At 40.6% G+C, this 144,179-nt stretch overlaps 2 protein-coding genes across 3 annotated transcripts; both read left to right on the forward strand.

Annotated features, from left to right (window-relative positions):
* The first annotated feature begins 2,687 nt into the window (after window positions 1-2,687).
* faf1 (Fas (TNFRSF6) associated factor 1) lies at window positions 2,688-63,603 on the forward strand. The gene is made up of 19 exons (XM_084920524.1): window positions 2,688-3,003; window positions 5,330-5,398; window positions 7,133-7,179; window positions 10,026-10,291; window positions 10,402-10,493; window positions 10,781-10,872; window positions 17,881-17,986; window positions 22,685-22,771; window positions 31,908-32,003; window positions 32,109-32,232; window positions 32,332-32,395; window positions 32,499-32,580; window positions 41,667-41,821; window positions 46,046-46,182; window positions 46,284-46,372; window positions 49,762-49,842; window positions 51,569-51,646; window positions 54,817-55,032; window positions 63,022-63,603. Exons 1-19 carry the CDS (start codon window positions 2,944-2,946, stop codon window positions 63,103-63,105), a joined length of 2,025 nt encoding a protein of 674 aa, XP_084776650.1. The 5' UTR covers window positions 2,688-2,943; the 3' UTR covers window positions 63,106-63,603.
* Window positions 63,604-74,030: 10,427 nt separating this feature from the next.
* Window positions 74,031-78,810, forward strand: dmrta2 (DMRT-like family A2). 2 transcript variants are annotated; one of them, XM_084920525.1, is made up of 2 exons: window positions 74,031-75,890; window positions 76,262-78,810. In XM_084920525.1, exons 1-2 carry the CDS (start codon window positions 75,428-75,430, stop codon window positions 77,149-77,151), a joined length of 1,353 nt encoding a protein of 450 aa, XP_084776651.1. In that variant the 5' UTR covers window positions 74,031-75,427; the 3' UTR covers window positions 77,152-78,810. The 2 variants fall into 2 exon arrangements, with proteins under 2 accessions (XP_084776651.1, XP_084776652.1); XM_084920526.1 differs by having other exon boundaries at window positions 74,036-75,890; window positions 76,265-78,810.
* Window positions 78,811-144,179: the final 65,369 nt, after the last annotated feature.

Consider the following 144,179-nt stretch of genomic DNA (forward strand, 5'->3'; position numbering starts at 1 on the left):
CCTCTCTGTCCAAAATGTGAACATTGGCATCCTCGAAAGAGTGTCCTTTATCCTTAAGATGCAGATGGACAGTTGAGTCTTGTCCTGTGGAGGTGGATCTTCTGTGTTGTGCCATGCGCTTGTGAAGTGGCTGTTTGGTCTCTCCAATGTAGAGGTCTGGGCATTTCCTCGCTGCACTGTACAGCATACACCACATTGTTAAGTCTGTGTTTTGGCGTTTTGTCTTTCGGGTGAACCAGTTTTTGTCTGAGCGTGTTGCTGGGTCTGTTGCTTGGAGAAAACCCTCCTTTAATATCTATTGTAAACTAGGGCAATGAGAACATTTTTCCTTATCTGCTGCAGTGGCTGATTAAGAAGCGTGGGACAATACTATCAACTACTGCCTGAGATTGAGATAATTACTTTACAGCATGGCTGGGATGACAGATTGCGCTGGATACTGTGAGGATTTCAGTCCCATTTGTTGAACTACTTCTTGAAAACAATAATTAACTAATGTGGTTTCAACTGTAAGAAAGGCCTCTCCAGATGTTGTCCATGGTGGAAAGAGGCCAAGGAACTCTTCTGGGAATCGATCAAAGAGTGCAGGGAGATTTCTAAATACCAAGTATGCATATTGAGAAACAACCAAGCGTAGCCAACGCCTGTTGCTTTGGCGTTGCCTATGGCCCACGCTTTGGGAGTGAGAACGTGTTGGGCCCACAGCCTGTGTTACTGTTCTTAATAAACAGCCGGTAAACGGAATACTGATCGTCTCTGTCTTCTGTCGGAGGGACGCTACAAAACTTTAAAGTGCAACTTTCTTTTAAAATGCACCTTTCAAACAGCTCGAGATATCACCCAACACACAAACTGTTTCTATGCATTTGCTCACAAAGTGTCTCTGATATGCAGTTACTGTATTTCATAGGGAGAGAGATAAACGTGTTTATGTGCAACACTGATAGAAAAAACGTGAGAAAGAGAGGACAGCAGAAAAAGACGAGAAATTGACTGGGTTTCATTTCAGATCCGCCCTGCACAACCCTCAAACCAATCCTAAATGGTTAGAGGGTTGTGAAGAGCGTTTTTAAACCGCTCCCTCACTTTCTGCTCAGGGTCGTCCACAGGCCTCTTTTTAGCCGGTGAAATTTCAGTCGTGCTTGAGTAAGAAAGGCTTCTTCTTACTTCTTTTACTGATGTCATGGATACTTCCTTGGTTATTCTTATATGTATTTTTAAAGTCTTCCGTTTAAGGTGACCTAGAGTGGTTTAAACAACGCCTACAATAAAATGTTATAATAATAATAATAATAATAATAATAATAATAATAATAATAACTTTTTATTTTATTATCATTTAAAATATTTAGGAGCTTTAGTAAGAGTATAATCGAGCACATTTCATTCAGTTTTCCTAGGGAGGACAACTAATTTGATTTGTAAGTTTCAGACTTAATAACTGGGACCACTTTAGTTTTACTTTGTAAAGCACGTGGACACAACTTTAAAAAAAAAGTACGAATCGTTTTCGTATTTATGTAAAAACAATTAACTAAGGTACTGAATTACAGTTTGAACATTTCGGTAGCCTATCCTTTTTAAATTAAAAGGCCTTGATGCTTCACAATGCTTCTGTTAGACATCTGGAGAAACGTCTTGTGTGTTAGCCACAGAGTTTTCCACTGGTTACGTACTACAGCGGGGACTACATTAACAAGGACTGAGGACTGTGTTATTGGCCATATTATTTCAGTAGGATAAATTATGTATGGGTCCCCTCTAGTGTCCAAGAAACATATTACTCGTATAGATGACCAAACTTTTCTTTGAAACTGTGCATGCGGAAAGAGGAAAAATAATAATAATACCACTGATGTGAAAATATATTTAAAATATTTATTTGAATAAAAGTTAGGATCTCTACTTGTTTGTGAAACCACCCAACGCACCGGACAGTGCACTAAAGATGTGAAGAAGAGCGTGCAGATAGGGTGGAGTGGGTTTAGACGAGGATAGCAGCAAGAGAGAAAAGGAAGTCTTACAAGACTGTAGTGAGACCTGCGATGATGTTTGGTTTGGAGACTGTGGCACTAACAGAAAGACTGGAGGCGGAGCTGGAGGTGACAGTATGAAGGTACCAGGCAGGAGGTAAAGAGGGAAACCTGGGATTGCAGTAGGAGATTCATGGATACAGTGAAGGAGGATTGCTGTGACAGAGGATGCTAGGGATAGGGTGAGATAATCCGCTGTGGCGAAACCCTAAAGGGAGAAGGTTTGCTCATGAAAGAGCCTCACATCGGTGGTTTGGTTTAATCTGTTTCAAAAAGCATATCATGAACCAGACAGCAGGCGGAGTTGCTGACCTGGAGGAGGAGCCTGTTACTGCATGGGCTGGCTGTGTGAACTCTTCACCTATGTCACATTTACAAGACTGGTCTATAAAATCTAAATGACCTTACAACTCTGTAATAACACTTGGACAAAGTCATATAATTTCTGATGTCGTGTTACTCCTAAAGCTTAGGCATGTGGAAGCCCTGGCTAATAGAATATTAAATATGTATGATTCCAGTCTGTAGATATGTGCATAGTAAACATATTTATAGTGGTACAGTTATTAAGGAGAGAAGCGCTGATTTTATGCAGCTACATGAAAGTTAACCTCCCTTTATCGCGTTTGGGGTTTTTTACGACAATCTGCGACAAAATCTCCGGTTTACGTCAGCCGTAAAGCTGACAATAGTGATATGAGATAACTGAACACTGTAACGTTACTTTACAGCATTTTGTCTATTTGAAGCAGTTAAAAATCAAAGAAAGTTCAGCATTTCCCAATTTGACAGCTCGTTCACTCGCCGCCACGCCTAAGCAAACAGTTTTACCAGCACTCAGCGTCCCTGTGTGAGTACAGAAAGCAGCGAGAGCCAGTGGAACAAGAACTGCTTTTAGCCAGTCATTGCCATGGCCTCCGAAAGCGGCGATAGCAACATGGATAGAGAAATGATTCTGGCCGATTTTCAGGTGAGTGTCATTTTTTCTTAGCCCCTCATATTGTACGAGGTGGGCAATAATGTGCCCGTTGTTGTTGAAACGCCTCGGACTGGCGTGGTAAACAGCAGACCTGAGCTGGTGTTTCTGTGGTTAGCACGCTGTGCTAACACACTGACAACTTGCTACCTGATTATGAAGAAGCCTGTTATCTGTGTGACCAATAACTACATAACAGAAAAGATGACCCAGACAGATGACAACAGTCATCTAATCTTTTGAATCGTTTACATAATTGAAGAATAACGATCCAACTACTACTGAGAGGGAATTTTCGGGGCTAACCGCTGCTGTCAGCTTGTTTACACATTGTTTTGCCAGCGTTTCAAATCCTTATCAGAAACTGTGTCATCCATAAAGACTCTAAATGTTAAGCCCAGTTTGCCGTGAACATTGCGATAATGGCGATAAACCTTTGCAAACTGGCAGTAATTTATGATCATGTTTATCTGACGGTCTTTACTAGAACAGCATATAATCGTCATCTTCTGTGTGTTTAGCTAACTGTACGTATGCTCCCCGGTGAAGAGCTTGTTACTGTAGTTTTGTTTGCAAGTTTACTTTAGTATAATGTTAGGGAAGTAAGTGAATTTTATTTTTATAGCGCTTTTCGAGACAAAGGACTGTCAAAAAGTGCTTTAAAAAGGTGAATGGATAAAAACTAGCCCACACTATTCACAAAGTTGACACACATTAACCAAGAAAAACAACACAAAATCACAACCACTACTTAAATACTTATCTGAACAGTTTAGTTGTTTTTTCTAAACAGTGGTAACCTCTTCCATATTTTGGAGCTAAGGTTTGGAGGCAGAATTCCCTTTTGTTTTCAAATGGGTACGCAGAATCAAAAGAAGGCTCCAATCTGAGGACCTGAGGGGTGCGGTGGGCCATAAAAGTCAGAACCAAGATTTGAAACCGAAATCTAAACCTGATAGGAAGGCAATGCAAAACCCTTAAAAGTGGGGTGAAATGTAAGAACTTAAAAGAATGAGAATAAAAGCAATCCAAGCAAGAGGAGGCAAAGTCTTAAACAAGCATCACCAATTGACTTTTAGAGTTTAGTAATATTTCTCAAATGGAAAACAAAACAAAACACCAGCATATCAGAGACTTAATGTGAGCATTAAATGTCAAAGACTGAAAAACAGACAAAATGATGATTTAGCATGTCAGGTTTTAGATTGGATAAAAGGGACCCCAGTTCCTGTCTGATTTGGCAGTAATGCTCAGAGGAGCGATAACTAGATGTGCTGTCTTTGTCTGCATTTAACTGTAAAAAATTATTCAACCAGATCCAGTTCACAAGGTTTAAAAGAGAGGGAGACTATACAATGAAAGCACCAGAGGACTTAAACCAGATCGTTGTACGAAGCTGGATGATGAGAGCAGATCTGAGCAAACATCTTGCCCACTGAAACCAAAAGCATTCTATCAGCAACATATGAAGTAAACTAATCCAAGACAGGGCTTTGACTTGTGAATCAAGATCAGTGGTATCAAAGGCTGGGCTAAAGTCCAGGTTACGTCTAGCCAGCATGTTAATATACTTTATATACACACACAACTAGTTTGCTTTGGATTTTATTCTTGATATGTAGTACTGGGCTGTTGGTTTCAACACCGCATCGCACTTTGTTCTGAATTAATTTCTTGCTGTTAACACCAAATTTTCCTGGTATCAGCAGACAGCAGGGACATGCCAGTGTTACTTTGCTTTTTTGTAGATACTTGAAGAGCGCTTCATCATCAAGTAAAAACTTTATGAATTCTATAGAGGGTCGTTTTAAATAGGCATAAAATGTTCCTTAATGTTGGCATAAATATTGTTTTAAGTATTAACTGCTCCTATTATAAAGAAAATAGACATTTCTTACACACATCTAATAGGTTGAAATGTCATGCTGGTTTAAAGACCAGTTGAACACAACAGAACCAAAATGCTCAGTACATGTTTTACTGTTTTACTATCTGGGTCTGTTTCTATTTATTTATTAAGGTTTTACATTTAAACTAGACCTACTAATTTATTTCAATGGTACTGACATTAAAGCCCATGTTTGTTGTCATGCTGAATATGTATTACTGAGATTCTGAGAAACTGGCAACCTTGTTTTGATCAAGACATCACTGAATGTTCATAATCGTTCTTAAGACTGTTACCATTTCACGTTGCTTTTATGGGTAATAGAGTAGTAGTTAAACTGTAACTGTTATTGTTCTTTTCACAATTAGAATTTGATCTCATACGATGCATTAATCTGCTGAATTCATTTTTTGTTTTGCTTTCCCCTCACAGGCTTGCACTGGAATTGACAACATTGCAGAGGCAATCACTCTGTTAGAGCTTAATAACTGGGATTTAGTGGTAAGTTCATTATCTGCAGGCTCTATTGGGCTTTACTCTTGGACACATGGACTTAGTCTGTCTACAGGGCAGGTTCAAGAGGGCAGTTAACATCCAGTAGCACACACCGTGTAATGGGCAAATGATTTCCTCATGTAATCCCGTCAGGTTTGTATTAATTCATGATGCACCTCTCAGCATGAAGTGCATATTGGAAGAGGTCAGTCTATATTTAGATAGATGCTGGCAGGAGCTCAAAGCAGGCAGCGAGATAGACAGTGGGGGCTGGACTCACTGCGGCTGTAAATCTGATGGCTCGCAGTTCTTCTGCAGTAGGTGTTAGTTTTTGTAAAAACAAATGTGTTTGCTAAGTGTGAGTGTGGAGTTTCACCCCAATACCTCAGTACTGCATCTGCCAGCAAGTTGGAGTTTGTGGTGTGAAATATTGCCATTGCTCTTATGTGCTTACTGTTTATTTTATTTTATTTTTAAATTTACAGTAATAAAAGCCAACGTGATTTTTATTTTTTAGGAAGGGTGACCCATTTGCAGCTGTTTTTAGTGTTAGGAAAGATAAAATAAATGGATCATTACAATGCTGCTAAACTTTTTATAGCCTGAGCATGTTTGTATTGAGTAAGAATGCACTGTTGGTTTTAAAAGTCTTGTTTGTTTGTTTTTAACTTATCAACGCACCTAAAGCTACCTGCAATGCCAGGATCTGACACTTAACTATCAGTGATTCATTTTATTATTTATTTGAGCTTCTTCCCACTGTGACATTTTAAAATGTGACAGAAACTGTTTAAACACAAATTAATAGCTCAGAAAAGAGAAACAATGTTGTGACTTTAAGTTGAAACCGAAGCCGGTAGAAGCTTCAGTCAAGAGACAAAGAGTCGTGTTCATAAGTGCTGAGGTTATGTTTGTTCGTGATAACTGTCCACCGAGTTTCTGGCAGTTCACCAGCCAGTAATGTGTGGCATTTGATAAACGACAAAGACAGTTATAAGACCTAAAGATAATGACTGTATACTACAATGAAGGCCAACTATAGCATGTTTGATGATGGGGCTGGGTGGTTTTTTTGCCATTATTTCACACTTATACCTTTTCTTTGCAAGAAAATTCTAGTATTGCTTTTCATACAAACAATGAATAGTGGATATGATTATAACAGCGCTTACCAGCTTTACTTTGCCTGTTTGGCAGTGTAGAATAGTGAGTGTTCGAGAGGAATCCAAACAATTGTCGATTGAAACAAAAGCAAACTGCAAAGCAGACAGTGGCTATATTTGGCCTTTCATTTCCCTTTGTTCTGATCTTTCACCCTCCTTCAGTGTTTTTTCTTCTTTTAAGTAACAGAATTTGTAAACTTTCAGAACGCACAGGTCGGACTCTACCTGTCAGCCTGACAGAGTTTGCAAGTCAGTCAGTATAAAATGTGTAAATGTTATTGAAAGATATTTAATTTTTCATATATATATATATATATATATATATATATATATATATATATATATATATATATATGAAAATACACCTAAGACCATAGAGGCCTAAATGAAGTTTGTTTGCCAAAAATAGTTTATTACAGTAATTACAGTCAAAACCTGTTTGGTGATCCATGCTGCATCTGCCAGCCTCTTTGAAATTAGTTCAGTTTACGTTGGTTGCATATTTTGTCATGGTGTTATTTGGTGTTTGAAGGCAAAAGGACAACAACTGAAATTTTGACTTCTGCATTTATTACAGGCAGCCATCAATGGGGTCATACCACAGGAAAACGGGATCTTACAAAGGTAATAACCACATTCTCAAAAATCTGCTCTAAATAAGAGAAAACGTACCAGCTCACCTTTTAATTCCAAGGGAATGCTGCATAAGTTCAGAACACTTTTGTATTTTTGTCAAACCGTAATGACCAAGTTAAAGGTTAGACGTAATCACAGGCAGATGTGGAAACACATAAATGAGTTTGATTCCCAAAAAACTCTCAGTGAAATATGTGCCTCTGATGTACATCACCTGCTTACGCGAGTCAGAAAATGAATAAGGAAATCTTAACCAAAGTCTGAATGTATTTGCAGATACATGAAGTCCTCATCTCAGTGTTGACAAGGCGTTGTGAACTTTATCACGGTTATAGTGGATACAGAAGTGTAGCTCAATAAAAACAGTCACACGCAGCAACATCCAGGAAATAATAACCTAGAGTCTACTGAGCTGCAGGGTATTGCTTCTGCTATGATTTTTCTATTCTGCTTTTTAATGGAGGATTGATATTAAAAAAACTTCCTGCAAGGAAGCTTTCTGCTAAGAATCAAGTTGAACACAGTTTCTGATTAGAACGTGTTTCTTTTAAGAGGGTTTGTGCCATTCACTTTCCTTCAACAGTTAGTTGTTACTCATGAGCTAATGCATACACATGCACACAATGCATGTGTGTATGTGAACATGCACACATGCATGCATGTGCACGAGTGACCTATTGTCAGCTCTTGGGCCATGAATGCAATTAGTTAATCTAGACCCTCCCACTGGAGGCCTCCCCTTAACCGTTTTATTTTGCAAGTCACTTGTGCGCACGTGTGCACATGCATGTGCTGTAGTTTGTTTTCAGCTCTTGCGCCATGAGGATATTGCCAGTCTTTCTTGAAGGCACACACTGTCACGAACGGAGGCTGGCTGGCAGTGTGATCAGCAGCCAACACATTCACTCAGTGGCTGGCATTGGTATGAGTAGGCCAGAGTTGTCCTGTAAACAGACTCTGATGACGTGACCTGATCTGGGGCCAGTTGGAGGGTACTCCAGCACTGCTGTCTAAACAGTGTTTCTCTCTTTAATAGTGTCTTTATAACTAAGCAATTTAAGAATCATAAGCAGCTTGTTAAGAGCATTAAATATGATTTTCTCATGAGACTCTGCTACGTCATCTGTTGAAGTCATGAGTCCTGTCATAGGTGAAGGCCTCAGTAGTTTGGTTTAGATGGAGAAGAATGCCATCTACTTGTAGTAAAGGATAAAAGTACGCCCAGAACACTACAAGAGATATTTTAACTGCCTTTTCAATAGGGATCTTTTTTTCTATTCATTTTGACAGCTCTTGAAATCAGCCTTATTTCCCCTGGACACTTTCAGCATTAAAAAAAGATGATCTTGGCAGGATCTCTCATATTTGTTCTTTAATATTTGTTGTAAAATCTCTTTTTTTGCATCATCTGTCTCAAATGTAAACCATCTCTGATTTTAGAGCAAATGTACAGTTAGCACCTTCAATTATTAACATGATATGCTTTTTATTGTAGTTTTCACACATGCATTGCAGCCCTAAACTTTTCTAGTCACTGCCTTATGAATGTGCCTGTCACAGTTGGATTGGCAATTATGTGATATTTAATCTGCCAACATTTCAGTACAAAGTCTAGGTGTGATATCTGATCTTTGACAGTCGCACTGTTAATGAGTTCAGTAAATTCAAAGCTAACGAGTGGTTGTCCTGTGTCCTTGCTGCGTGCTCTACTCAGGTATTGCCTAAGTCAAACCGAGTATTTCCAGTATTGGAAATGGTGAGAAAGGAGAACTTCCAACTATGTCCTGACTTGGATTTCCCACCACTTTTCTGCAGTTCATGGCACATGTGTTATCTCTGTTCCTTTGTTGGTATATTTCACAACAGATTGATGTTGATTGCATATACACTATAAAACATCAAGAGCCATTATGTGAACCCGTTGTTTTAGTTGATTTCCTGCATCGATTACACGTAAAATGTTATCTTATTTTCATCTAAGTTACAAGTTTATATCTATAAAATACAATTTCATTAATAACACAAACAATGTAAGTCATTAATTTATCAGCGCACGTGTGAGGAGCTGTCTTTGAGTGCGCAGTATTTGTAACTCAGTACATGACATTCTGATTTTAGGAAAAAAAATGCTAATTTTTAATTTATTGGTGGATTAATTATGAGCAGCGGTGCTTGCTGCCTGCATTTCAAGAAACAAGGGACATATTTGGTTCTTGGTCAAATGAGAAAAGACATTATCAACTGTGTCGTATGAAATGGCAACAAAGATAAAACACACAATAGGTTAAACAGATATTTAGAGGATAGGGGAGAAAACCACTTGCCAAATTTATCGTCTTTGTGCTGGTAGCAGTCTGTGTCACATAGATGCATTGAAGCAAACATTCACTTGGACTTGTAGCATAAGCTGATCAATATTTGGTGGCCAAAAGTCAAGGTCTTTATGACATAACAAAACAAGTTTTTGGCTATAACGCAAGCCTCTTATGCCTGAAAGTTTCACACAAATTTCTGATAGGATAAACTGATGACATTAAGTATCCAAACAGTCAAAGGTCAGCTTTATTGCAGCATCATAATGTTTGCCAAAAGCAATTTTTCAGTCATTATTCAGCACCATAACTGAGGGGCACGAGGGGAGATTGTGACCATATATGTCTTTTATTGAATTGGTTATACCTGCTTTTGCTGCCTAACATTTAAAGTAAATATGCTGTATGAGTTTACACAGACATGGAGCTGCACTATAACTTGAATAATTTGAAGCAGCATACAACCACAAGGAAGTCATTTTAGTTCTATTTTGAATTTCTTTTCTGACCGTCTTCCTGTAGTAACTTTTCCAGTGAGGCGAGTCAGGCCACAGTGTACGGACCTCCTAGCCTCTCAGAAGCAGCTGACGCAGCAGCGGGAAGCGCAGTTCCTCCCCCCTCTTCTTCATCTTCGTCTTCTTCACCTCCATCATCCTCAGCTTCAGCTTTTTGCCCAATCAACCCTTCTTCCCGACACATCGTAGAGCGTCAGTCCCGGATGCTCAACTTCAGGGTCGAGTACCGGCAACGCTCTGTAGAGCTGGTGGTTGAGGAGGGCAGCACAGTTGGTGAGCACCACAAACTCGCACAGATGTACCGTGTCCATATTTAACGCTTTCGCACTGACTTTTGCAAACAAAAGGTCAATTTTCCTTTCTTTGTCTAATCCAATCCATAGGAGAAATCAAACAGATCCTTGAAACAGAGCTTGGTGTTCCAGTGTCCAAAATGCAGTTGAAAGGGTGGAAGAGCGGAGATGTGTCTGATAGTGTGAGTTAAAAGCTTTAATTTTTATAAAGCACCTTGAGGTGACTACTGTTGTGAATTGGTGCTGTATAAATAAAGCTGAATTGTATTGAATTGAATTAACACATTAAGACACTAAGAAAAATGAGAAGCACAGGTGATATAACACAAGTCTGCTCCTTCTGTTAATTGTTTTACATTACCAGACAGGTGTTGCATTTAGGAGCCGATCTAATTTATATTGTCTCTACAGCTATAACTCATTCACAGAACCTTTTTACAGTTGTGTATGTTTATGTGTGTGTACTCAGATGGTGCTGAGAAGTTTACACCTGCCCAAGAACAACAGCCTGTATGTCCTGACCCCCGACATTGCCCCTACTGCCAGCACCAGCAAAAACAGGTACTCTCTAACTCCCATCCTTATTATGGGGATAAATCCTTTCTTGTCATTCTGCTGCGTACACACTATAAATTATTATAGGTAGTGGCATGAGTGCAGTTCAAACACCAGGTGGTGCTATATCTCCACTTATAAAGAGGAGAGGGAGCCAACGCTGCTTTCATAGCTTTATTAGGAGACATTTGACCTGGCAGTGCGCATTCGCTTTTCACATCCTTTGTGACATTTTGAGAAGATGAGAGGAACGTCTGGTGCCACACTCTTTGTGTGTTATGCAAATAATAATTTTGTCGTCCTTCTTTGTCATCTTCGCTATGATATTGTTGCTTGCCAAAGGTTTTCCTTTGCATCTTTCTCTTCAGAAGTTGTGTATATGACAGCCACACTTCATATCTATTATTTATACCTTGCTTGAAAGATCACACATTAACACGCAGTAACAATAGAGATTTTCTGGGAAAGCCTGTGAAGTCGGTGTTCTTCATCCAGAGGTTTCTCGGCTTGTCTTAGTGAATGCGTAACAGCATTAGCAACCTTTTTCTCTGAACTGTCAGGCAGCTCAGGATAAAGTCATAGCAGTAATACAATCATAGTTGGCAGCTGAGCATGTGATTGGTCTTTCATCAGTATCAGGTAAACATCATCCAAAGAAATAATATATCTGCTTTATTCTACTTGGTTATCACAGGATGACAAAGATCATTTTATTCTTTATTTTGAGGGGATTGGACGGATAATGATAGATATGAAGGGTACACATTTTTTTGTTTGTGGGAATATGTCTTTACAATATTACCTTGCACTATTTGTATGGTTGCAGTATTTGAGTTCTTTGTTTGTATGAGTGTTTGCTGTCTGTCATTGTCCCCGCCGTGTAATTTTGTGTGCGCTGTAATTTGAAGACACATCCAGGCAGAATGATTGAGGATGTACAGTGCCACTTCTGTGATTAATAACCGAATGGTTTTCTTTTTTGAAGCTAATGTCCCTGAGGACATGGTCTGTGAGCTAAAAACAAAACGGGAAAGAAATGATTTAATGGAAATTTACCAGCAGTGGTTAGTGTTTTATGTGTTCTTCAGAATATTTTTGAAATTAATGGTTGAGCAGTGTAGTTTCAGATCCAGCACCAGTACCGTTATCAGCATTTATCAATTTAACATTGCATTAAAAAAGCAGCTGTAAAGTCTTCTTGAGTGCATAATTATGTAATTGTGGAACCTAATAAGTTGTGACGTAGTCTGGGACATTTTGAAGTATAACATTTTGTGAGCCGAGTTTCCCGTGTCTCTATGAATCATCTTAAGTTTGTTGAAATGTTTTATTTTATCAAAAAAGAAAAGCTCTGTGGTTAGTACGGGGCATGTATCTGCAATGAGCATTAATTAGTTTGTTAGAAGATCAAGAGGGTTTTTGTTTAGGTTTTTTTGTTTTGTTTAGTTTTTTATTGGCGTGTCATACCTTGACCCCCAATTTTTTTTTAATCTTTTCTTTTTTCAGCTGTGAATTAAAAAAAAAACAAAAATTGTACTGTAGCTGTCCCCTGAGAAAGCATCCACATGTCAGCAGAATATGTGTGGAAGAAGTAATTTGGCAGTTTGCTGCTTTCCATGCTTGTTAGGCTAAGTGGTAGTTATACGGTGTTGGCAGTTAATGACCCTCCGTTGCTCTCTCTCTTCCCTGCCTCTCCTCATCTTCTCACTCGTACACCGACTGCTGTGTCTTTTTAGCAGCACCGTTGCCTTTCCTCCAAGTGTTATCGATATCATTTTGGGTGTCAGGAGCTCGTTATTCTGTGTCAGCTATTTTAGCGGCGGACAGTTGGGGCTGAAAGGAGTGGGTGGGCTCTTGTGTATATGCACATGCAATTGTCTATTAACGTGTGCCTGCGTGCGTATGGTGACCGTGTTGGCATACTGGGAGCGGATAGGTGACAAATCACAGAATGTGAAGGGAGCAGTCCCCTGTAGCGAGACCAAACAGGCTGTTGGCTTGTAGTAAAAATAAACTGTGGTCACACCATATACACACAGTACACACAGTTCATGTGAAGTGTCTGCAGATTTGTTGTAGCATAGAGATCTCAGTGCAAGAATTAGTGTCATACCATCTCAAAGTATTCATGTCTTATGAATGCACTGATTTGGTATCAAATGACCATAAATGACCAGTTCTTGTGTTATTTGTGTTTTAAATATCTTATAATATTTGACTTACTGATGAAAGTGGCAGTCTTCTCATTTTACTCATGCAACATAATTAGAGGAATTAAGGATGAATCAAATGAGTATTACAATGTATGAGGGGAAAATGAGAAAGAGGTTAATTTTCATGAGAAAATCATGAAAAACGACGTGTGTGACTTTATAAAATCTGAAACTTCACTATGGAAGGAAATGTGTAATTCTTATAGTGTGTATATATATCTTAATGATTATTTTTTACTGTTGATTATATTGTATCCCTGCCTTTGAGAAGCTTTAACCATGGCCCTGATTTCAGTTTCACTTCTAATAAGCAAAACTGAGTGCAGCACTTTACGGGTTAACATTAAGACAAAGGTCTACTTTTATTTGTTTTCTACCTACTGTCCCACAAGTTTCTAATAAAATGTAGCCTTCCAGCATGTAATTACTATCTAATTAACCATAATTAATCCAAATATAGCAGAATATCTAATTAGTAACATTAAAAAAAACTATGTATCTCATTTCCCTCTAAGTAATCTATTTGTTTGTCTCAACTTGGATGGATGTTGCACACACTAAAGCCATTTTCAAACAGGCATCCGGCAACAGTGTTTGCTTCAAAAATCCACACACGGAGTTGCCTCTTTATTAGTTGCACTTGTAGTCTGCCACAATTCGGTACAAGAGCTCTGCTATAAAACCTATTTTTATTGTGTTTAACCTTTTGTGGAGTGTATAATGTTGTTGTGTATGTATATTTAGAGTGAAAGTGGTGTTGTGCTCTAATAATGCACTGACAAGTGGTTCTTGTCATTTATGAGAATATTTGAAAAACCTTTGAATATAATACAAGCCAGAAGATAACTGCAGCTAAACCTCAGTGCTAAAACATCTTATTTAAAACCATCGCAGTGGTGTCAACAGAAACATTTTAGGTATCCCAAAGTCGGCTTTATGGCAGAGCAGATTTATGGGATTTCTTTAGGTTACATGGTGCATGTAATAGGATGACCACAAAGTGTAAAAATGGGTGGTTCGTGGCACTCGGGCAATATCTTTTTGACATCTAGGAAGAAAATAGCGGTCATACAGACTGTCTTATCGAAGTTTGAGCTTCTTTTAATTTCGTTGGTAGCTATGTTCCATATTACAGACTGCAATATGGCGTGCACTGAAAATGTTTATATATTCAACATTGTGATTTTGCATGATTGATATTCAGTATCAAAGCCAAAAAGGGGGGAAAAAACGGTGTAAGTACATTTTTCAGACACATTTTCTACCAGGATTGTTTTGCTTGTTGAGACATATTCATTTTTAGCTTTTGTTGGTTTCAGAGAAGCCTGTATAACACACAGCAGGTATGACAGGAGTATAACGTGCAGACGTGAAGTTGCTTGATAATATTTTAAGACTAGTATATATGAATAACCTTAACTTAACTTAATAGTATAGTTATGAAAGCAGGAAAAAACATCTCTTAGTGAAAGTTTTTTTCTAGCTGCTAATGATTTTTTCCAAACAAAAAGCAAAAAGGAATCACTACCATCTAAATAAAATGGCTTGAAACACACATTTTGAATGAGAGTAATGAACCTCTCACTGTCTCCCGAACTATATTTGCTAGTTTGTATTTTTTTTTTTAAATCTGAAAAGACAGTTATCCACCCAAATGTAATTTCTCAGTGCTCATAGTAAAAATTCAAATCTCCCGTAAATGGTAATATCCAAAGCAATTACTTTGTCGAGCTTGGCTCATGCTGTACACAGACCTCCACCAAAACCGACTGATTAAATAGTGCTGCACTGTCATTATGATCCCGCTGAGCAAACTCCTTTTGGTTGTCTTGTTTGATTAGAAATAAATCTCGAGGCTTCGGGAGGTATTCCTTTGAGCACCAATTCATTTAGATAGTTATTTAGTTAGTGAAGTGATGTGCAGTTAGTAATGGTCTGAAGTTTTTCTGTGGCCATGTTGATGACCGCATGTGAATACAAGATGGTGTTAAGGAGGAGCTAATCTCTTGCATAAATGATGAAGGGCTGATGAATATTTCAATGGAGCCTGTTTCCTTTATTGTTTATTCTCTGCTCCAGCTCTGAGCAGGCACTGTTTGCCGAGGAAAGGTTATTTTAATTTGAACTCTGGAAAGAAGTTTGAAATTAAAAAAGCGATTCATGAGGTTTTTTTATGTATTCTTGTTTTATTGAGCTTTGCCTGTCGGCTTACGCTTCACCTCCGCGTGTCAGCCGTCCAGTCTCAGATACACAGATACTTCAGGGAGATAGCTAACTGGTCAGCTAAAGCAGTGATGCGAAGGATTGTGCAAGTAGCACACTAATAACCTTTTGGAAACAATGGCAGATCAAAATAGAGCAGAACCTGAATGGTTTCACATTTTTCTGCTTTGTTGTGGATGCAAAATATGGAGGAGGTAAGCAGACTCTCGTGTGCGCCTCAGAACCTCCTTTGTACCTGTTAGGGGCATAAGATGAGCTGGCATGTATTCTGCTGGTTGGTGTGTTTTTTCAAGCATTTAAAGCAGCAGCTGAAACACGCGTTATGGTAGTTTGTAAATACCAGTGAGCAGTTTTGGTGAATGTTTATGGGACAGCGTATGCGTGTATGGGTATTGGTGTTTTGTAGGCACATGTCACATTGTGTGCATGTGTGCGTGCGTGTGCGTCTCTGTGTCTGGCAGTGCTAGTTTAATAAGGTCTATAGTCTGCTCTGTGCCACGGGGACTCACAGCTTAGGCGACGGGCTTACCTCAGAATGAAACCAATCTGTTTAGCCTGCTCTTCTCCCCCTGCAGAACGCTCCATTTTTGCTGTCCATAAAGTTAAATGACATTTTCCTCACGGCACCCTTATGCCATGTCAAGTGCCTCCGGAGATGTTCCGGGCCGACCTAGATGTCAACGAGTGTGTGTGTGTGTGTTGAGTGAGAAAGGGACCTCTGAAGGCAGAAGCAAACACTGCGACATCCACATTTCAACCCTGCACTGCTTGAAGGGCCTGCTTCCCCGAGAAGACAGCCGCTTTGAAAACACAGGTGGTGAAAGCGGTCCAGACAAAGGGATGTTAGATTTGAAACATGGTTGTTCTGTTTATATGTGAACCAGCAGGCCTTCTTTAGACAGATGGGAAATGACAAGGAGATGACTCATCATGAATGGCAGTTTGTTTCCGGTCTCAATGCATTTGATATTTTAAGTAGCTATATTTGTACTATAGAGCACGATGAGTGATATATTTTTCAAAGTAAATCTCAAACAGAACCTCCACCCACGCACACACCAAATGGCTCATCGGCCTGCCATAAATGACTGATAAGATGTTCCTTCTTTGCTTGGAAGGACAGAGTAACACTTCCACTCAGTTTACCCTCTATCTCTGCCTATTTAGGAGTCTAGCCGCTTGCCAGCAGCAGCTCGGGACTGTGTCCAAACATAATCGTGATATTAGCTAGATCCTTATTTATATGTCCCTACCCCTTCCATCTCTCCTCTCTCTCACACACACGCACACACATCGCTCTCATCCGTCTGCTCGGGCCTATTACATATGCATCCATCCTTCCCACTTCACACATTTCCAATCTTCTCCAGTTAGCTACAACAAACATTACATTTACATATTGATTTCGTAGTTTTAGTCAATGTAAATATGCTGTCATTACAGTAAATTTGAGCTTCTGTTAACATAAGCTCGTCCAGATCTGCGCAGATTAAGGGTGTGATTGCATAATTAATGTGTGCGCTACATATTAATTCCCCCATCCCTCTCTTTCTCTCAACTCTTCCTCCTCTTCTTGGGTTCTGAGCCCTGATTAAGTGCCTGTTTCGGCCTTTAAGCCTCCCATTGCTATTCAGCCTCACAGACCCAGCGTTTGCTCAAAACGCTACTTAACCTCACAGCTTATTGTAAATTAAGCTTCCAAAAGTTGATTCCCCCACCTCTTCTTCTCTGACACTGCTGTAAGTTAGTAAGTGAGCTACGGGTGTCGGTCCAGAGGCAACATCTTAGAGCAGCGGTTGTCTGTAAATACCGCTTTCACAGATTAATATGAAAGTTTCTTGGTAAATGTCTGCTGGACTTATTTGCAGAATTACTCTGAAACTTTTTCACATTCAGTTTCAGCTTTGTATTATTGTTATTTTTCACTTTTAAGGTCGGTGAAAAACATTTCACGCTGAAGGGACTGCAAATGGAGATAACTGTAGCATAGTCAGTCAATACATACTTTATGACCTGCCTACAACAACATTAACAGCTTTCTAGATACATTTATTGTAACTGCAACTTCACTAGGTTTAGGCTATTTCAGATTTTTGACTGTGTTCAGCTAGTTCAGGATATGCCACAGCAAAATGTTGCTTTTTATTTATATTTATTTTTTAGTTCGGAAAGTGCTGTAGGCCTTTTCTCCTGTTTTGTTAGCGTTAAGGCAGACTGATCGACTCCCCGCTGTTAATGTGCAGGTGGTCATAGCTGTTGGAGCCTGCTGTGCTGAACATAGCTCTGGACAGGCTTGTTAAGACATAACCAGAAAAGCGAACGACTTACCCCCTGAGGAAGCACCCACCTCCCCACAGGCCAGCAGGCTACCACTAGTTGACAAGTTTCAGCTTGCCCTTTACTCAACCCGAGTCACTGTTAGCAATTATGTATGTTTGTCTTTGCCCTCGTCTTTCTCTTGTGTCATTATTCTATTCTCGTTTAGGTGTTTACTCTCTGCATCAATCTGTGTTTTCATTTCCTTTATAGCATTTATCCCTATTTCTTACGCTTTCCAATGTTCCCTCTTCTCGTTTAGTGCTCTTCAGGATTCATTAAACCAAAACTTCCTGCTGGTCATTAGCCACCGTGAGGCTCAGAGGGACTACAACCTCAACTTTCCCGGCTCCAGAACCATACAGGAGGTATGGACACACACACCACATTAGATATCACAGTGTCACTTTCTATGCACACATACGCACAAAGTCTCTGTAATGCACTCACATCATGCACTCACATAATATTATTGTGCCTTATTCTGGCTTCTCATAATACAACTTTCATTCCATTTGCCAAACATTGCTAGTCTATCTCAGCCATCGATTCATTATTCATCACAAATGATCACATTTCAGAGCACATAATTACTCTCACAGCTGCGCTCTGGTACAGCCCCCTCGTTTTTTCTGGACTCCCCCAGCTCTGCGTCTTTCTCTTTCTCTCTCGCTGCAGTGTCAGCAGTCTAGAAAGCCATTTAAATGACTAAACATTGTTTGATCTAGGCATGTGGGTGCAGTGGAAAAAGACAGTGCATTCGCTTACTCCATCTGAAACTAAACAGTAGCCTTTGCAGCCTATGAAATATTTATAGTTACGCAGCTAGGACCCAGTGTGAGTCCAGTGCATGTCTTTATCCGTTGGTTATTGCTATCACAGCTGCAAATTGATTAGATGTTAAGGAACATGGGAATGTAAGTGTATGCTTGCTTGAATGCGAAGACGAGTGAGTGTGTCTTGCTGTATCGGTTTTTAGGTCCTACTTGTGTTGAAATCTGACTAGTTGTTTGTCAGTTTAGATGTGCTGAATGCTTCTGTGTTTTACATCCAGACCAACTGTTTTCTCAAAAGCAAAAGTGAAAGGTGTTTATTGTTCCTTGTTCTCTGCAACCACTGCTGTTCTGGCCTAGGTCCTCGTTGCAGTTCAAGATTACACTAATAATAATCAGGCTGCACGCAGGGCCTGTAATGGTGCTAATTGAACAGATTAGTATAACCAGCATCTGAACTGGAGGCAGCTCGCCTCCCTGGACTTCTCTCTCTTCTCCATTTGCGCTCTCATTTTTTTCTCCTCCTTCATCATCTCCCCTTTTTTTTCTCACTCTCTTCTCAGGCAGATGGTTTTGATGAGCACCCACTGTGAACCTTAAGTGTTTCTGCTGGGATTACAAACACTGGGGAGGGGTCCCTGTGGTGTGGGAGGGGGGAACTGTGGACACAGAAAGGAGCTAAAGGACTGTTGGCTTGGTGGGGGTGCTGTAAGAGGCCACGGGAGATAGAGAAGGGACCATGTGGGCTTAAACAGGCCTCCACGTTGCGGTCCTTTCCTTACAAATGCTTGTCTTTAGGCATCTCAAGGCCCCCTGCGGGGAAAATGAGACCCAGAACTTTAACCTGAATATATCATGTGTATACATCATGTAAGGGCTGGCTCAGAAACGTTTTCGGAGTCAGAGTGAATGTGGAGTGGAGTTGCTTTAGTATGGCTTGCCTGTGGGAGAGATGAGGAAATAGACTGAAAAAAATTTACAATAAGAAGAATAATTAAAGACACCAGCAAGAAGGGAAATGCTATTCTGTCAACAGAAATATCTTGGGACGCAACAAAGTGGTAACAACACATATTCAGCCTGACTGACACTCTTTTCTGGTATACTGTGTCCAATCTCACATATGGACACCACTACAGAGCACCTTTCTTTCCCCATTCTCCCTTTTGTCTTTACTGAAGACTAACCGATGGTCCCTGCTTGTGCATATCAATAAGGATGGAGTCTTGTCTTCTTGTTTGTCTTTGCCAAAGACTGTGGCTTTGCCTTGTGGCTCTCAGGGAACTGCCCTTACCCCTCCCTTTCTATTCCTTCATTCTCCATCTCTCTCCCAGTGTCCCCTTTCCACTTTCTTTCTTCTCCATCTCTAGAGCTCAAGGCGGTGTAGACTCTGATTGGCATTACCAGACTATACTGTGGGGGTAAGTTGCTGGCTAGCTTCTGAGCTAAGCTGGAGAGCAAATGTTTGCCAGGGAAGTAGAGGGTAGAATAGGCATGGCTGCCGGGTCCTGAGTTGTCCGTGACCAGACCAGTTGTCCTGGGGATTTCCCTTGTCTGCTGCCCCCCCACGCCCCCACCCCGCCCACCCCAGGGCTTGTGGATGGGCCCCATCCTTGCTCCGCAGCTGGGCGACATATAGGAACCGAATGCAGACAGGGGCTAGAGAGCTGAGAAAAGGAGGGTTGGATCGAAAAAGGAATGAAAGAAAGGCATCTGGTGCTTAGGGGAGATGAAGAAAGAGAGAGGGAGCTTGTGACTGTTTAACGGAAACCTTTCCTTTTCTTTGATTTGCTTCCAGGCAAGGATTACAGGCAATTGGCATTTACAATGATTGGATCATTAATTTTGCCGTGAGGCATATTGCCCAGCAGCTCAGCACCACTGCCAGTTTAGCTAATGTTGTGTATAACTGGCTCATACACCCTTGCCTCATCTCAACATGAACAGCCGCACACAATTTGCAGCACTGTGTTAGACTTTGATATAAATCCCTTTATGCTCCCTTAAAGGCATTTTCTTTACATTTTATCTTCTCTGTGTAGCAGTCAGGTTGATCAATACCTTTCACAAGCCGCCGAATCGTTCGACCACCAATGCCATGTTTTACTTAATACCCCATGCAATGACGTTCCAAATGCAGGCTCCTTGTTTAGAGACAAACAAGTCTGAATTATTTGTAAGTAGGAATTTGCTATGGAAGTGTTACTGAGAGGCAACTATTAAACGTAATTGTTTTAGTTTGTTTCAGTCTCACTTATCAGTCAGATGGCTGTTGCGGTAGACAGGGGGCAGCATTAGACAGTATTGCTCCATGTGTGGTTGGATTGCAGCCCTCAGTTACAATGCTCTGTAACCGAGGGCTGCAACAAGAAATTCAGCTAGCTGGGTTAAGGCCAGGCATTCTGTCAAGCTAGTCTTGGGTTCTTATCTGTCCTTAATTTTATTAATAATTAGTTTTCTTTCAGTCATTTCTCACAATATTTCATATGTCAGGAAAAGATTGAGTGACTCCCTTCAGATTTTGACAGTGTAGTTTCAGGTGGACACGCTTGCTGTGTAGATGTGGGTGTTTTTTTTTTTTTTGTTGTTGTTGTTTTTTTTGTGGTGAGATCAGACTGTCCTTTGCCAGGTGTCTTTCACTGTCTGTCTCCACTCTCCTCCTCCACCTCTCACCTTCACTCTCTCTGTGGTGGGCGTAAGTTTGTTGTTTCTCTGATGCTGCTTTAACCTCTGACTGCAGTCTCTTCATTACTAGTGTTTATGCCTCTCCTTTCCTCCCTTTTCCCCTCTATTCATCGGCCGGCCAGCCGGTCAGTCAAATCCCTGTAGTCTGGCTGGTCAAACATAGATATTACACTCTGTAATAACACTGGCCACCCGCTTTGACCCCAGCCTGCTGTCCTGATCATAGCCTCTTCATAAGGATAGGCACCGAGCCGTGTGGTGTGGGATTTACGACGGAAAGGCAAAGGATGGACTGTGCCACTCATTTATTATTGTTCTTTTATTCTTCTCCCTCCATGTTTGTACTCTGAATTGCTTTGCCGTGCTTTGCCCATCCACAGTGAAATAAAATTATGTTTGTGACTGATAATGTATAGGAAAAAAATATTCTGCTCAAAAACAATTTTAGCTTTGATTTTTGCTTTTGTTTTAAGAGGGTTGATGATTTGTGTTTCCACAGGTTTTTTTGTTTTGTTTTGTTTTTTTATCTCATTTATGCCAGTAAAGATTTTCAACTTTAATATTTGGGACAAAAGTGTTCCTTACTTTGTTTTATTAAATTTTTTTGAGCATTTCTTTTATAAAAGATAACAAGAGTCATTCTGATTGTGCTCCCAGACAGTTTTTAAACTACATATAAATGCAAAGTGCGGTAATAAGTAGTATTACGGGACAAGCAGCCGAGCATTGTCTATCTTCATAATCTTTACAGTTCAGTGTGCTGCACAGGCTTTCCTGCTTTCCCCGAGATTGGCTTTGACTTTGTGTTTGTAGCGTTCTTTAAGTTTCCACCTCCATGACCAGCAGCCCTGAATATGCTCAAGGATCCATCTCTTCTCAGTGCTTGTTACAAAGACAGGATTTTCCCTGTGTGTGTGGAGGGATCTTAGCTCCACAATAGATAGTTTTCTCAGCATCAGTGTTCAGCCCTGCGGGCCTGAACGGCAGAATCCTGCAGAACAAACGCACTAGAATCCACGGCCGCCAGCGTTCAGACACCGACAGGGCTTTGATCAGGGTTGACTGGCGCACATCAGGCTGGCGTTAGGGCTTTAAACCAACAACCCAGCAGCCGGTGTAACGCAACGCTTGACGGGACAGGCGCTTGCTGGCTGCTAACTGTTTAAAAGCAAGGAGTGTTATTAAGTGATGCAGATACAGCGTCCGCACATGAATGGGAGAAGAGAAATACTGTTCATTTCAGAGCGTGGGGCTGTTGTCGCTGGGAATTAGCAGTGGCATCTGAAGAATGCTGATAACACTGGCTGTCTCTTTTCTGTCCTTCTCTCTCCTTTGACTTGTGAAGCCCTTTATTCTCTGCCTCTCCTGTTCTTCCGAGCGGAGGATGGCTCCTAAAATTTACAGCGTTGTATGCATGTAATGAGGCAATCATGTTGACGCTAAAACTGACCCACCCGCTGGCTAGAATATAAAGAGAAATATCAAAGCTCTTTGTGTAGAGTCAGAGAGGCAGTGCATGCTGTTGTCATTACGGATGTTACATGAGTTTTGTGTATTGCAAGTATACAGTAATATGCAGTAAAATACTATCATTTCCTCTGTTTGCAGGTGAAGAGAAACATTTCAGACTTGACCAACATCCCAGTCCGGCATCAGCAGTGGGAGGGATGGCCTGCATCAGCGTCTGATGATTCTGTAAGACACACACACACACACACACACACACACACACACACACACACACACACACACACACACACACACGAATGCAAAAAGTCAGTCAAACTATTCATCAGGGAACATTTTCTGTGGGTGTTTGAATCAGTAAAGGTATGCAATGACGATACGAGCATCTAAGCAGTGATAGTGAAAAATACATTTTTGCTTATTGCAGTGCTCCCCAGTGGACGTTTTCTTTCCCTGTTTATTTGTTTTGTTTTGTTTTTTTAGTTAAATAATCCAGAGAGTTCTCATTTTTGACTGACTGGAACCTAAGTTGGGTTTCAGCAGATGAGTCTATTACTTGAGACATGGTCTCACAAATTGGTCTTAAAACATATTTTAAATCTTGGGAGGAAGTCCTAAAATTGTCTGTGGTTTCTCAAAATGGTGTCATTGTTCCATGAAATAAGTTTGATTTTGATACAGCAAGACATTGCTTAGATGTGATTCATGATTTAGCGGCGTTTCTGTTGATTCCAACTGGATGTGATGGTCAAATAAACAAAATTCCTTAGAATTTTTCTGAGGATTGGTCTAAGGTCAATCTAGGCAAGCAAAAAAATGTTAAAAAATTATTTTTTTCCACAAGAAATCCACTCGTACTGCGCTTTTACAAATCTGTCACATAGTTCAAAATCTATGTGCTTTTGAGAAAAAAAAGAATAAACACCCTTCCGGTTTCTGTCCGTTGGTTTTGCTAGAGTACCCGAGGCACAGAAAATTGTTCCAATCTCTAATCTGCGCCAAAACAGCTGTCAGAAGTATGAGAGTAAGATGTTAACGGTAATTAAGACGTCAAAGATGGTTCCCATTCTGTGTCCTCTGTCTGTGGACATTAAAGCTCACATCATTCGGTCCCGCTGACCTCTCTTGTCTCAGGGTTGCCCTTCCCAACCATTCACCCTACACACAGTCAAGCTGATCAGAGGCGGCCCTCATACAGAACCTCGAAGAACCTCTGACCCCTTTTGCCTCACCCCTTCTTTGGCAGCATATGTGTTCCCATGCTAATTGTTTGGGATGTTTTCATGCCTACATTGAGAATCTGTTGTGCACACATTCTTCCAGCTAACAATTTTAATTTTGGTCTTTGTAATTGTTTGGTTTGGTGTATTGTTTTTTTTTTCTCCATGCATTATCATATGTGTCTTGTGCAAGAATTAACTGTAAAAGCGATACATACTTGTGATTCATATGGATAAACTTGTTACTTTGTACAGTGTTATGTGGGAAGAGTCTGTTACATTTGTTACCTATTAGTCATATTACTCAAAGTGGATAAACAATGACTGAACTGTTTGTTTGTTTTTTTGACTCAAAGTAAAGCTTTTAGTACTGACAGTGAAAGCAAATACAACACACCCATTAACCTACATAAAAAGGATAAAAGGTTACAGTTTTACACTACCCAAGACTGTTTGCTGTATTTTGTTCCATGACGGCTCAGAGCAGCCAATTGTAAATCCAGTAACCACCAAACAAACCATAGGGCTACGATGCAGATTTTCCATTGTTAGCATTATCTTTGGAGACTTGAAATTATGCGATCAGTAAACAGCCCGGGATTGCAAAGGAAATACAAATCTTACTGCAAATCTGAAAGCACATTTTGGACATGTGGTGCAATGACTGACCTCAGTCTTGAGTGGAAATGTTTGGTATTATTCCACCAAATTATTTACTTTTCAGAGTCGGAGCCACGTTATGCACTAATAGGAAGAGTGCTGACATTTTCCAAAATCAAAGGTTTTTTTTAAAAAAAAGGAAGGAGGGCATTTTGTAAAATGTAAATAAAAACACAGTGCAGTAATTTATAAATAATTAAAACTGTAAAACTCATTGAAAATAATACAGAAGCAACATATCAGTGTTTTGAGGGAAATTATGCGTTTTTGTTTTCAAATTTATACCAGCAAACTTTCAAATAATTCACAGCTTACTGGAAATGTACATTTGTCTATGTACTGTATATTCAGCCCACCACAAAAAAGGAATCACTGTTTTTCATCTATTAAAATTAGATTATTATTTTCTTGGGTAAATTGGTAAAAAGTTGGGAAATATAGGGAAAGAGCAGAGGGAAATGACATGCAGGAATCATCACAGTAAGGACTCCTCTCATGGTATGTTCTATAGCAATTAATCATTTGAAAATACTCAGACGGGCTCTGAACATTTTAAAGTGTAATCAGTGCATTTCATGCACTATTGACCTAACTACTACCATCTAGCCATGCACACTCATTTTCCAATTCCAAACCAGTAAGCTCTACCTACTAATTTCAGTTTAAATGTAAGATATGTAAGAAAAACACTTGATAATTGTGTTTTCTATATTTGCACTTTTGTTCTCCGTATTCTGGTTTTCAGCGGGCCTCAGCTTGTCACACTCAGCTGTATATATAACGGCCAGCGATTGCGAATAGATTATCATAGGCCCGGTCAGCCTTTGACTAGCACACATCCGCAGTGTCTGTGTTTCCTTGGATGAAGTGATATTAAAAAGTATAGAGAAGAGACAGAAGTGCAATAATGGCCTCTGCACTAGCTATAGCCCTCTTATTGAAACGTCTGAAGGTATTAACAGAGAAAGCCAAGGGCTTGGCTGGCCTAGCAGTCGGGTAGGGAGCCAGTGTTAGTGTCTAGCTCATTAGCCCAGTCTCATCTCCCGGGGCTTGGGCCAATAAAGATGGCAGTCAGAGGCCCAAGATTGCATTTAGCTCCACGCACTATCCTGCTTGCGGTGGAATCGATTGCTACTCAACTCTTCTGTCTTGTGTGATACCAATGCGTTCACCTGTGCAGTTATATTTGTGTGTGCATATTTGCATTTGTGTTTTTGCAAATGTGCCTTTCTTGTTGTACACACTGTGTCTTGGGCTATCGAACCCCACTACTGATCCAACCGAACTGTGTCTTTAGAAAAAACATTTCCTTTGGCTTTGAAAATTTATATTTTTCACTTGAATTCTTGGTCAAATTATTAGTACTTTTTACTTGTTTTTTTGTCTTTTGTTTGTTTGGTTTTTTTCCCAATATTGCAAATTTTGTTTTATTTAAATAAACTGTTGATTGAAGTACTAAAATAATTATACATTGTTTAAGAAAAGGTATAACATATTTCGTACTGATACAGAAAATTTGTAATTGGATTAGCAGGAATTCACATGCTGACTATGACAGTGTTGGGGAAATTGCCTTTGCTTTAGCTGTATAGTTGCTTTCATAGTCATCTAGAGCACATTTTTGTTTATATATATATCATAGTTCATCTAGCTGATCAACTGCTCAGAATATCAGTTTCTTCTCTCAGTTATTCTTGTGCTGTGAGAAAGTTATTTGAGTTGGTGTAATGTTAGTGTAATTATGTCATGTATTGTTGGAGTATAGGAGATGGCTTGTTAGAAAGAAATTCTCACCTTTCCAGAAAACTAGTGGTTACGTGATGTGTCAGCCCCTGATATTGTTCACTCAGCACGTTTCATTGAAATTCAAGGTCTGATGGTCATCGGAAATTGGATCAGGATGCATAATGGTTTCATGGCAATGAATCGCAGATTAGTTTATTCAGTCTATTGTTATTGTTTTTAGTTAGGGCTGTGCGATATGACCAAAATTTCATATCCCGATATAAAAATTCTATCGTCCGATAACGATATAAATCACAAAAATGTAACATTTTCTGTAAATTCTGTGAATCTCGGGCAGCTGCGCGTCATGTAGCTGGAGTCGAATGTTTTAACCGATGCATGAAACTATACATTTTTAGACATAAGTTGTAAAGGCCGCTGTTTTCTTTGTGAGTATTTATTACACGGCGTGCTGCGGGGAAAAGCCTGTTCTAACGTTTGAGTCTAAGGTTTATTTTTTAGCACCTGGCGGCTCTTTTTTACTTCTCATCCGTAAATAATCTGCTCTTTCACGTGATTCAGTTTATTTTGAAAAGTCTCAACAGGATCTTGAGCTTTATTGTGAAAGGTTTATGTGGAACATAAACAAGCGGACACGCGATGCTGTTACCGTCGTTGTTGCTAACCACAATGCATAAAAACAGGCGCTTGTCCGTCTGTAGTGTGGTTATATAAAATATAAGAGAAAGAGAGAACTTTAAGAAATTAATATAGCCACTACAGTGACCATCAAAACGATGAAAAAATATTGCCGTTTATAGCAGTTTATTTTGTGACACCACGAAACAAACGATAGCGTAAAATGAAACGATAGACGTTTTTATATGGTCATCCGATATATATCGTTATATCGAACAGCCCTAAATTCAGTATTAAATGTAGTAGTAAATGGGACATAGTAGCAGTAACATATCTATAAATAAATATCTATCTATCTATCTATCTATATATATATATATATATATATATATATATATATATATATATATATATATATATATATATATATATATATATATATATATATAAATAAATAAATAAATATCTCTATCTGTCTGTCTGTCTAGATATGTATAGATCTATATAGATAGATAGATAGATAGATAGATAGATAGATAGATAAGGTAGTAAAAGTCACATTGCTTTAACTGCTGTACATTTTATTCCTAAGTAATTGAAATTCACCATCAAACACGACTGCCAATGTGAACACATTGCTATTCAAAGCATATAAAACATTTTCCCAGTCTTCTGTATCGCTTCTTAATATTCCATAAATAATTTAATGTCCCCAGTGCGACATTTACCCAGAGCACATTTGGTTGACAAATGTGCAGCTGTTCATGATGAGCAATTTAAATGTTTGTTTCTTGAACATTGTTTTGGGTGCCATGATTACAATGTTCTTATAGATTCATTAGAATCCAGTTTGTAATATTTACTAGTAGTAGAGATCCATGTGGGCAAAACAAATGGTTTTTGTGACTGTTTATTTTAGCATTTGCTTGAATTTTCTTTGGGTTTACTGCATCGCAGACGTCTTGACAGAACTGGAAGAAGTTCTCAGTCAGAGAAAAAGTATGTTGGACTTTGCTATAGTTTAAATTTGATAAAAAAAAAAAAAAATTTCTCCAAGTAGAGCAAAACGCTTACTCTGGCATCATTTGGGAATATTGTGGTCGTACTGCCTTTCAATTTTTTCTCACTTGTGTGGCATTGACAAAGCTGTTCTGAATATAATACTGATGATGGAAATTAACTTGCTTTGCTATTGCAAATATAACGGTTGAACCTCTGTCCTCGCCTTCTCTGAGACTTTGCCCTTAGCATTTCAGCACAGAGAGTCTCTGGACAGGCTTCATCTCATTGGAGCAGCTCTGATTGGCCGTCCTTCCTCCCGTACCTGTTGGAGTGATTGACAGCCAGTGGGAAATCCTTATTACGTCCCCCCCCCATCTCTGCACCCCTCCACCACCGCCCGCCCTTTCTTCTAGCCAGTAATTGCTGACATTTATGCAGTGTTTCATGGTGTTTGCTAATGTATTAATGCCACAGAGCCTCTGAGGTGCCGTGGCTTGCAGGGCAGCACCTCCCTCCATTTCCCAGCTGGCATTACTGGAATCTTCCTCTACCTGATTGGGGCCTATGAAACCAGTTATTGACAGGCGGGGGGACAGCTTGTGGTTTCCATAGCATCAGGGCTCAGCAGTAAAGTCAGGCAGAGCCACCCCCCCTTCGTCATGAAATTGGCCTCCTTCAGGTGAAATTCAGTGCTGACTTAGTCTGTCTGTATCTGTTTTCTTTTTGTTTCTTGGTGTTATGCTCCCATCTCACTGAACCTTTTATTTGAAGAATAGGATCCTTTTGTCCTGAGCTTGGTCACACTGTATATCTTCCTATTGCATCTCAGCCTAGAAACAATGTCATTTATTAAATATCTTAATAAATCTTAAAGGTGGAGTCTTCTATCTCCTTTCCTTTTAAACTTCCTCTCTTCTTTCTCTCTCTGTTCTTCTCTTGCTCTAAAAATGACATAGTAGAGTAAGGTGGTATGATGAGGTTTTGGTTGCCTTCAGTGCAGCTGTCAGTGGTAATTATCTCATACTCACAGCCAGACACCTAATCCAAACACTGCCTACACTGGAAAAGAAAAAAAATGAAACACAGAAAGAATGAAGGGAGAGAAAGGGAGGAAAAAGGAGGATAGAGTAGAGGGACAAAAAAAAAGGTTGACTGGGAAAGCAAAATGAGGGAGGGGGGGTGTGAGGGAAAGAGAAAATTCTTCCCCTGTATCGGCCCCTGAATGCTTAGAGCCTCAATGAAAGTGTTAATTAAAAGAATCCAAAAAAGAGGAGCCAGTTCCTTTTGTGTGGAGATGTGGGAGAGGGTCATTTTGGGGGTTAACCTCATCCCCTCAGACCCTGTGCCCTGCGGCGCTTCAACCTTGTTTCCACGTTTCACCACTGAGCCGTCAAGCTGCACTTGTGTACCTCAACATCGGGAGAAGCCATCGGGTCAATGTGAGGAAGAGGACTGAGAGGCACTCATCTCTCTCTTTTTTTTTTTCTCCTTTTCCCCCCTTTTCACCTCCCCTGGTTGCATCCATGTCAGCCCAAACCCTCCAGGCTGTCTTTGACAGGGGAAGTGATCAACTTTATTTATACACTTATTAGGTGCTCAGACAAAACCCTCTCATTGTGAGTGGCGGGGGTAAAGGGTTTATGGGGCTCTGCTTGCCAGTCTGTGTTAAAATTCTCACGTTTGATTGCCACTCATAGGCAGCGAAGAGACGGGGCCATTCCTTCACGTCCTTAAAGTTCAGAACCTGTGCATCTTTAGCTCAATAACGTCAGTGTTAATTCAGCTCACAGACCTGGCACCCATAACGTCTTCAGTGGTCGTAGCTTTTCATTAAGTGTGTTGCTGGTTTTGAAAAAGCAAATTGCGTTTCTACATCGCTTAATTTTTTTCCCACTTTTTCAGTAAATTCTTTTGTGATGTTCTGGTTTCTGATTAGAATGACTGATCGATCTAATAAAATAAAAGAAGTAAATAAGTTAGAGTTGAGTTACTTGAGCACAGACGAGGCAATTCAGTTAAGTGTTCTTCGTAGGTGTTCCTTATGTTAGGGTTGGCTGGATCAGCTGTCCTTGCTGTGACACTTGTGTGCTTTTTATTGACAATAGTACACTTGCTACTAATTGGTAATGTGCAAGAAGTACAGTCGGTCTCTTCTCTCGTCTGTATGCGCTTGGCTGTTTGGTTTTCCTTTTGTCTGGGAACATTCATCTGTTCTTGGCCCCAAAGGGAAAAAAACATAAATTCACAAAGAAAAGGACAGTCAAATATTTTTGCCCCAAAACATTTAGCCTTTTTAGTTAGTGTTATATGATGTGCTCTTGCAAACAAAGCTCCACGGTGGATTTGTCCCTTTAGAGGTGATGTCATTCTTGGTTTGTTTTGTTTCAATATTGCTTGAGAGTCTAGCCACTGCTTTTTGGAGCAGATTTCTGCGCTTAAGACAACACAGAGGAGGAATACTCATCAAGATGTTATTCTTTCTCATACTGTCAGGGGAGATACTCGGTGAAATATCCCTTCAGTCAATCGTTGCTCGACTGGTGGGAATTTGAAACGCCAATATTATAGCCGGTTTTAGTATATCCTCTGTCAACTATTTGAAATGGTGCAATAAATGTTTTTTCAGCTCCCAAGAGTGAGACTGAGTTCACTTGCTCTTTTAGGAGGGAAAAAAAAACAATATGTAAATAAATGCTATCGTTTTATTTTTGTATATGTTGTAAATGGGATTGCAAAGGGACAAAGAGTATAGTTGTGGTCGATTTGGGGAATATGGACACAGCTTCTCATGATTTCTTGATCAGTATCTATGCAAATTTTTCTTAAATAATAATTTCTACCTTGTTCTTTTTTGTAGAAAATAATTTGGTTATTTTGTGTAATTGCTAACAAAAAAGCCCTTTTGTTGATTTGTTATATGGCGAAGCACTGTGGAGTCTACGTAAAATACAAAACCGCAGCATAAAAAGCAATTAAAATGTTCAAACTAATCTCAGGATGAGTATCGCAATACTGCCCAACCCCAGCAGCGCCTACACTGACTCAACTACTCCACAACTGTGCAAATAGTTTTGTATAAATATTTGGTTCTTTTGTGTGCAGCGCACTTACTTTCTAACAGTCAAAAGATAATTAAGTGCGACGTGACGGCACAGTTCTTATCAGTGCCAGGCAAACAGAGATACACTTATAAGTCCGTGTTTGTGATAAGGTCTACTGGTTACACTGCTCTCTCCTGCTCTAGAGAGCAGAAGTACTTTTAATTTAGGAGAGACACAGAGAGGAAAACTCCATTCAGCCCGTGTAGCTCTTTTCAGACTCAATTGGTGTTGCGTGTAATCGTCTCTTGATTCAGCCATGTCCAGCTGCTCTTTGTGTGTCTCAGCACTCGACAATGGAGCAGATAAGAGGACCTCTGCAGGGGATGAGCAGCTCCTCTGGCTCTTATCACACCAAGCTTACCTACCCTGCCTCAGTGCTGTTGTTCTCTCTACCAGAACAGTATTTGCATGTTGGCTTTCAGTTCAGGTGCTACTGAATATAATGTTGTTTTATTATTAAGTCTCAGTATATTCAGATTGGAAGATCTAAGATCTAAAAGCAAGACGACTTTAGTTTCATTCTGCAACAGCCTTGTCTCTATTGCTGATATCCCTTGGGGTCTGAGCCAGGAGACTCCTGTAATGAGTCCCTGCTGAATGCTGACATTTTCAGTCCTGGTTTTGGATTTGGGAGCTCATTAGTCAGGTTACCTTCTACTATAGACCACCACTGCACTTATGGATCCTGCAGGTGTACAGAAACCTCATTGTGGTCACGCCTCATTAGAGAGATGATCAAGCCTTTGTTTGAAAATACAAAGTATGTCATGATACAGGTTATGCTTCTGCTGCCTGGGGAAAAAGGCAAACAAATGTAAGGCACAACTACAGAATCAGTGGTGAAGTTTGCCTTGTTTTGGTTCAGGCATCAGTTTTAGGCAAGTCATAAGCAGTAGATACCAACACATACTTAAACTTGATGGCATTATTATATTGTGTTGAGTAAACGCACACGGTCGGCAGTCATTCTTAATTGTTGGCTTCATTCTTTTGTTCTGTTTCCTTTGTTTTTTTTAGATGACACTAGCTCTCTCTGGAATCAGCTATCCCTGCCATCACCTGAGTGTTTGTCGAAGGTCCTCGCCAGCTAATGCCCAGGAACCCACAGAAGAGGTAAATTGACCTACGTATGCCACCGCATGCTTCTGAGTTATGCATTTCATCCCCTAGGCAACTTTCAAGCATCAGACATGCTCATGAAATGCTTCTTATTTACAGTGTGCGGATGTCCATATGATCAGCGACAGTGAGGGTGATGATTATGAAGACGCATCAGAATTTGGTGTGGATGATTCAGAGATGTTTGGAGTGGGCTCCTCGAGCTGTAGGAAATCACCTATGAGTACGTAATGTGAACCACTTGTAGAACTCAGTTATAGCAGCCACCTCCAGATACAGCATGTAAAGCCTGACCATATAATTATTTTTGTCCCTTTTGCAGTGCCAGAGAATAGTGAAAATGAAACTGATGCCTTAATTCACTTTACTTCTGAATTTTCTTCGAGGTGAGCTGTTGTTATGCTCAATTTAAAATGGCTTTGAAACCTGACAAAACTGGATAGTAACAATGTTTTAAATAAGAGTCGTGTGTGTGTGTGCGTCCTGTAGATATGGAGAGACCCATCCAATGTTCTTTATTGGGTCTTTGGAGGCAGCATCTCAAGAGGCCTTCCATGGCAAAGCCAGAGATGTAAGTAACCTTTTGGACTATTTTGGGTCTCACAGGAACATTTTTAATATACTCTGAAAAACTTGTGTTTTTCTTTGAAGCTTCATATTCTTATCCCTTTTAATTTGGGCTGTGCAAGTGATACGAGGTACTGATGTTACAAATGATGGCCTGTCCTTTATCACTGATGTCATTTCTGCTTCATGGAAGAGTCGCTTTTTTCAGGTTTGAGTTTTCTTTGCTTAAGATAACATGACAAAGGAACACAAACAGAGAAGGATATTATTAATTCTGTCAAGGGAGATACTTTATTTCTCATAACTTCTCTTTTGTTACTGGGCTGAGGGAAATTTAAAACGCTAATATAATCAGGAACTTTATTCACCTGGCCTACATTTTTTTACATTTGGGTTAGAGTTCATTGTTAAGTTGGGGAAAGCTAGATGAATCTGGTTACCACAAACTTATACATTGTATAGATGGATGCTTAGGGTAATCAGAGATCACTGACGCCGTGCTGCTGGTCTGTTGCACACATAATTCAGTCCGCTTATGTAGAATGATATCTATGGAGATCTCATGAGACACAACTTTAAATATAAGTCATTTAGTTTTAGGCTTAAAGCCAGCAAAACCAATCCAATCCAACCCAACTTTATTTATATAGCACTTTAAAACAACACAGTTGACCAGAGTGCTTTCCAATAATAAAACAGATAAAAGTTAAAAACCATACACTAAACAGACAAAGAAATAAATATAAATAACAGTAAAATAAATACATAAATGAAAATGATAAAAATAAATCAGTATATATATATATTAAATATTAAAACATGAGTAAAATAGACAATAAAATATACAATGAATAAAATTAACAAAATAAAAAACTGGCTACAAACTGACTCTGGTACTACTCCTAAAAAGCCTTTGGAAAAAAAGTGCGTTTTTAAAAGTGATTTAAACATTTCAAGTGTTGGGGCCAACCTAATATGGAGGGGCAGTTTATTCCATATTTTGGGGGCCACAACAGCAAAAGCTCGGTCCCCCCGGTGTTTCAGTCATCTATAATAGAGGTAATAGTGACCTAGTAATATTGTGTCTACACATAACGGACAACTGGGCAAATAACCAATATGAAATTATGCTTTTAAGCACTTTGTTACTAGCAGCTTGTTGCAAAAAGCATGTAATGTGTTCCCATTTGTTTAGCTGAATTTATGAAACATGTCGAAAGTACCACAATTTGATGAGCATAAACAGTATCTTTACACTAACAAGGTGTTTCCCAACTGGCTTTTGGGCCTGGACAAGTGGAGGTCAGTAGACAAAGCGGTAAGCCTGAAAATAACTATCTCTACGAGAGATGTATCTGGAACTTCAGTTGATCCATATGCTGAAGCCTTATCAGAAATGGTCTCGGTGGATGTGTGGCTGTTAAAAAGCCATTCTTAAGGAATGGAAACAGAGAAAAAACCCCAAGGTGTGCCAAGAACTGGATTCAGTTCAGTGGCACTGGATTCAATTCAGTGGCAAGAGGTCTTATAGGGATGAATCCAAATTTTACATTTGGTTTAAATAATCGTTAATCTGTCTGGAGGAGGTCAGAGAGAGATAAAACAATGAGTCTCTATAGCCATCTGTAAAACTCGCTGGGGGCTCTGTCGTGGTTTGCGGCTGCATTTCAGTCAGTCGTGTTAGGGATCGTTCCTTGTCCACCATGCAGTACCATCTGGAAAGCGTCTGATTGGCAACGGCATGACAATGATCCCAAACACACTGCCAATGCAGTAACAGCAAACCTTGATGAAAAAGAAAAATGCATAGTGGAACACTATCAAACATGGATTGGCCTCCCCAGAGCCCAGACCACAGCTTTGCTTATCAAAGCAGCGTGGGATCATCTTGACAGAGAACAGAACAAACGGCAAAGCCTGTAGAACTACAGGGAGTGCAGAATTATTAGGCAAGTTGTATTTTTGAGGAATAATTTTATTATTGAACAACAACCATGTTCTCAATGAACCCAAAAAACTCATTAATATCAAAGCTGAATGTTTGTGGAAGTAGTTTTTAGTTTGTTTTTAGTTTTAGCTATTTTAGGGGGATATCTGTGTGTGCAGGTGACTATTACTGTGCATAATTATTAGGCAACTTAACAAAAAACAAATATATACCCATTTCAATTATTTATTTTTACCAGTGAAACCAATATAACATCTCCACATTCACAAATATACATTTCTGACATTCAAAAACAAAACAAAAACAAATCAGCGACCAATATAGCCACCTTTCTTTGCAAGGACACTCAAAAGCCTGCCATCCATGGATTCTGTCAGTGTATTGATCTGTTCACCATCAACATTGCGTGCAGCAGCAACCACAGCCTCCCAGACACTGTTCAGAGAGGTGTACTGTTTTCCCTCCTTGTAAATCTCACATTTGATGATGGACCACAGGTTCTCAATGGGGTTCAGATCAGGTGAACAAGGAGGCCATGTCATTAGTTTTTCTTCTTTTATACCCTTTCTTGCCAGCCACGCTGTGGAGTACTTGGACGCGTGTGATGGAGCATTGTCCTGCATGAAAATCATGTTTTTCTTGAAGGATGCAGACTTCTTCCTGTACCACTGCTTGAAGAAGGTGTCTTCCAGAAACTGGCAGTAGGACTGGGAGTTGAGCTTGACTCCATCCTCAACCCGAAAAGGCCCCACAAGCTCATCTTTGATGATACCAGCCCAAACCAGTATTCCACCTCCACCTTGCTGGCGTCTGAGTCGGACTGGAGCTCTCTGCCCTTTACCAATCCAGCCACGGGCCCATCCATCTGGCCCATCAAGACTCACTCTCATGTCATCAGTCCATAAAACCTTAGAAAAACCAGTCTTGAGATATTTCTTGGCCCAGTCTTGACGTTTCAGCTTGTGTGTCTTGTTCAGTGGTGGTCGTCTTTCAGCCTTTCTTACCTTGGCCATGTCTCTGAGTATTGCACACCTTGTGCTTTTGGGCACTCCAGTGATGTTGCAGCTCTGAAATATGGCCAAACTGGTGGCAAGTGGCATCTTGGCAGCTGCACGCTTGACTTTTCTCAGTTCATGGGCAGTTATTTTGCGCCTTGGTTTTTCCACACGCTTCTTGCGACCCTGTTGACTATTTTGAATGAAACGCTTGATTGTTCGATGATCACGCTTCAGAAGCTTTGCAATTTTGAGACTGCTGCATCCCTCTGCAAGATATCTCACTATTTTTGACTTTTCTGAGCCTGTCAAGTCCTTCTTTTGACCCATTTTGCCAAAGGAAAGGACGTTGCCTAATAATTATGCACACCTGATATAGGGTGTTGATGTCATTAGACCACACCCCTTCTCATTACAGAGATGCACATCACCTAATATGCTTAATTGGTAGTAGGCTTTCGAGCCTATACAGCTTGGAGTAAGACAACATGCATGAAGAGGATGATGTGGACAAAATACTCATTTGCCTAATAATTCTGCACTCCCTGTATTACTGAGCATTACATTCCAAACAAGATTTATTAGGAGAGTGCATTTTGTTATACACTGTATTTTTGCACATTTTGACATATTGCCGGACAGATTTCACATTTTCCTACCAAAGTATAAAGAAATAAAAAGTGGCTCAAGACTTTTATTGAGTATTTCTTGAAACTTGAACAATTGGAATATCAGCATGAACAAAACATGTTAGACACAGTGTGCTAAGAGTAACTGAGTAAATGATTAGTGTGTGCAGAAGGCATGACGATAATCTATGCCTTACTTTCCATAAACCGTAAAATTACATTTATTTCTAAAAAAAATAGTCATTGATGATGATGATGATGGTGATGTTTAATGTATGTACCGTGGATGTGGCTTGATAGCGACACTGATATTAGTTATCAAAACCATCATCAAATTTTCACCCCGACAGCTGAGGCTTTATTTTTAGCTGTCCACTTTCCCCCTTGTTTTTCAGCTTTTGTCCTTTTAAGGATGCTTGTATCAACGGACAGCTTGTGTGGATTACAGCCTTATTAGACTGTGAGGACACAGCAAGATGTTCTGGGGGTTCAGATCACCAGGCACACAAAAAGGGAGGGTGAAAAAGATGATAGCAGGGCCACAAAATGAAGGACATGGTCTTAAAAAGCAGCGTGGAGCACGAGAGAAAGTTGGACGAAAAAAGGCTGTGCGGGAAGAAAGAGAAAAATAAGCAAATGTGATTTTGGGGGATAAAAGAAAGGGAAGGAGAGAGTGTGAAATAAACAGAGATGTAGAAAAAAAATCTAAAGAGAAGCTTGGCATTTTGCCTGTTTCCCAGCTGATCTCCTCTCCTAAGCCAGCACAATATGGCTGATGTCTCTCTGGTGTTCACACACAGTACTGTACCACTGTGCTCTAAACAGCATGAGGGCAGAATAGTATTCATTTCCACTTTATTTTGTTTTATTCTGGGTGAGCTTGATTTAGCCTGCCAACTGTGCTGTGGTTAAAATGGCTTTGGAGAAGCTGGATATGTGCAAAGATGTTGCACGAAAGCAGAAGCTATTTGATCTGTTCTGTGTTTGTCCTGTTTTGTCACAAACATCCGAGATGACAGGCCAAAACAAGCTGCTTTTCACGGTTTCATTACACAGTAGCATATGTGCACAATTACACCGTCCCCTCTTCCATCTATCCAACAATCCCATCCCTTGCTCTTTCGCTTCCATTTGAAAAGCAATCTAGTATTTGTGTCCTCGTAGTAGAAAAAGCCTACTTCATTAAGGGTATATTAGAGTAGGGCAGGTTTGACTGAAGGGGTTTTTAAACAGAGGAATCAGTCTCACTCTCTCATAGCCTGGGAGAGGCTAATCACTAAGCAAAACACTACATTTGATGAAGTGTTTCTGAAGGTGTGTGTTGGGGGAATGTTGAGATAGACTCAATCCATCCTTAATGAAAATGCTTTGGGCTGCTGAGCTGAGCTGAACCCTCTTGGGGATCAGTGGTTAGTCAGAGCGTACAGAGAGATAGGCCACCCATCACTAACCACGATCCTCACTAAATCCCCATCAACGCACTGGTTAATCACTCTAACCCCACGCTTTTTCGCTCTCCACTCTGCTCTCATGTCTGCCACACACAAAGACACATCAAAATTCATAGCCTTGCTGAAGAGCGGAGTTGAGGGATTTATCGCTGCCAAGTATCTGCTTTAAAACCCAGCAATAGCCTCGCAGAGTCAAGAGGAAAAAGCAGCGGTCAATCAGAATGGCATATGGCGTGTAGATGTACATGTATCTCTGTCAGCTTGTGAGATGTTGATCACAAGTGGCTTTGATTAGTTATTGACTGCACCTGAAATGATTACTGTCACGTGTAAATGGATAGATTAGGGGCTACATCAGTGTAAAGTTTTAAATATTGATATATTTATTCTACATTCTCTTAATCCATCAGAATCATCGATGATCAGGAGCTTGGATAACCATAAGACGGCTCCATCCCTCATGTGTCAGAACAGTTAGATATACACAAAAAAGGCTTATATGTGGCTAATGACTGAGCATGTGTGGCCATTACGGTTAAACGTTAAATGTGGTGTGCAAACTCAAACTTGTCCATATTCTTATAGTGTGGACTTTAACTACTTAACTTCAGTTGCGGACTTCATATTATTTCACTGCTTTCATAATTGTTTAGAAAGACTCTAAAATGTGACGTTTGGTAGTTTTAGTGTAGCGTGCCTCTTATAAGGCTGCTCATCGATCACAATGAGTTTTCCCACCGTGTAGGTCATTTGAGCTCTTCAATTTGAAGTATTTGCTTTTCCAGACTGAGCCGGTCATCTAAAGAACAATCACCATCTGGATTTCTCTGTCCTTCCTTTCATCTGTACATGTCTGTATCTCATTAACTAGTCTCTCCTGGCTTTGTTCAACACGCTGTATTTGTGATTAAGCCTCTTCTTGATGTTGCAAAAATGTCATCCACAGAAAAAGGGCCCTAATTAAACTAAAAGCTGTTGATCGACTTCAGTTCCACTACACGGTTTCCCTAAAGAGGCTTAAAATAAAATAAAATAAAAACAAACAAAAGAAATTGGCAGTGTCACATTTATTTCTATTATTGCTCTAAAATTCTGATGGTGGCAAAATAATGTAACATGGATGAATCGTGGCACAAGTTATCTTCTCCTTGACTGCAAAGGCCCTTAACACAAGAGACTGTGGTTTCATGTGGACTAAGACTTTGTGTTTATGGGTGTGGGGTGAGATTTTTAGCAGCAAGTTGTATCTCTTCATTCATGTTTAAAAAGGGCAAAATGATGAAGCTAATTCTGGAGTGATATCAGACACAGCCTGTAATATTGCAAGCTTGCTTGGTTTAGTTCATTCGCCAACAGAAACTCTGCTATTTGGGTCTTCCCTTCGTAGCCATAGAGACGCGCTGATCATGACAGAAACTGATGACATTGTTTTTGATTGTTTCTCTTTATGAATAACTAACTGTAAACTGGCTATATTAAATGTTTTTGAAAGGATAAATGTTTGGGCATAAAGGCACATTTTCTTTTTTTTTATTTTAACCCCTGTGCAGACACTTTTTGCAGAAAAGGTGAATTGAAGCTGGACTAAAAATGAAAGTAATAACTGTACAGTGTGCGTAAATCACAGAGCGCTCTGCACACACCTTGGTGTCTGTTGCTCGCAGTTTCAGTCGCCTGAGCTGACAACTTCATTATCTCCACGTGTAAATTATATAAATTAGTCTGCAAATAAAGCCTTTTTAATATGTGACAGATCACATATTAAATTCACTCTTTATCCTCATAATGAAGGACGAGTCCACCTTTAATAGAACTTGAGTAAATTAATAAATTGTGTTCATCTGTCAGCCCAGACCACATATTATATTATTTACATCCCAGGGTAGGAGATGCTGCTCATTATTAAAAAATCATTTTGGAAGTCCCGTTTATGTAAACGTATAAATACTCCTGTGACTGGCTTAGTTAGAGTACTACATGAATAGAAGAAGCAGCATTCTTGAGGTGCTTTTAATTGGTCATTGGTCATTTATAATACGGGCAGATTTGGAGTGATCCACTTACACCCCTTTTCAGGTGATTTCTAACAGTAAATGGGTTTTATTATTAACATCATTGTGTTTTATCAGAAATTATTTTTTTTTCTTTTTGCATACATGCACTTTTATCTCAAGAATCTGAAATAAATAATCCCTTTATTTCAAACAACTAAAAAATAAAACAGAAAAACCTGCTCTTCATATTCACATATGGTAATCCGCATCCCTAAAAGAAAGGGCAAGTGCAGCAATTAATTAAAAAGGAAAAGTGAAACAAAAGACCTGCATGTTTTATGATAAAAAAAAAATGTTGTTTTTGTTTTAAAACGATGGTTAAAAAGTGCCTCATTCAAAGGACCGCCTCATCACGAGAACACATGCTTTTTTTATATTTATAGACGCACATATTTCATATTTTCAAACTTTCTGCTGGGCCGTCTTCCAAGAAAGAGGTGCACTGATTAAACAGCAAATGAAGCGCAACGCTATTCTACAGTGTGTGAACTCTTTTGTTTCTCTCACAGCCTCAAAGCAAGCTTAGCTTTAGGTGAACAGGTGTGAGGAAGGGCTATGGGGTCACTATCTAGCTCAGGTTGGACCTAGTAATTTAGCTGAACTGAGGGATTTGCTCCTCCCCGCTAAGACAGGCAATACAAAAGATCTGAGTTGAAAGCGGAGAGGGAACAGAGGGGTACGGACAGTTTAACTAAGATGAAGGAGTTCAGTTTGCCAAAATGCCCACTTTGATTAGTCTTTACACTTGCTCTAATTGAGCATGCATGTGTGCGAGCATGAGTCCCGTTACTCGCGGGCAGCGGAGTTAAGTTTGCGCATCTGTGCGTGTGTGTCGGGGACGTCGGCGTTCGAGTGTGTATCGGGGTTTTGTTTTTTTGTTGGTTTTTTTTCACGCTGTAAAACTCTCCCTCTCCTCACACTCATTCCTCTCTCAAGACTGAATTTGCTTGTCTTCTCAGCATGAGTGTTTAATCTTTTCAGGCTGTTGAATCGGCCTAGTGAATGAGTCCCCAGCTCCTTCTCTCTAGGAGCCCTGGAGATTATTCTAAAGCACTAATCGTTGAGCAAACACAGCAGTGCTCTCCCATTCCTATTCTACACAGGCCACAGTATAGCACAACTTCTTCTTTCCCTTCTCCTCACGTTTTACGCCCTGTGTAGATTTTTCGCTTTTTGGCGCACGTAGCCTAGATTACTGTTCCCGAGGAACAGACCCCTTAACTCCCCTTTCACAGCCGTGGGTAAAAATGAACTAAGCAGAGAGTGCGAGTTTTTCTTATTTGTTCTTTTATAGCAAGAGAAGTGACATGTAATTTAAAGAGCATTATTTCCAACATTGTCCCCTGGAACCTTTTATGTTTGTGGGTGTGTTTGTTTTTTAATTAGATTGTCAGTAGGGAGAATCTACCAGGCTTATATGATGGTGTCAATATCCTTGGATTTGGAGCTTCGTCAATATTGTCTGGCCCTCCCGCTACTAACCTGAACAGGCTGCTGGCATTTGGTGTAAAATAAATAGAGTGATTTGTCTGTTTTGTTTTCTCCCTATCTTTGTCGCCTCCAAGCAAAGTTTTATTTACACCGCTCTCCATTTTATTTTGCGTGGTATTTGCTTTTTTGCCAGTTGTGGTCCTACTGTGGTCTTTAGAAGTCCTGCTAGCTCTGCGCTCAGTCCTCTCTGCCGGTGGTCATGTTATGTTCATGTAATATGGATATGTCTCTCCAATAATGAGACGCCTAGTGCATAGCTGACAGAGCAGCACCGATCACAGATATGACATTTATTATATTGGGGAGTGATGAGTTTTAGCTAGTCAAACTTCTTCCACAAAGTCAACTGTATACTTTGGTGTTTGGTTCCACCTATTAGCCACTGAACAACTGATTGAAGACAAAAATAAAGGATCAGCTGCAGTGACCCTTTGCCTTACCAAATGTCCTAGCACAGCAAGAGGTGCAGTTTGCTCCTGCCTTCTTCTCCCACTTTGATTTTCAAACTGTTTCTTTCCACAGAGAAAGCTGCTGGCTATCTACCTCCACAATGATGACAGTGTTCTCAGCAACGTCTTCTGCTCCCAAATGATGTGCGCTGACTCTATCGTCTCTTACCTGAGCCAGAACTTCATCACATGGGCATGGGATGTCACTAAAGAAGCTAACAAATCCAGGTACAATGTCAGTCGACCAGCACGCTTGGAGTGCGATTGAAGACGTATCTTATTCCAAGAATCCTATTGTTTAATGAGTCCATTTTTGCGTAATTCATTTGTGTAAATAAAGTTTTAAGCTCATCTTACGACCTTTGAGTTGTCGGATCAAATATTTAAATTGTAGAAACTGCAGCTACACGTGAATTCTGTTGCAAAGCTAAATCTGGCTGTGTTTTCTGGTTGCCAAATCTGACTGTGATGCTATAGCTGGGGGAGAAAACAGTCTGGTCAGTGAGAATGATGGCTAAACGGTAATAAAAAAAAACTAAGGTTTTAAACACTGAATTAATTCTCTGGAGATCCGGTAGTCTATCAGAATCATGCTGTATTTAGAATTGCTTTAGCCAGCTGTAAAGTTTAGTAATGCAATAAGAGAACCTTTAAGCCCTGACTGCATCCTTAATCCTTATGTTTTATTTATATGTGACTTACTGTCCGCAGGAGCCGACTGTTTGCATAAATACCGAGGTGTATCTAATAAAGAGGATATTGAATGTATTTCAGCGGGAGAGAAGCTTGATCATGAGCTGAGGGCTTTGTGAGCTGTCAGAGTCCTCTGGTTGGGAAGCAGTCTGTTGCATGCTACTGTCTTGTCCCCGCTTTATTGTTCTGAATAGTTTTCTTAGAGAAAGTAAATTTAGTTTTCAGTCGTGCCTTCATCCTGCTGTTGTATTTTTTTGTGTGTGTGTGAAGCAAGAAAATCTTGGACTTTAGAGAGTGAATCCTGCATATTTTGGGTAGCGTTTAGATAATAATCCAGAAATGCTAGTGTAGGTGGAATCCTATCTGGCAAATGAACAGTGTTTAAAAATCGGTTTGACACATCCGTAATTGCTGGCATTCATCTTTCACTCCATTACTCGTACTCTGTATCTCTTTCTTCTCATTCTCTCTTCAGCCTCATTCTCTTTTTGAAGCTTGGAGGTTGCATGCTAACAAAAGGCGTTGTGTTTGCACGGTGAGGCCCCTGATTGGGCAATCTTGACCAAACTGTCTGAATAGAGGGTCAGTGGGAGATGAAGGACTCCGTTGGAGTCCAAACATCTCTATCTCTCCAATTTATCCTGAAAGTCCTAGCTTAGCTCCAGCACCCTGTGTTGGTATTTTACAACAACACCTGTTTATTACATTGGTTCAGTGAGTGAGATGTATATTTTTAACAGACTATTAGATCTCTTGCAGGTTCAAGTGTTGAACAGAGGAGAGGTTTAGGTAAATTTGAACCTTTGTTTCACATTGTAAATAAGGAATGCTTTATGTATTTCATCCTTCCCTTCATCTTTAATACTAAATATTTTACTTGTTTCCTTTCTGATATTTCTTTATTTCTCTTCTATTTAATCAGCTACCTCAGCTCTCTCACTCTACCCTGAACCTCCAGAGTTAAGCCTACCCTCTGGTAGCAGTCATTGAGAAAGACTCGCACTCTGACCTCAGCTCTCCATTATTTCTTTTAAGGAAACTCCCTCCTTTCCTCATTCCGCACTCCTTTCTCTCCCATTGGCCTCCTTTGCTTTTTGCCCCAGCTGGGCCTTTTTATTGCACGTTAAAAAGGAGGCAACATCTGGAGCTTTTCATCACACACAGCTAGTCGCAGCTTTGCTGCTAACGCATGCATGCACATGTGCGCACTAACTCGCTCACACATCCAACTGCTGCTTGGCATTCTCACGCTCTTTAGCTGAGCTAAAGTGACTGGTGATTGGCATCAGTCACACAAGCTGTTAGAAAGGTATCCTGATTATGTGTGCGTGCATTTGTGTGTGTCTGTGAGCGAGTGATAAACCTGCTGATATTGGAATGTGCCTGTTGCTTAGCTTAATCTATTCTCACAGGCCTACCAGTTAAATGATTAATTATGCATAAATGCAGTGCTGGTGATTGGATGCCAGTGTAATTGTCACTCGTGGGAAATGAATCTGATATATCGCCCAGGCAGTATACTGTCATTGCACATGTAAGTAAATAAACACATTGAAAGTCGATTATTTGTGTTGTGTGCGCATTCTCATAATACATTACAGTGTAAGAATATGCACTAAGGTGACCTTATGTTGACACTAGATTTAGTGTTTTAAACATTAAACAGACCTGGCAGTCTAATGCGATTACCCGTTTGGTCTATAGCAATACAGGCGATCTTATTAGAGAATAGAATAGAATAGAATAATCCTTTAATTGTCCCACAAGGGGGAAATTTGGTTGTAACAGCAGCCAAAAAGACACATATACAAACAAACAGTACACAGGACACAGAACAGAAACATACAGAAACAATTTTTCTTACATATTTACATATTTACTAGCCTTTAAGTGTAAACTTGTGTCTTAACTGCTCAAGGCGGGAACAGACCGTTGTGCGAACCTGTTCTGTACACTCGACTTCTTCTCTTGACATAGTCTTCCCTGAAAACATAACTCGTTTGGTGGGAGAACAAAATGTCACTTTCAAATCAAAACATGTCCATGTTCACTCTGAAACAAAGTGTGTATGACACAGTGAGCTATCGGAGCATCCGGTTCCCATACTGCACACGTACAGGTGGCTGGCAAAAATATTCCCTGCAGTGCTACTGTACTACCCTGACTCATCAGCTGCTCAGTGGAGCAGACGCCAGGTCTAACCAGTCTACTCGCATCTTAGTGCATCAGTTTGATTTGAAGAAGTGCAAGCTGACAGTCCAGGAAAACATTTACTGTTATAGCTGTCAGGATCCGCAGTGAGAAAATAAGCTGGGATGGGCAACAAATTAGAAGCTGTCAGTCACATTAGCCACCGAAGCATTTAATGGTAGTTGCAAATTCCATGCAGGTGTTTCTTCTGCATTTAGTTACCCCTAAAGGTTTTTGAAGGCCGCAGGTTACCATGTTATATTAGGGCTAGATGAGACAGGCCGAACTGTGCAGCTCATTTCCTGGAGTGGCTTCCTCCTGACATTAAGTGTTGTGGCCATACTTATTCTTCTTTACGTAATTCCGTAAGGGCTTCATAGTTCTTCCTGTTTCCTAGTTTCGGTGTCCGTCTTACCCTGAACGATAGTGGTTACAAAGTACATGTAAGTTGTGTTTTGAGATTGTGCTGTTTTTATGTTGTTGTGATTATGATCATCATTGTGCTGAACTGACTTCCTTAGTTTAGAGTTAGAAACCAAAGCAGGTTAGCCTGCGCTTGATTAGAGGTTTAAGATTGGGTTACCCTTCAAGGTAGTGTCTATTGTTCCCTGGCCTTTCATTACAGGTTAGAGTTTCCCTGTGAGCTTTTGTTATATTGTGGCTGGGTTGAGGTCTGAACAGGGACAAATGTCAGAACAAAATGATCTAAGATTTAGGGTACCCATGTTTTTCATTGCAAGGTGTGGGTCACACAAAGTTCAACATTTGGAAAAAGTTTTTGTCTGCATTGTATTCCAAAGCTCATTTCATTCATCTTTCAGTCCAACGTCCACTCTTTAGCTGGTTTTGGCATGATTATTACTACTACTGCTATTGTCCTATTGACTGGAAGTACTCGATTTCACCGTTTGGAAAGTCTGCAAGTAGCTCCCGCAGCTTTGGCTTCATCTTTTAATGAGTTACACCCCCTCTCAGACAGCATCCGCTCTATCTATCTTCTTCCTCTGACCCGCTGTCCCGCCATCCATTCCATTACCTCTCTATTTTACCAGGCAGTTATTAAAGTAGATCTTATTAAAAGGCAGGAGAAAAAGCTAATCTATATTTGCATTCAGTCTATAGCAATTCATTAATATTATGACATTTACAGGGAGCTTGGCGGGGCTCCCACTGCCTGCTACCCTTTTCCCTCTCTGAAATGTTAATTTAAAAAGTTCTGTCTTTGTAATGGAATAAGAAATCCTCTCTTGCCCTATCAATTCTGGGTGTCTGGTGAGGAATACTAATTCATCTGTGGTTCCAATTGAGATAGCATGTCGCCCTGATGGAATAAGAAAATGCAGAATTAGTTTTAAAGTCTTTAATGCCACAAGTTGTGTGTATTTCTCTTTTGTGCTGCAATCTGAAAAGCACGCACCTCCCAGTGAAAATATGTGCATGAATACTTTATCGCTCTTTAAAATTGTTTTTATTGCAGGCTTAAATATATGCTTATTACCAAAGGAACAAGCAGGTAAAGTAAATAAATTGGGGGGAAAAGTGAATTAGATAAATTTCTTTGTCTTCCAGACTACTCACTATGTGTACGAGGCACTTTGGCAGTGTGGTGACACAGACCATACGGACATACAAGACAGACCAGTTCCCCCTGCTCCTCATAGTCATGGGGAAACGCACATCCAACGAAGTTCTAAATGTTATTCAAGGTAATTCTCATTTTATTCATCCTACAATTAACTCTGTTTTCTGTAATTATCATGAAAACAGAAACTCTTTTATTGCCCTCTGATTTTCTTTTCTAATTCAGGCAATACAACAGTGGATGAGCTGATGATGAGGTTAATGGGAGCAATGGAGATCTTCACAGCACAACAGCAAGAGGACATTAAAGACGAGGTAAAGCTTGAGCGGAATCAGACAGTCTGTTCGCAGGAAACAAAAACATCAGCCTCTGATCCTTAAAGATGGAGAAAATACTTTATTTCTTTGTTCTTTCAATAACTACTTGGTTCATTATGGACCATTTGCTCTTTCAAATGGAAACATATGCTCGTGTTTCCTTGTAATGCTGTTTAACAGTAGCTAGGAAAGTTGTGCAAAACTGCTGTTGACTAAACTAACCACTTTGCTACTATCTATAGTTTCCACTGTATATAGATGACTTCATATTTTTATTTATAGGAGGTACTTGGTTGGGATAAGTTGAAGACTGCCAGAGGTTTCTTCCTGTTAAAAGGGAGTTTTTTCTTCCCATTTTCACCAAAGTGCTTGCTCATAGAGGGTCTACCTTACGATATAAACCGCCTTGAGGCGACTGTTGTTGTGATTTGGCGCTGTATAAATAAAATTGATTTGAACTTCTACCATAAATCTTATTTTAGTTGGCTAATCTCAGTGGCTCCAGTAACTGGACCAACTTTTAACATTGTGCGATAAATTGCAACATGTCAGAGCACATCAGAAGGCATTGTTAAAATATGGCTTTTGTTATAATGACTTGAGAACCATTCAGCCATTTCATTCCCTTTAGTTATCAACTAGAGTCTGGCTACTGCTAACATATCTGTTGACCTCCTTTTACCCAAAGAGAAAATGTAATTAAAACATGATTAAAACATTCCTTCCGTAGAAAAGATAAGGTGGAGCTAGCATTTTGTGTCCTTCCCACGAATCTTAACAATATGAGACAATGCATCAGTCACTTACAACGAACTTAACTAATTTATTAACTATCATCTCATATGTTCACTCAAATCCTTTTGACATGAAAAACACTGTAGTTACCTTTAACTTAATGGTCCTCATAGCTTAGTTTAGACATTCCCAAACAATGTGAGTGCCATGGTAACTGTTGTAAATGATATGTGAATATTACTATGGTTAAGTCTATAATTGAAAACTGACCTGTGTGACTTGAAGCTGACTCGTTCAGATTAATAAAAAACAACAACACATTACTAGGCTTTAGAGTAATTTAATCAGCACTGGTGTTTAGTCTCTTAGTATGTCGCAGAAGTTTTGGTTTTGGTTGTGTGAAATCTTTCGTAGCTGCCCTTCCCACTTTTATGCGCGTTTTATTTCCACGGATTTTTGTCAGCCCTGACTACACTGTGCCTCTTTTTTGACTACTGTATCTATAGATGACAGATGTCAAGCTGTGTTAGGTTCAGCCATTATGTTAAGTCAACCAAACAGCCTCTTTAGCAATTCGCAGCGCTATTGTGGGAGTCATAGCATCTCAGTTATGGGAATCGTGGCTGAGGAATGAGTTGAGTTTCACACACACCCTGAGGGTCAGACTTGCTCAGGTGAGCTGCGCCCTGCTGAGTGACAGCTACTCTCTCTGTGTTGTTATAATGTCTGTGATGCTCTGGCAAATAATCATTAATGATAGGATTTAAAACAAGAAATATTCAGAGTTTGTACATAAAGTGTTGGATCCTAGGGTTCTTTTGTTTTACAGGATTAGTGTCGGTGCTGGTTGTGTGTGTGGTTCTGTGTGTGTGTGTGTGTGTGTGTGTGCCAAAAGAATAGTACTATTACCAAAATTAAACACTATAAAAATGACGTGTAATATATGACTATTTATTCATTATTAGTACCATCAACCTCAAGATTTTCACTGACAAACCTCATTTTCACGGTACCTGCTTTTGGGTGCTGGTGTATATGATTCTTTCCCTGTGTCTCGTCCTTCTTCTTCCATTTTTCTCCTTTCCAAAGACAAACTCAGACATGAACACAGACACCCAGACATTCCTCTTTGACAGCGACTTTTGTGTCAGTCTGGAATCGGAGCAGCTGGAAGGCCACATTGTGATTTCTACCAGCCGTACTGACTCGCCAGTCATTTGTATGGTTTTCTGTGTTTTAGCTTAGTAGTTAGTAATCAAATGACTACTCGATGCAATTTTGTGGTCTACATCTGTCAGCATTTGAGGGTTGTTGTTTTTTAAAGGTCGTTTTCAGGTCATTGAGCATGCATTTCATATGAAAACTAGCCAAAAACTAACCATTGTGCAGTTTGTGCTGATTTGGTTGAAGAGCTGTATATAAAAAGAGTATAAATTTGAGTCGAGTTTCATGGTTAGGTGTACTAGTGTCCACAGAAAGGATCTGATTTAAGCCAGGGCCCTCTGTTTGTTAAGTGACAGTGCTCATAAAGGCTGATATTGCGGTCCAAAAGGAAAAAATTGGATATAAAATTTGCCCTCTGGCAAGTAGAGCTCAGCCACTTGGTTCCAAAATTAAATTGTAAAAAAACCAACCCAAAAACCGCCATATAAAGCGTCTTTCACTAGTTGTTATTTGTGAGCAAACATTAAATATGTGACAGCTTGCTTTTCTGAACACCAAGTGTATCATCACGACTAAAAGACGGCACACGTCTTGCCAACTTGAACAGTAGCCAAGATATAGTTGTGGAAAATCTGTTTCTTTTTTCCTCCAAAGTTAAGGCCCTGAAAATCACATGGTGTTTGAGCATGTCAGATAAACATTTCCCTTCATGCCTCCTCACTTTAGGTTATTCAAAGTGTTTGAAAACATTCAACAGCAGGTCAAATGAATGTAAAATGAATATCAAACGTGAACTACTGTGCGACTTGTTTGCGTGACTCGGGGGCAATCTATTGAAAGTAGCCACTTTTGATGCTTTTGTCCCTCTGTGCCATTCTTTTACAGTTTCCTTTCAAAGTTCATCTATTATGTAGCCCAAAAGCACAAATGTATATTTGCATTTTCCAATTCAGTGCAACAATACACACTGTCATTTTGCTTAGCCGCTGCCTGGTTTCACAGTAGCCCTCTGATCATCACAATAAGCTTACTTTGCCATATCCGGGCTGACACACAGCGTGGGCCTTCAGAAAATAGAAAACTAATGGCTGTGCGCTGTTAACACAATGGACACTTGTATTTAGTCCCAGTCTTTATAAAACACTTTGTAGCCACAGCAGGTAGAAAGAGAAAGGCCGCCTGTCCCTTTCCCTCTGTACAAACAGGAAGAGAGGCAGCGTGAATAAAAGAAAAAGGGAGGGTGAAACTGAGATGAGGAAACATAAAAGGGGCTCGGGGTCTGGTAAATGACAGCCCAGTCAGAATGAATTCCCTTCTGTTGCTACTCTTTCATACCTGGTGTTTGTATGTAGCCGCACTTGACATGCTGTTTTCTGCTGCTAGCTTCCACAGCCGGCACTTCTGCTTAGATGTTTTGTCCTCGTGTATCCTTTATTATGCTGTTAGTTAATGGGACCGACTTTCTTTCTTCCCCTCTCTCCACTCAGGACGAGCGCGAGGCAAGGGAGATGGTGAAGAGAGAACAGGACGAGGCCTATCGTTTGTCTTTAGAGGCTGATCGTAAGAAGGTACTTTCAGAATAATGCAGTTGTGATCAGAAGTTGACGCACGCTTATCATGGGCATGAATGTCATGTAGGTTTGTGCTTTTAATGATTCCTACGAGTTGGTCCTCTTCCAGGGTGGAATGATGGCACAGCATACATCTGTAGTGACTTTCACAAACAAGAATTGGGTGCACAACTTTGAATTTAATTTGTATTTTCTCTAATCCACATGGGGTAAAATGTCTGTGTATATATATATAGGCTCAAATATATACACCATGTCCACTAGCAACTTACACCTTGACCAGACACTATAAACAAACTTTTGGCACAATTATGGATGGATATTTGACCACCCTTCTTAGCAGAATTGATGAAGTTCATTTAAGTTGGTTGGTTTTCTTGGTACAGCCAAGCCCCAGCTTTTAGTCCACAAATTTTAAATAGGGTTGAGATCGGGGCTTTGCAAAAGCCCTCCTAGCAGCTTAATGTTAGCCTGTTTCATCCATTTCAAAACCAGGGATCATTGTCCTACTGGAACACCCAATTGCTTCCCAGTTTGAACCGTCCAGCTGTTGATTTGAGGTGAAGTTGAAGAATTTGGAGGTAGTACTCTTCCTTCATTGTTCCATCCACTTTTTACAGTGTAGCAGTACCACTGGTAGCAAAACAGCCCCAGAGCAGAATGCTACCATCACCATGCTTGATAGTTGATACAGTTCTTAGGTTTAAGCCTCAGCTTTATTCTTCCAAACATACCTCTTGCTATTTTGGTGGAATAGCTCAGTCTTTTTCTTGTCTGACCATAAAGGTTTGGGTCATAATACAGCTGGGTTGTCCATATGTGCAGCTGCAAACTGTGGACAGTGATCCTAGTGATGCTTCCAGACCATGAGAAAGTAAAAACTTATATTTATATACAGGTGTTTAAACTCCTCTCGTGATCTTGGCAGTTGTTTAGAAATGGCCGATTAAGCTTCTGGTAGGATCTACTCAAAGCCCTGACCTCAGCCCTATTCAAAATTTGTGAACTATGCTTAAAAGCCAGGTGTGTGCCAACAAACCAGCTAATTTAAATGAACTCTGTAGTTCTGCCAAGAAGACAGAATTATGCCAGGAGCTTGTTGATGGCTACTAAAAGCATCTGGTCGAGTTTCAACTTGCTAAGAGACATTTAACTAAATATCATCGGGGATGTATGTATATATTTGACCATGTGTGGATTAGAGATAATCCAAAGTATGTTCAAACGTGTGCCCAGTTCTTGCTTTCGAAAGGCATTAAAGATGTACGGCATACAGTCATTCCAGCCTGGAAAAAGGATAGTTCAAATCCGTTCATGCCCCTGATGAGTGTACGTAAACTTCTGACCACAAGTGCACCAGTTATCTTTGTGTATCACTGTCAGTTCTTAAGTGTTGTTTTTGAAGCATAGTATTAAAATCAAAGTGAACCTCAAACATCAGGTTTAGAGTACAATCTACTCCTACTGTGTTACTCGGTTTAGTTGAGGTGTCGTAAATATTAAGAAATGCCTTATTGTTGTTCAGTGAGATCATAATGAGCCAGTGTGTGTACAGAGCAGCTCATTTTAACTTTAAATTATGCTGTGCTTGTGCAGACTACAACTTGCGTGTCTAGAACAAAGTTTTTGTTGATCAGTCAGTTAGTTTGTCAAAGCAAAGTAACACAGTGTGAGAAATGAATCCAATTAATGATTTGTTTATGTTTTTGGGGGTTTTTTTCAGAGAGAAGCCCAGGAGAGAGAAGAGGCCGAACAGTTTCGCTTGGAACAGATGAGAAAGGAGCAGGAGGAGGAGAAGGAGGTGAGTACAACAGCCATAATTATACTAATTATACAGCAAACATAGGTAGCCAAAAGTGTCAGTTAGTTACTAGTTAATTCGTACCGAACAAGTTTGCTATTATTCCACAACAGCAGCTCATAATTCGGTTGAATTAAAAGAGAATTTTGGACTCGAGCACATTTCAAAATGATCAAGTGAAAATCTACTATTAGCTAACGCACTAGTAGTATGATTTAGCAGGGTTGTACCATTGTGCTGTTGTTTATGTCCCTTTTCTGCTTACTCAATACTAACTCAATTAAATTGTGGTTTTGGTGGAATCTGCCAGTCAGTGAAGCCTGTGTTGTGTCACTATACAAGCTTACAGCCATTTCACAGAAATTAAATATCCTAATTACAGCAAGGCCGATCCCCATTAATGTCACCTTCAGTGTACACAGTTATTGTCCTGGTTAGCTTTTTTTATGCTCATATAGCACACAGCCTCATATTCAAACCCGAGTGAATAAAAGAGGCAATTCATGTACACAGACCTATGCACAAACATACACCTAAGTAAACACACATATTGTCTGGAAAACAATTATTGTCTGCAAAGACGGGGCAAGCGCACACACACGCACGGCGGACACAATGTCACGCACACAGGAAAACAATAATTGTCGGTGAGGATGGCACCAGCGTCGTGATTGTCTATTGTAGTACAGTGTAGTCCTCGCTGATTGCTGTTTGCTCTGCAGGTCAGAGCCCGAGGGCAGCGAGAGGTATTGGGTGACCCGTCTTGCTCAAATGATTTGTCACTTAAGTTAAACAGACGACAACAAAAGAGCCCTGAACCTGGCCTTCTTAATTATATCACTGTAGTCCACGAATCAAACAGTGCATACATGCTTGTGTATTTTCAACAACAATAGCCGGGATGGCGTTGTGTTTCCTACTTATATTAATTTTCTCTGCTCGAGCTCAAAGGTTTCCATGGCGTCTCCTGTGCTGACGCGCTATGTTGTGCTACTGTCTAGATATCCATAAATATGAGAAGCAGCAGCAGCTGGTATACCGAGACAATGGCAACTTAAGTTTCCCAAACTGTTAAAGGATAACTTTATCATAACATGATCCTGTTTTGTGTACCAGTAGTTCTGATGGACGTCAGTTCAAATACACTACAAAAACCTAATTAACAAACAAACAAAACTGGGAATTCGCTTTCCTTTTATTTAATCACTATTACTAGTTGTGAATTCTTCTCCTAACTGGAGACAAACATGTGAAAACTAATTATACAGCAAACCTAGGTAGCCAAAAAAGTGTCAGTTAGTTACTAGTTAATTCGTACCGAACAAATTTGCTATTATTCCACAACAGCAGCTCATAATTCGGTTGAATTAAAAGAGAATTTTGGACTTGAGCGCGTTTGAAACGAGTAACTTGGATTTTAGCATTTACATCACACATGCTGCTCTTTATTTAAACAGTCTATGGCGGAAACTGGTTCTTTTATCACTCCTCACTGTGCTGGTGCCAACTTAGTTATCCGTCTCCTTGAGGAAGGCGCGGCGTTGCCTACCACGTGAGCCATTTTAATTGGAATAATTTTTTGTTTGTTTGTTTGTTTGTTAGTGCTTGTTTACAGTTTTCGGTTGAGTTTACAGTAGAAACTGCAGACACACCAAAAACACCAGTCACCACCGGAGAGGGAACAATGCTAGTGGGAATGCTTTCTCTGTGATTTTATGCCTTTGTGCGAAGAAACGGGAGATGAATATGGGAGCCGGTGAACTGGGGGTTGGGGCGGGAGGGGGTGGAGGGCATGTGTGTTTCACGCGCCTGTGTGGACTGGCATTATTATTTACCTCCGTCAGGGGGTCATAGCATACAGTTGTGCGGCTGTCAGGTGCACCTATTTCTCCTGCTCATCGTCTGTTTGCTTTCTGTGGTTAGCCGAGCGGAGCTGGAGAGGCAGGTAAATGGACGGAGAGATGCTCCCGATTATTTGTGCGGCGCTTCCTGGGCCCGAAGCTCGACCAGACGTGTGCCTCGTGGTTGCTTTGGGGACGCTACCTCTAACTCGCGTGGGCGTTTGTGCTTGTGTCTGTGGTTGACTAGCTGTCTGCATTTGTATGTCCATCACCTCATGCGCTCCTGTCTGTTATTTGTGTGTGCGTATGTGTTAGCTTTGTCCCCAGGGACAGCTTTAACTCAGTCAGCTTCAGCTCTTGTACCTGAGGGAGCTGATGGCGGAGCAGCACACGCTCCACCCTGCCCACCCAACACCAGAAGCTGCTAATGAGCTACTGTTGTACACTCTTATGAAATATAATTGCATTATGGTGTGTAAATAAAGCCGGGGCGTGTTGTCACAGCATATGCTCCCCGGCTGGCCAAACAGGAACAACAAGCCAGGGGAGGAGGAGGTGAGGGGTAGGAGTAGAAAGGAGACGAAGGCTCCAGGGAGCAGTTGAAGCATGGTTTTTGGAGCTCAGGAGGCTTGATTTGCTTTTCTGTGGAAGATGACGGTCAGTCGTCACTCATGAGCCCTGCCCTTTAGCGCAGACACTGTTAGCGTCTGTAAAATAAGTGATTGCTTCTCATGAAGAAGATCTTCAAAGATCTTCCTCTTACTACTGAGGGTTTTCCACTATCTGCAGGGGTATTTGACAGTTTTTTTCAGAGAGTGACAGAGCAAACAGCAAGGCAGCATGAAAGAATGAAGCACTTGGCTGCTCTTAGCATACTGATATGTTACTTGGCAACCTTCTGAGCTACAACAGGCTTTAGGGAACAGGGTGAGACACAGGGCAGCTAATTTAATAACATTCTTAGGGCAAGAAGATTGTTTAATTAATGTGAAATAATAGTGCTGCAGTAAGACTCTGAGAGCAACTTCTTGGCTTGCCTTTCATATATGCTTGGAAAGCGTGTCGTCATCTTTATCGCTGCCAACGTTACTGTTGATACTCTGGTTTAAGTTCAGTGTAAACACAGAGAGAACAAGATGCGTATTTTTACTGAAGTCACTGGAATAATCACGCTGACTTTGCTGTTTAAATGAAGGGAAGGCAAATAAACGCTTGCAGCAGCAGTGCTGACTGCTGCATCTCACCAACACCTGTATGCAAATCTGTGTTTTCAAATTCATTAATGCATTTAACGGACAAAAACAAAAACGCTGGCTTTTCTTGTTTCAGGCAATCCGCTTGTCATTGGAGCAGGCCCTGCCTCCAGAGCCCGATGAAGAGTCAGGCGAGCAAATCAGCAAGCTGAGAATCCGCACACCAAGTGGCGAGTTTCTGGAAAGGCGTTTCCTGGGCAGCTGTAAGCTCCAGGTTCTCTTTGACTTTGTGGCCTCCAAGGGATACCCCTTTGAAGAATTCAAGCTCCTCACGACCTTCCCTCGAAGAAATGTGAGTGGTTTGCCTCCTCTCTTACAAACACGTCAGAGCCGAAATCGCCTCTCTGCTCCTGTTTTACTGCAAAGTGAGGATGCAGAATAGAAAAACGGCTTTTTCTTTCAAGAGTTTGCTTGATCTTAAAGAACAGGCCACAGTTCCTCTGTGGATTTAGCCATTTCACAGTATTCCTCAGGTAATTAGCTCCAAAAGTTTTGAATGCATTCTTATGTTTTTTTGTTTTCTAATTGCCAGTATTTATGTCGACAACATACAGGCAAATAGGGAATGATATATCGGGATTCTAAATATAGAGCTCCGACCTCTTCTTCAAGGTCAAATAAGGTCAAACATCCATTAAAAGTCTTTTAGCTTTAAAACCGTGCCTAAAATTCTAATTTCTTGGCCATATTTTGCATGTCAAATTTAACCCCTGATGTCACTTTAACATTTCATATTTGCAGTTTGTTTAAGTGGACCCAACAAAGTGTTATGTCTGATGTCTTAAAGTACCAAGAGAGAGAAATATAGAGAAATATACTGTAGTACATTATACAAGAAGCTGAAATCATCCAATTGTCTTTCATTCAACTGTTTTTTGTGGATCTTTATCTTTTTTAAGAATGAATTTGTATCCTTCAGATGAACCAAATCAGCATCTCCACTTGTGACACCCACAGCCCTAATTGGCTTTTCCATTTGGGCCTCAGCCCAACCTCAGGCAGCAGCTGTGTATGAAGTGCAGCAGGGACAATAGTTCAGATAATCTCTTGTCACTGTTTGGCGATTTTGTTTTCTTGTTCTTTCTTTTTTCCCTCCGTTATTGCTTCGTATTTGTTTTACTGTTTGTGTGCTGCAGCAGTAGCCCCGCGTCGGCGCCTTTGTTTACTCGCACCTGTGACGGGGAAAGTTAAGCCGACTGTTTATCCATCCACCTGCGCACACGTATTATTCAGTGAATATTAATTAGTATCAGTCCACTGTGAATACAGTACACTCTGACTGTGTTAGGATACAGTTGTCAGCACTAAGAGTAGTATTCTCTGTGGCTCTTCTGCTGACACCCTGCATCACTCAGCTATCTACAACCAGCCATTTGAGGGCTCGGTCGCTACGCTGTGTGGTAGCGAGCTAATGAGCACTGTTTTAACTACCAGTTTAATTAGCCCTGCTGCTGGAAACAAAAATGGGATTTCCATTAATCAAGAGTGGAGTGCATGTGGAGGGGTGGTGATTGTATAGAGGGGTGTGTGTGTGTGTGTGTGTGTGTGTGTGTGTGTGTGTGTGTGTAGGCTTGCCCAGGCAGTGTGCCATCATAGTCTGTAGAGACCGCCAGGGCACAAACACCTCAAAGCAACACACACATTATCGCGCAGCTCACACTCTCCATTTCATCACGATAGCACACTTCAACACATGCACAAATATTTTCAAGCAAACACATGCCCCGCTCACAACTTTGTCACTTAAAGGATTCACAGTTGTCTCTTTATAATCAAGAGTAAACATGTGTTTGAGACAGAGATAAAGATGTGTCTGCATCGCAGATGAAATTCCGGCAAAAACAGGATGGCAGGATTAGAGGGGGAGAGAAGTGAGAAGAGGATGGTGACTGCAGAACTAGTCGGAAAAGAGAACAGAGAAGACAAAAGCTTGAACAAAGAAAAGATTTAATCAGAGAAACAGTCTGAAAGAGAAAAGGATAGAGAAGACAAGTGGAGAAGATATTAAAAAGAAAAAGATGGGAGATTATTCCAGAAAACAGAAAGGCGAGAGATTTGGAGAAAGAGAGGAGGGAAGTGGCTCAGTGGTAGTGCCAGTATAAGGCTGTGAACACAGGCCCCTGTCTAATCCTGCAGCTCTGTGTTGTAATTAAATGAGAGAGAGCATAGAAAGCCTCCATCCCGTCCAGACGCTCTCACTGTTGCTTTGCCAGGATCAGAGGATAGAGGATAGACCACTATTGCATTTGTAATACTGCACAACTGTTGAAACCTTTTTTTCTCCTCCCTTTTTTTTAGTTTTCAGCAGCTTTGTGCAGTGTCACTCTTTCTTTTGCTATTACCCTCCTCGTCAGTCTTCTTCACGTCACGTCCACTCATTAAGCTGCAGCACAAATTAGTAGATCTGCTCAGCCCATCTTTAGAAAATTAAGCAAAGCTGGATGTCGTGTTTAGTTTTGGGGCGGTGAGCGGGAAATGCGTACAGCTTTGTTAACCAGGAGCAAGAACGGTGTTGTGAGTTAGGAAATGCGCTAACACGGTTTTGCAAACTTCATCCTAAATCACACGGATGTTCGGATATGTCTGAATCATGCTTTTGCCACCTTCCTTTGGCTTAGCCAATAAATGTCTATTAGTCTCCACTTTTTGGACTCAGTCTCATACTCAACATTTGGTATCAGTGGCTTATCTCTTCAGCACTACAGCAGGCCTTACACTGGCATCATTTGTACTAGGCTTAGCCGTGCTCAGGGAACTAACCCTTTCTCTGTTTCTATGACTGTCAGCGAGTTTGAGGAAGAGGAGGGGGGCTTTTAGTGTTTCAGTTTTCAGCTTTTCATTCAAGAATTTCCTCCGTTTTCTTTGATACTTGTTGAGCACAAACCTCTGCTGAAAGGCCCGAGGTCTTCCTTCAGCGTGCGGCGAATATGTTTAGACTGCCGTTATAATAATTTGCAATAGGCTCTTCCTGGCCGGCTGCTCATGGATACCAAAACGCTGTCAAAGCAGTGTATTACTTTTCCCATTGTGATACTGTACTCTCTTTCACCTTTGCTAATCCTTCTTCCAGCTCCATCGGCGAATTTGCCCGAATGATTCTTAGACAAAACCTGAGATGCAGTAAAAATAAACAATGGCACAGAAGAAGCTTTGCTCTGCGCTGTAATAGGTTTTACATCTGTTGTACTGGTATGTTTTGTTTTTCTTGTCTTCCTATCTGAACAAGTCGTAGGAAGACTCGCAGGAAGTTGAGCAGCAGTTTATTTTTAAAGTGTTTTTTTTTTATAAAACACATTTTTATAACATGCAACATGGGTTCATGGTGCTGTGTGGGGCTTCATCCTTGAGTACAAATCTAAAGTGTGGAGACGAGTATCCGTCCAATCTCTATAAGTTCCTCTTGACTGAAAGAGGCGTCTGATTGGTTTCAGATACATTTTGCTGTGCTGCAACAGATGTAACGGCCCCCACAGAGTCCTGATCTCAAATTCATCAACTCAGTCTGGGATTAAATGAAGAGACAGAAGAAAGTGAGGCAGCCAAAAGCTGCAGGAGGAATGTGGCAAGTTCCCTAAGACACGCTGGGAAAGTGTACTTAAAAAAAAAGAAGCGATCATACCAAATTATGTGTTTTGGCATTATTTTTAAAAGCATCGACAGTTTAGTTTAAGGTCCTAAAATGTTTGGAAAGTTCTGGAAATATAAGATGCACATCGTGCACTTTCAATGAGACTTTTCAGAGATGATGGTTTAGCTTTCGGAGATTGATTTTTAAATATAAAAATTATACAACAAGCTAGAAACCTTGAAATATTTTATTGTGGAAAAGAAAAACACATTTCTGCTTGGAGTAGTATTAAAGCTGGGCTTTACCCTAGGGATCTCAGCCCCCTCTTTACCTTAACCTTCTCCTCCTACTCTTCCTTCCGGCTTTCCCTCCCTCTGCCTCTCTGTTCCCTCCTCTTTCCTTCGCCTGCTGTCTGTACACCTCCCTCTCTTCTGCTCCATCTTTTGTATTTTTACTTTTTGGTCTCCTGCCACCCTGCGTTTTTACCCAAATCCCCCTTTCTTCAAAAATCCTTTAGATAACTTAAAATATACCTTTAAAAAACAGACGAGTGGAAAATGAAAGGAAAAAAACTAAAGTCCTTAATCCTACACCGAGGGTCTCGGCTATGCTCGGATAGTTTGTCCCGTCACAGGAAAGCGACACCTCAAATTCATACAAAGTCGCTCTGAATGAAACATTGTTGACTGCAGTCATCTCTTCAGTCAGCGGATCTCACACCTGCACATAATTTTGCACTGACATGTTAGACGTCGTTATTCTGTTTTGACTTCCAGAGACGTTGGAAATCAACGAAAAGCCAAATTGAAGGTTTTGTGGTGGAACGTGGTGGCGAACCAACACCTTACACAAAATCTTTCTGTTTGTTCTTGCTTTGGTTTGTCGCTCGTCTCTATATCTATAAGTGCTGTAGTCTGTCTTTAATTTTCCTCACTTTCTTCTTCCCCATAGCTCTTTTTTCAGCTTTTTCCTTCCCCTTCAGTCCCCCCCTCCCTCGCAGTCTGTGCGGTGCATTTGTCCTTTGAAGTGCCGTATTCTGGTCTGTTCTTTTCTGTTCACGCCCCAGCACTACGTGCTGTCAACGCTCCTGGCAGCAGATAATGATCTCCCACTGCTTTTGTAATTGGCCAAATAAACACTTGACAACACTAGTTTAAAACAGACAAGTTATTTGGTTTTAATTAACATAGCAGGGCCTGTAATGGCTTCATTAAAAATGCGTTATTTCAGCTGCACGTTTGATTATGTTGGAAACGGACATCTTGAGGGCCTGTGTTTATTTTCCCTTTCTTTTCTTTCATGGCTCAGCGTTGCTTAGTGTCGCCTCCTCTGTTATCAGTGTTGTTTTATTCATTTGAATTAAGTGACTTACAATTGTGCTATTTATTTAAAACTTCACATTAAGTGCTAATTATTTTTTTAACTGTGTTGAGATTTGCTTTTCGATAAGGACAAAAAAAGGGGGGGTGGGGGGGTTTATGGGTTTATGTTAGCCGATCATTTTACGTCATATAATTTTTCATAAGAAAAAAGAGATAAAATAGCAAAGATTGCAGAAAAACACCATCTGTCTTTTTGTTCGGATCCTGGGTTTTTAAATGCGAGGATCCCCAGTTATTATATTTCCTCTTTAGATTTCGCTTCTGCACAAACAGTTTTTTTATTGTGTTAATTTCAGTATTTCTAATTAACAACTGGAAAATCTTTTTGCGGGCGGTTAATTAGTTCTGTTTTTTGTTTTTTTGTTTTTTTGTTTTTTTCCCCTAAATTGCTATTTAGTCAGATGAAAATAATATAATATTTTAAATTAGGCAGACAGTTTCCCTTTCATTTCCCTGAATGATTTCTGAAGTGGATGATTAAAATTTATATTGACTCAAGGTTAAAAACAAACTGCAAAAAAGGGAACTAGATTGTGTCTGTCTTATGTATGTATGTATGTATGTATGAATGCATGTATGTATGTATGTATGTATGGCTGTGTAGGCACAGGAGTAGAGAATATGGCTTAGGCACAGCAGAGGAAAAACAACAGCTTTGTTTGTTGACAGATGCCTCCATGCTTATGGTCTGTTAATTGGATAACAATGTAAACAATCACCGATGGTGCCCGTCTCCTGTGTCAGTGTGGCATCTTGTTTCCCTACTTTTCCTTTTCCGAGTCAGATGCTGCTTTCCTCCCGCTTGCCTCTCCCCCGGCGCTCGGCGAGCACAAACTCTCTTCCCGATTTTGCTCGGAACACACACACTCACACATTCGCACGTAACCCACAGACGCACGTCTTCACGCGCACCTGCTCCACCCCGAAGCCTCATTTACTCCTACCTGATGCTGCGGTGTCATAACAGCCTGTCGGGTTCATTAGCATGGCAGCCATTTGTGAGGCGCTGCTCCCGAGGTGGGAAAAGGAATCCAGCAGCTTCTTTTTGATCGTTTTCCCCCCACCGTCAGGATGGAATATGCTTGCTGAGAATGCACGGGTGGAAACAAACATATAATCTCTTCCTATCGCCTCGCTCTGTGCTGCAAAGCTGTCGACGGGGTGAGGGGCATAAAGTTGATGTGGCAGCCCCTCCCTGCCCGCACCGGGCTCTGAAGGATCCCGCTGAGAAGTCAAGATGCTAAATGACACCTTGAAATGAGGATAAGGAGATGAAAGGGAGTCCAAGGCCTTCTAGATCTAGTGTGACATTTCCAAACACCCATGGGAGATCGGAGACGTAGTATCTGATGCGGATTTGTCCACCTTGTTTAATTTAATTGCCTCGAATACTTTTTTACTTTTGCAGAATTGGTACCTAACAAAGATTTGAACGTGCCAATTGAAAATATAAAAATGTGTTTATTTAATTAAATGGCCTGCCTGCATTTGTATAGCGCTTTTCTAGTCCTTAAGGACCCCAAAGCGCTTTACACTACATTCAGTCATTCACCCATTCACACACACATTCACACACTGGCGATAGCAAGCTACATTGTAGCCACAGCTGCCCTGAGGCGCACTGACAGAGTAATAATTAGACTTATAATACTTTTATTATATGCTCAGAAGGTGAGCACTGGTGATGCCGTGGTTCAATTAATGGTCAGAGTTCACATTTCATTGCCTACAAAAGTCAGTTTTAAATCTGTTGCTTTGCTTGTTGTGAGGCCGACCTTTACTGTGCTCGGCTTGCCCTCTGACCTTCTAGAGCAGGTACAGGGAGCTGGCTAATTATCCCACCGTGAGTTTAGAATAGGATCTCTAATCAGAGGGGCTGATGCAGCAGTGACCAGATAAGCCTCGGACACATCTCGGTGTCACACCGCCTCGCCCATTCAGCCCAGGTGTTAGATTGGCCCGATGTAACACAACCCCGCCAGTGATTAGCTCACATAAGCTAAGAGGCCCGCAGGGGTGGTGGGTGTCAGAGGGAGAGAGTCGGGTTGTCCTGTTTTTAAAAACAGAGGTCAGACCTCCTTCATGTCGGCTAACTCGATCAGCTCCGCGGTGGGTGGTACTGCGTCGTGTGGAGTTTTCAGAGCAGATAAATGTTTTTTGCATTATGAGAAATGTTTCTGTTAAAGAAGAAATTACTCACATAAAATTCTTCTCTGGCTTCCCACTGCAGTCTGTGTCTCACACACACACACGCACGCACACACACACACACTCCTGTCCTGTAACCTTCATCAGTTTGTTCTGGATTGGAACCTTTTTAAGAAAACAAACCTAATGGTCCTCTTAGGGGAGCAAATCTCTCAATTCTCAGGTTACTGCTTAGGATTTTTAAAAACACGATGTTAGAATAATACACAACGTACACACTCTCTTGCAAACACACACACATTAAATGAATTTAGCACTAAAACCACACTGTTTTAAAGCCTGACTCTTGGGAATAGATGGTGAGACAGTCACACAGGGACTTCAGTGAATGACCGAGGCCATGGTGACACTAGTGTAGATAAATCTGAGAAGGTATTTGAAATAGTTTGATAACATTAAAAACAGGGTTGACAGATTTGATCATTTTGTTGGTATTTTGGCTCATTGAGTTGATTGTACATTAGGAGAGAAAACTTTAACAGCAATGATTCAGAAATGTCGTCTTTAAGAAGTAATAGTAAACAATTGCACGTTCCACAGTGTTACACTCCTCTGACACCCCTATTGGCTTTGCCAGTCACAGTGCAAGAGTCATTTGGGAGGTGCATGGCCTGAACGTTCATATTGTTCACACTTGAAGACGTGTTCATAAAACCATTTGGGGGTTCACCGCTTTTGGCTGCTACAACCCAAGCTAGAGCTCATCATGCCCTCCTTGTTTGTGCCGCAGTCTTCAGTACTGTACTGGGCCCGGGGTAACTTTAAACTAAATTCACAAATGACCAAAAAGGCCAGAGTACACCCCCTCACTCAGGTTAAGCTCTCCGCACAATAAACAGAAACCGTGGAGCAAAATAACAAACAAGTGAGGGCAAAACAGCCACCTAGTTAAACTCCAAATCAAGTTAAACCACATTGAGGAGAGCTTTACGAGTTCCTGTGGCTTCAAGTTAACGTCTTTGTTTTGTGCTGCCGATCGTAATCGAGCAATCTGAGGATTGTATTTTGGGGAAGCTGTGATTAGGATTTTCATAGGTTTCTGTATTTGCAGCAATCTTTTGCTCAGTCTAATGTTGTTCCCCCCCCCCCCCCCCCCCCAAAACACCACCTTGTCTCTTCTCAGATCACCCAGCTTGATCCAGGGTCGACCCTGTTAGAGGCCAAGTTGTTTCCACAGGAGACGCTCTTCCTGGAGGCTAAAGAATAAGAACAGGCCCTCCGATCCCCGAGAGGTCCGACTGACTGACTGATGAACTGGCTGGATGCACACTCGTCACCGAGCATGGCCCCCACACATCAGTCTGGGCCTCAACTAGACACACACACACACACAGACACATACACAAACTACCATCTCAGACACACATAAACACACTGGCATGCAGATCCAGTGACACACAAGTTGAAGTAAGCTTCTCTGCCCTCAGCCTGGTCGTCGTACATGAATGCCTGATGTACACGTGTTGCACAGAGGAGCAAAGACAGTACCACAAGCACACAGCCAAAACATTCACCTCTACAATCCCCCCCCCCCCCCCCCCAAAAAAAACCTCCCCTCACACTCTTCTCGACTTCACGTTCCCAAACTGCTGTGTCATTGTTTTCTCTCACAACACAAACACCGTACAAATAACAGCATTCAGAGACTGAGTAGACAAATCTTTGTCACACACAAAAAAAACAAATAAAAAAAACAAGGACTTGTTTCCCGTTTCCTCATTGAAGACACCGAGGCTGCTTTTTTTAAGACATGTTTTTTGTGTGTTTGAAATTAAAATAGAAAAGGCTAAAAAATGTAATTAAATAAACTTCGAGAAGAGGCGTAGCTCCGCGAAGCCCGGGCCGTCTCATCTCCATTTGTGTTTACCCACTGAACCTTTTCCCCAAACCGCCCTTCTAGAGCTGCACACCTCCGTCTGCTGTCCAGGTGGGGTTGGGACGCGACACGTCGGCCCCATCAAGCTCCGTTCTTCCTGGTTTCCACATCCACTGCCCCAAAAGCCAATAGATTGCTCAGTTTTTAGTTTGTTTTTTTTTTTCCTTTGAATCCTTTTTAAGTTTGATGCTGTATTAGTTTTAGTTTGATATACATTATATAAAATATATGAATATGAACATCAATTTGTCTCAGGCGAAAATCTGTTGAACCTTATCGCACGCATACACACGTCTTCTTTCGTCATGTGAGAGGATATTTTATAAACTGGAGATCTGATTTTCTTCAATTCGTGTCACAACTCTGGGGGTAATACCGAAAGAGGGAAACAAAGCCAAGGAAAAATGTGCGGCATTTCAATGCTTTTATTAAGTGTGTGTGTATCTGTGTCTGAACGGGATTCCAGTCCTGCTCTGATTGTGCATCTTCACTTCTTGCAGATACCAAAGTTTAGATTTGCACACTCACTTGTAGGCCTTTTACTTCTCTTATTATTCTCATTCTTACATGACCTGCTGAAATCAGCCAAACTGCGACTAATTTCCTGCCTTCAGCGAGGGGAGATCACACGGGCTTAGCCCTCCATCTGTAACAGGGCTCCTCTGTCAACTAAAGGCAAAGTTTAAGAACCCCATCAGAGTCATAAATGCCATAAACAAACTACTTCAGGCGAAATGCTGCTCCCTCGTGAATAAGCGCTCAGATTTGGATTATACTCACACATATGTAATAAGACAGGACTAAAGCAGACTTGGCAAAAGGATTCCTGTTTAAATTGCAGTTTCACTGTTTATATTACAGACTTTTGTTTTGTACTTAACAGTGGACACTGATGGGAAACACATTTTGTGTTTCCACCAAACACCGCCTGTTCGTATTATTTAAAAAAAAACTGTGATGATCTTTAGGAGGCTGTACCTCTACAGTTAAGCTTTTGATCGATGCTTATTTGAAGTGTGGACTCTGGTCTCAGTAGCACAGTTTGTTGTTTTTCTTTCTCTTTCAGACAATTATAGGACCTTGTGTCTGACTTTGACTATTTTTGGTGTGTGCATTAGTCTTCAGAATAACTGGCACCATTTCATCCAAATGGAGACCTTGGAGTAATGATTATATATTTTTATTTCTTTGGATCAGAAGAGAATGTATTCCTTTGAAAGACTGGGGACCTGGCTGAGGTGTACCCTAGAACAGCTGGGAGAAGCTCCAGCAGTCCCCAAGATCCTCAAATGGATGAGCAGAAATTTAACATTTCTTTTCAAAGAGTAGTTATTACAATAAGAATATTAAAATTATCCAAAAGTTATAACATGTTACATCAGTCAAAGTGAAACTTGCTGATTTAAACTACTTTTAGAGGAACTCTGTCTCTCTGAGGTGCACTGCAGACCTAGAGTAGTTTAAACCAACTTCAAGTGCTGAATTAGATTAAACTATTATAAATAAGTGGAGGAAGCAACGTCTGTTTAAGCTATTTAGAGGTAGTCTTACTTCTGTAGGCTTCAACTTTATCCTCTTCAGTGAATGAGACAGTTACTACTATGGGTGCTGTCTTTAAATCTTGTGCTGTTCGTGGTTGAGTAATACATGTCTCAAAGAATTATGTGTCACCATCAACAATTTATAGTCATCTCTTTTTGCTTCGGTAAATCTGGACTACTGTTGTGTTACGCACAGTGAATATATCACGCAAGCATCCTGTGTGTGTTTCTTTGCCTCTCTGTGGCTGCCTTGTTTCTCACGCGAGGAATGAGTCGACCTAATGTGCTCAGCAAGCCGCACTTCCAAAGGTTCGACCCGACAGGAGCTCCTCGCTGAAGGCAGCTTGAAAGCGGGATTGGGAAAGATGCGCTGCAGGGCAAATCCTCCTGACTTTGCTGTTTCTTTCTGCATGCCAGAGAAGTGTAATATTTGTCATCCAATACTAGGGAAAAAAGACACAACAAACGCACCTGTATTTAAAGTAAATAGCTGCTATTAGAGTGGAAGAGCTAATAGCAGAATCCATTTCAAGCCAAACTTGTTGAGCCAAAGTTGTGGCGCTGACTCTTGTGGCTGTGTCAGTAATGTTGGCGTTTACTGTATTTGCAGCGCTGGGATATACTAGTTGAGAGAGAAGTAGTAATTATTATATATTTGGTTTTCCTTCTCCATATCCATGAACTCAACAACGTCTGGCTATCCAGTTAATTCAGTCCTGGGCCTTACACTGCATCCTGCCTAAACATGTGTTTAAAGCTTCATATGATTGGTCGGGACCATCCTGGTTGGCTTCCATTCATACCCAAATCTTGTCACGATGTGTAGCTGAAATGTTTCCGTTTAAACGTGAGCAGCTCGGTTCAGTTCAAGAAAAATGCTGAACTTTGCTGAAGCTCTAAGGGCAGAAGTTAAATGTCTATGGCTGACATTTGTATTACTCAGATTTCATTGTACCGAGATAAGAGTTGAGTGCGCTGGCTGTACCAACACGTGCAGCTTGGGGCGAGGGTGAGCTCAGGGCGGGGCGAGGAGCTCAGTGACCGTGAAGCTGAGCGTGTTTATGAAAGAGGCAGATGCACCTCTGCTCGTCTGTCAGAGAGCCTCTGCCTCAGAGAGGGGCGCACATAGTGCAGCTCCTCTCGACTGTGAGATTACAGTTTCTATCGTGCAGCTTTTTCAACGTCATGTACACAAGCATGTTCATTTGTACCGCTGTGGCTAATGAGGCTGTGAGGGTTGGAAATGCCAGTGAGGCCTAATGATATTTCTCTCTGGTACCTGACCAAACTTGTCTTAAGTTAACGGGCAAAAGTCACCAGGTTTAACTGTCTGGGGAGAGACAGCTGTATGAAAGGGTTTGTCATCAGTTGAATGAGTCTAAAAAGAATTAATTAGGCCTCTGTTGACTGGCCATTTCTAACAGGAGGACAAGTTTATAAGGAGCTCCGTCAAAGGTTTTTGTGACTGTTTTTCTCAAGTCCTGGATTTTTTCCACAGGTGCTGCATCTCGTGTTTTACCCTTACATACTGTTCATATTCCATTCCTTCACAGTATGGTTCGTGTCCGTTTGACCAATGCCAAGAATTCCTTCATAATTAGTGTCTACAACAAACTTTCAACTAGAGATCTGTCACTAATCAAAAAGACAGGAAGCAAAGCTGAAGATGCTAAAAGGTCTTCACTGGTAGTGACCAGGAGGGGCAGTATTAGAAAGAAGTGTATTAGAAACAAGTCGATCACAGGGACAGCTCAGGTTGAGTGCTTTGGAGACAAAGTTAGAGAGACGAGACTGAAGTGTGTGGACATGTGCAGATGTAGTGGATATACTGCCAGGCGGGAAGAAAAGATGAACACCACAAAAACATTTCAACTCTCAATGCAGAGAGTTGGCGTGACAGAGGAGGAAGATGGAGGCAGATGTCCTGCTGTGGCGACCTCTAAATGAAGCAGCCAAAAGAAGAAGAAACTTCCCATCTAACATTAATAAAAGGGCGAATAATCGTTAATTCATGTTTTTGAGAGCTGGCGGAGTGTAAGTGAAAATGGTAAGAATATTCTGAAACTGTTGGGATTTATTATATAACCACGTTTCAGTATTACAGTCATTCATTTCAATAATGGTTAACACTAAGAGCACAAAACCTTCCAACTGCAAACTGGGGGTCCAAAGCAGTGATGAGAAACCTTGCATGTGTTCCTGCACTCGATGATATACCAGCTCAGGTGCTTTTATAATCTTATGACCCTGATCTGACTTAGCTCAGATTAAATGCATTCTAATTAATTTTTGTTGCGTAATTTTCAAAGCACGAGCACCAACAGATGGGAATCTAATGTACTCACATTTATGCATCACTTATTTAGTCTCGCTGCTCACACGTATTTTTAATTACACATTCAAACAGCCCTTGGTTCTGTGCACTTCAAGCACTTCATCGACCTCACATCCACAGCCAATTTAGAATCGCCAATTAACCTGATGTGCATGTAAGAGGAAGCTGGAGTACCTGGAGAAAACCTGCAGGTACTTGGGAGCAAAGTCCACACAGAAAGGCCCCAGCTGGGATTTAAACCAGTGGTAATGACTCCATTATTATGCTGCTGTATTTCAGATCTAATGTCTGTATCACAGCACCATCTCGTAAAGCATCCTCTGACCTCTGTAGGACCTCTGTTCCTTCCTATTTTACCTTTTGTTGATTTCCCAATGATCCTTCAAAGACCAGCAGGTGCTTTTCTCTGTGGGAACACGAACAGTTCTCGTGACATTGTCATGGTTTCACTTTAACTCTGCATTTTTTTTTATTTTACAGTGGTGACAGACATGACAGGTGCAGTTTCACTGTTTTAAGGTTCCCTAAAACTACAACTTTCCTTTATTCGACCCACGCTGGGAGAGCCAGCTCAGTAGACACAGGTCACATTTGACCAGCCTCAATGTACAGAAATATGTAGCTACTGCACAAAATATAAAACTTTTAAATATTTCCATTTTTATATATTTTGGGTCTCTTGAAATGTCAGACGTTCCTTTGGTTCAGCTTCTCCAATCTGATCTTTATCACGTGACAGAAAATTGAACATCTTTAGGTCTCAGACCATGTTGAAGTTGTTCATTTTTGTTCTCTTTCTCTTTTTTAAGCATTACAGGCAACAATTTTTTTGTTAAAATAATCAGAAATCTAAATAATTCTATGTTGTTGCCCTGAAACACAGCTCACTGGGTTTTTGGGGGCTACATTTTAGGCAAACTTTGGCTGGATGTCTTAATCAGTGTCTGTCTAGGCAACACCCCTTAAATCTGACACCAGCGGGACAAGAAAGTGTCTGTGTGGTAATGAGCTTACGCTGCCGTCCTACGCCGCCACAAAATCAGTGGTGGCAACATCAGGTTTCTGTCTTGATTCTCTGACCACAAAAGAGGAAAGCGTCCATGATGTTTAACCAGCTCCTTTGGGGTCAAGAATGCAGCCCACTGGCGAGGGAACAAAATTCCTGACACAAGTGATCCCTCCTCCCTCCTTTTGAAGTAGGACCCAATGAGATCTCAGAGCATGGCAGCTCCTTGAATCACAGGATCTTTGCCCATATCCCAGACTGGCCTAACCTGGAAGGTCACTCCGAGTTTACTTTCTCAGAGTCGCGGGCCCTGCCCAAAGAAACAGAATCTATGCAGCTTAAACTGTTGGGTGGGCACAAAAGGAGGGTCATCTCTCCCTCGCTGTCTCCCTCTGTTTGCAGCTCTGTTTGGAAATGACACAATGGACATGTAAAGACTGTAGTTTTTATCTTGATTAAACAAAAACTTAAAATAAATAAATGTAACTAATCTAATGTAAAAACATGAGGCTTTAAAGTGCTCTAAATTCTCAAAAACAAAAATGAATGTGTGGGCACAGATCCTTCTTCAGGGTTTCAGCTTCTATGCTTTAATTCAGAGAGCTGTTTTTCCCCTCTATGCCAAGTTAAATTCCAGATAATCTGATATAGAAAAGAAGAAGAGTATACTTACATTGATTTAAATATGTCTTCTCTGTGTTTCTTCTTATTCTAATACACGGTCCGGGGTGTTAGTGTGAGCAAAACCGCAGCAGATGCCACCTTGTTAGTTTGACACAAGCTCTGTCTAAGTCAATAAAGATTATTCAGTTTTATTGGGTTAATATCTTGAAATAAGAGAAGCGAGCCTTCATTAAAATAATTTAAGGTTTTCTGGGTTGGCAGGCAGTTAAATCCCCATGCTGTCTATAAGGAGTTTTTATTTATCGTTTAAGGATTTAGTATGACTGTTCTCCAGCACTCATCCATCCTGCATTTTTATTTTTATTTTTTTTTACTAATCTTTTTCAACCCCACATGTCACATTTTTATGCGCATGTACAGGCCCCGAAACAATCCCACATGGGTCAGTAAGTGGTTTCATTTACTTGCATAATAGGGCAAAAATGAATCTTCATCTAGGATAATGAAAATGAATTTAAAGCCTGTTATGAAGAAAAAAAGGCTACAATTCTGCATTGCGATAAGGAATTACTCCCTTTGGCATTGAGTAGCAAGAATGCTGCCCGATTGCTGTAAATGTGAGATAAATCGAGACATTCTTGCTTTCCTCACAGCGGCAGCATAAGGTTTACATATAATTTCCCAAGGCCCATCGACATCTATTTTCAGTAGCGTTGGTAACTTCATTTTATTGCTCGGATGTTGAATGAAATCGTTACAAAATCTCAAAAATTATGTTTTTATTCTTTAGTGCCGTTTTATTTCTAAATATTTTAAATATTATTATTTTCCTTAGCAGTCGCATCCACCGCAGAGCTGACGGTAGCAGGGGGCGCTCTCTGGTCTAATTAAACGTGTTTAAATGTACAACCGCTTGAAAAACAAAAAACAGGACGTCCCTTAACAAAAAAAAAATGTATCCTCCAAAACCAAAAATAACTAAATATACCAACATATCCTTCTCATTAGATTTTTTTTTAAAGAATAGTTACATATTTTTACGCCTGAATGTGTCAAATAGAAATCTTGTGAATACAGATGCAGTTTTATATAAAAGGTTAAGAAAGTATCTCGTAATTAATTGGTGAAGATCTGGTTTTTTTTTAATGGCACTGAATTCCCGTACATACCTACAGACCATTGCGCTAATAGATTTATTTTAAATATTAATTGAATAATTAAATGTGCGTCAACCATCCCTCGGCCGCTGCTGTGCGCTCTTGTCGCTCAGTTTTCTGAGGACTGCATCCCTCGCTCATACCTCCAGATCTGTCTCCTTAAAACACCACAGAGGCCTTATAAAAACCTGTGGTATTCGGATTATCAGCCACATGGGATAAAGCAATAAATGGACCAGTGGGGTCCTGAATGGGTGCAGTGGCGTGAAGGGGAGTAATTACAGCTTCATATTAATTGTGTTTTCTCTCTCTCTCTCTTCTGGGCGCACATAGACACACACACTCTCACACACTGAAGCGAAGCGACGGTGACATCTAGGAGGGCCAAGTCTTTGTGCTGAACACTTCAAGTTTCAAAAACAAGGCCAATTGAAGCGGCGGAGCTCAAAGGCGACACCATTGTAGGCGAACACATTGAGTTTTGATTGGGGACAATGGTGTTTCTCAAATTTCTAGCAAAAAGAAAGCCATACTCCATCTGTGATCTCAATGAGCGCCTATTCATGAGCTTCCTTCTTTTCTGCGCCATTCGTTGGTGGAGAAAAGGAGGCAGATGTGGAGGGATAGAGCAGGGGAGAGTGCGTTTTAATTGGCTGCAGTGTGTAGGTCTGTCTCTGTCCTCTTTTTTTCTCGCTCACACTCACACTCACACACACACACACGCTGGAGTTATATGCGACTATAGACTGTGCAATAATCTCGCCGTGTTGATGAATACTTGTAGCCCATTCATTAAACAAAGATAATCCCTGCCAACCTACCTCGGGGGCAGAAAAACGTATTTTGTGAGAGTGTGTGTGTGTGAGAGAGAGAGAGAGATTGCCTGAGTGCTGGCCAACAGTTTTGGCAGAGAGGGACCCTTCAAATCTTTGAAATATTCATACGCCATGGCAGGGTTATCCCCCATTTACAAATAAGTGTTATTCTAGCGGGTGAAGAGTGATGCTTGACAGACCTCTGTCTGCCTCTTTAGCTCAAGTGCCTCTTCACCGTCTGGCCTCACTCAGCCAGGCCTGCGTAAATTTAGCCTATATGTTTGACTTTTGCAGGGCTTGGCGAGTAACCGGTGTCACTTTAGTCGCATTGTTTGTTTCCTTTTCACACTGCGCTATTTATTCTGCAGCACTGCTTTGCTGCAGGTTGGTTTTTGGCAAATGAAGGCCACATTTTCACCAACCGAAAACCTAAATAAAACGCTGCTTACAAGGAATCATTGGTACTTCTCTGTGTGAGCGCAGAGCCTTTCTAAATCACGAATACAGCCTTTTATGACATCATAACTACTACAGATATGGCAAATTTTAGTTATCTTGTAAATGCATTTCCTTCTTATGTAGAAAACTATATATCACACACATAGAGCCAAATAAAGTGCATTTGTTCAAATATTTGGCCTTGAAATAATCATTATCGAGGCTGTTCATGCTTAATATAATGAATTTGCCTGGTGTGCGTGTGTGCGTATGAGCGCACGGCAGTTTTAAACTCCCACAGCATTGTGTTCTGTGGCTCTCTAATCTTCACTGCTCTCCTGACTTTGCCTTTAAGGGAATGCATTTAGACCGATCCATTTCCCCAGCTCAGCAGAACTGGTGTGAAGTGGCAGGTTAACAACCTCTTGTCTATAAACCCGGAGTCCTCCTCGGTGTGCCCGTCAAGCGTGTAAATACTTCAGCTGAAAGAAGAAAAAAAAAGCCCAGTGCGTTTCTTTTCTCCGCGGGCCCTTGTCTAACTGCTACTCTAACCTCTGCCTCTGTGTGACAGAGCCGGCTGCTGCAGCGGGAGAGCGCGGGAGGGGATCCGGGCCCAGCCGGGCTGCAGGCGGGGCAGCGGCAGTGGGAGAGGCCGCTAGAAAGCCGCACCGGGGTGCGGGGGCAGCGGAAACATGCTGCTACATATGTTGGGTCAAGCATGGCCTTTGTTGTGATCTTAAAAGGGTGTTAAAAACCCATTCGTCTGTAGCCTTTCTGAAAGAAATGAAAGCATCGCATAGTTTTTGATGCACAGGCCTAATGAAGTGGTTAAAAGAATGCCGGATTTTTTTTTCGAAAGTGCCCACAGTCACTTTTAATTGCGCGGGGGGGCATTTTTAATTGGACCAGGAGGAATACCGGTGAAGCTAATCCCCTAATCATAATACATATTTTTCCACAAATGAACTTAAACCAAACTTGACGTGGACAAGAAATGAACGGTAACTTCAACCAGAGGCGGCAATGACGTAATTAAAAGTCTTGGGACGATATTAAAACAGCAGAGAAGCCTTATGAGCTCCTCGTGGATAAATATAGCTCAGCAAACACGTGTCAAGTCCAAGTAATTGTCACTTTATTTCTACGGTTATTACGAGTGAAAATTGCGCGTAATAAGAGAAGCTGATGTGGAAACCTTCATGTTTGCCTGACTGTAGTCTGAATGCGCAGTTTTAAATCAGCCATCCTGAGGTGAGGCTGTAGGCCCATAATCTCTCCTGTGAGCATCAGGCCCTTTCTGCTGTGTGCAACTTTCACTTGCGTGCAGGACGGGCAATTTTTATCCGAGTAAGATCGTCGCCCATGCAGATAATTACTTTGAATGTCAAAAAGATGTAGTTTTAATATCGTCTCTATTAGCCTGTTGGCTAGGTAATTAAGGTGCAGATGACAGCGGCGAGGGAAACAGATGGCATTTGCTTACAGTGATTCAGAAAGTAAACAATGAGCCTGGGAGGGGAGAGAGAGGAAGGGCTGCACACACTCGCTGCTGCACACCGAGCAACCATTTCTTCCAGCTAAAGATGTTGTTGTGGATCACAAAGACTGTTGTCGGCCTCTAAGGTGCAAGCAATTGTTGATGAAAGAAAAGGGAAAAAAAGCAGAACTAAACCATTAGAGCTATAACTTTCAAAAAATCCGAGTTCCAGTAGCTGCACGAATCATCAGTGAACAGGTGAGGGAGCAGGTGGCTTGCGCGCGATGCCCTTTTTGTAGCTCTGTGCACGGCGGACTTCTTAAATCTCAGGAAGCATTAGAGCGTTATCGCTTTTCAGGTAATGGAGGGTGACTGGAGGACAAAGCAGAACCCAAAGGAGAGCGCTTATTTTATGGAGGACAACAGAGGAGGGCGGAAGCAATTTGTTAATCCAGTTTTTATTTTATTTTATCTTTCCCCGGTTCATAGAAGGAGCAGAGCAAAGAATTAAAACGGAAAGCCGCTCTTCTGTCTTTAAGCGTTATCAATACTACTGTCATTATTATTATTATTATTATTATTATTATTATTATTATATCCGTTCAGGTAGTATTTTATTTTTAAAACTCGCCGAGCTATGAATGATAAACTAATGTTAAAATCTTTACCCAGCGATTACTTACTTTTTATTATCTAATCAAAACGCTTTTACAATAAATAACCAACTTTTTTTTTTAAATGCAATTTTTTAAAAAAATGCTGACGAAAAAAAATATTTATATATGAGGTGAACAAAATCAGAGCAAACGAAATTGTGGAACCTAAAAAAAGAAAACACTATTTAAAAATTATTATTATTATTATTATTATTATTATTATTATTATTATTATTATTTCAACAACTAAAAGAGAAACACCTAATATAGAACCAAAGTCGTCATTAATAATTTATGTTACCGTTTCAAGCTTCAAATGAGGAGGAAAAAAAGACAAAAAAAGAAATTCGGATGAAAACTGGTCTAACTCGCGTGTTTAAATCACCAAGCAGAGAACAACATATCCATGCAGTCCGCAGTATATGGATGAAACAAAAAGTGGCACATTTTCTGTACTTTTTAACTTTTAAACGGATCATGTGTGAAACAAATATTTAAAGCTTAGTGTTGACATTAATGTGAACGCTCTGGTTTTCCCGAGACATTTAGCAGTATCGACAGCTTCTTCCACTTTCTGTAGCAAATATATTACGAAAAAATATATATTGTGTGTCGACAGAGAAAAATCTTGCCTCTTTTTGAACCAATGAAATAAATGATACTTACCTTTACGGATGAGATTACAGTCACGCATCATCTTTTATTTTGAGTATTTTAAGTCTTAAAAATATTCTGCGATTGGATGTAGATGCAGGAATAGCGATTTCATATCCTAACAATCATGTCGCCAAGTTAAACTAGTTTTTAAAATCGAGATATATACAGAAACTTCTTGGAACGTTTGAAAATTTCCTTCATTTTAAGTTTTTTTTTTTTTTTTCATTACATTTCTAATGGTCCTGTTTGGCATCGCACCGGAAGTCTGGTTTACCACAATAAATGGAAAAAAACACGGGCTATTGTTTTAAATCTATGAAATTCTGTTTTGGGGGTAATACACTGCATCGATTTGAGCTTTCCGGGAACTCCCTTCAGATTCTTAACACTTGATATTTGGAAAAAAGAACTCAGGTGGACACAGTTGAAAAAAGAGGCAAGCCAATCAGATTGCTCCTTCCCCCTTTGGCCAATGACAGACGCCACATTGTTGTCAAATTTGTCTAATGAAAACGTAGGAGCAACAATAGAGAGAGGAGAGAGGGATCTGTATCCACTGACAATCTCTGGAGGAAGTTAGTGTCTCAGGCTGCGGCGAGTAACAACCTCAGCTCCTCCTGGACAGTTTGAACTTTCTGTCGGGGAGGAATGATCGCTCCTCTCTGCTCAGACGCTTGTCGGATTTAAAGTTGACTTTAAAGTCAGATTTTTGCTTCTTCGGCAGAGAACACTTGGACAGTTTCCACCAGACTTTCGATCGTAAATTGTTATTTTTTCCCTCCTGTTTCTGTCTGACAGCAGAAATCGGTGACTTCACCTGTTGCCCGGAGGTGCTAAGAACCGCCGGACAGATGTGATCAGTCCAACGTCGGTTTAACTAAAGCAGATCGTTCAAACGTCGCCGATTTCTCGTTAAAACGTTAGTTTTGCTGGTGAGGAAAGCGGGCATGGATCTGAGACCGGAGCTCCCCACAGCCTCCTCCGCCTCACAAGTCCACCCCGGAGCGGCGGCGGCAGCGGCCGCGGCAGCCTCCATTCCGGTGTCCATGGCCGGTAACCTGCTGCGAGGGCCCCCGATCCTCCTGCGGGCCGCAGACAAGTACCCGCGCACTCCGAAGTGCGCCCGCTGCAGGAACCACGGCGTGGTGTCCGCGCTGAAGGGCCACAAGCGCTACTGCCGCTGGAAGGACTGCATGTGCGCCAAGTGCACCTTGATCGCAGAGAGGCAGCGGGTGATGGCGGCTCAGGTGGCGCTCCGGCGGCAGCAGGCGCAGGAGGAGAACGAAGCCCGGGAGCTGCAGCTGCTCTATGGCACGGCGGAGGGACTCGCTATCGCCGCCGCCAACGGCATCATCCCACCCCGGCCGAACTACGAAGTGTTTGGTTCCGTCAGCAGCGAAAGCAACTCAGGTGAGCGGATCAAGCTTTGCTGTAATGTTAAAGAAGCACGTGAGAAGGTAGCAAATCAGTGTGTTAAACTAAAAGGCTTTATCTGTCATCAAACTGCGACTCTGTTAAACGCAGAATCATTTAACCCTAAACACTGAGCCTAATCAGCTGTCACAGCATAAATGCTGATGATGTTTGTTTAACCTTTACAGATTAAATTCTGATATTTGAGCTCACGTGTTAAATCTGCTGTTTGAATACTGGTATGTCTGTCGCTTTACTGCCTCTTTATTTATGTGATTGTTGTACTGATTATGACTCTGTGCTGATACGCTTTTGATGGCCTTCTGTTTTATGCTTTCATTCAATCTTACACACTCTGGTTCTGTCAGCAGATTCAAGCATCCAGAAGTATGAGCTGTTTCCTAAGAACCAGCTCTCCGGGTCCGCCACACCTCAACCATCTGCGGGGAAACCGGTTTCCACCGAAGGTGACTCAGCCCCCGGCATCTCGTCCCCGGACGGCCGGCACGGAGGCTCTGGTTCGGAGAACGGGGATAGCGAGTCTTTCATCAGCTCACCGGTATCCAAGCCTTTGAAAGACGGAGAAGAAACTCCAGGGTCCGTCAGCTCCATCGGCTCGGATTCGGGTTCTGAGACCGACAAAGACGAGCAGGAGCCTTCCCCTTCCTCTGCGGCCTCTCGGCACATGAACGCCATCGACATCCTCACCCGAGTATTCCCCAGCCACAAACGAAGCGTCCTGGAGCTCGTCCTGCAGGGCTGTGGCAAAGATGTGGTGCAGGCCATCGAGCAGATCCTCAACAACAGCGGCGCTCAGGGCCCCAACAAGGCCGGGCCAGACGAGACGTGGACGGCAGAGAGGATGCTCCAAAATGCGCAGCAGCCTCCGGCGGCATCCGCAACCACAACAGCCCCGACGAGGCCCATGCTCCCCGGGGCTATGACGCTGAGCAACCGCTCTGCGTTTTCTCCTCTGCAGCCAAACGCACCGCACTTTGGCGCAGACCCTAGCACCTACCCGCTGGGCACACACTTGGGACTGAACCCGCTGCGGCTGGCCTACTCGGCGCACAGCCGGGGACTGGCTTTCATGACACCTTACTCCACCACTGGGCTCATGCCCACTTTGGGCTTCAGACCTCCAATGGACTATGCATTTAGCGACCTGATAAGAGACAGGACAATGCTGCACAAGGAGCAAGGCTATGCCAGCGGCCTGTATGGGCCTTTGGTCAACAACACGCCGGAGAAACAGTGAAGCCGGTGGACTGATCATAGAGACACATTCCATTGTATTTGTAGCCACAAGTGTTGAAAATGTGTGATGTGTTCTGGCTACGGGCTGCTGTACATAATAGGATTATCTGGCTTGTAGTCAAATGATCTGAGAGGGATTTAAAAAAAGAAAAGAAAAGAAACTAAACCACTTATGTGTAACTCTCCAAAATAATTTTATATGTTAGACCACAAAAGTTTGAATGGCAACCCCTATGTTTGAACTTTACTACGCCATCAGTAAAATGACGTAAAACCGAATGTATTTATAAACTGCAGAATGAAATGAATCCCGATCAGGCTGGAAGAGTAAAAACTAAACTGACACACAAAAGCAAAAGTACGAAGTACGAAGAAATTATTTATCAAAGAGTTCTGACTTTTTAGAGCCTATCAAATTTTACCACATACACACACGCGCGCACACACGCACGAGTAAAATAAGTTATTAAAACACGTAGTTTACTTGTTAACCCCGTTTCCTGCTGTAAAAGTTGATCTATAACGTGTAAATGCCATTCATGTTTCTTTTTCTTATGTATTATTTCAGTTATCTCACCTTTGTATTTCATTTTGTTTTTAGTTTATGTCCAACTGCCTGTATTATATATTGCATTTGGTAATATGAAATCACTATGCCTATATTTGACTTTTCATTTATCCATTAGTCAGCGCAAATATTTTGTGACAAAGTGTTGGATTCAGTTAGTTCCTCCTCAGATGTTACACGCTGTGCTGTCACAATGTATCAAAACGCTGGAAAAAAATAAATGTTATTTTAAACAAGTGGAACATCACACTTATTAATGATGCTTTCACTGATAAACCTTTCCTGCGTAAATCCTATTTATTCTGCAAAGGTCACCCCAGATATTCTGATATGGAAAGGACACAGAATGCTATCAATTTACAGCAAATCCAAGGCATTTCATCTGGATAGACAGCAGGGTTAAAAATGACAAATATAACAGTACATTCTACTTATTTTTTTAACAAGAAAAAAAGGACATTTTCTACAGAATGTTACAAAGCAGACAGAATATTTTATATTTATAATCCAGTCAGTGCCAATCTGGCTCACAACACGCACACATCTGACTTGAAACAAATAGCGAATATTCCCGCTATAATAAAACATTTAATAAACTAACTCCTTTGGGGTTTTGACTCTTCTGGTTCACTCAGGGTCAGACACAGATGTTTTTTCTTCTCGCTCTTATATAGTTTGCCCGATATTACTACAGCCACCAGCATAGTTTCAAGTACATGTAGAGCGAAGCTTCGATCAATAAGTAGCTGTACAGGAGAACAAAAAGTATTATTTTACTGGTATGAGATTATATGCTTCTGTGACGCGCCAGCAGGTCAGATTCAGCTGGTGGACACCCGAAGGTTCCTATGGTTGGTTTACAGTAACGTTCCCTTCATTAAATCAGCGTGTTGTATAAAATAGTGACAGTTACATTTTCCAAACTACATTTGTTAAGGTGACTATGCAGATTAACTCTGTAGGTGAAACAGTTGCATGACTGCGTAACGTCACAATTGCCGTGAAATCGCACACAAGAAGAAAAAAGTGTAAAGTTTATGACTGTAACTGGAGAAGAAGGTGAAACAAATTAAACGTTTATCGAACAAGTAATGCTTTCTTTACTCTTATATTATTTTTTATTTTTTTTTGAAACAGCATGGCTTTGCATAATTTAATATCCAAATCCTCTCATGATGATCCTCTCATTCATGGTTATAATGAAAATAATAATAATAATAACCATTTTTATTTTATTTTATTATTATTTTTTAGCAGTGCACGTATCAATTCTAAATCCTTCCCCCAGCTGTTAAAATAACGTTATCATGCAGAGCGGCGGGCCTTCGTTTGTCTGTGGTTGGAATGGATCGCGCCTCAATGGACAATTACTTCACTCATTCAGGGATTTCACTGCCGCCACAGAAAAGAAGAATTTTCAAAGAGCTATGGCGCCATCTACCGGTCACGCTGTGTTAGTAGCAAGCCCCGTCCCCCCAAACTTTTGTTGCAGACCAGAGCCGGTGAAATGCGTGATGCTCATTGGCTGAGCACTGGTAAGATCCCATCGTGTGCCTGACAGTACTGCAGGTGAGAGGGGAGGTAAGGACTGGTTCTGGGAACAGTAAAAATGCTAAACTGGAAGTTGTTCTCAGCCCGCATTAACATTATTTTTGTGACATGTTGGAGAGGCTTAAAATCGGGCGCTTCTGTCATGTTTTACACATCGTGTGAGTGATGCGATGTTTTGAGTGTAATCACCTGAGACAACAGGACCAGTAAAAGTCATTTCAGACAGCAGGGAAGCAAATGTGGAAGAAATTCCCAAAGATGAAAACAAGTAAAAGCTTGTTTTTATTCCAAGAGTCTGAAGACATCAAATAGAGTTGTAATAGTTTCAAACAGCTCAATGAAACCTCACCATCAAACAGGCCGTTGTGCTGTCAAGGCTTTTGAATGGTGGATGAGCACTTAAATCATTTCACATCAAAGCTGGTGTGTATAACACAGACAGCACCACTAGATGACAGGATTGTCTAACAAATAGCTTCTGCAGTGCCGCTATAACAGACTGCTCCTGACAGGCAGTCTATGAAGTCCAATATTTCGCAGCCCTACACCTGCATGCTTTAATGCAGGGGTGGGGAACTCCAGGCCTCAAGGGCCGGTGTCCTGAAGGTTTTAGATATTACCCTGGGTCAACACACCTGAATCAAATGATTAGTTCATTACCAGGCTTCTGGAGAACTTCAACACATGTTGGAGAGGTCATTTAGCCATTTGAATCAGCTGTGTTGGATTAAGGACACATCTAAAACCTGCAGGACACCGGCACTCGAGGCCTGGAGTTGCCTACCCCTGTTCTAGATTTTGAAGCAACATCCCATTACAGGGGACAGGGGAACTCCAGGCCTCTAGGGCCAGTCCTTAATCCAACACAGCTGATTCAAATGGCTAAATGACCTCTCCAACATGTGTTGAAGTTCTCCAGAGGCCTGGTAATGAACTAATCATTTGATTCAGGTGTGTTGACCCAGGGTAATATCTAAAACCTGCAGGACAACAGCCCTCGACACCTGGAGTTACCTACCCCTGATCTAGAATATTAAAGAGATGATTTTATTTTCCAGTGCTCTTTTCATGCTTTTTTTCTTCTTTTCGGAGTTAAACAAATCCTGACACGTGTATTTGCGCACGTGTATGTTCATATGTAACACAAGTTATGTAGTGGCTTTGATTTTCTTCTCTTTCTTGGAACGCTACAGCGTCCTCTGCTGCCCATTTGTGCAATCCATTGAGTAAAAACATTTTAATTCTGCAAAATCTGAATATATGACTTTTTGTAGCTTATTTTGTGAGTTATAAAAAGTGCCAAAGTGGTACAAATATTATTCACAGAGAAAACGGTAGTAGGATGATGATACTGAGTGATAGTTCATGGTTGATTTTATTACAGAGCACTGCATCTGTTCTTCATCTGCAACATGGAGATTTGCTGCAGTTTTTAGATGCACGGCCACAGCGTGTGAAAATTCAGCTCAAATGGACACCAAGAAGTTGGAGAAAGATGAAAAACAGAAAGCGGGAGCATCAGTTTGTAGAGAAAGCTGGTTTGCTACACTGAGCGCACAACTATATTTTCTGTGCTTTGTTCTGTGTTCACTAATGAATAATTAGACACAGGCAGATAAATAGCCACAGGCTCCCGGAGCGGTGCAGAGAAAGAGACAGACAGAGAGAGAGAGAGAGAGGGAAATCCATTTAGGTTATTACTCCATACATAAAACCCATTTTCATTTTCTGAGACACAGTTTGGTTTACTGTCAGAATAACAAATAGATAACAGGAAAACAAACCAACACAAAGACAAAAACAATTGCGCACATTCAGTTCTGAATTTAGTGGCTCGACTCCTACAGCTCAGTAAACCCGCAGCAAAATGGGGAAATAAATAAACTAAATAAGAAATAAAGTTGGGCTCTTGTCTTTTGCCTGTTCACTAATAATGCTGAGTCACAAGCTGCCACTGATAAAATAAGTAAAAGCTTTGATTTCGTGCAAACTAATTGTGGAATGTTCAGCATTCAGTCTTAACTTAGTTTTTCTTTATAAAAGACTGCATTAGCTTTTATTAGGATCTCTGCCATCTTGGGCCCCACTTTGTATGCAAACCTCTCTTAGATGATATTGATTCAAGAAACCTTTTTCCCATTTCTCCTTCAGAGGTTTCCTTCATCACTGCGCCCCAGGGAGCACCAATCAACAACCTAACACCAATCGCCCCTCCCACACAGACTCTTCTCTCTGCCATTACATTTTGCCCCCTTTGACTCTTTCTTAATAAAGCTTCCTTACATCAAAAAGTGACAAGTCATTTGGGGAAAGTGAACCACAGGCCCACCTATTGGCAGTAAGATAAAGTGATGCTTTAGTGGTACGCTGGCTGTGGGGGCTAGTTCCACGCCTTCAATATTAGGTGCCTCAAGTGTGGGTAAACAACACATATGACCAAATTTTCGGGCAGCGAAAGCTGGAGGCACAAATCTAATGTGTGAGGTTCACTGCCTGATGCAGCGCTCCAGTTTTACTGGCTATCTGCAGAGTGCTGTTGTTATCATTTCACTTGGTGGTTTCAGGCATATTTCAGGCAGCAATTCTTTAAATGAGAAGAGCATCTGCAATCAGCATAAATCAAGTGGACTACTTACTTACTTTCCACAGCCGAGACTGAAAATGTGGATTTTGAGCAAAAACCTGGAGATTAATGCCCTTGGTTCATATCAGCTGCTTGATAAGCAAACCACTAGTTTGCGGTTGTGCATGTGCATTATTCATTGCATTGCAGCTGGTAAATCTTCTTTGAAGATACACAGGGGAAGTGACCTATTCATGAAACACTAAAAGGCACATGGGATCAGTCAGGTCAAAGGGATGCGTCGCACCGTGCACAAATTCAGAGTTAGATTTTGCAGCTGCAAAATGCTACAACTTTACTGTGACCTGTTGAAGTTCAAACCAAGCATCGTAATGGGGAAGAAAGATCCATGAATGTGGCGTGGTTGTTGGTCCCTGGCAAGCTGGTCTGAGTGCTTCAGAAAAGGCTGATCTACTGGGACTTTCCTGCACAGCCGTCTCTGAAAGGTCTGAAAAGGAGCTAGTATCCAGTAATCGACAGTTCATTGGGTGAAAATGCCTTGTTGCTGCCAGACGTCAGAGGAGAATGGCTACACTGCTCTGAACTGATGGGAAGGCGACAGACACTCCAACAACCAAGCAAAGCAGAAGAGGATCTCTAAACGCTCAACTTGTCGAACCTTGAAGCAGATGGGCTACAGCAGCACAAGAACACATCAGTGGCGCTCCTGTTAGCTAATAACAGGAAATTGGGACTACAGAAGATTGGAAAACATTAGATGTCTTAGTATCAACGGAGCATATCAGCTTGCTGACCATGTCCAGCAGGATAATAAGTTTGCTCCATTAGAGCGCCTCCTGTTAATAACAGAACTTTCTATAATTACCCCTTCAGACTGTAAAATGGTTTAAAAGAAAAAGAAGAAGAAATTATATTACAATAAGGTTAACAGGCTTTTAGAGAGACCATCAGCTGCTGTTTGAAAGTTATCTGTACACTGCAAATACCCAGCTGGCTTGTGTGTATTATTAGTGTGTTGGTTAAATCTGCTGCTGTTTTAACTACAAACGCTGCCGGCTTCGTCTCTCTATGGCAATTAAGCCTCAGAAAACTGACGCTGGTTGAAACGCACATATCTAAAATTGTTCTTAAGAGCACATAAAAGAATTCTCATTTTCTAAAAATCTACATCAGGGTTTTTTTCCCCCCAGTTTCACAGTCCCACTGGTCCCAAATTCAACTTAGCTCACAGATGACCCTTTAAACTGTTTCCTCCAATGACAGCAGTGATAATAAAGTAGTCGGTGTGTATGAGGAAATTGAGGAGCGTGCTGGATGATGTGTGCACGTCGCTGGCAGGGAGCTCACTGAGACGCTTCATATGAGTTTTAAGACTAAATGGACGTCAAGCTGTGCCGACACAGCTTGAGCACACTTAATCTCCTCAAGTGGAGAGTGTCAGTCAACACTGCTGGGGCAGATAAGGAGTGCTGGAATGTAACAGTGTGTCTGTGTGTTTGTGTGCTTCGTGATTTCTGCTCGCATGTTGTACATGTATAAAAGTCTGCAGGAAATGCAGTTTGTTTCTTGTCAAGCTATCACAGCTTATGGTAGGATTCCTGTGTTTTCCTCCCCCTCCCCTTATTTCTCTGTTTGTGTCACCTGTGGGTGTGGCTGCACAGATCACCACCTTTCTGCTCTTGAGCTGTTCCCCATTGGCACATCTGCTTCTCATCTTCTCATCAACACTGCTGATTATCATTCCCGGCCTTCCATTCAGTTATTGCTGGGTTGTTTCGATCACTATAGTCGTATGAATATTACTTTAATCGATTTAAGAACATTACTCCTTGAAAAGAAAATTTCTTTGACTACCTTTGTCTTTCTTGCCTGCCAGTCAGATGCCACACTCAACTTCTCTTCACTACAACTTTTCTGTCCACTGCCAACCTGCCACACAACTATCTGGTTCTTTTTAAATTCCACCCATATTTCCGTCCAGCCTCTTCTTCAACTTTCCAATAAAATTTCTGCAAACTCTATTCTCAGTTTGTGTGTCCCGCATTTGGGTTTGTTTCTGCAAAGCTTTCAGACAAGAACCTTCACAAACTTTATCCAGAAAAACTATTTCTGAGGGAAATACACTGACTTACATTCGTGTTACTGGTAATTTAACCCAACCTCCCCACCTCAGGGACAGTTCCAGGATATTTTAAATTGGGTGTTATGGGGGACCAAGAACAAAGCTTGCCTGTGTGTGTGGGTATATGTGTAAATTTACACTTTTTACTTAAGGAAAAGTTACAATCCTACTAAGTAGTTTATTAGTGCAAAAGCACCTAAAGTAAACGTGTCCATTATGTAGAACGGCACTTTTCAGATTGTATACAGTACTATATACATACTACTAGATCATAATTTTACTGTTGATGTGTGTACATCCAGCTGTTGGTGATTTTAAGTGCTTATATATTGCTGGGTAGTTTGAGCAATAATAATGCAGTTAATCTGCAAAATAATTAGGAATTAAAGCTTTAAAATAAAGTGTACAAAGTAGAATACTTGCATTCAAAATATAATGGTGTAAAAGAAGAAAGCAGCTTAACATAGAAATACTTAAATGAAGTAGAAGTACATTAAACTTATACTTGAGTCAAGTAATTTAGTAAATTTACTCGGTTACATTCCTGTTGTTCTTACTCCTACTCTAATCCAATGATCCCACCCACTGACATGTTCATGTGCCACTTACCCTAATCTTAAAATCAGGTCTAGGAAGTTTAGGAAGGGGGTCACCACCAGGGCCAGACTGGTAATCTGACATACCGGGGATTTTCCCAGTGGGTCAACACACTTTTGGGCCGATAGACCGGCCTGAAGGGCCTCTTCCCACCAGCCATACAAGCACTGACAGCAGCCCATTGGTTCATTTTTATTACTCACGCTGGATTGTCCAATCAAATCTCTCAATGTGACCGGCCCCTCCTCTACCTTTGCTGCGAGCTCTCAAAGTAGCGAGAAGGTGAAGCTGGAAAGCTAAGAGAAAACAATAAAGACACCAATAATAGATGCAGCAAAATCTGTGAACAGTAGGACCAGCAACAACTGGTAACCAGGCCTCACAGTCACCACAGGCTGCTGACAGCACAAGCTGAAGTGAGGAAGAGGAAATTCATGAGGTAAGAAAATAGAAGGAGGAACATAATTGGAAGGGAGAGATTCAAGGATTCAAGTAAAATGCGTAAGTTGTTAAAGAGTAGCTAACACAAATCCAGAAGGAAACACTAAAAGATGAAGACACTTGCACTGCAGAGATGTACTCAGTTGAAGGACGGTGTATACTTTAAAAAATATTTTTAAAAATGTATGTGTGCTGTATGACATTCAGCAGCGTATCTACATCGCTGTATATGCAGATTGAAAACGAATGTGTGCAAAAAACTTTGACCTATAGGTTTCCCAACGTGGCCGCCATAACTAACAAAATACACTCTTGTCATTCCACCCCATGCCCCCATATGGAATATACATGCAGTGTACTGTATGTGATATGTTAATAAATTCTGAACACACGCTAAAAAGATGCCTGCCTCTCCCAAAGCTCCCATTCTCGCTGTTCCTCATCAGTGCTTTCTGCTGAAACGTACGATTTGCAAAATGCAGTTAATGAGTTGTTGAAGGCTGAGAATGAATCCCATTCTAGCCGTAATTGTGTAAGGTTTCCCGAGGGGGCAAGTGTGTGTGTGTGTGTGTGTGTGTGTGTGTGTGTGTGTGCGCGCTCATACTAGATATTTTTTGCATGTGCACTTCAGCGTGTGTCTGTGTGTGCTCACATGCTTGTGTTCCTGATGCCTTTGTGCATGTACTTGTGTGTGTTTGTGGGAGTCATGTGAGCTTGTTAGTGAAAACAGAAGCATCTTTAATCTTCATTTGATGATTCTCACTTAGTGCAGAAAGCGGAAAACACTGTAAGAATGAACACAGAGAGAGAGGGAGAGGAGTGAAAATGTTCTTGATTGTGAGGAAGAAGATGCTGAGGAGGAGAACTCACCAGAAGGAGAACCAGACAGGGAAGAGCTGTTTTCACGCAGACCTACTTCTGTCACTCAGTCTCTAAATTTAGCACGTGCACTTTAACATCTATGTACAACATTTGTGTGCGCACACTCTTAAATAGTCCCTGTGTTTATTTATTTAACTAATAGTATGAAGGACTAAAATGTGACACAAACGCCCTTACTCACTCTCCGCTGATGACTCACAGAGCCTAATATTAGCACATCCTTTCCTACTGGAGTAATGACTGTAGATGGGACATTTGATAGGTTATCAGCACTGTTAGTGCAAGGGCATTTCCAGGATTTTATTTCTCATCCAGATGGCATGGAGGCAGGGACCAATAATAAGGATGAAGGTGGAGGAAATCATATTTGATCAGAAATGAATACAGTGCAAAAAGAAGGCTCATGTTCGGCCCTCTGTCAATACTGCACAAAAGTTTAAACACTGTCTTTTGTACTGAATATTGAAAAGTGGCAAAAGACAAATAATTCTGTTTAGCCTAAAAGCATCAAAATATACTCACTATGTAGAGCAGCTCTTTTCAGAATGACATACACCATATTACTGCAACTTTAAGGTGGCGCTGGGATGTAATTTTATCTACTTAAGTACGTACTTATGTAGTATTTTTTTAAAAAAAAAAGTTACCATAGTTCCTCTTTTTCTCCAGCACTGGAGATGCTGGATGCACCAGCATCTTTTTCTTTATGTGGTTCACCTTTGTGTTCATCTCTTTTGGTGCGTTTTCATTTCCTGTGGTCCGAATCAGCTGATGAGTTTGTAAACTTGCAGCTTTTTCTTGTGGTTTATTTTTCCAATTTAACAAAAATGTAGAGACGGGCAAAGCGAGGCTTTCTGAAATAATGTGATTCTGTGAAACAGGCACAGACGAGCACTGCACAAAATGCCAAGTGTACCATATATGATACGTGCATTTTTGAGACATCCTCAAATTCCTTAAATGTTTTAATTTGTTTACGATAAACTAACTACGAGCAAAACATTTCACAAAATTACCAACAAAAATTAAATTAAAATCAAATTAAAACTCTTATATGCAAATTAATTGAAAAAAATTAGTTTTCTGGCAAATTGTTTACAGTTCAGGCTTCATGGGGCTGAAAAAAGGGCTACGCATTATACCAGACTGCCAATAATTATGATCGACATGTTGTGGATAAATTCAGATGTAACAAGCAAGAAAAAGTTTGAAATTGTTGATGACAATGAGCTGTGAGATTTTAATGAAAAGTCTCCCTGTTGTGTTAACATGCGTGAGGCGGTTTCAGTTGCTCAGTAATTCACAGCAATGCACAACAAACCACTTTATAAAATAGAATATATCCAGTAAAGGCCACCATGTTTATTGCTATAACCACATAATTTTTGTGGATTTGCTGGTAGGCTTCCACATCTTTCACATCTTTGTGGAAAATGTTTCATCTAAAGTTGAAATAAGTGAAAATAGAATAGATAGATGGATGGGGAAATTAAGTAACAATGTCCAAATTAGTCAAATCTAAAGATTTTTATTCAAAAATATTTAGTTTTCTTTTGTTTTTGGACTGAAGTGCTTTTCTGATACTATCAGTCAGACCTAGAAGCAAAAGGAAAGTCACCTTTTGAGATTGGGATGAAATGCACCAAAACCTCAATTAACAGCCATGGCTGTTTTGAGCAGGATTTACAAAAAGCTTTGAAAATGCCAGAATTTGAAAATCACAAGAAAACGTTCAGTCAGCGTATCGGTCAGATGTGTCTTGGGTGGGAGCAACAAAAGTAAATACAGGAAGGAGCTGATAAATGTAGTCATCTGACTAAATATTAGGGCTGCCACGATTAGTCGACTAGTCACGATTACGTCGACTATCAAAATCGTCGACGACTGATTTAATAGTCTACGCGTCGTTTGAAGCTTTGTAAGATCACAAAAGATGCAGGAATAAGTAGTAGGATTTAAGAGTGTAATAACGGACTGAAACAGAAGATGGCAGCACTGCATGTACAAGGATGCCAGCTGCCGTTAAACCCCGAAGAAGAAGAAGTAGCTCTGTCCCAGAATTCATAGCGCAGCCCTGCTCAGTTTCCAACAATGGCGGTAGCTAGTTAGTTTTAATATTACTCTTATTATTCTTTCTGGGTCACAAAATAACCGCTTAACATATTTTCAGGCGAGAATGTAGCTGTGTAAACCTCAAATATCTGCTCAGTTTATCAAGACACCACATATTTTCAAAAGCGCTCAGACGTTTTCGAAGACGTCTGTTACCCACTAGCTCGATAGCTAGCCGGGGGCAAGGTCACTAGAGCCCATGAGAACACCGGACTCCCGGCAAATCGTTTTCAAACCCACCGCCGTCTTTCGCTACTCAGGTTAAACATATATATGTCACTTAGATAACTTAAAAATGTTATTGTTTGGCTTTTTTTTAGTATTTTATTTGTTCCTGAGTAAATTGGTTTGGCTGAGATCAAAGTTATAGTTTTTGCACAGCTGAATAAAAGTCAAGCAGACAGCTGATTATCAGAAGTGTGAGATGCTCGAGAATTTACTCCGGTGTCCTGTTATATTTTAGATAGCAAGGAGTTTATTAAACTTCACCGAAACAATCTGCAAATTTCATTAAAATTTAATAAACTATCATCTTGTCTTTATTTTTAGTTAGCACATACCTTAAACACTTCAATCTGTAAGCTAATAATAGTTATATAAGAGCAGATGCATGCTGGTGCAATAAGCTGTACATCCAATGGATGCATGATCTGATTAGTCGACTAATCGCAAAAATAATCGGTGACTAGTCGACTATCAAAATAATCGTTTGTGGCAGCCCTACTAAATATCAATATATGCACCGTGCTCTTTGTCTTGCAACAGTTATCGTACTTTACACATCTGTGGTACTCTGCTGCATCCCAGAATGCAAACCATAGCTAGCTATGGGAATACCTTTAAACTGGGATAGACTGAGGTCAGATCACATTCTCACAAGTTTATTTGGAAGTGGACTGAGACCACCTCCTCTAATGTGTTTTGGTTCATACTGAAGTGTGTGATCCATGTTTACATCTGCACAAATGGATCACACCAACATTGAAGACTGCACTAGGGTTTGCATTAATCAGTTCCACTAAGATCAGCCAGCTTTCACCCGTGGATCTGTGGCGTGGAAGAACTTTTGTCTGCGGTGATGTCTGGCCACCTCTTTGTTCCAGCACTGCTGCAATGCAGTGACTTGGTGATCTCTTCACTTTTCATTCAGCACAATGAAATCCAGTTAGCTTTAGCTGTGTGCAACTTTGTGTTTGGTGTTAATTAGCGGCTCTTAGCACATTAACATGCTAAAATAACACAGTGAACACAGCAAATGAAAATGCTTATTGGCAACATCTTAGGATGTTGTGCAGCAGCACAGAGATGCTGTCAAACATTAGGCCCGAGGGCCAGAATTAGCCCTGCAAAGTCTCCAATTCAGCCCACTGGAAAATATAAAGGACATAAATTTGGGACTTTTAAATGTATTTTAATCATTTTACAGCATTTTCCCTTCTGATAAATACCTCCCCCGAGACAATTCATGCTATACCAAAGTAATTATGTAACAGTAAATGAACAGAAACTTTCTGTTTTGTAATTACAGCACAGTTTGGGGAATGAGCTAACAAAACCTTTTTCTGTAATTGTTTACATTTATTTCATTTGCTACAGCAGCATTTTCTTTGTCATGTTTAAAAACTGATGAATATTGTTAAAGTTGCACAAGTTTTTTTATATTTAATCATCTCAGGGATTAAATGTGTAGTTAAACTTCTTTTTACTGACAGAAATGTCAGTTACGTTTTTTTTTTTTACCCATTTAAAATCAAAATGGCCTAGGACGTAAAATTAGTTCAACATCCTTGATTTAGAGTCTTGTCAGTGTGTGAGAATCTGCTTCACGTTATTCACAAATGAGGTAAGTTGTTTGGAAAAAAATAAGTCAAATATATGGATCTGTTTTCTTAATTAGCACAGGATCAAACCGTTTGCTTCTAGCACATTGCAGCAGATACACTTCTTCTGCGTTCCTCGGACATGTTTTGAGTTTCTCAGGTATGGTGGTTTCAAATTGTTATTATTTGGGCAAGCTTACTGTGACATGAGAATCATTTTTCCACAGCAGGTGCTCCATGGTGTATCATTATCAGAGCACTGTGATGCTCCTGTGACACATTAACACTCATGTGCATGTCAAGTAACACTGAGAGTAGGCGTCGTCGGTGCCTCGTCTACAGGATTAGAGTGGAAAAACAAACTTCAGGCGTGCAAACCACAAAGAAATCCACACTCACGTAGATACACAAACGTGGACCAGAAGAGTGATGAATTATGTTGCTGGGGTCTGTGGTTCTCTGTAAGTAGAAGTGAGAAAAGTGAAGATAGCAGGAGAAGTAAGAAAAGACAGACAGGAAGAGATGAAGAGGAGAAAAAGAAGGAAACTGGGTCAGGCAGGAGAGTGGAGAGGTGGGGCAGGGGGGAGGACTTGACTGTAGAAACATTATTGACACCCCCTTTCCTTCTCCCCTCCTGCCCCCTTTAGCGTTCACCCCCAGTCTCTGACCAGCAATTACACCTCTCCAAATTATGATCTATACCGGTAGAGTGGACCTGACCGTGGATGGAGATAGATGAAGATGGATTGAACTCTATCTCCTCCCTCTTTCTCGATCTCTCTCACACTTTCCTCTCACACTCTCCCCCAGGTTTGCCGATGGAGACAGATGGCGCAGGGCCCCTGGCCTTGCCTGCTGCAGATTGATTATTGATCAGGGGGACAGAGATGGATCGAGGGGTGGAGAGGACACGGAGGTGCGGGGTGGGAGCAGTGGAGTTTAGGCAAGGGTGGAAAAGTGAGAGTATTTCAAAGAATTTATGTTTTAAGAATATAGCTGAAGCACCGCTGGAGAGGGAGAGAGGAAGAAGAAGTGGAGAGGAGGGGGGAGCAGGGTAAAGATGTGGGTGCAGAAAAGATTTTCTTTGGCTCAGCTATCAACCTTGAGAGGGAGCTATTGACTAAGCTCCAGATTTGTAGCCCGACTCTAAAGGGTTTTGGTTCTTTACAGGATTTCTAAGTTTATAGCTCTTTTTTTGTCAATGAATGTCCCACTCTCACTTTAAATAGATGCTAGTCATTGCTATGTGTGCACACGCTGCATATCTGAAAAGCAAACTTTGTATGAACGAAGAAAAATAGCTTTATGTGGAAACTTGTCGGCATGCTGTTTTCATTTTTAAGGGTCACTGGATTCATTCTGACGATAAGGAATTATCGAAGTTTTCATTCCACTTAGATAAAAATAGGACAGCACCAAAGTAACTCTGGAAATATAATTTTTACATTGTGTACTTATCATCAGTGTTTGTGTGGATACTTGCCCTTGTGTTTATGTTTGTTTGTTTATGGGATGAGCGTTTGTGAGCGTGCTGATGTGCTGGGAAGGTGAAGCTGTCTCTCCTTGCCAGACAGATGGCTATCAGCAAGGCTCCTGAGAGTGAGTGCTGCTTTACAGCAGAGCCAAGAGGTTAAGCTGCAATCTCCACTGTCTCTCTTTCTTATTTTTTCTCTCAGTCGCTGTACCTTTCATCTTCTCTGTGTGCATTTATGTGTGTGCGTGCGTGCTCATTTATTCCCTTTGCACTCCTATGTGTGAATATCAGTGTGTGTGATAAAGGAACAGAAGGAGCCTGTTGGCTGGTACGCGTGAGTGTGCTGGAGGCAGATACTGGAGGAAATAAACGATATGCAGGCAGCTGCCCAGCTCAGAGTTTACACTGGGTGCCATCACTGATGGCCATTCCTGACTGTGTGTCCTCACAAAGTCATTACTTAACTTAAAACAAGGGGGAAAAAAAGTCACTTCTGTAATCACCAAAGTGCTCACGTAGCCAGTTTTCTAAATATAGACAATATATTTTACTGTCTTCCTTTCTTCTCCCTTTTAACTCCTTCGCGCTTGACATTCCACATCACTTCCATATGTGCTCCAGCCCCTAGGCAGAGTGGGAGTAATATCCCGTGAGGAAGCATCCTTGCAGGCTTCAGGGAGTGGGAGGATGGACAGGATGGATGCAGGATGGCTGAGTTTGTCCCTGAAGGCTTTATTTAGCCTCTTACAGCCTGAAGCAATATTGCTAAATTAACAGCTGTGTTTGTATGTGCATGTCTATTTTTGTATAAGGGGTTTTGATAACCAATCACCTACACAGTGTACGCTGGAAGCATTTTGTAGGTGCTACAATCCAAAGTTTGTGCAATACAAAAATATAGAGAGTCCTCAGTGGTGTTTTATTAGATTTTTTGCTATTCAGAGTGGACCAAACAACTAAATGTAGCTTGGAAAGGTTGAAATGTAATCATGGAAAAAGCATGAAGAATTTAGCTTTTTATGTAATATAAATAATACACAACACAAGAGACAAATACCTACATTGCATGATTTGCATTTATTTAAATTTAGCAATGCCTAAACTATTGCACTTTTACAAAAATACAATAAAATACAGAAGCCAGAAGTCACAAGCCAACTTCTAATTTCTTTATATTTTGCCAGAAAAATAGAAAATAGGTTCAGTGATTTACAGAAACATGTCCAAACACACACTGAAGTGTGTGTTTGGACATGCACATGGACTGCATGGAAATGCAGTCCATGTGCAAAAATGAGTCACTACAATTCTAACAGGCTTGGAAGTCCACTTCTGTGACCACCTTTATTCTTCAACACAGCCTGAACTCTCTAAGGGAAGCTTGTCATTTCCTTTAGTAGTCTTCAGGAATAGTTCTCCAGGCTTCTTGAAGGACATTCAAAGCTCTTCTTTGGATGTTGGCTGCCTTTTGTTCTGTTCTCTGTCAAGATGATCCCACGCTGTTCTGGGGAGGCCGATCCATGACTGATAGTGTTTCATTGCATGTTTTTCTAGCCAGGTATGCCTTTGCGGCATTTGCAGTGTGTTTGGGCTCATTGTCATGCTGAAAAATGATTGTTCATAGTTCCATCAATTTTGACAAGATCTCTATCGAACACCACTGGCTGAAATGCAGTCTCAAACCATGACAGAGCTTCTACGGTGTTTTACAGATGGCTGTAGACACTTCCTGTTGTACCTCTCTCCTAAACTCTTCTGTAAACTCTGATGATTTGGATTTATCATTCCATAAAACCTGTCATGTGTCCTTGATCCAACACTGCATATTTAAATGGCTAAATTACTTCATCAACATATTTTGAAGTTTTCCAGAGGCCTGGTAATGAACTAATCATTTGATTCAGGTGTGTTGGCCCAGAGTGAGATCTAAAACTTGCAGGACACCGGCCCTTGAGGCCTGGAGTTCCTCACCCCTGCACTAAAGGGACAGATGCGTTTCTTAGGTCTTGTGTCTGGTCTTTGTTGAAGTTCTTCTCTTTACTTAAAGACATAATTTGCTTCATCTAGTGTAGATTTTTTTTTTTCTTTTTTTTTTAGACCTGCCACATCTTTTTTTGTGCTCCACTTGTTCAGCGTTCTCAAAATTTTAGGGACACACTGCACACCACACGTCATGGTCCTGGACCTTTTTGGACTTTAAATCTGGACTTTAAATTAAATGAAAAAATTTCGGTTGGATTACTAGTTTGCCTATTGTGTATCTTTTCATCTTCATGTTATTCCTAGCATTTTCTGTCTTGAGTGTTTCGCTCTAGTTGCTATTTATGTTAGTTTATTTGATTCCCTCGGTGTTTCCCATCTTATCTTTCTCTGTCTATTCCCCGATGTTAAGATATTTCATGTGCCTTTATTTCCCTGTTTAATTATGGTTCTAACTTTCTGTTTTACTTTGGTAGTTACCTGTGTCAAATATTTAGATTTACTTCCCCTTGTTGCATTACCTTGATTATTTACAGCTGTCTGTTTTTCCCCGGGTGTGCCTACTTCTTGTAATTAGTCCTTTTCGCATTCGTCCTTCCTTTGACCTTGTGATGATATCTGTCATACTACCCTGTATTATTCCTTCTAGTTCAGTTAATGTTTCTCTGGATTTTTGTGTTTAAGACTTCTTGCTATTCACCATTAAAGGATATACTTTAAATTTAAGCCTGCCTGTTTGCCTGTCTGCTTTCAGCTGCTGAAATATGCCAAGTTTTTGGCCAATAGCTCCTCTGGAATCACCTTGTTGGTGCAAAAATAGTATTTTGTGCATTTTTCATAGATTCAACTAAAGTTAATGGGAACAAATTATGTGCTTCTGTGACAGGCTGCTACTAGCAAAGTGCCTAAAGATACAACTTAAAAATGGTTGTCTGTTACGAGTAGACACAACACTGACTCATCCCTTGAGTTGGGTGCCATCTTTATGCTTTTTATGTTTGGATGATTCATAGGTCGGTGGTTCAACAATCAACATAAAACAAAACAGACAAAAACAAAAAAAACATCCCTCTGAAAATGGTCAGGCACAAGGACTGGACTGTGAATTAAAGAAAGAAGCCAAGATCCAAAGAAAAACTCTGAAAGACATTCAGGAAGCCTGCCCCTAACCCTAAATATTGCTCAAGAATACTTTGAAAATATATTACAGGAAAGTCTTGCTACTGGGAGGAAGATATATAGAAATGAGGGATGGGGCAAGACTTTTTCAAAGTAAAACAATTAAATCTGAAGGGCCTAAAGCAAGAGTGATTACTTGACTTCACATAATAGCCATAAACGTGTCTCTAAAATAATGATAATAGTATAGTGCAATAATAAATTATAATGTCGTTCAGTGTTTGTCTGATCCCCCGCTTACAAGCTCACTCTTTCAACTTACAAAAGCTGCTTGTTGTTATTTGTATTCAGGGCTTATTTCTGCTGTGCTGCCCCCAGGTGGCCAAAGAATCACTTTAAGCTGGTTAAAAACAGATTTTAAAGCTAAATTATACTGACAAGACAAAGCAAGTCCCAGGTTTACAAGATGATAACAGTAATGCATATAGTCTTAACTTTCACTCTCATTCTTGATGCAGGGTGTCAGCGCTGGCATGGTTGTAAAGTGTTACATCAACATAAATTAAATATACAACTGCTTCCTGGGACCATGTAATGTGAGTGCATTGTTGCTGAAACTACAAATCTACATTCATATAATATTTATTACACAATATTTAGACTTATCCACAGTCCACAAAACACAAGCTGGTAGACCAGCTTTTGATAAGTGTGTAATACATCCTGACGTTTAGCAAGTTAGTGTTTACAGCGTTAAAAGGCTGCTTTCAGCCACATTACACATGCACATCTCCAGGACTGACTGTGTGGCAGTGGGGTTAATGAAGTTTCTCTCTGCTACACCACAGAGGAGAATTATCTAGTGAAGCGGGAGATGGCTGGCTCTCTTTCCAAGTGTCAACAAACAGTGGGGGAGTCCTCCATAAACGACAAGACGGAGCTGGTCACATTAAGCCGCATTATGCTGCCGTCTCACTAGTATTTGGTGAAAATGTAATCAGTCTCGCCACACAAGCAAATGAGAGCAGAAAATGAGCGGGGATGTGCAAACGCATCCCTCTATGTGAATATCAGTAAAAGTAGCTTCACTAGTATACTGGATCTACATCTGATGTACTAACACACTCATGAATGCAGACAAATACATATAAGCTGACCAGCCATCCCTTAGATCACAGCTGGGGCGCATAAATTCTCCCCAAGTCAGTGAAGGATCTATGGAAATTGTGCAAATTAGGTGGAGAGGAGAAAGTGCACTGAAGAAAAGAAGCATAAAAGGAGTGTAAAATACCCTCAAGGCCTTCTTGTGTATCAAAGAGCATGGCCAGCTGTGTGTTTAGCAGCGTATGAGCATCAACAAAAACACACACACATATGCAAAACCATCAGTTAATCACTAAAGAAATCTCTCCACCATCTTTCATTTAAAATGAACTGAAACTGTGTTGAATAAATATATAAATTTCATAATGTTCATAGAAGGAAATTCGGGAATATGTGGACAGACATTGTGAGGACGGATACTCTTCCACCAATGTTCATGTATATGTATGTGTGGATATGAATATGTGAGTATGTCTATGTGCATGCTCTCAAAAGGGTTTTGTTGTGAAAGAAATGTTTTATTCACGTTTCCTCTCCTGATGTCCTTTCCTGAGAATCTACTTTTTCTGTTTACCGAGAGACAACGAGCCTGACCTGAATGAGACAAGCGGAGAGAGCGAGAGCGAGAGAGGCACAGTAAACATCTGAAACCAAGCCAATCATGAGAGACAATGCAGAAGCACTACGGGTGCAGATTTGTATGTGTGAGGCTCTGCTTTGGAGATGTGTGTATGTGTGTGTGAGTGTGTAAGACTGCTGTTGTGCATCCAAAGTGACACATCCCTATAAAGTCCTCACACTGGTTTGATAGTGGAGTTTGTAAGGTTGTGTTTTGCATGTGTGTGTGTGCACATCAAGCTAGAGGAGAGACAAATTTCTCACCTTGGTTTTGATGTCTATTGTTGTGTGATGTGTTATATATCAATAACATGTTCCTGTAACTGCCTTTCTGACAAATGCTTTTTCTCTTTCTGAAAAAATCTAAGGGGTGGAGGCCAGGGACAGTTTCTCACAAACAGGCATACCAGGGCGCGCCGTGAGGAATAGTGATTCACAAATAAATTCTCAACAAGTTCTGAGCTTTGATGCAAAACTGAGAGCTTCCATTTAAAAAAAGAAAGAAAGAAAAAGCTCACCCCATACTTCATCATCTCAAAAAAAATATGCCTTCAGTTAAAGTGATTTTGTTTTCGTGAACCATGGACTCGGGTTAACATTTCTGACCGTACCATCATTTGTTAGCGTCAACAGTAAACAACAAACGCAGCTGGATGTAATATGATCTATTACATTGTAAAAATAGGTGTAAAAACATATTTCTAAGACCAAGGGTCCCTTTTTGCAGTCTTTAATGAATATTTGAGTAGTACATAACCTTTCTTGTTATTTCTAAAGTGTTGCTACTTATCTGCGCCAAAGATAAAATGATTATATTGGCATGAGAGCAATTTACATACATGCTGCACACTGTATCTAAAAGATGAATATAGTAACAACGTCCTACTGGTTCTATTATTTGGGTTTGCCTGGCTGTTTTCACATTTGCTAGCTTGCATGAGACAAGTGAGGGGCAGATCTGACACCGCTTGGCGACAACACCCCATCAGCCTTTTATGGCTGAGGGGTAAAATAACAAAAATTGAATTGAAAGCACCATGTGACATGGCTAACTGTCAACAGAGGGATTAAAAATATTACTGAAAAATGCGTTGGCATGTTGGCTGCTTAGCGTTTATGCATGCATTCAACAAAAATATTTCTGTGCTAATGTGAAAGTGCTGTTGGAAACTACATCTGTGCAGTTTGCTTATTTTATTATACCAGACATGGTGGGAGCTGACCCTCAATGATTCTGGCCTTGTTTGCTAACGAAATGAAAAATTTCTTCCCATGGTGCTTAGTAAAAGAAATTCTGTCCGTAAAATGATAAATCACAGAATCTTTCTTACTTGCCAATGTTATCTCTTTTTCTACACAGCTCACACATGGTAACTGATCTCAAAGAAGTGAAAACAGAGCCAACAAATGCTTCATAGCATGCTGGTCTCCGATCAGTCTCCCATCAAAGACCAGAGGCTTGTGAACAATGTACAAACAAGCAGAGTGTTAATGGGACATGGATATGCTCTCAAAATGCTGGTTCTGTATATTTAAGTGGAAATTGAATCGAGTAGAGTTAAACCTGTTTCCAGAGATGCAGTGAGGTACCAGTAATTTAAAAGATGACTACAAACTGGAAAAGACAGAAGCTTAAGAGAGAGGTAGCTTTTACTGGTTTTAATTGATGTCTGTTGTCTGCTGTCCCAAGCAGCACGTCACACACTTAATATTTTGTGACAGTGATTTATTTACAATAAGTGCAGTTAAACAAAGGAAGGGAGCATATCATAACTTCAGGGTGAACCCAAGGCCAAAACAACAAACACAAGGTAACCTATCTCAGGAATAAACACAACTTACCTACTCAAAAGAACTAAACCAAATGACATTCACTTTCCTCCCTGCCTAACAAAAAACAGGAGAAAACTGATCAAACAAAAAGGCGGTCCACCCCTACATGCTCTTACATTAACATAATGACACAGTGACGGTCTGCCGGTTGGGTTGGGCCGAGGATGAATGACATGGCAGTCCCTGGCGGTCTCTTCTTATCCGCTGCCTCCCGGTCCTCAGCCAATTGGTGCGAGCCATCCACCCTGGATGCACCAATCACGGAGGAGCACCTGCACACTCAAATTTACATATAATTACGACAACAGTCGTAACACTGTCTTTTGATTTCACTGGACAAGCAGTGCTTGCCTTGCTTGACACTGTTAGAGACTTTTGAATGGTCTGCCATAAATGTGTTTTATTCATCTTCTAAACTTCAGTGGGGTCTATTATTTGCAAATTGGACATTATATTGCATTCAATAGGACTTCACTAATATTGGTCATTAAGAGAGGCACGTGCTATTTTTTTATAGACATCTATGCAATCTGACTTCTTTTTGCAACTAGAAGAGTTGGCCCATGCTGTCTCTTAGAAAGAATTTTTTAAAAAAGTCACTTTTGCCTCAAAATGGTTACATTTTCAGACCCAGAAGCTACACATATCTATTATGTAGATATGTGTAGCTTAGAGGCTATGATGCTACACAATGCATAAGAGACTAGTTAATGTTGACAAGCATGTGTGTTTTCAAGTTATATTATGCAAATGTTAGTGTTAAATATGGCACCGCTGCTCTTATTGCCACATTTCCCCCCCCCCCCAACTCTTAAAATGTGACAGTGGCGAATGTCCTTGATAGAAATATGAATTGTCTCACACTGTGTCAATAGCGAAACAGGAGATGACAAGTCTATCCTCTCAGTCAGGGCATCTGTTGTCTCCCTTTTTCTTTTTATCACTGTTTCTTTGACTCCTGCTCTTTTCCCTCTCTCTTTTTTTTTGCCTGTCTACATGCTGATACTATGAAGGGGGAGAGGGGTGAAATGGGAGGTGCAGATGCTCCTCTGAATGAGAGTTTAGGACCTCGATATTGTCTGTGAGGTTGATGAAAGGACGGAGAAGAAAGACTGGGGGGATAACGAAGAGGGTGAATGGAATAGAAGAAAGGGGGTAAAAATAAATAGTGAATAATGTATATTGCTGGCCTCCTAATGCTTTGCTGTTTAATACAGGCCTAAATCCCTCAACTTCTCGTAAAAACTTCAACAATTTCGCAGTCGAGTAATCTTTCGATTTAATAACCTTAAGCTTCCCTAGCTCCATAAATCTGACGTTCTTACGCCTTCCCTCCCCAACCTCGCCCTTCCCTCCTTCCTCCCTCATTCCAAGCCTCTGTGCATTTTATCTCCATAATAGCACAAAGCGGAGCGAGCTGCCTCGGTGGGAGAGATAAGGGAAATTCCTGCCCGTATTTTAATAGCTTCGCTCAGCTATCTCTTCCTACCAACTCCTCAGGAGCTGCCAGCCAGTGCACTCACCTTGGACACAGCACCCAGAGGAGAATCCTACAGAAAGGCATGACTGCCGAACGCCTGGTGTGAGAGAGAGAGAGTGTGTGTGTGTGTGTGTGTGTGTGTGTGTGTGTGTGTGTGTGTGTGTGTGTGTGTGTGTGCACATGTGACAAAGAGTGCGTTGGTATTTGTGTGCTCAAGTGTTTGGGAAGATATACTTGCGTGTGCATGCAATTTGTGTCAATAAATCTTTTTTGTAATATGAATATCTGTGTTGTTTAGAATGCAAGCTACAAGGAAACAATCTGCAAGATTCAGCTGAAACATTTGGTTGTAGTTGGGTTAAGACATTAATTTCAGTCAGAGATCAAACTTGCACTCTGATACTCAAATATGTGGTTTACACAGATGTCTTTCATATATGGATTCCACATGAACACCTGCTTTTGTAGCACACTTTGACAAAAGCAGCTGTTATTAAAAAAATTGAATACAAATCAAAATTTACACGTGATTCACAGAGAGCCAGATCAGCCTTTGTACTGATGTTCTGTGAAATAAATAGCCTGTGCTGTCTTTGATGCTCATCAGATTCAAAATGCTGTCTTACCATTTTTGGTGTCACTATTATCAGTTTTTGTGCTGATGAAAACACAGCACCTATTTACAGATGGAGTAATACAGGATGCAGCTAAAAAAAACAATTAATTTTATCAACAACCTTAATAGGAGTGCAATTTACATTCTCCCTATTTAGTTTTTTACTGTAACTAAATAATTAAAATTTTGAATAAAAGGAGTTAGCTCTTACTTATGTAAACCTTTGCTGTTACTAATGTCTCTAGGGTGTCCAGGTCAAGAACTACATATCCATGATACAATCTAGTTACCATTCTATACCAACTTATGGCTTATAAACAGCCAAAGGCCTCATCTGATATATATGTCTCCAGCTGCTTTTTTCTCACTCACAGATGGTGTTACAGCATAGTACAGTGTGGAGAGCTTAGCGCCTGCTGCACAGGTGCCCCATGCAAATAGCAGAGTCTCTAGTGACTGCAGAGAGAAGAAAATTATTCCTCCGTGGCTTCACACCTACGCCTGATCCCAATCTTCACACTCACAGGCTCACAGACTTTGAGGCACATTTCATTGAGAGCCTCTGTGTCCCATTGTTAAACAGTCAAGAGCACGAGGGCTCTTACACAGACATTTTGAGCTCTTCATGCATACTTATGCAGATCACAGGACTGTGATGTTAAACACAGGTTTACAAGGGGAAATCCAAAGGCAAGGACAAGAACAAACAAGGAGGGAAGAAGCAACAAGCCTCAGTGTTACAATGTTTTGCTTAATGGTGCCGTTTTAACAAAATTAATAAATTCATTAATTGCCCTACGACGAACTGCAGATTTGTCCAGAGTGTAACCTACCTCTCACCCTATGGCAGCAGCCTTTAAGACATAGATGCGTATGCAAAACTGTGACATCAACATAGCGCCATAACATTTAATATTTTGGCTCTAGATACACAGCTGACTTGCTGTGGTCTTCTCCTAAATAACAAGTGTTGCTGTTAAGAAGACTGCTGGAATCAAGGCATTCAAACAACAACACAATCAAATCTTTTTTTAGAGTCCTCTGCAGAAAATCTCGTCTTTTCTAACTATTGTAGCAAGGGCGTAGATTTGGCATGGACGGAAAGGCCATGTCCCCACCAATATCCAGCGATTATTGAATTGTCCCCACCAATAATTTGATTTCCTCGAGTAAAGAAAAACAAACCTGATAGAAAGAAAAAAACGATCTGTCAACATCTCATTCACCCAGCGGTGCAGAAAGAGTTAAATTACGTTCTCTACTGGAGTCCTACGCCATGTGACAAATATGGCCAATGTGATTGGCTGTGCTTTTCAGGGCGCTCTGTTTAGTTTTAGCAGCGGCAAGCCTACGCTGCGAGGACCTGCAAGGAGGAGAGGAGGATGGCAGCAAAAAGGAAGAACCTGGATATAAGAAAGTATTTTTCAAAGAAACCTGTAAGTCACTTAAAGCCAAGTAAACTCATAAAATGTGTCCGTCATAATAACGTTACAGGCAATGTTCCCTCTAAGCTGCGCGGTGTGCAATTGCGCACTGCTGGCACGTCTCTGCGCACAGAAAATCTGCTTTGCGCACAAAAAAAAATCTAACCTGAATTGAAATTAAAATTAAAACTTTAACAATTCTGTTTTGCAGTGTTAGTCAGTGAGTGACTGGCTGCTCCCGTATGGGATTAGAACGATGCCACCTTATCCCATAGTCCAGCCAATCACGCATTCACATTCACGTATATGCGCAGCTAATCAATGTCGTTGACAGGCTATGACAGCGTCCTTATGTGCCCACACCGGTGTTTTAGCTAGCAAAGCGGCTGATGTGAAGTGAAGCCACGTTAATGACAACGTGTACAACCATTGGAGACGTGAGCAGGACAGACGGAACAACTGACAGAAAAAGTGTGGACTTTATACCAGTTTTTAAATTGTTTTCAAAGGCCACGTAAAACCAGAGTTATGATAAAAATATCTGCAATGTTTGTTTGTTTTTTCCTGAATACTATCATTGTTTATATTTACTGCAGGAAGAAACGGTAAAAACAGCGTTTTATAAGGAAAACGCTCGAAAGCACTCTCCGCATGTGAGCAAAGATGAAAGCAAAACACCCCCACCCTTTCCTATTGGCCGAAAAATGTACCATGTCGACCAATCAAAAAATGATATGGCAACATGTCATTTAATTGTTTAGGAAGGGGGGAAGTTTTAGGAGTGACAGCGGTGTTTTGAGATGTGAGAGATTTGCAACGTTTAGCGCAAATCTTGTGTAGTTAGTGTGTAGTCAATAGTTTTGTTGTGTGTGTCAGAACAATGAGGCGACTGCTGAATGTTACAGGAGTTACAGGAGTGATACATCTCCTGTTGTCAGGCCTGCAGGTATCAGGCTTTTGTTCTCCTTTATCTCATAGTGGACAGAAATTATTTTTGGAGTGACACAAATAATTTGTGTGGCATCAAATTTGATGCAGAACAGCTGATTGTTCTGTAAATAGTTTGAAATGTTTATTTAAAAAAAACAAAACATTGGCTGCATTTTTAGGTAAACAGCTGCAAAAAACTTTGTTGTTTGCAAAACTCAGTTACTTTTTTGAAGAAGTAACTATATAATTAATTACCCAACATTGGTCTTTATATACTGTATTTTGCAGACAGAGAGTTACAGGACCACAGACTCATACTCAATATACAAGTCAGAGCTTTATAAAAAAAAAAAAAAGAAAGAAAGTTGTGTTTTCAAAATTGGAGTTCAAGTTATTTTTACTTCCAACACTGTTAACATACTACACAGGTCATGAACAAGATTTTTTTTACATTTTCATTGTAAGTGGGCTAAAGCACTTAATTAAAAGTAGTCTAACATAAATGTAAAGGCTGTAATTTGATTATTTTAATAAACCATGTAACTTGGATGGATTCGATGCTGGCGTGACCACAGTGCACACGTCTGCTGTTGCTCACAGTGGTCCAAGGGACCGCTCAGGGAGTTTGTGTGTTCGTGCAGACATATGAAAAATTAGAAGGAACATTGGTCACAGGTGACTGACTGATGTTTTGGTGCTATAGATTAACTAGTATTTATTATCATGACAATTGTTAGGCTGCTGATGTAAATTGATTCATTAGTGTATATTTGACAAAGAATCTGAATTGACATGTCTCACTTTTTATATGGTACAAATCAATGTGTTATTTTATCAGGTGGCAATATGTCCTAGTGCAGTCAGAGGGGAAGAGCCAGGGCCAAAGGTGAGGCACATCAAGCACATAATAATAATTTTAATCTGAGGATAAAACGCATGTACTGAGGATGAAAGAAGCTTCAGTGCTCTCAGAAGACTAAAAACATGGCTACGGTCAACAATGACTCAAGTGAGATTAAACAATGCTGCTGTATGCCATGTCCACCAGGAGAGACTGGACAGTATAGATGTAAAACAAATATGCCAGCAGTTTATCTCAGTTAACGAGAGGAGAAGGCATGTGTTTGGCTCCTTCACATAGTGGACATTGAGTTCTTGTGTGGGACACCAGTCGTCCATGTCTGTTGCTGTAACAGTAGTTCATGTTTAGAATAAAAAATCCCAGCTCACTGATTTGATCGGGGCAATAGTGCCCAAAATGTTGCATAATTTTGCTGAGAGAACTTTTACTTTGTGGTAATCTTAGATGAGTAGTTTTATGGACAAAAACCACCAGGTCATTCAGTGTTCCCTTAGTGCTAATGTATAAGAGATGTTGGTGTATTATAACTGAAGTAATGTTGTTAAGTCCTTAAAGTCATATTCTTTTATTGCCATGACTCTGTTTTTATTTTTGTATGATACCTGATTTATATGGAACATGGCTGAAGAAAACTAAAGCCTAAAATACTTAAGTAATTTAACATTATATAATTCACATATAAAAATATGAATTGTAATTTTAAATGGTTTAAAAGCATGTAGAATAGCATATGTAGGGTAGTATATTTCTCCTTTTTTTTTTTTTTTAAATCAAGAAGCAAAGACAAAAAGGGGGAAAAAAGAAACAGGGCAGGGTTCGATGGTTGAATCATCCGTCCCCACCAATGCCAAAACCAAATCTACGCCCTTGTATTGTAGCCACGTGGAAATGGATTGCAAAGATGCCTGTAGAGACATGCCTGCACACAGATGTACAACCAGCTGAAACAACACCAAAGTCCTGGTACACGAGCTATAATGGCATCACTTTGCTGAAAGGGCAAAAATAGCAACCGTACACTCATTTTAAGGGTGGAGATTTGAATTGGGCCCTTCAGTGCTAACTGTTTTGACTGAGTGCCCAGCCGAGCCGGAGGCACCAGGGAGGGATAACTTTTAAGAGGAAAAAAATAATGTTCCTTATTTTTTTGGTCTTAGAGGCAGAACTAGAATGAAGGTAAACAGTATTTTGTCCCAGAAGAATCAGTCACTAATGGCATTGTCTCCTTCAGGGACCACTTACCATAACAAAAAAAGCACCTGTTTTGGAGTTCAGGAACTTCATTCATTTTAATCTCTTGCACTGAGAAATTAATGAAATCATCAGAGACACAACTGTGTTTTCCATTTAAGCTGCTGCAGCTGATGTTATTATCTAGAGTGCTTTACAGTATGTGGGAACAAAGTGACCTGCTGGAGGAGACTTAGGACTTGACAAACAACCGATACCTGTGGGAATCAAACCTGTAACTGCTGGCGTCCCCCACTATCCATTACCATCCATTAAATATAAAGACCTTTTTCTTGAGAGACCTGATCGAAAATCTACATTGAATCCACCAACAGTCAGGAATGTCCTACGAAATACTAACTGACTGATAGACCGTGCCTGTTTATAACTGCTATAGCATTATTTACTGTAGGTGATGTGGATTCCATTTACCTATACTAATTAACACTTCAAAGGGAGATTTTAAATTTGCATTCCACTGTCAGGAAATCCTATTACATTGTTTTGATGTGTGCCTGCCAAAATCGAGCTTGACGTACAAAAGCCCACATGTTCTAATAACTTTTAATCCATCTGAGTCAATAGACATCAAGGTGTTTATGAATATTAGCATCCTCTGTCAGAAAAATTCCTGACACAACTATTCCTGACAACAACTGCTGGATCTTTTAGCCAAAAAAAAAAGGAAAAAAAATTAGGAACAGGCTCAATTCCATCACACCAGGACGTGTGGGCTGCTGCGTTATGATAGGCTGCTTGCCAGCGAGGCAGAGTGACAGAGTGTGGCGCTCACACACTGCGATAATACTGTATTCCTGCCAGAGATGCTGTGGGATCACTGACATAGTGTGTGTGTGTGCGTGTGTGTGTGTGCGCGTGTGTGTTTGCATGTTCTTGTAAAGCACTTTTGTCTGTATAGGAGTGTAAAAGGAGTGTTTATGTAACACAGTATGGTGAATGTGCATTTTTGTGTATTTGCATTTGTTTGTTACAGTGAAGCAAACACACACACAGAACCTTGGTTTTGTTTTCACTGTATTAATGAAAGCAATTGTAAGCAAGTGCACACGATATTAATAATATTTTCATCCTCATAAAATTCTAGCTCAAACTTCATGCTTAAATGCAGAACCTCTCTTTGCCAAGAACAACACAGAAGCTGAAGACACAAACACATTTGGTGCCTGTTGAGAATCCAGATTTTCACTACATGCACACAGGAGCACACACACCTTTTATGCCATGTTTAATAGCATCCTTACTTCATGGGAAGGGATGAAACATACACAGTTGTTTGTTTTCCATTTTTGTGCAAAGACGGAACGAAACATTGTGTTCATAATGCCTCCTCACGTCCTTTTTAGTGTGTGTGTGGTTGTGTGGCGAGAGTTTCTGTGGGTGTGGCAAGGGTGAGGAGGTGGCGGTGATGTCTGAAGAGTGAAAAAGAAGAGAAGTGAGTGGAAATAATGGGGAGCTGAGTTTGGATTAAATGCTGACATTCTGCAGTTCTTAGTGCCCAAAAATACACCATCACGCTCTCTCTCTCCCCCACTTTTTCTTCAGTTTGGCAGAATACTCTGGCAGTGTTGGGGTAGAAAGGATTTGCCTGTAACTCACTCAGCTTTTATGTAATAGTCATTTGCAGCATTCCAGAAAGGCGTTTGTGGAAAAGTGACCGAGTCAAGGCACGAGCTGGGTAACTTGGACAGCTGCAGCAGGAAGAAGCTCCCGGTGTGTGGAAGATATGTAGAAAAAAAGTATCAGGAAGTGAGAGATGATGGTGAAAAGAAAAGGCAAAAGCCAAAATTTCCAAGGGGAGGACACATGTGGGACTCATGTCCTCGCTGCAGGCTCAGACTGTAGCCTTAATGTATGCTAGATTGGGGTTTTCCAGTGTGTCTTGCCTCCTATCTAGTCAGCAGTGCTGCTCTAAACCAGTCTTAATGGCTGAATGTATGCCCATTTCTTTCTTTGTGCAACCTATTGCAGATATGATATAATCAGTGGCTCATTCACTAACCAGAACAGAACATCTTTCGGCTGTAGGTTAGTTAATGTGAAACCGCTGTTCACTAAGATAAGGTTTTGCACATCACGCAGCAGTATTTTAAAATTTAGCAGAGAAATGTCTCTATCCCGCAGGCTACAAAATTATTATTTTTGTAGACTTTACTTGGATCCTTGTCACAGTATGTTTTTTGGAAAATGTCAAGCCTGGTCACACCCTCCCCTCCCTTCTCCACTCATTATCTTGGTGTATGTTTAGGTGTATGTTGCTGCAAATTGGGCAACACGCACTCATCAAACAAAGAAAAGTACCTCAAAGTCCCTTTAACACTGTTTCAAGAAAGTATGTCCACAGTGTTTCATTCATACTGAACATGTTCTTGAGCCGCTCTTTGTACCTGAACTCCTGTTTGCAGTCGCTCCAAAATCTTTTTCCCTTCCTCAGATTGCTTTGTCACGCTGTTTCTGAAGCTTTTTTTTTTTTTTTTTTTTTTTTTAATTTCTAGGATCCTAATTTTCCTCCTGTTCCTGGATTTATCCTGGATTTTATAAATCACAACAACAGTCGCCTAAAGGCACTTTATATTGTAAGGTAGACCCTACAATAATACACACAGAGAAAAACACAACAATCATATGACCCCCTATGAGCAAGCACTTTGGTGACAGTGGGAAGGAAAAACTCCCTTTTAAAAGGAAGAAACCTCCGGCAGAACCAGGCTCAGGGAGGGGCGGGGCCATCTGCTGCGACCGGTTGGGATGAAAGTTAATGTAATTATCAGTGGTAATTTCAAGTAAAGATAACCATTTCCATATTTTGGATTACACATATTCATCCATTATTTGTCACTAACACAAGATTTTAACAAGTTAATAAGTTTAAAACTTCTTTTCATTTTCTCTTTGACTACATGGAGGTAATTCCATCTCATCTTGTAGGTCTCCAAAAGTGGTCTTTCATACACAGAAAGCAATTGCAGGCTTACTGTTTCGTAACTATGACACATTTATATTAAGATGCCAATTTCGTGTTAAATTATTCTATACTCATACGTGTGTTTTTGGGTAAAGGTCAGTTACCAAAAATATTTCTGCAACTGTTCCCAAAATGAGCATAGAAGCCAATCTGTCTTCGATGTCAGGACATTGTGCTATAAACTCTGCTTATGTTTCTTCTATGTTGTTGCAGTGTTTGTCTTAAGCACAAATCATATTAGACCGTGAAGAGAGAATATTAAAACTTTCTATTCAACAGAAAAGCCGTCGTATAATCCACAGCCTGTCTTTCCAGTGAAAGCATTGAAATTTAAAGACGTTCGTTTAAAACTGGTATGTTCTTCTGTCGTATTTCTTCTGACCCTGAATGTGAACACAATCAGCCTGAACTCCAGATTCCCCCTGACTTATGTAAACTTGATGTGAACTCAATCATGAGGGATTCTGACTCTTGGCCTGGTTAACTACTGGTTAATTACATCCTCAGACACAGGTCATAGTCAGAGCGTGAGCCAAACGTTAGCCACCGCTGACAGAAATTGAACCCAGCCATGCCTTTAGCTTCTTTATTGCACCTCATCAAAAAGTATGAGTTGATTTGATTTCAATTTTTTTCAAGTTGCATGCTGTGTTTTTATGTTATTAGCCATACATGTCAGCCTTGGTGCTTTTCCTGACCTAAAATATCCTCAGATTATCCCTTCTTTCACTTACCATCCAGTCTGGACTTAAAAACGACATCTGTTCTCTCTGTTCCCACATTTTAACATTACAGCTTTACAGTCTTCTGATCTCCTCTCCTTTTCTACACAATCAGAGCTTTAAAATGTCAACTGAAGCTTCTGTTAAACCAAAGGCTATCCCTCTTTAAAGAAAAGAACTCCATACACACTGGAAATATTTTTGTTGAACAGGAAGTGACATCTCAGTTGCTAAAAGTGTCATTTTATAAGTTGCAATTAAAGATTTTAGCGATCCAGTCTATAAAAATAATGATAAATTTCTCCAATTTGCAATTCAGGGTTGTATCCTTATACTCGTCTTCTACTTCTGTCACTTTTCTTTGATCAAAATGGGGCAGTGGTTCTCCCTGAGCGCCCTTCATATTTACATGATCATTCTTGGAATTAGCCATAATTGGTCCTATGATGATATACATTGCTGTTTCTTGTCAGAAATATAAAGGTTGTAAAATATCTTTTCTTTTCTGTATAACAACATCCCACTTCTGCACAAACCTACAGTAGGAATCTACACACAAGGATGAATGCAGGATGCACCGGTCAATGTTTCTCTTTGTTAACCACCTATTGGTTGAGACAGTTTGTGTGACATCAAATGTAGCTTCTGCAATCGGAGTTTTTACGTTCAAGTTGGTAATTTTACTTTAGTATCTGCTTGTTAATTGATCAGGCCTGTTTCCAACCTGTACACACACACACACACACACACACACACACACACACACACACACACACACACACACATATATCTCTTGTTTTTCATTTTACTGTGCATTTTTCTCATTTCTGAGAATGAGCTACATTTGGATATGTGGGATGATTTTCCGTTTAGGCTCTGGTTCAGCCAGTCAGCCAGTAACACCCCCTTAAATGGTGACTAGCCAGTTTAGTTTTCTATCTAAACAAGCTAATATTTTGTAATTACCCTAACAAAGACCAAAACCCATTGGTCAGTGTTGGGCAAGTTAAATTTAAAAAGGAAATTAACCATAGTTACTAGTTACTGCTTCAAAAAAATAAATGAGTTAGTAACTGAGTTACAAGCTTCTTAAAGTAATTAATTACTTGAAAAGTAACTATTGCGTTACTTTAAAAAAAAAAAAGAAAAAAAAGTTTAACCCTTTTGGGGTCCAGGGTATATTTTGCCATTTTTCATTACTTTTGATTCTCCCTCTACATTTCACCTTTTTACAAGGCAAACTATTTACTTTGCCTTGTTCGGTATCATCCTTTTCAGCACAACCTCATGTGTCTGAATTTACAGTTATGTTTTCATTTTGACATACTGTATTAACACAATTGATCTAAAATCATGCCATGCAATGCTAACCTCTAACTCTGCTAAACCTTGTAAAGCCTCTTTTCATGGGTGCCTAGATGTTTAACTTTGGAGAAAAACCACTCTGATCATTTTATTTGCTCTTAGAGTATTTAGATATGTTTTAACCATCAGTGGATCATCTGTGTTGTTTGATCTTGGGAACTAAGGAGTCTTTGGACCCAGAATTGGCTAATGACATCAGATTTAACCAGTGGATAGAACTAGGAATATAATCAGTAATCTGTAATCACCTCTAAAAGCTTCTGATTTTCTCAGAGACTCAGTGGAGTCAGCTTAGTTTGACGATTTAATCCTAAAATTTCATTTACCGCTAGCCTGCCCACCTGAATGGCTAACCTGGTAGTCCCAGCAGTGTTGTGATGTTTTGTCAGATTGATTTGTTTAAAGTTGAACACGAGTGAACAAGATGCAGTAAAAAGTGTGTAAAATATTTTTCTTGGTGGTTTGGGCACATATTAGAAAATTTTTCTTTTACAAAATAGCATGAAGGACACAGTCCAGCTGTCATGACAGTCACGTTAGCATGGCCTGTGACCTGTCAGTCTAAATAAGATGGATGGCCCGAGGAGAAACGGGAAAAGAATACATATGAAAGCTTATTGTGCACATATGGTCCATTAAGCACTTCCCTGCTTGTTTTTATGGCTGGTTTAATCTTTTTTAATCTGTCAGAAAATCAATTTGTTAACGTCGCTGCCATGTTGCAGACTGGAGCACTCCATCACACATCCATAGACCTTGTCCGCCTGAGCAAGGCATTGTGCTCGATGCTCGTCATCAGAAACTGCAATACGGAGATAAATTAATGTCTTGATGGATGGATAGAGGAGGAAAAGACAAAAAAGCAGCAAAAACACAAGCAGGTTTATGTGGAAGTGAATGGAAAGATATATAGACAGATAAAAGGCAGATAAACTATCATATTTAAGTCATTTAGAGATGAATAAAGTCAATAAAATAATGAATCGGTGTAAATATGATTTAATTCTTGTATAAAAGTACGTTAAATGTGTAAAAACAGAATACAGATATGTTTATATGAAAATTTGTAAATAATGTAAAAAAAAAAAAAATAATGATCATCATCATAAACAACATCATACTCCAATACATATAACACGGCTTTTCTTCAATAAATTATTTATTAAAATGCACATGCTAAAAATAAAACTATTAAATTTAACTGGATGCATAATTTAGCAGAATCTCGTGTAGCCTTTGGTCAAAATGGTCGACTTTGCTTTCTGTGACATAGACAGCAAAAGAAAAGAAAGGAGATAGATTGAGCTTCATTTTTTAAAACCGCCAGCCTAAAACCCCACAGTTGAACCAGTGATTATCCTGCGTTCAGCAGAAACCAAATAAGTCCTGTAATTCCTCCAAAGGGCCGGGATGCTAAAAGAGCTAATTTGACAGAACAAGTATAAGAGAGAAAAAGTATTTTCTGTAATAATCTGTGGATTTAGTGGGAGAAAAGGAGGATACCTGGGATAAAGCAGGGGTTTGGCTGAATCCATTACACCAGTGCTGTGGGATTATTAACACAGCCAGGAGTCACTGGGGCTGATAAATACCCATATGAAGACATTGCAGGGGCAGCGAAATGTGTCATTTCCACTCCCAACAGCATGGAAAGGAAGAAAACCCATTAAAATTGCATGCAATTTATTTGTCAGCTTAGAAGGGAAAAAAAAAGTCTGTATCTCGTAAAAGTCTTTTTTTTCAAAGCAGGAAGGCTATTTTCCCCTTGAGCTGCTCGGAAAAGGAATACGCCTTATTAGCCTCTGCGACACACAGAGCGTTATTTGGTTATGCAGCGAAGCCTAAAACAGAGTTAGCGTTTAAAGCTGCTTCGTCCCTCCATCTCGCTGAGTGATTACCTCTGTCAGACCTTCAGCGGACCACGCGAGACACACACAAATGCACATAAACAGGCAGACACACATACGCAGCCTTCAACAAACTTGTGAGCTCCCACATGCACACACAGAGCATAAAACACCTGCCCCCTAAAACGCCTGAGAGCTCTCATCCTGCTTCTCTGCCACACCTCAATGTGCAGTAATTCTAGAAAAGGGCCTCTTTAAAATTCGCGACCATAAAAGTCAGACACAGTCGGAGCCATTAAACGCCTGGTGTGGATGCTGGGATGCATATGCAGCTCAAAGCAAGGGAAGCATTCCTAGACCATTAGTCTAACACTCAGATCAGTAGACAACAGAAAATGAGCCGCCTATGAAAATGTGTTTTACGCTTTGTGATGCAAATGCGGTAAATGAAAAAAGGGCGTTGGTGAGAGACACTCAAGCAAAGTTATTTCTGAGATGAATGCAAGAAAAGGACAAAAACTGAAATAACTAACATGGCATCGTTAATGGGTTTTTGTTCAGAAGTAGAAAGCAGTTGGCTCGCAATAAATCTCCAGCCGGTCTCTTCCTTCCCTCTCCTTGAACGCGATGAAACTCAGGAGGAGGACGAGGAAATGCAAGCCAGCGCTGGTGGACGCTGATCTTCTGTTTAGCCCCGTCTTAATTAAAAACGAGAAAAAGGAAAAAGCAGAAAACCTGAGGATATGCTACTTTACTCTTCTCCCTGAGCCCTTTCCAAGGACTCCCACTAAATGTTTAATTTCACTGCAGACAGTGACATTTATCAGTGGGTTTCCAGCTCATAAACAGCCTGCTCCCTGGATAAAGGCATCTTGGCCTGAGGTGGGGGGAGAGACGGACGTTTACAGAGATCGAGGGAGACAGAAGAGACAGAGCATCATGGCTTTCTGACTGAAAGAGAGTGAAACAAAAAGAGAGACAAGGAGAAAGGCAAGTTAGACAAGATTTCCAATTTGATGAAGACCGTTTTCTCTTTGTCAGTGTCGGTTTGATGAACAAGAGAGAGGTGGTAGTAGCCTTTCACAGAAACACTCCTTAGAAATAAAGCTGCAAACATGGAACGCCACATTTGCTGGTTGAGATAGCTCAACCTGCTATTGCTGTAGCTAAATAGCTGCAGAGTTTTTAGGCCAGATACTGCACTCTGTGCACTATTGCCCACTGATAAAGTAAGTATAATGTTCAGACTCGGCACCTGATGACTTGTTGCCAGCCAGATCCCAAGGGTTGTTTCATTTCACTTTTAAAGTGAGTCCCAGAGACGCACATGACATGAAATGGATCCAGTTCACAGCTCACAAATTCAAAGATGATAAAATGATGATATCAGGCTTGGCGTCATAGCAGTGACAGAGGAAGTAAATCATTTCTACACCAGACTACCTCCCAGGCCTTTCATAATCAGCTCCTCCCTGAAGTTCTGTCTCAGCTGTTTCTGTACCAGTATTATTTTATCATTGTTTACCTTTTCATTCTTTTTTGTACTGTCCACAATATGTAAAACCTTCAAAGTGAAAGAAGGTTTACTTTCTATTTACCATGACTGAGCTGAGCTGAGCAGGCTGAAATCTTATAAACAAATATACCAGCTGCACGTAAGAGAATTGTGGAAGACTTAATTTTCATTAAATCTCATTTAAAATTTGAGAACAGTTTCCTTTCTGGTTTCAGGACATGCCAGTGAGGTAACTTGAAAAGTTCCCCTCACCTATTCAGCACATTGTCGTTTGACCTCGCACAAAAGCTTCGTTGGATCCATTTGTAGTCAGGTCTGGTTAGACACAAGAAACAAATGGAGAGCAATAGTGTCCCAGGTGAGAGGGAAGTATGCTGAAAGCAGTGCTATCATTACCTGTCAGATGGAAGAGATTGTTCCTTTGAAACAGGGAAGACTACTTCAAATGACTTATGCTTATTTGCACCCTCATACTCCCTCAATTCATCCATCTCGCTCTGTCTCTCGCTCCTGTCTACTTCCTCAAGGCATACATTTTCTCCTCTCCATTCACATGTCAGTTCCTCCCTCCACAATCCTTCCCCTGCAGATTTATTCAGGAATACGAAATGAAATCCTCTTGCACTTTTGACTTGTGTTAAATGCCTTCATTCAGACTGAGGCTTGTGAAAACGACTTCCACTGAGGAGAAGTCAGGGCACACAGTCTGTTAAACATGCAGACTGTATGCGCTCAACTTATGAACTGACCTGTCAGATGGTGGAGTAAACAAAACGAAGGGGCGTCAGGAGGTTACAGACTAAAGAGGCCTATTCTAATACTCAAGATGACCCATTAATAGCCCCCCGTGTCTCTTGCAATCCACTAGTATGGGTCACATTCACCCTCTCTACTTCCACACACTGCATCAGTGTTAACTTGGAGCACGTTTAAGTTTGATGAGTGTTGAGACACTAAAATGAAATGTCTGCAATTTGTTCCCCCTCGTGGGAGAACTTAGAGCCTGAACTGAATGTCCTTCAAAGCAGTCTTTCAATAGTAGTAAAGGCAAATCACGATAAAGGTAATGTCATCAGTTCAGCTGTGTGAGAACTACAAAATCTTTTCTCCTTTCCATTTCCTAACATACCTTTTTCATTGTTTGGCTTTCTGATTGGTTTAGCCATTGGTGTGAGTGCTTTTGCCGTATGATTGACATCGTTTTAAACTCACTCCCGAGTGCATTTCTGAAACAGCTGACTGCGACTTTAAGACAAGGTGTGTTTGCGAGACTGATGAATCAGCGTTGCATTCAGCAGCCAAACAGATGTTGTTTCCCTCCTGTTAGCCGAGAAATGCCTACGGTGTCCTGCACGGGACATTTGGCACCCTGATGTCTGTCATTATTCATCGTGAGAGGGTTTCCAATAACAAGGGCAGGCAGGGGGCATTTTTGAGCACACTGTCCACAGAGAAATACGTACATAATGCATGGTGCTGCCACGGGGCATGCGAGGCACAAAGTGGTCCCTGCACAGTGTGATCTCGCCTCCATAGCTGAGCCAAGGCACCAAAGAAATAGTGTGAGATTGAATCCTTGGAACGAAAAAGGGTTTCGATGCTAATACATAACTTTGAGCAAGACCTAGAGGTAGTGGATGTCATGTTGATATACAAAGCTCTGAAACCTGGGGGTTTTATATTAGGTCTGCAAGGCCTTGGAGAAAGATTTTTTTTTTTTTTTTTTTTTTTTTTTTTTAAATCATGCAAAATAAACGGTTTTTTGTTCTTTTTTCTCTTTAGTGGTTCGGTACTTAAAGAGCAGAAAGTATCAGCCTGTGTTGTCTCCACAGCTGCACTCTGCAGCAGAAGCAGCAGGCATTCACTGCAAAGTGTGCAGCAATTATTTACCTCATTCTTTTTCATAAGACATCCAGGGGAGCTGTATCAATGGAGGGAAAATGGAGCGATGGGCAAATAGAAAGGATGGATAGACAGAATGAAAGCATCAGCTCTTTAACAGAGTCGTCCTGTGGGAAAATGTAAATAATTTCACTTAAGTGCTTGAACTAAAAGAAAAAAAAAATCTAAAAGAGAGTTAAAGTGCTTTTAGCGGGGGGAATAGGTGGGAACTGCATCTGACTGTAGATTCTCTGCATAAACTTCATCTCTGACAGATGAAGTTAATACCAAAAAATATGTTATCAAAAAGTGAACAAAACTTTCAAGAAGAAATTTTCAAAATCATGAAGTTACTTTGAATTTAATTAATGTCCTGCCTGGATGCATTATGTTGTTATGGAGGTAATTTTGTGTGGGTCTAGTAAACGCATGAGATGGATTAGAGATGGGACGCATACTAACATGTAGAAGTTCTCTTTAAACTGAACTTTGCAGCATCTCGTTATTATTCTCAGCTGGTGATTGTCCTAATTGTTCCGACAGGGTCATGATTCCGCTCTGCATGCAAGGCTTCCTGGTGTTGTCCAATAAAACACCTAAAAAACAGAAGGCACCTTCAGGTGTTTCATTAGGAAACACCCAGTCTTTGTCTCCACACCTCCTGTACCTAATGTTTTGCTCTCTTATGTCAGTCTCTCCCACTGAATCATTAACTTTATATAGTGAGATCTACACAGTTAAACTAATATATATATATATATATATATATATATATATATATATATATATATATATATATATATATATATATATATATATATATATATATATATATATATATATATAAAATTTTAGTGGAGCCTCCCACTTCTCTTGCCTCCTAATTGTCTTATATGAACTACTGCAGGTGTTTTCCGGACAAAAGCAGGATTTTTTTCTGTCAGTTATCACCCTAAGTAGAGAATGTCCATCTCTTTTCAGACATCTACCCCTTCTAGAGAATTTTTAAAGACTTACAGGAGTTTTCAAGTATTTCCAAACGTCTTGAGGAAAGTCTTCATTTCACGAGTTTTCCTCTGTCAGAGCAGTCAAGGCTTTCCCCCCTACCTTGACTAACAGCTTTCTTTTTTTTAAAAGCAGTATGTCCATCAATACACTACATATACTACTTTACTGATCAATAGCTATGAATCATCGGGATTCATTTTTTCATTGTTTGTTATTCTCATCTAAAATAAACACACCTTCCTTCCATTCAAGGCCAAAATCTAACACTCTGCTGTTCTCTTTCCTTGCTCTCCATTTGAAATTATATAGCTGATTTACCAATTATTTACATTATCTCAGCTGGTGATTGTCCTAATTGTTCCGACAGGGTCATGATTCCGCTCTGCATGCAAGGCTTCCTGGTGTTGTCCAATAAAACAACACCAGTACTGAACTCACTGTACTGAACTCTCGAGTTATTTATGCAGGGTATAAATATTTTGTCCTGGTTAATAGCTGTTTTATTCTGTGGGCCACATTCTGTCGGCATTCACCACATTAACACAAAGCACATAGTCTCCAACGTATACTTCTCCTGTTATTGAAGTAATTATTGGGCCCCAGGAAGGTCAACACCGTAGCTTATTAGCTTTCACTCCAACTCCAAGACTTTCTGTCCAGCTGCCTTTAATGTTATGCATGCAAAGCTAAATGTAGCATTAGTGGAGCCCGGGAGAGCAAGGTTTGACATTGATGACTTTGTTAAGGGGAACATATGTTTGAACAGATCGCCCCCTCTATTAATATAGCCTGTATGCAATCCCCACGGCCTGAAGGCTGGGGGCAATGTATGTCTGCATGACATTATACAGAAAGCGAGCGAGAGGGGTGGTCAGCCTGAGTGCGGGAGAGGGAAAGACAGAATGGGGGAGAGAGGGCACGCATTGTCAGCATTTTAATCGAGTGGAAAACTACAATTTTTAACTTGTGCTTTGCACTTCTTCAAACTTTTTGTAGACTGAACTGACACACAAAATAACAGATTTACATTTAAAACTGGTTGATTCAAAAGCAAACAATGGGCCAATGCAATACTCAAAAACATTAGTACTGGATGTAACAAATTACAGAGTAACTGTAAGTAGTCTGAGTGCTTTCTAGTTACAAGTAACATTAAAGGTTGACTTTGTAGTTCAAATGCTCCATACTCTCACTTTGTGTTGGTGCAAAAAAAACCCAAAAAAACAACCAAAATTTAAAATCTCCAATGCATCATTTTCAATGTCTCTCCTACTTCATGACAGATAGACCACCAGAATATGAGGTTAAATTTGTATTTTGAAGTCTAGAAACAATCCTTAAAAGTGTAAAGACCGATGGAGCAGCCAAGGAAAAGCCCATGTAAAATAACTATTACAAAGGTCTCTTCTATATTTTAGATATATTGCTATACTGCTATATTTACAGCAGTATGATAAAGTAAAAGCGTTTTAAGTCATCGTTCTATCGACGTTTATCGAGTCAAAGAAACATAACTTTCTAGACTAAAAAAAGAGGATGGACAGATGAGAGTAGGATGAGTGTACCACCAGGAGCTTGGATTTCAGTAGTGATGTTGATGACTTTGAGCACACTGAAAGACTTTTCTGATGGGTGAGTAGTTTGTGTTTTTTAAAGGACTGGAACATTGTTACCACTATATTGAAACTATAGACGCATACACTAATATCTAGTAGTTAATCCACCAGAAACAATTGTTGGGTACCTGTGGTTAGGTGGCTCCTCTGTACTGTTCCATGCTTACAAACGTGACAGTTGCCTTTATGTTACTTCAGCAAGGCTAAATCTGTTTTGGGCTTGTGGTAGCCTGGTTGAAGAAGATAGTGTGAGTTTGTAGCTTGAGCTTAAATAGATGTGTCCACCAACCTGATCTCTGACTGTGGTTGTTGTCCATGGTGCTGATTTAAAAACGGAAATGATCAATAATCATCAGTAAATGTTGCTGCTTGTTTGTGGGTCTCTCTGCGTTCAGTTTTCAGAAGCTGCAAAGCTGAAACTAGTCACCAAGTTCCTGGGATATAAACTTGGTGACTGGTTTCAACACAATAGAGCACGCTTTGCAGCTTGGTGAAGTGTTGGGTTGCTTTTGCAGAATGCTTAGTGTTATCCAACTGCACTGTGAAACTCTGATCAGTTTTGCAGCATTTAGGTGAACATGAGCAGAGCGTATAACAAGACTGTTAGCCCTGCACTAGACTGGCGACCTGTCCAGAGTGCGCCCTGCGTCTTGGCCTTAAACTGAATCAGTGGTTAAGAAAATGGATTGTGAAAAAGTAGTCTAAAAAAATTACGTTTATTGCTTGAAGGTTAACTCTTTAATAGCAGTAATCTTTTATAATCTACTATAACTAGTTTGTCATTACCGAACATTGCTAAGTAGAACAAGCTATTCAGTAGTGTGGCTGAACACATTTACACAACACCCACAAACACAACACAATTGTACACAATACAGTTCTCACCACCACCTCTTACTCACACGCTCACAAAAATGCAAATACGGTGATATAGTGCTTGTAGGCTTTAAAAAAAAAAAAAAAAAAGACTACTGCTCCAAGTAGCATTAGGCAGTTATATCATATTTTAATCAACACTAAACCCCCCACCCCCACGTCTCCCTTCCTCCCCCTCCTTGTGAGTGTAGTGTTGGCTTGTGGGTAAATGAAGACCGTTTTGCAGCGTGAGCAGATGGTGAGCATTGAAGTGCCTGTTGACAGGTAGCCTATAGCTTGTTGTCTGAGTTGGCGTTATCACACACGCAGCGAGACACACACACACACACACACACACAAAAACACCTATGCGCACACACTGCAGCAGCTCTGAGCTTTAATTGGTACCCAGAAGGGTTTGATGGAGAGAGATGGAGAGAGAAAGAGGCAGATATGAAAGAGGAAATGAACATCAAAAACGAAGACCAGCTGGTCAACTATTTACCTCCAAAGCAGTGAAGGGAAGAATTTACATTTAATGCTGAATTTTACTGGAAGGGGAAAAAAATGAAATAAGCAAACATGTGAATTGCTGTGTGAAGTATTAGTTTGCACCCCTGAGATATTAAGACAACAACAACAAAGGCCTTGCTGTCGATGACAGCTGTCATGGAATCACAGATATCCATCTGCGTGTTGGTCTGTCAAACAGCTTTTCTAAAAGGCTTTCTTCAAAGCGATAACTCACAAATTCATCATTAATTTCATTTTGTGACATTTGTGGTAATAACTGAATATCATTATGTTGTTGCTGTAGTGCCTGCCTGTGGGAGTGTTTCTCAATCAGACAGTAGGGGTGGTATTTTTCCCCTCGTATTTCAGTAGGAATTGCTCTTTTCTGTGCCTCTTTATGTTGGCTTTTGCTGCTGGAGCTAACTATCTCCTTCTCTCCTACACTCAAAGATGACTCATAATTACTCCTTCACGCAGCAGCTGGATAGTTGACTGCTCAGGAAAAATTATGTTCGGTAGTGCCAGAGGCTGTGTTGCATATGTAGTAGTCTGCTATAACAGCGTAGACTGTTGTCCTCGGCATAAGAATGGTCTAAGTTCATGTTTTTGATAATAATTGAGCGTTTAACCTCATTCAAAGTTCATGCACAAGCCTGAATTAGAATCAGAAATAAGAAAGAAATAAAGAAGCAAGAAAAGTGGGATAAGAGTGGACCTTGGATCAGACCGACGTACACTATACTGCCAAAAGTATTTGCTCGTTTACCTTCATACACACGAACCACTCTTAATCCATAGTGTTTTAATATGATGTTGGCCCACCCTTTGCATCTATAGCAGCTTCAGCTCTTCTGGGAAGGCTTTCCACAACGTTTAGGAATGTGTTCATCTGAATTTTGGGGAATCATTCTTCCAAAAGTGCATTTGTGAGGTCAGACATTGATGTTGGATGAGAAGGCCTGACTCAGTCTCACTTCTAATTAATCCGAAAGGTTGAGGTCAGACTCAGTGGAGGCCAGTCAAGTTCGTCCACATCACACTCACTCATCCATGTTTTTATGGACCTTAGTTTGTGCACTGGTGGGCAGTCATGTTGGAACAGGAAGGGGTCGTCCCCAAACTGGTTCCACAAAGTTGTGACCATGACATTTTCCAAAATATCTTGGTTTACCGAAGCATTAAGGATTTAACCTCTAAAAAACAACCCTGCACCATAATTCCCCCTCCACCAAATGTTCCACGACCCTGCATTTAATCATTAGTTATTATTAATCTCTGGCTCTCTTCCACAGCTTGTCTTTGTCCTGTCTTTCTCCCTCACCCAGAACCTGTCACGGAAGATAGCCACCCATCCCATTGCCTGGTTCTGCTGGAGTTTCTTCCTGTTAAAAGGGAGTTTTTCCTTCCCACTGTCGCCAAAGAACTTGCTCATAGCGGGTCATCTCATTTCTGATTGTTGGGGTTTTCCCTGTATTACTGTAGACTCTTCACCTTACAATATAAAGTGCTTTGAGGCAACTTTTGTTGTGATTTGGCATTATAAAATTGAATTGAATTGAACTGAGTCAGACAACTACAGTTCTCCTGGCAACTGCCAAACCCAGAGTCGTCCATCAGATTGCCAGACAGAGAACAGTGATTTGTCACTTCAGAGAATGCATGTCTACTGCTCCGGAGTCCAGGGACGGCATGTTTTATACCACTACATCTGACTCTTTGCATTGGGCTTGGACGAAAGTCTTGGATGGAGCTGCTTGGCCATGGAAACCCATTCCATTAAGCTCTCTACCCATCTGGTCTTGAGCTAATCTCAAGGCGACATCAAGTTTGCAGGTCTGTGGGAACTGATCTTGTATAAACTTGGCAACCTGTGCGCACTATGCACAGCAGCATCCACTGACCCCGCTCTGTAATTTTAGTGAGGAAATGCTGGAGCTGCTGGAATTCCTTGAGCTCCTGAGAATGACCCATTATACGTGAATTCTATGATTTGGATGGGTGAGTGAATAATTTTAGCAGTATAGTGTAGGTACTACTGGACAGATGACTGAATAGAGAAGCAGGATTACCAAAGTGGATATTTTAGACTCTGAATTTGCATTATATAACTGACTTCAAAATACAATGGTATGTAGATGTAACAATTGCACATGACTTCATGGTGTAGTGGAGTGAAAGAACCCTAGTTTAATCCCAGAAGGAGACACAAATCCAATTGGGAATTAAATCAGGAAGGGGACCCCGTGTTAAAAAAAAATATATAAAAAAAAGGCAGAACCACCCACTGTTTTTTCCCCATATTAATAAAGGAGCTGATGAAAGTAGCTTCTTTATGTAGCAATTGTACCAGAGACATTAAAAGATAGAGACATGGTACTCAAAAAATCCTCTATGGTTGATGACCTGCCTCTCCTACCATAAAGCCGGCAATATCCAGCTTCCTGGAGACATATGAGCTAGTTGTCGTGTTGCACTGATTCTTGCGCATAATTGAAGTTCAGGACTATTTCAGCTGTGCGATGGCAAGCAAACAGTTGGAAAAATGTCATTAAGCATACTTGTTGTTTGTCTTACTGCATCCATATTGTGAATTTGGCTTGAACATTGCTGAAGTGCTCTGCTGCAATGAACCTTAGAGGGTGATCATGCTGACACTCTGGACTGAGACATAAATTATGGCTATGAATATCCTCCCATTCATTTAGATAGGTGCTTAGCCTTATTAACCGCAAAAAGTGTCCAGAGGTTGCAGAAATCTGTCATTATTTCAGCAGTGAGCATATTAATTTTATCCTGTTTTGGATAGGAGGTTGTTCTTGGAGTACACAGTCATGCAGGAAACAGTATTAGTCTGCTTTTAATTAAGCTCATCTGAGAAGGGCAAATGAGGTTTCCTAATGTGCTTGACTCACCAGTAATCATAGCTTGAGATGTTAGCAACAGGCCAACCAGCTTATGTGCTAACACCTCCAGTGACTCATCTGACAAGGACCAATATCTCCACAGCTCTCTTTTTGTTTCCTGTTGACCCGACCTCATGTCTTTTTTTCAGATTTCAGGATTTTACTTTATAACTCAGCTTTTTTTTTTACTTTTCTCAGACATAGAAAAGGTAGAAAATGTTTATTTTTGCATCAACAACATGCCCAGCATGAATCTTGTGTGATCTTGCAGTGTGAGTGATACACACACTGAGTGTGCGTTTTTGTGTGTTGTGAGCCTCGCACAATCCAAGCAGTGGTCGCTGGCCAAATGGCGCATGGAGAAGCTTCATTTGTGTAAGTGGCCACTGGGGGCGGTGTTAAGTGTCCTGGAGGGTCTCCAAGGTTATTTTACACACACACACACACACACATACACTCACACACACACTCAGAAATGAGCGTGTGTCCTGGAGGGACTGCGGGGTCGTTACCCTACTAATGGGGCCATATGGTCACAAAACAAACACAAACTGTTCCTCCTCTCCGCCTGTAATAAGGTCATAAAAATGCTGGTCTCAATCTGATGGAGAAACCAGCTGAAGAAAATGTGCCAGACGATGTGGACTGAAGTCACCATGAGGAAGGTCAATAACCCACAGCATCTCTTTTCCACGTATGTCTCAATATGGAGTTTCTGTGAGACTTCGAGTTCTTTGATACAGATGAGGACATAATTATTACTATTTCCTGTTAAATAGTGCTGTTAATTTTCCAAACATCCTAGTTTTATTATGAATGCTTACATTACTTTACTTTGCATGCAGAAATAAAATGATTTCACACAAACCACAAACTACTAGGGACAAGATTATTAGCCTGATGTGCAGCAGTTTCAGTCTCACACACGTCTCCTGAGCAATCCCAGCCCATCTTTCTTTGGCTAATCTTAATTTTCCACAGATTTGATGATTATGTGGCATGGACCTTGGTCTCAATTTTACCCCACAGCGGGATTCAGTGGGCTTTGTGCAGACCAGTCAAAAACATTCACTTTGGTCTTCTGGAGATAGTTCCAAATATTATTGGGCTGTTGTCATGTTGGAAAACAAAGCGACAGTCCAGACACAGTTTTGCTGCTCACTGCTTGAGGTTTTCTTTAAAACTCTTTATGATTCCTTCTACCCTGATGAGATTCCCAGTTCCAGGCGCACTGAAGCATCTCCAAAGCATAAAACTCCCACCACCATGTTTCACTGTGGGGACGGTGCTCTTTGGATCATATGCTTCTCCCTTCTTTCTGCAAAAATAAGCAGCACAGGGCTATGCTAACTTTACATATCCATCTCCTGCTTTATGATCATTGGGAAAACTTTTTCTCAAGTTTGAACTGATTTTGTTTTTGGCATGATGCAAGTGACAGCATAAATCCTTGTTAAAGCTTTTGTGGAAATTGGAAAAATACCACTCAGCTTTGACTTGATTTTACAAGCTTTGGGCGTTACAAAATTAAAGCCCATCATTGCACAGCTGTTGCTAAGGTTCAATAAAAAGGTTGTTTTTTGTCACGGTGCTTGTGTTTCAGTTCTTGGTTTAATATTCTTTGATGATTGCTATTCCTGGTTTTGGTTATCTTTCGTTAGTTATCTTAGTTCTTCTTCCCTTTATATGTTTCTTAGCCTGTTTTCTCTGTGCCTGTTGTTGTGGGAGTTTTCCACTTAAATAAAGCCTGCAGACGAGCGGTGAGCGGTAGCTAACATTCTTTAATCCAAACACACAAAGAACATACAACCAAGCTTGATGGAGAGCCTACATGACCACGGGGCAGGGTCAGCAGAGTCTCTCAGTTAAATACCTTCTTCAGGAACAAAAGGCAGTACACAGCTGTTTCACACCTTAAGGTTCACACTCCCTTGCTACTTCCCAGAGTCCTCGAAGAGACAAAAGACTGGTCCTCTGGAGTTCCTGTTTCCCCCAACATCCTTACTACACCCCCTACCATTTGTCTTAAGTATGAATGTCAGACATGTTAAAATCCAGTGGCACCAAGGCATTACAATAACGTGATTAATACATAAGTGAAAGAAATTCCTATACACTGTCCTGGTCCAACATCTCATGTCTAGTCATTACCAAATCAGTCATGTTTCAGTGTGAAGCCCAAGTCTCTGTCTTTGCATATGTGTTGTATTTCCTGTTTTACTTTGATAGTCCATGTCCTATGTCAGTGTATCCTGCTCTGCTTCCTGTGTCTCTTTATGTCAGATTACCTCCAGCTGTGCTTCCCTCCTGTTTTTCTCCATTAGTTGTCACATACTCTGCATTACCTGTGTGGTCCTCACCTGTCATGTTTTGCCAGGTTAGATTATGTCATGTACTCCCAGTTTAGGTCATTTTTCCTAGTTTGAGTTTTTGTTTTATTTCTAGTGCTCATGTATTGTGTTTCTTAGTTTGCTTTTGCTAGCAAATAAAAGCTGCCGCCTCCAAGTTAAATACTCCGTCTCAGAGTCCTGCGTTTGGGTCAATCCACTGCCTGCCACACAGCAAACCTTGACATCTTTCAGGGGGCTAATAATAATTTTTGTATATTTTCTAAGCTAATTTTGTTATTGTGTGCTAATGGTCCAACATGATTGTGTTAGGGCTTTCCCACGATGGTCATCATATACTTTAAATGGTGCGATAAATGGTATTTAAAAAAGCCCTTTAAGGGTTCTGCTGACATGAACAAGCGTCCCATACTGCAATCATCACTGCTCACACCTGGAAAAAGTTTGAAGTGGATTAAAAGGTAGCCTGTACACCAGAAAGACAGTAAACTAAATATTAGCTCATTACAGCTGCAGCACAGGGAACCACAGAGGGACTTGGCGTACTGAAGAACTTTGGAGGGAGGGAAAGTGAAAGTGACTTTTCATCACAACCCTGTCGCCTCTCACAACAAGGCACTGAAATTTGTGAGACCAACAAGCTGACTTATCCAGTCATCTGCAGCAGTCTTGCCTACTTACCATCATTAGCTTTGCCAGTATGTAGCGCCCATCACAACGCAGCTTAATAGACCTGGAAAAGGAGCCTTGTGACCAAGAATCTCTGCTTTGTCACGGCTGTTCACCACGTCCCACCAAATACAGCTGATGGACTTCGAGTTGATTGATTGACTTGATTGATCTGTCTGCTCACAAAAGGTCAGAAAAGAAGCTTTAAAGATGTTTCATTATTGCAACTGTGTGGTGTAATGTTGCTTGTTCGAAGTGTCTGTTGTTTGACCTTTTGCGTCCTTTGTGATGCCTTTTTCTGCTGTACATGTACCTATTTTATGCGATAGTATTTTCATAAGCTTTACCATCAGCATCACCTTTGATTGTTGTACCTGGTGGCTGTTGCGATTGGCAGCGTGTTATATTTGAGATGTTGAGTGAACTTATTCTGTTCAAGTTGTTGAAGCTAGGAGAGGACTGTGGTTTCAACTCCCAACCAGTGCCTGTGTGTACAATGGCAGTGGGAAATATGTGGGAAAAGTGTCTTTTTGATAAAATGTGACCAGCTTTCAGAAAAAATGCAAAAACTTCCTTTACTAGTAGAAGCTAATGCCACAACGACCATTTGTTAGACTGCAAATGTTTGACCATTAAAACAAATGCACATTTCTATGTTTAAATGGTAAATGTTTTGCTTCTTGATTGATTGATTGATTCAACAGTGAGCTACATGTACTTCACACAGTTCTGTGCTAAGGTACGGCACAGTCCTAAAGACAATTATACATTCATACATTTATTCTGGAGTAAACGTAGTTGACGTTTCAAATTTAAAACTTTTTTTTTTTTTTGTACAAATTACATTGAGTCTAAATTTTATATCATTGTCAAGACAAATACTATAACTCGTCATTTGGTCATCAAGGCTATCTCTGTTATTCAATTCATGTCAAGTTGTAAATGTAGATTTTTAGTCTGATTTTTTTTTTTTTTTTTTTTTTTTAAACCATTGGTTGTGTTAAGTAGAAGATGTTAGGCATTGCTAGCAAGCTTTTCAACACGTTAACAGTCCAGTCTCTTTTTTTCCCCCAACTTTCGTTTACTTTCAAATTACTGAGGACACAACTCTACACTGAGCTAAACCCCTTGTAAGTAGTAAACCCACTGTGGACTGTTACCATCATGACGTGGCAGACAGGATTTGGGCCCCAATGCAAGACACAGGGGACAGGAAATAAACTCAAAAGGCAGCTCTATGCTAAACTCTAGCAAAACACAAAACAAAGGCTGTCCAGGAACAAGGAATTCAACAACTAGGGAAATACAGAGCTGAGACACACACAACCTCAAGGAATCAGCAATGACACAATAAAGACCTGAGATAAGCTGAGGGAATAAATACACAAAGTGATGAGGGCAAACAGGAAGACGGTTGAACCTCACAGATGTAAAACTCGAAATAAAGCACCAGAGACTGAAGACTAAAATAAAACAGGAAGTACCTGAACTTGGGAACAAAAACGTGGTTTTGAAAGGGCAGGAAAAACATCTTGGGGAATTTCAAATTGCAGAATCAGAATAAAATCACAAAGAGAAAATGAGCGAGAGCTCCAAACTCACAATAGCAAAGCAAACAAAGCAGAAAGATACAAAGAAAACTAAGAAACAGACTGAAGATATTTAGCAATAACAGAACTCGAGATACAAAAAGCCCACAAAACACTGAGTAAAAGACCCCGAACCATAACACTGCAACTTTTGACTATATCGTCAGCTGTCCTCACAGTGCAGGAAACAAAAGTTAAGTATTAAACTTATAGCAGTGCTCAATCTCAATCATTGACAATGGTATTAAGTTAACAGTGGAGACTTTCATATTGTAAAAGTTGTTTGCTGCTTCTTTGATTTACAGTTTTCTTCTTAAATATGTCATTTTTTTGAGAGGTGCAGTGAACAGTAAATGCTATTCTTTTTTTATTTCTGCTTTTTAAGGCATTGCAGATGTTGTTATGCATCTGTGCATATTATTTACAGCTCATCCAATTCATGGTCACTGGAAGCTCGGAGATTTGAGAGGTGGGGCATAGACTGGACAGGTCGCATCAACCATTTTGTATTACCTGAGATTAACCTTTGGTATACGAAGCTACAATCTCTGCTGAATAGTTAACTTTTGCATGTTTAAAGCACTCCGCAGTCCAGATTCTGATGATGCATGGCACCAATTTAGTGTTTTCATGCAGACATGTAGACATATTCTTCTCCATATGTGGGCATAATTTTCTTAAATATTCCACAAACCAGCAAAAAGAAGATCTATTACTCTTTGTATGAGAAGATATGAGAGATTAAAATGGAAATGGGATAATGGGGAATATAGTCTTCCTTTCCCTAAGGACTGGAAATATGGAGCTTCTGTCATTCATATCATAGTTCTAATACTTGTAAGCTCATTTGCAAACTTTATGATGGATTTGCGGGTGTAATGTAAGTTTTTCTTATGTTATTCATTAGCGTGACACACAAAACAGTAGTAGGTCCATACCGCTCATATAAATCGGGGTAATACAACTCATATTATGCCATTTTTAATAGTTTTAATATATTAAGACTTGCTGGTTTTTACAAAGCCATCCATCAGTGCCTGCTAAATGAGAACAGAGTGCTTTTGTCTACTTCAAGTTTCCTGAGGTTTTTCTACATTATTAATCACTAATACGTATGACTTGTTGATTTATTGGGAGAATAAATGAGGTATGAGCAGATGTTAGAAAATAGACGTGGCACACCTGACCACTTGGTGGGGTTGTTAGTCCAGCTATCTTGTGTCAGGTGAAAGGGCAATGTGGAGACTGTGGATATGCCTACAGACAGTTGTAGAGCACTTGTGAATATGTATAAATGTGTCATGTTTACAGAGTCACAACTGTTATTAAAGTGCAACAGTGAAAGCTTATGCAATCGTACAGTCCCTTTCCTCCAGGTGGAGTCTCTCACCCTGAGCCGAAAAAGGCAGAATTTCCTCGTTGAATTATTTCGTTATTGCAAATCCCCAGACATGTGCGCCAAATGACACCAGTTCATGTGTATTAGGGGTTTTGGATCAAAGAAGCAACTGCGACATCCTCCTAGGAATAATTATTTAACAGCGTCTGATACCATCTGTTTCTAAAAAAACAAGGTGAGGACGTCCAAAAAGGCCACATGAATATATTTAATATCAGTCATGAAGATTAGTAGTGATTAATGTGTGTTGACAGTAGATAATAATGTCAATATTTCTGTATTCATATTCAGATTTTGTACTGTCCCAGCCCTGGAAAAACAAAGTGACTAATCATAATAATGTCATCTGGAGACTTTAATAGATGCATTAGGATTGATATACCCCTGGGGTGAATAGGTTATTGCTCATAAAGCAAAATCACGAGCGCTGGCAATTAAATCAGATAGCATTACAGATTCATTTAAGAGACTTCTAGATAATGGAGACATACGGAAAATGGTCCAGTACGTCGTAATTGCAAAAAATGTAAAAGTTTGAGCAAGAATACTTTAAAGAGATTATGATAGTAGTGTTAGGTGTCTGGAACAGGGGGAGAACCGGAGAACCGGAGCCCCGTTACTTCGGTGCCATTTCACCTGTTTTAATTACTTTCACTTTTTTCACAGAACCCGTGAGCGTGAGGAATTTGAGTTAAAACAAAGCAAAGTACACAGATCCACTGTGTTGGTGTTTTATTGTGTTTTTTCTCTAATAAAAAGGTCCATATTTTACTCTGAATTGTCTTTAGTCTATGACGGGTTTAGCTGTTTTATTTTTTATTTAAAGAAAAAAAGGTTAAATATATTTCCATTTTTAAAAAAACAATTTCCTAAGACACTTGGCACCTTGGTTTGTGGCAAACAGCAGTCAAATAGAAGTAAACTAAACATTTTTGCAAACTATTTCTGTGGCAAATTAATACACATCAGAGTATTACAGGCTGCAGAACAATGTGCATTGTTGGGGGAGCAAGCAGCAACCCCTGGAGATAAAAAATCAAGTCAGTGTGCAAGTGCTAAAAACTGCAGTTCTTTGAATTGCCCCTTGAGCCTGGCTCCAGCAGCAAATCAATCCTATAGATTACATTACACAACTTTAGAGCAAAACAATCATGTTCACAGTCTTTAAAAGTTGCTTTCCTCATTTAATGACGTTTCTATTTGAGGCTAATTTTGTTTGTAAGTCACATGTTTAAATAGTGTTGAGGCCTCAGTTTATTCACCCTGACAAAGATGGCTGTAGCAGGTAGTCATCAGAGCTTTTAGATTGTGCTTGTGACAACTGGCGCATCTTAAAATGTGGTTGTTTAATGCACTTATATTGTATTTATGAGCCACTTTTTCCTTTTCTGTTTTGGTATTTGTTTTGGTGTAATACATATTTGGACACTGGGGGGCAATCACCTCTTGAGGTACTGCAGTTATAATAGAAAATGTTAATTAATTCAGGTGTGTCTCACAGAAGGAAACTATAGCTTCTCGGTCTGACAAACAAAGCCAATAAAGGCCCCAATGCATTAGGGCCTTTATGTTTTTTTCAATTACCACCAGATAGCCACCAGATGGCGATACCTGTGGCTGCAAAAGGACTATAGATTTTCTCATGTTATACGATTCTGACATTGCTTAAGAGTTGTTAAGAGTTGTAGATGTGAAAACCATCTTTGGTTACTAGCAGTTTGCCATAGTCACCCGTAGTTTGCCTGGAAGACGGTGACTTGTCTGCAAACAGTTGCTAACTATTTGCCAAAAAAAGCGACACAAACTGGAAGTAGAAAATGTTCACCTTCAAATTAAAAGCTGTCCCTCAGTGTTGTAGCAAACATTATTTTGGAGAAGTTTCCTGTTTCCAGTTTGTGCCATACTTTTCACAGTTCCGCTGCTACCTGGAGAGTAGCTGGTGAGTGTAAAAAAAAAAAGTTGGCATGTTCCATACGAGCTGTGGGTGAACACCGAAATCTGCTAGCGACCAAGGCAATCACAAAGAGGTTTTTTCCAACCAGAAAATGAATTCATATTTTTCCCTAGTGGACAGTTGTTGTAATGAGTCACACAGTAGGTCTGTGTCACTGGGGTTTTAGCAGTCGACTTGCAGCAACTGCCACCGACCATAAGTAACCACTTACTAACCAGTCAGGAAATACACATTTTTGTATGAATTGTATCGTGTTGCATTGTATTATCTCCATGATTGTCACAAGTCCAATTGTCACAAGTCACAAGTCTTAGGAGTCACTTGACTTCTGAAAACATGTTCCCGCTGAGCTTATGAGCTCTTTCATTCACTTTGGGACATGTTCAATAAAAAAAAAATCAAGTCTGTTTTGTAAATGGTGGTCATACTTGTTTCAGAAAGAAAGATTATTCCCAGGTATGTTCACAGGCTTACAATCTGTGAATGTCTCGTATTATTAGTATCATTACTGTCATTACTATCCTAAAATAGTAACCTTCAATTCACTCATTACATCCCATTTCAAAACATCAAGGATTAGGAGTCAACTTTAAATACAGTTTGCATCTAATCAGAATTGCAAGAGTAGTAAGTGCAATAAGACCAATTATATACAGATTAAGTAGCAAATATACAGGTGTACTACAGGCAAATGCACGTATATGCTGATATATACAGATAAGGGTAGTATAAATGGTGGAATAGTTATGAACAGAATTATGCACAGAGAGACCAAATATACAGATGAACTACAGTAAATGTACAGATGTACTGTTGTATACATTTGTACAGCATACAGGTGTTCTATATTGCTATACAGACGGGCAGATATACTGATGTACTATGAACAAATATACAGATGTGCTAAATATAAACAGGTGTGCTACATATATGCAGATGTACCGGTGTGTGGTAAACAGATCTACAGAGTGCTATGAATATATTCACAGTAGTGGAAGCATGGCTCTCTGAACAGACTATAATAGTGAACAGTGTACGCAAAACGGGGACGGTCAGAATTCTCATCACAGGACTTTAGAGACCAGTAGGTTACATCACAGCAGCTACGCCCATTGTTTATACTATCTGTGCTGGACAGCCACTATATTGTGTACAGAGGCAGCTTGCTAACCAAGGTAGTGTCAGCAATCCACTTCTCATTCAAACCCACATCTGTCCCTAAAAAACTCCATAATGTCTTTCACAGTGCTGAACTTGAGGAAATCTATGAACCACTTACATTCTGGTTTGATTTAGGGAAAATATTCAAAATCACCTTCTACAACCAAATCACCTGGCATCTTGACACACTTCTCACAGTTATTCGTGCAGTTATTTTGAACATAAACCTTTACACTGACTTTGCAGCTAAAATAATGTTTTTAAAATCATTTTTCCCCTGAGAGGCATCTTTCTACATCGATCGCCGCTGCTGCTGACGTTTTGCATAGATTTGACTTCAGGTCTTTTTGGGCATCATCTCTCTTCCTTATGATGTCTCTTATATCAGCGGTCCCCAACCTTTTTTGCGCGACGGACCGGTTCATGCCCGACAATATTTTCACGGACCGGCCTTTAAGGTGTCGCGGATAAATACAACAAAATAAAACTAGTACCGGTACCGAAAAAAAGAAGATTTATTCATAACACACATGAAAAGACCAAGGAAAACCGAGTTAACGATGAAAACGATAACAAAATAACGCTGAAAACCGCTAAAAACCCTGAAAACCATACATTTCACACCTGAGCCTCAACTCTCGCGGCCCGGTACCAAACGACTCACGGACCAGTACCGGTCCGAGGCCCAGGGGTTGGGGACCGCTGTCTTATATCACTAACCACCTTCTCTTTGGGGCAAAATAGATGTTAGAGTACAAACTAGACTTTAAACTGAAATATTTAACGTGTCAGGGCTTTTTAACAGGGGCGCACACACACACACTCTAAAGGTAACTTTTGTGGTCCTGGGAGACGTTTCTCTATCTCACCTGGGAAAACTCTGTATTTTGCTTGGCAGAAGATAGCTGTTTTCACACTTAGTGTGTCTGTGTTCATCTTAGGATGAGACAAAGGTGACAGTTTGCATTTAAATGTGTTTATCATTGGGGAGAGTAAATGTTAAAATACACTACTGGCATGTGTGTATGTATGCGCTCCAGCTGCTGTTTCACGGCAGATTAAAGCCTCCTGTGGTCAATTTGCTCTCCCTAATGTCAGGTCCCCTCCAAAGACTTGAATCACTTGTAGCCTAGCAACCGTGGCCACAGCTAAGGGAAGCGCAGCCATGCATGCAAAATTCCACCTGCTTAGGTGTCTGTGCGCGCCTATATATTCTGTATGAGTGTACGCCTCTGTGCTTCCATCCTATGTTGTGCGAAGTGAACACTTAAGACTATTTTCAGATGACTAGCAAGAAGAACAGTTACACATGACCAAAAGCAGCCACCCCACCCCTTCACAGTTGTCTTTTAATGTTGGTTTTTTCCACGTAAACCTCAATATTCCTTTCTACAGTTCATCCCTCCATCCCAAACTCTTTTCCCATCGTGGAGGACGGCTCTCCAGGGAAACCAGCCAGAGCTGCTAAGAGCCTGGGCTCAGTGCTTTGTGGTTGGGCAGCAGCAGATGCTCTCTGGTTAGAATCTCCGTTTTCTGGGACCTACCAGGAGTAGCTTCAGGTATAAATGGTTGTAAATATTCTCCAGATAGCACAATCAACCAGGAATGAAAGAGTACAGGATTCAAAACCAGCTGATCACCCACTTAAAAATAAAGCAGATGGTATGCCTTATTTTGGGCAGGGTTCGCTCAAACACTGGGCAGCTTGCTGCAGCTCTTTTATCATTAAGAAATACAGAGAAAGAAAAGAAAATTGTACTTGTGTTAAATAATAAAAGCAGCTCGTTTCCGTGTGTTTGTACAGTCTTCCTGAAACACGGACAAAACTCTGCAGCGTTCAGACAAAACAAACAAAGCACAGAAACAAGGACATGTGTAAGTGTTGTGTGTGGGATGATACACTTCAGTCAAGCTTGGATGGCAGCTGAATTGGTTATTTGTTGTGCTTTGAACACAAAATCTGGCTTATTTGTTGACCAGAACATTGAAGCGAAATAAAAAGCTTAATAGCTGAAATTTTTATGTAGGCAAAACACACACGGTGGGTTGTTTGGACAAGATATGAGAATTTTGCATTCATCTTAAAATAGTAACCTTCATCTGCTTGGATGGATTGGACTAGGTTGGCCCACAAGCACTGACGAACTCGGCCTTCGGTTTCATTTCAGTTGCAAAACTATTAACTTCTCTTGTAGGGCTACAGCTCTTTCTCCTCACATGCCTTTCACCTCTCCTCTACCTTTTTCTCAGCCATTAATAGCACAGTTTCCACTGGCACCCTGTTGGCCAACAGCACTGGAGGCCAATGTTGTTGACCTGGGCCCTGACTCATCCAGTATGGAAATCAAATTTTTTATGAGCCAAAGTTGCCTTTTTGGTAATATAGTGCTCTCCAGGATAACATTTTGCCACGATGACACACACAACTGATATTGTGCAAATGATGTCAGCTCCATAATCACAGCTGGCAATAAAAGGATTTTGTGGAGCCTTCATTTCAAAAAATTTTCTAGAGCAAAAAGGATCTTTTTGATTAATCACTTAACACACAATCTGAGACCAGGATAGCATTTGCAGGTGTGTATGACTGCGTGTGTTTGGCTGCGCTTATGTGAGAAGGAAACAGGGGGAAAAAAGAGAGAGAGGGAGCTGCAGGCAGAGCGACATGAGCCAGCATCAGCACTAGATTACATTAGCAAGGCATGAGGCAGCGAGAAGGTCAGTGAATCAGATACCGGTTCAATATAGCAGCATGCAGCTCTGAGGGCAGGAGCTGAGCTGGTCCGCTATCCAAGCGGATTGCTGAGGAAGCCTTGTCGTTGCAAATGCGTTTAAGAAATTTGACCATGTTGAGAGCGGACGGAAGAGCTGACTGCTGAAAATGGCAGCAAGTCCATGTCTATTTCTGAGGGCGTACAGGAACTTTGTTGCCAAATAGATGTATGAATTAAGAATACGGAGGAGCTGTTTCGGTGTTTTTGTTGTTTTACATAAAACAAATTACACCTGCATACCGTTAACTTTGTGCTTCCACCCGTTTGCGAACATCTATACATGCTGTAGTGTTTTGCTGATCTTGTAAGATGCTTGTGGCCTTTGTAGAAAACCGATGAACGACTCAAATTTGATAGATTACATTATCAAAGTGAAGTGATGCCCACACTACATCCTGCACAATTTTTGGCTGCACTACAATTTGTAAAAATCAATTACAGCTACATCTAGCTACGAGCCGTGCTGTGAATGAATCTAGGTTTTGAGTGGCTATTAAGTCTCTCATAGATCATATTGACTTAGATATGGTCCCTCTAACTTTTAATGGCCGGCACTTACAGTAGATGGGTAGTTCAGCACTCTTAGCCCATTATACTGTTAGTGGACACACACTGCAATCAGGAGGGTCAAAGATTTTAGTGTGCTCCATCAGTGAAGTGCACTACTCGGTTGGATTCTAATTGACCTGCTGTAAAAGGAGTGGACGAGCTAGACCTCTCCCAGTGGAAAAGTAATAATCACTAATTGTCAAATCTGCCAGTAGGGGAAACCACATTACATCTATGATTACAGAAGTCCAGATCATTCACAGATAAATTCACAGAATCGCTCACATTTTATTCGCATAAAATGAAATAAGCGTAGATAAAAAATATCTGATTAGGACTGCATAGCTTAAATAATTGAAAGATAAAATGGGGACTTTACATTTCTATCAGAGAGACTGTGTAAACAAAATAAGATTGTTCTGGGGGTGGGGGCATCCAACCACAACATCCAACGGCATTTTACAATGCACTGCTGCAAAATGTGCCAGTTAGCATTTGGAGGTGTACGAGTTCAAGAAAAAGAGCGAGGTGAAAATGCCTTCAAATGACCAACTGATCACGTTGACGATATAGAAGAGTTGTATTTACGCAAATATACAGATGGCAAATATTCCAATGCATCCATGCACACACGCTGATGAAAATTAAAGTATTTTTTATCTCACACACAGTATGTCCAGTTAATTGCAGTGTTTGAAATCTCCTGTTTCGTGATAACAAAGGACAACTCACAGACTGTGCAATCATAGTGAAATCTAATATGTGTGACATTTCAGAGGCAAGACTCAAGGATATTGTTCCTGAGATTATTGACTGTCGTGAAGAAAAAGAAATTTCAGGAAATCACAACTAGCCCATTGAACCGTTAATCAATATATTTGTTTTTTTGCTAGCAAACAAAATCCCAATCTGTGAATCAAGCGCTGTGTCCTCAATCGATTCAGTTCAATCCAGAGGTGCTTTGTTGGCATGACAGTTTGCAAGCATCAAAATACAATTTGCAACAGAATGAGCTCAATAAGCAACTGTACGTCACGCATGCGTACAACAATCAAAGGACCCCCTTTGAGTAAGCATTTGGTGATAGTAGAAAGGAAAAACTCCCTTTTAACAGGACGAAGCCTCTGACTGAACGAGGCTCAGTTTGGGGTAAGAGGAATTGTATCTCAGCTGACAAACAGGTTACCGTGACTTTTTGTTTCTCTTGTTCGATTGGCTGTTTGTAGTTACTCAGGATGTGAACACTGGGTCCATACTGGGATCCGTTTGCTCATCGCTCGTTACTTTGAAGCTGACGATTGGTCCTTATATTCCACTACAAGCAAGAGTGGCCTGCAGACTGGCTGTACCACATACTTTTGCCCCATTTGACAAGAGACATTCTGCAGGTAGTAGGCCCAAAGCTGCCAATGGACTGCCAACATACTACTATCATCAAAATGGAGAAAACTTTATTCTGCTTCACGTTGACGGTGTTTTGTCATCACCCGACTTTCTATGTCACCTCATCACCGCGCTTCCTGTGTGATGCAACTTAAGAGATATTCTGCCAATTCATACTTGGGCCATGCCAAAGTATTTAAAAGTACTGTATAGGCGACTCCAGGAAAGCATTTTGCCATGATGACAAACACACACACACACACACACACACACACACACACACACACACACACACACACACAAGACTGAAATTGTGCAAATGATGTCAGATACATGATCACAGCTGGCAATGAAAGGATTTGGTAGGGAAATGCTTTCTTGTCTTAATTTCTTAAATTAAGCTGGAGAAAAAAGGATCTTCTTGATTAATTGGTTAACACATAATCTGAGACCAAGATAGCATTTGCAGGTGTGTATGACTGTGTTTTTGGCTGTGCTTACATACACGAGAAGAGAGGAAACAAGATAACAATCTTGTCTGCTTTGGTTTCGTTGATTTGTGTTATAATTTGGTTTATCCTGATTGCCGTTTGGAAACCAGTGTTGTTGTGAGGTGCCTGTGTGAAGGCACAAAAATCACCATCCCAGCACCAAATGACGCTGGGGACTCTTTTCTTGGCTCATCTCGGTTTTGGAGGGTTTTGGAATTGATGCTGTTTTGGGGGCTGGATTTAAGGTTATTTAAAAATGGGGCGCTGTCTTTTGGATGCTGATTATCACTGGACATCTGCCTAATTCTGCTGCACAGGAATTTGTTGGTGTTTTCCTGGTTTGTTTATATTGTGTCCTGTTGCTCCTTTGATAAAACATATATGAAAATATCAATTAAATTTGCTCATTTCAACGTGCATATCCACTAAAATGCTGTGAGACAGTTGGCAGGTGTATATTAAGTTCTAATGTATGATGTATTGTTTCATGTCTGAAGACAAAGTTTGGGTTTTCAGGGGTATTGCATTGTTTCGAGTGGAGAGTTCAGCTTTGGCCTGGATGTTTTCTGAGTAGATTGTGCCGTTATGGACTTTTGTTTAAAGATTTCCCCCAGTGCGCTTTTCATTTATGTTTTATCTCTTTCTTTTGGACACTTGTGGTAGTGTGTATTTAGTGTATGCAAGTCTTATATCCACTGTTATTCAGTACTGTTTTTAAATGCAAAATGTATTTTCCATCATTTTCATTTAGAGGTACATGCCCTGACCACTTTCTCTTTTATTTATTTAATTTTAATGTGTAATGAATCCTCTGTAGTGTTTTTGTTTTGACGAGTCGTGTGTGATCGGAAAACATATTTGGTTTTGATGCAAATAAAACTGTTTTGAGGATAGGAGCCAGAAAAGTTCATCATTTTGTGGATGCGGTTTGAAAATTACATTTTGTGTTTACAGTTCTAAAAAAAATAGCGAAAGGGTTCAAGAAGTGTGTCTTGGCTATTTTGGCAAAATTGTTGCAAGAATCCTGTCCTAGCAATTTTAGTTTAATTACCCAGAAAGTCACCGCATTAATGTGGAATTCACTGAACTGTATTTACTGTTAGATGCCTTTTTATGGGCAAAATATTGCAGGATGATCATACCCTCATAATCTGATTCCATCAAAAGAGCATATTTGAGAGCATGTCTTTTGTAGATGGGGAAACCCACATAAGCTATAAATCCTAACACCAAACTGACAAATGTTATGGATGTCAGTTCTTGCAAAAGACACCAGATACATACATATTGTTTGTTCTATGCACATGGCAAATCCATTGCAATACGGTTTAGCAGTACATGTAAACATGCATGGTATAAGATCAATGCAAGGAAAAGGGAAAAGTATTTTTCCTTAAACTGTTATTCAAACAACAAATGTGCAGTAAGAGAGTACAAAACAAATTGGACTCAGTCTTGCCTTCGGTGTGTCAACGTTTGTAAGACATTCGCATCATACTCAACGTTGTCTTGAGCTTGAACCTGGCAGCCTGGAAACGTGCAAAGCAGAGCGTTGTATTCACAGCTTTGCAAAAAGTCTGTACAGCAGAGCACTTGGACTTGGGATTCACAGGAAATGCACTGGCTACAAGTTTTAACAACTTCATAGATGGTGCTTCAACAATCTTTGTGAGTGTTTAAACAGTTAAAAAAAAAAAAAACCCTGAATCACTGCTTAGGCTTCGTAATATAAATGATATACTGTAACTTCCTTATGAAGAATAAATGCTTTATCATGCCTACGTAGATTGTAAAGAGTCTGGACTTTTCAAATCTCTTAGGGAAGATAATACTCTTCAAACTACTGAGTGAGCACTCAAGTGCTACAGAATGGAGCGCTGTAACAGCTGCAGTTGGTTTTGTGTTTAGTCACAGTTTTTGTCTTTTAAGCAGAGGTGTGGGCCCAAATGACTGCAAGGAAAATGCACCTTATCCCAATTTTCTGCTTGTTTAGTATAGACTAAAGGATGATCACAGAAGGGATACATGGCCAAGTTGGTTAGGCTCAGATTATACTTTGGTAAAAAAAAGAATAGTTGTTGGTTTTTTGGCATAAAACTCATGGAAAGATTTTGTCTGTTGCACATTTAGATTTAAATACAAAGTTTTGCTGTGCTTTAGTACTGTTTTTCAACAGTATAATAATAATAATAATAATAATGATAATAATAATAATAATAATAATAACACAAAGATTACTTACAACCTCAAGGAGACTTTCCAACAGCGACACAAATATAAGAGTATACTTTGAATAAGCAACAGGTTCACATCCTGTTGCCATTAGATAATTTTAGATTAAATATGATCAAACTGAATTTGAAGCTACTTGACAAAATGAGACCCTTTGATTTTTGTTATATCTTTACTTCTTTAAGCATGACCGTCACTTCAGGTCATGAAGAAATCATATAAAATCGTTAGAGAAATACAAGAGGGTGACAAGTTAAAGAAAAACCTGAATGTGTCCTATTAAAATTTTGAGCCACCGCATGGTGCCAGAACAGCTTTAATGCATCTTGACACTGATTTCAAAAGTTTCTTTAACTATACTAATTAACAATCATAATTCATTGTTTTGTTTTGTTTTTCATTTTTTTATTGTGGTGATGTAGAGTGTTATCTAACATGAAGATGGCAGGAGTACTTTGAGGAGCTGATAAATGAAACATGGCATTACCTTGGCCTCCAGTAACGCTGTGAGGAACCTTGGAGTCATTTTTGACCAGGACATGTCCTTCAACGCACATATTAAACAAATATGTAAGACTGCTTTCTTCCATTTGCGCAACATCTCTAAAATTAGAAATATCCTGTCTCAGAGTGACGCTGAAAAACTAGTTCATGCATTTATTACTTCCAGGCTGGACTACTGTAATTCATTATTATCAGGATGTCCAAAAAACTCACTGAAAAGCCTTCAGCTAATCCAAAATGCTGCAGCAAGAGTACTGACAGGGACTAGAAAGAGAGAGCATATTTCTCCTGTTTTGGCTTCCCTTCATTGGCTTCCTGTTAAGTCCAGAATTGAATTCAAAATCCTGCTCCTCACATACAAGGTCTTAAATAATCAGGCCCCATCTTATCTTAATGACCTTGTAGTACCATATCACCCTATTAGAGCACTTCGCTCTCGCTCTGCAGGCCTACTTGTTGTTCCTAGAGTATTTAAAAGTAGAATGGGAGGCAGAGCCTTCAGTTTTCAGGCCCCTCTTCTGTGGAACCAGCTTCCAGTTTGGATTCAGGAGACAGACACTATCTCTACTTTTAAGATTAGGCTTAAAACTTTCCTTTTTGCTAAAGCATATAGTTAGGGCTGGACCAGGTGACCCTGAATCCTCCCTTAGTTATGCTGCAATAGACGTAGGCTGCCGGGGGATTCCCATGATGCATTGAGTTTTTCCTTTCCAGTCACCTTTCTCACTCACTATGTATTAATAGACCTCTCTGCATTGAATCATATCTGTTATTAACCTCTGTCTCTCTTCCACAGCATGTCTTTATCCTGTCTTCCTTCTCTCACCCCAACCGGTCGCAGCAGATGGCCCCGCCCCTCCCTGGGCCTGGTTCTGCCGGAGGTTTCTTCCTGTTAAAAGGGAGTTTTCCTTCCCACTGTCGCCAAAGTGCTTGCTCATAGGGGGTCATATGATTGTTGGGTTTTTCTCTGTATCTATGAAGCGCCTTGAGGCAACTTTTGTTGTGATTTGGCGCTATATAAATAAAATTGAATTGAATTGAATTGAATTGAAACAAATGAAAGAGAGAGGATGGATGGAGGAAAGGATCAGGAAGTAAGGGAAAGCTGTGAAGTGGAAAGGCGACTGGCTCAGATGACATACCTGTGGAGGCAGGGAGTTGTCTATGAGAGAGGACAATTGATTTTGCAACTAGATTGGAGGATGACACAATTCCTGAGGAATGCAAACGGTAGCTACTGATTTTCAAGAACAAGGATGATGTGTAGAGCTGTAGCAGCTACAGAGGGCTAAAGCTGATGAGTCATACATGGAGATATGGGAAAGAGTCGGGGAAGCTTGAGGTGATGATATGGCCTCATGCTGAGGAAGAGTACTACAGATGTGATGTTTGCTTTGACAGTTTTGGTGGAGAAGTATAGAGAAGGCCAGAAGGAACCCTGATCTGGTACTGCCTGAGGAACGCAGGAGTGGCAGAGAAGTATGCGAGGGTGGTGCAGGACATGTATGAGGACAGCGACACAGTGGTGAGGTGTGCAGTAGGAGTGACAGATGGGTTTAAGGCTCTGAGCCTTGTTTGCTATCGTCTCAAGTTACATTCACACTAATGCGTTTTCGTTTGAAAACGCATCGTTTTCTCTCCGTTTTGGCCTCCCGTCCACACTGAGACGGCGTTTTCCCCGAAGGAAAACGCAGCGTTTTGGAAACGTTATCAAAAACGAATACATTTGAAGACGGTGCGTTTGTGTCGCAGTGTGGACAGCAAAAACGGAGACTTTTGAAAACGATGACGCGTGTTAGTCATGTGATGCAGTCATGTGACCAATTAAACAAAGATAGCCGAGGGCATTATACAGCAGTTGTTTTGTTTGCTGTCAATTTTGACAGCCCTATTAAAGATTAATATCAGTTTGTACAAGCTCCAGCAAGCTTTTCTTCAAATTCTTTAATTCTCACTCGCTTTTGCAACTTTGTACTTTTGTGTTACTCGTAGTAACAACTCCACCTCATTGTTAGTCCATTTAAAAAACTCGGTGCTTTTCCTCGACCTTTTGCCGCCACGTTTCAAAGAACCGAAAAGTAAATAAACGGCAGACAGAAATGAGGCAGGCCGCTTCACGCATGCACAGTACTGGAACGTAAGCGTTTTGGCCGTTTCAATGTGGATGCACAATTCTGTGAAAACGACTGAAAACGCTAGTGTGGACGCGGAGCGTTTTCAGACGAAAACGCCATTTTCAAATTTATCCGGGCTACTGTGGATGTAGCCTCAGAGTCTCTGAACAGAGCCTGGAGACGTGGAGGCATGCTCTGGAGAGAAGAGGATTGAAAGCACAGTAGATACAGTGGGTAGAAGGTGGGTAACTTCAAATACCTGCAAAGCAACAGACACAGCGCAAGACAGGTGAAGAAGAAAGTGCAGGCAGGCTGGAAACGAGTGCCAGAGGTGATTTGCAAGAGGCTGTGCAGTTTGGAGACAAAGTTAGAGAGCCAAGGTTGTGATGTTTGGACATGTGCAGGGGAGAGATAGTGGATATACTGGACAAAACACATTGAATACAGAGTTGTCAGCTAGGAGAAAAAAGACCACGGAGAAGATTCATGGATGTAGTGGGGGAGGACATGCAGAGTGTTGTGGTGACCCCTAAAGAGAGCAGCCAAAAGGAGAAGAAGACGATGAACGTGTTACCCCAGACACAAGTCCAAACATCTTCAGTTAGGTTTACATCTAGTAAATATGAAAGGCATAACATATGGTGGTGGCACTGACCTCTCTTATTTGAATAGAAAGACAATCTAAAAACACTGTTGATTTGCAGTCACCGTTCCCTCTAGGACAGCGGTCTCCAACCTTTTTTTGCGCCACGGACCGGTTTATGCCCGACATTATTTTCACGGACCGGCCTTTAAGGTGTTGCGGATAAATACAACAAAATAAAACTAGTACCGGTACCGAAAAAAAGAAGATTTATTCATAACACACGTGAAAAGACCCAGGAAAACCGAGTAAACGATAAAAACGATAACAAAATAACGCTGAAAACCAATAAAAACCCAGAAAACCATACATTTCACACCTGAGCCTCAACTCCCGCGGCCCGGTACCAAACGACTCATGGACCGGTACCGGTCCGAGGCCCGGGGGTTGGGGACCGCTGCTCTAGGAGAACAAGTGAGCCAAAGCTATATACAGTAGGTGTGTGTGTGTGTGTGTGTGTGTGTGTGTGTATTAGAATCCAAAGTGCTGACTTCAGAATGATAATTATAGCATAAAGTTTAGCATGTTAAGTAATCCGTTAGCTCCTCTGAAAAAATTGTCAGAAATTGTCAGTCTGAACTACTGAACAAGCAGCTACTTGGATCTGAGATGAAAGTCATATTTTCTCCACGAAGGGAAAGGGTCTTAACAGTTTTCAAGGCAAGCATCTCTGTAATTGTTAAGTTTGTGTGCGTGTGTGTGTGTGTCCCTGCTGATAGGAGCATGTGGCAGACGTTGTCATTGTTTGTGTGTGAATGTGTATTTGGCGTGCTGGGCCATCGTTGGAAAGCAGAGCGAGAATCCTAGAAGCTGTTGGAAGGAGATGATTGGCTTCAGAACGTGGTGGGCCCTTTGTGACAGATGGTTGGGTGCTGGGCTCGCAGAGCCGAAATCACCCACTCACACATATGTGGACTAGCACAAGCCTACACACACACACACACACACACACACACACACACACACACACACACACACACACACACACACACACACACACACATATTCAGGACAGCGTTTAAAATGCCCACACATACATGTTTGCATGTGAAGCTCTGCGAAAAAGGTGTGTGGTCTTTATGTATGTACATCTACCGTAATAAGAACACTGAAACCAACCTGGAACATTTCATATGCATAAAAGGTCTAAAAAAAATGCATATTCATAGAGCGATGTTACTCAACAGAGAGGGAAATGAGTAGACACACAGCCTAACAGTAAGACAGATGCACAGACAAACATTGAGGCAGACGGGCATGAATTTGGAAAATGGCATGAAAACAATATGTGCTCCAACCAGTGCCAGTGTTTTGGTTTTGCTGGGGGTTTGCAGCCTTGGGTTGAACACAATAAAGCTTTGCTGTGTGTCTCTCTGAACAAACAGGAGGGGATCTGGTGCCTGCTGCTTCTGCTAGCCAATACTGCTCTCACTGTCACCGCCACCGTCATCACAGCCATCAGCGTCGTAGCAACAAATAACACCACTCTGCTTGCCATAGGAGTGCACACCATTACTAATGCCAAAATCAAGCATCCAGGCAGCGCTTGTGAAACAGTCAGAAAGAGAAAAAAGGGAACTACAGGTATGTTTGGTCATGGGCAGTGCATAATGTACTGTACATAGAACCTGAGGCAGGGATACTGAGGAGGAGCAGCTCAATTAGGAACAAAAACACAAATAGTGTATGCAAGCTCTATGAATTTTTTATATCAAGATGTGAGCAGCAAGAGGAATTCATTCAGATGCACTACTAATAATAACTAAAAACAAAAGGCACATGATCCAGATGGTACACCTCACCTCTCATCATCAGCCTATATATAGGTTGTTGAGGTGGGTGGAAGTTCAGTATGTGACCCTCTGAGTTGTGTTAAATTAACTATTTCTTTGAAAATGAAAAAATATACCTTAAACATGCACTTGGCAAAATGTCATCTGATTCATGTCATAAATCATGACACACTGCTCTCCTCTATAAGCTGCCTTTATAAGTGAAAAGTATCGCTATCTGCATTGGCAATACTGGGCCGGTATTTGCTTGGTATTGGAGCTATACCAAAACTTGATTGGCTCTTAATTCACACATGCCAATAAACCTACAAACCAACTTGAACATCTGAGGATTATGTAACACTCACTGACCTATCACTGGCTCATTTACATGGCTAAACTGCTCAAGACAAATACTCTTAACAAATTATTCCTACAAAATGGAAAAACCCTCTGCTTGTTTTAGCCCAGTAAAGTCAAACCAGCACTATAACAATCAGGACACACTGGACAGACCCAGTCCATATATTTGACCTGTGTAGAAGCTCAGAACCCGTTCATAATAGAGCCTGCTCAGTCCTCTGCGTATGATTTATTTAGCACAGATTAAAATTTTTACAGTTTTCCCGCTGTCTTGGTTGATTACGATGGTCCAACTTTCATAGTTGGAAATCAGACTTGAGGGGGCTTTCAATTTGAAAATAATATTCAAGCCTGTAAAATAATAAAAGCGACTGTAACAACGTATGACTCTGTATTTGCTTTAACCCACTCAACTGCTTTGATGTTGACTGCATCATAATGCTAGCATAAACAAACAAACCCAGGATAGCAGGTGAAGCAACGTTACCTTAGCGATGGCAAATCATAGCAAATAAGCACCTGCAGAAA

The sequence above is a fragment of the Perissodus microlepis genome, chromosome 23, assembly GCF_051167445.1.
Source record: "Perissodus microlepis isolate ML-2025 ecotype Zambia chromosome 23, ASM5116744v1, whole genome shotgun sequence".
Lineage (NCBI taxonomy): Eukaryota > Metazoa > Chordata > Actinopteri > Cichliformes > Cichlidae > Perissodus > Perissodus microlepis.

Excerpts from the sequence above, each read along its gene's own strand:
- faf1 (XM_084920524.1), top strand. The coding sequence starts at position 2,944 with ATGGCCTCCGAAAGCGGCGATAGCAACATGGATAGAGAAATGATTCTG. Across the intron at positions 32,396-32,498 it reads ACTTCTGAATTTTCTTCGAG|ATATGGAGAGACCCATCCAA; the intron begins GTGAGCTGTTGT and ends TGCGTCCTGTAG. Across the intron at positions 46,183-46,283 it reads AGTTCTAAATGTTATTCAAG|GCAATACAACAGTGGATGAG; the intron begins GTAATTCTCATT and ends TTTCTAATTCAG.
- dmrta2 (XM_084920525.1), top strand. The coding sequence starts at position 75,428 with ATGGATCTGAGACCGGAGCTCCCCACAGCCTCCTCCGCCTCACAAGTC. Across the intron at positions 75,891-76,261 it reads CAGCAGCGAAAGCAACTCAG|CAGATTCAAGCATCCAGAAG; the intron begins GTGAGCGGATCA and ends TGGTTCTGTCAG.